General features: G+C 50.8%; 3 protein-coding genes and 2 long non-coding RNA genes across 8 annotated transcripts; 3 read left to right on the top strand and 2 right to left on the bottom strand.

Annotated features, from left to right (window-relative positions):
- Positions 1 to 2,566: 2,566 nt before the first annotated feature.
- LOC143441236 (uncharacterized) lies at positions 2,567 to 15,830 on the top strand. The gene is made up of 3 exons (XR_013108454.1): positions 2,567 to 3,368; positions 10,403 to 10,677; positions 12,325 to 15,830. It is a non-coding gene; the product is annotated as an uncharacterized LOC143441236 (long non-coding RNA).
- Dbh (dopamine beta-hydroxylase) lies at positions 3,443 to 21,725 on the bottom strand. Its single transcript, XM_034496052.2, has 12 exons — positions 21,347 to 21,725; positions 18,285 to 18,431; positions 16,045 to 16,302; positions 15,129 to 15,305; positions 13,972 to 14,074; positions 11,996 to 12,162; positions 8,923 to 9,066; positions 8,603 to 8,641; positions 8,092 to 8,151; positions 5,284 to 5,411; positions 4,705 to 4,864; positions 3,443 to 3,765 (listed from the first exon to the last, which is right to left on the bottom strand). The coding sequence occupies exons 1-12, from the start codon at positions 21,710 to 21,712 to the stop codon at positions 3,634 to 3,636; spliced, it is 1,881 nt and encodes a 626-aa protein (XP_034351943.1). The 5' UTR covers positions 21,713 to 21,725; the 3' UTR covers positions 3,443 to 3,633.
- Positions 21,726 to 27,630: 5,905 nt separating this feature from the next.
- LOC143441126 (uncharacterized) lies at positions 27,631 to 30,280 on the top strand. The gene is made up of 4 exons (XR_013108345.1): positions 27,631 to 28,690; positions 28,799 to 28,847; positions 29,442 to 29,601; positions 30,230 to 30,280. It is a non-coding gene; the product is annotated as an uncharacterized LOC143441126 (long non-coding RNA).
- A 14,205-nt stretch (positions 30,281 to 44,485) lies between these two features.
- On the top strand, positions 44,486 to 73,896 carry Fam163b (family with sequence similarity 163 member B). Its single transcript, XM_034493806.2, has 3 exons — positions 44,486 to 44,859; positions 70,947 to 71,062; positions 71,699 to 73,896. Exons 2-3 carry the CDS (start codon positions 70,970 to 70,972, stop codon positions 72,113 to 72,115), a joined length of 510 nt encoding a protein of 169 aa, XP_034349697.1. The 5' UTR covers positions 44,486 to 44,859; positions 70,947 to 70,969; the 3' UTR covers positions 72,116 to 73,896.
- A 1,408-nt stretch (positions 73,897 to 75,304) lies between these two features.
- Adamtsl2 (ADAMTS like 2) lies at positions 75,305 to 105,146 on the bottom strand. Of its 4 annotated transcripts, none has more exons than XM_076928324.1 (19): positions 104,949 to 105,146; positions 103,093 to 103,183; positions 102,353 to 102,495; positions 101,621 to 101,696; positions 100,731 to 100,833; positions 99,942 to 100,087; positions 99,691 to 99,814; positions 97,106 to 97,186; positions 94,717 to 94,892; positions 90,571 to 90,928; positions 88,627 to 88,996; positions 85,760 to 85,857; positions 82,778 to 82,904; positions 81,585 to 81,798; positions 81,345 to 81,500; positions 80,568 to 80,738; positions 79,699 to 79,875; positions 76,772 to 76,916; positions 75,305 to 76,007 (listed from the first exon to the last, which is right to left on the bottom strand). In XM_076928324.1, the coding sequence occupies exons 2-19, from the start codon at positions 103,180 to 103,182 to the stop codon at positions 75,889 to 75,891; spliced, it is 2,874 nt and encodes a 957-aa protein (XP_076784439.1). In that variant the 5' UTR covers position 103,183; positions 104,949 to 105,146; the 3' UTR covers positions 75,305 to 75,888. The 4 variants fall into 4 exon arrangements, with proteins under 4 accessions (XP_076784439.1, XP_034349612.1, XP_076784438.1 ...); XM_034493721.2 differs by having other exon boundaries at positions 104,944 to 105,145; XM_076928323.1 differs by lacking the exon at positions 104,949 to 105,146 and adding an exon at positions 104,329 to 104,353.
- Between the last annotated feature and the right edge of the window lie 705 nt (positions 105,147 to 105,851).

The raw sequence follows: 105,851 nt of genomic DNA, 5'->3' as shown, positions 1-105,851 counted from the left end.
CCATTAGGGACCCAGGGGTCAGCGGGATTGCTAAGGACAGCCCTGAGGCCCATCTGTCACTCTTAATGGTAGGGGAGAGCAGGCAGTCAAGTGGTTCTACATCTATGGGAAGTGAGCGAGACAAAGCCCACAGGCAGAGCTGAGCCCTTTAGAGTGGGCAGAGAGAACCATTCTTGGGCTGTGGTGAGAGACAAAGGTGGGCATTTGGGAAGGGCATCAGAAAATGGCTCAGTCAAGATATTACACTCACTCATCAGGTGACCATCCTGTCAGGATGCAAAATGACCAGTGTGCTCCCTGACTTCCTGCTGGCCCAGCCACTCCTGGCCAGTTGTGGATTCCGGCTGGTTTAAATAGCCCTGAATACTCCAGCATGTGGCCCCTTCTAAGAAAGCAGCCCTTGTGTAAATACACTAAGTATGTTAATGGCAAGCTTGGGCTGCTGGACACTGAGATCCCAGCTTCTTCCACTGAAGACCTGATGGTGCATCTACCTGCAGGTAGGCCTTTTGCATCAGTGCCCAGCATCTTAGGTTCTCACTGCTAAGCAGGCTACAGCGGCAGCCTACCGAGAATCTTTAGACAACTCGGCGAGCCCAGGAACCTGTGTGCAAGCTCATTGCAACATCTTAGGAGGTCACTGTAGTTTGAGGGGTGCCACCAGTTCTGCATCACAAGTGGTAGGTGTCCCTAGCCTCCAAGCAGTTCCCCACAGTGATGGGATACCGTGTGGATGGCCATCCACTGTTGCAGGCATGAGCCACATTCTGCCTGACATGAGGGAATGACACCAGAAAGGGAACTGTAAATATCTCATTGTGTGTGTGTTTGTGTGTGCCTTTATGTATATGCACACATATGTGTGTACATACATGTGTATAGAAGCCGGAGGTCAACCTTGGGTTTTGTTCTTTGATTGTCTACCTTGTTTACAAGATAAGGTTTCCCACTGGAACCTGGGGTTCGCTGGTTAAGCTAGGCTAATGATCTAGCAAGCCCCAGGGATCCCCATCTCCTCCCAACCTCAGTGCTAGGACTATACACATGCACTTTCGTGAGGGTTCTGGGGATTGAACTCAGGTCCTCACGCATGCTTGATAACAGTTTTATCAACAGAGCTGTGTCCTTAGCCAACCTTTGTCTCAGTTTTGGGACAGAATATCATGTGGACCAAGTGGGCTTTCAGCTCTGTTGTGTAGCCAAGGATGACCTTGAACTTCTGGTCCTCCTGTATCTGCCTCCTAAGTGCTGGGACGACGGGTGTGCTCATGTACCTGTCCCCAGTTTTATGTGATTCTGGGGATAGAAGGCAGGGCTGTGTACATGTTAGGCTAAGGTGTTCTACCAACTGAGCCACATCGCTCACTATGGCGTTTATCATTTTTAAACCAATCTAAATAAAAATTAAATAGCCACTGAGATTGAGGGCTACCAGACAGTACTGCTCTAGAGCAGTTCAGGGCCAGCTCATGTAAACTTTATCCACGGCCTGGGGACACCCTATTTGTACCCATGGCCCTCTCAGCACTGATACAGAGGAGTACAGCCCATCCTTTGGCACTCCCTAAAAGCCCTGGCTTCACGGAGTCTAGAGATTCCTCTGCTCCATGGGATACCCAACCCCAGCAAGGGAAAGCAATACACCCAGCAGCTGTGGAAATGGCTCACACTCAGACCCTTTCTTCTACCTCAGTGAAGAAGACGGGTAGATCTGGAGACTTGCTTTGGCCTAGAGCCTCTAGGAGGAATGTGATCTCATTAGCCTTACCCTACGCCCTCATGTTCAGTTCTTGTAAACTCACTCTTGATCCCCGCTTGGAAGATAAGGATGTGGAGCTGGGAACCTAGATGCTGCTATCAGATAGACCTGGGCTCCACAGCTCACTACGGGGACCTTGTCATCTAACCTCAGGTCTCTGAGCCTCAGTTTCCTCTCCTAGGGAAGAGACATAGCAAGTCCTTAAAGGTTTAGGTAGTTGGTGGGGACCTCATATGCCTCATCTGGCAGTCATAACAACACCCTGGTCATCCCAGCGAGGCCTGTTGTGACAGACATAGGGCAGGGTGCAGATGGCCTCCCAGGGGAGACAGCATAACAGCCTAGAGGGGAAGCAGGGGACTGTAGTCTAGACATGACACATGGGCAGCCGGTGGGTCTTTTTGTGGTCCTTGGGCAAAGTGCTAACCCAAGAGCCTAAGCTTTCCTGACTATAAGTTGGAACACAACTAGGAGTAACTGTGTGGGAGGTCAGGCTCCTCAGAGATTCATGAGCCTTTCCTGTACTCCCTGGCTCTAGGCTACTCAGGCAGGGGCCATAGAGGGAAGACACAGCTATAGAGATGGCCTGCCTCGCCCATCTCTGAGGCTGTACAGATGACGGAGTGCTGAACATTGCTCTGGGCCGTTAGGCCTGGCATTTCACACCGATTACATCCATGACTTATGGGCGCCTGGAGCCATGATTCATACCGCAAGGCACAGAGAGTCCGGGCACTTTCCTTCCCTAGTAATAAAGAGCTGTGCTGAAGGGGAGGCAGTCCTTAGCTTGTGTCTGCGGTGGGGGTGGGGGTGAGGGTGGGGGTGCAGGAGACCCAAGGCTCATCCATCACCCTCCCTGCCTAAAGAAGCCTGGGCTGCATTTTGCTGAAATAGCTGAAAAGGCCCAGTTTCTTATTCCCTTCCAAAGCCATCAAAGAGCTGAGCTGGCCCTTCGGCAGGAGACTGAAGGGAGAAGTCAGGGAGGATAGAGGTGACTAGAATTATAGAAACATGCCTCACTCACATGGGACAACATGTGTGATACTATAGAGCCCAGAAAGGCTCAGCACAAGGCAGGAATATTGGCCATGCATATGTGCAGACAGTGCTAGGTGAGGGCGAGTCTCATTTAACAGACAAGGAGACTGAATGAAGATCAGGGAGCTGAGTGGCTTGCCCAAGTCACTCCTTCATCAAGGGGCCAAGCCAGCTCTTCACCTGCCTACCTATTTCAGAGCCTGGCCTGTCACCAACAGGAGAAGCAACAGGCTCTGATCCATCCCATCCCCCTACAGAGCCTGGCTCTAGCCATCTTGTCTCTCTATGACGGAACTACTTGTTGGGGTTTCCCTCTAGGTGGGCGAAACTATCTATTTACTCTGCCATGAAGCGAGTTCCCCTGGTGAGTCTCTGACTAGCTAAATGCCGTGTCCTGTCTTGTTGCAGGGAAGCCGCCCACTGGGAAACATGAGCCATTCTGCAAAGGAGTATTTAAGCAGTGTTGTCATGGCATACACCAACACAAGTCACCACTGGAGGACCAACAGGGTTGGGACTGTGGGGCTTGGGGAGTCTGCACCCAGCCTGGCAAGGCTGTTCTGGAGGCAAGGTAGGTCCTGTGGTATTGAATCTGGACTCCCATAGCGAGTTATCCCTACGTGGAGCCAGCAGTGTAGAGAGAATGTCCAGGGCTGCTCTGTCCACTTGGACCTCACGGGATGCAGTCATGCAGGTATCTCCAAGGTGATATGCTCCTTCCTCCTAGGTGAACAGCACTATTCTATGGAAGGGAGTCTTCACACAGGGGTGCACGGAGCTGGTATGAGCCCTTAGGGACAAAGTGAGCCTGAAGAACAGCTTCTTACAAGATGGGCCTACTCAGCACCTGCCTCCGTAATGACCACGGTGGGGCTAGCAGGGCTCTGAGTCTGTCGAATGGGGCAGCGTGGGGTGGGTTCTTCCAGTGTGGAGGTGATCTTAGGAAAAGGCTGCAGATTCCACTCACCCTGAAAGAAAGGAAGCAAGAGATAAACTGAGGCTGGAGGGGCCAAGCAAGGTGTTATCTCCCTAGCTGGTTGGATTCTTGTCCTTAAATTAATTTATCCCGTGCTGAACATTCCCCGCCCCTTCCAAGTCAGCCTTTGAGGGTTACCACCAGAGGATCCATGTCCCTTCCCTAAGCCGTTGTGTTCTCTGGTCTGGTTTTAGCCACTGTCCAACAAGGCTTCAGCAAAAGCCAAGATCCAGCCATATCCAGCAGTGCCCCAAACTTCTCTGGGATGAGCAAGCCTCCCCATGGTGTGGGTGTTTGGGTTAGCAATTAATCCAGGACCCAAATGCTGCCAGGAAAGGTCTGCTCATCTCCTGCTGCAGTGCCTGCCTCTCCTGCCTAACAGAGCAGGCTGGCTCTGCTGACCAGCATTCTGGGCTGGCACTGCTGCTGCTGGCCAGCTCTGCTGGGAAATAAATTAGGTGCCTTTGACTCCCAGCAGGCCTCAGATAAGGAGGGTGAAGCTGTGCTGTGGGACTCTCGTCACAGACTGCTGGTTTCTTGCCTCCCCTGCCCACAGATCTATTTTTATTCCCTGAGGAAGGAGCTGACACTCAGTCACACTCGGAGGGCTGAGGTTAGTCCTCTGCTGTACTCTGCCCAGAAGAAGTGGCCTCCCTGGCCTGGCTGGCAGTATTGCTGGCCTGTTCCCTTACTGTCTATCTGTCTGTACACCTGTCTCTATCACTAATGTGGTCATTTTCTCAGTCTCATGTGAGCATTGCTTGTTGAGAAGTTCAGGGTGCCCTTCCTCAACCTACCTGGGGTCTTCCTCAAGATTTGGACAGACCTGGGATTGGAGCCTCAGGTAGCACTGGGGTTTGTTGGTATTGGATAGGGGTGAGCTAGCATTGAATGTCTCTGCGACCCACCACTCAACCCCAGGCAGTCATACCGGGAAGCGGATGGCAGAGGTCTTGTTGCAATGCATGGAGATAGGGGCGTAGTTATACAGAGCCTTGAGCATATCGCGATTGAAAGAGTTCCAAGGCACAGAGGCGAACTGCTGGGGGACAGAGGCCTGAGGGCAGGTGCACACCTCCTCATTGCCGAACCTGGAAGGAAAGACAATAACTCAGTTTACAGATATAGCTGAGGAATGGGAACCCAGCGTGGCTCCCAGCAGTGGCCCTTCCCCTCTTCTCCAGCCCTGGCTCTCTTAGCCACTGCCTAAGCTATCTTGGCCCTGTTTCCATCTTTTATAGCACCCTTGCTTGTTGAAAATGGCTGCTCTGGCAGTAGCTTGTAAGTCACGAGATTGATTAGTGATACCTGCCACAGGCACCTCTAAAAACACAGAAGATCTGATGGTATGCATGCTATCTTTGCTCCAAGAACTTAGCTGAAATTCTGTATCTGGCCACCTAGCCTCTTAATAGGGGAGGGTGTGGGGTAGGGAGCATGGTGCAGGATGCAGGGTACAGAGGCTGTCCATGCTGGGTTCCCCAGGAGCAGAAAGCAGGAAGTGCTTCACCTGTTGACTGTGTGGAAGTATTTCTGCAGGAAGCCGTCATCCACAGCGCTCTTGCAGAGCTCCAGCTTCGTCTGGGGGTAGTAGTGCACATAGTTGACACACATCTCCTCCATGATCCCAAACCCCCCCTGCAGGAGAGAGAAGACCCCGTCAGCACACTGCTCTCAGCATCCCACCTGACTGTGGCTTTCTTGTTACTACTTGTTTCTCTTCTTGCGGCAAGGTGGCATCCAACGTCCTCCTCCAGGATAAAGCCAGGAGGAAAGTTCCCCAACTCATGTGGTCTGCTGGTGGCTTGAAGGACAGAGAGAGACCCAGTGAATAAGCATCAGACAGTGATTTAAAAAAAAAAAAAGCAGAAACAAGGAGACAGGGCCTTGCTGTTCTTGTCTTATGTATAGGTTACAACAACTGAGTCTTAGAGAGCAGGGGACAAGTCTCTATGGTCCCAGTGGGAACTGACCTCCCTACACACTGCAGAGCTCACTGGCCATTAGTCACATTGGTATTGCAGAGATGTTAGTACCCAGAACGGTCCTGGGAACCCAGACCACCTATCCACAATATGGGAGGGACAGAGCAGGTGACATTCCTACTGCTTACTTTCTGCTATCAGAGCTAGTAAACTAACCCTAGATGGGGGTGGAAAGAGCTCCATTTGCATCAGGGTCAGGAACCAAGCAGGGAGCCCAGCCCAAGGCTGTCTCAGCCTCTCTCCAGGATCCTGGCTTTTTGTGAACATGATGTTGGGAGGAAGATTTTATTTGACTCATTAGAACTGGCAAAGAGAGAAAGGTCTTCACTAAATCATGACAGACCACGTGGATGGTGTGAAGCTGAGCTGACCTCAGCTTGAGTGGTTGGGGCCTGGGGTATCTCTGTGGAGGTATGGGAGAAGGAAGTTCATCATAAGAAGTCAGCCTGCTCCCTGTGTGCTAGGTGGATCTTTCTGCAGTGTCTGCTTGTCCCAAGCCCTTATTTTTCAGCTTTCATAGCTCTCCGTGAGCATGGGACACCCCCTCCCTGACAACAGCTCTGTCGCCTCAGAGATCAAGAAGGAGAACATAGCCTGGATGCCAGAGTGGAGTCTCCTTCGCTACTTACTCTCCCTCACTTTGGGAAGGGAGCTGCATTTCAAAGGCCACGATCTCTTTGGATCCACAGGTTGTCAGAGGCAGAAAGCTCGGGTCTGCCTTCTAGAAACTCTCATTTCCTCTGATCTCAGATGGAGCCCTTGCCTCCCCCAAGAAATCATGAGCCCTAAATAGCCAAGGAGGTATCTTGCCCTTGAGACATGGACTTGAAGACCTAAGATCTTGCTTGCTAGGCCAGTGACCATGAACATTCCAAGACAAGTAAAGCACTGTTTATTGGCCATGAATCTGGCAAGACAGGAACACAGCCCTGGCAGAAGCACCTCTAGCTGAGCAGGCCTAAGGGCTCTCTTCCACCAATGACTGGCAGGTGCCTCCCTGCTCCCATCCATAGCAGAAGCACCTGCAGAAAGGAGACGATGCCTGTGAAAGTGTCTGGGAAAATGCTTGCCTTAGAGACTGGCACGAGACTAAAATGGATTAAATGTATGGGAAAGAATCCAGCCACAGCGAGCTGCATAGCATGCAAATCCAGAGACGAGAAGTGTCCAGAATAGAAACATCCAGAGCAAGTGGATCTGTGTTGGGCTGGGTGAGGGGACCTGGGGGCGATAGCTGTGGCTTGACTGTGTGCATGGATTTGTGAACATGCTTCCAGGCAACGAGCTGCACACTTCACACACTTCAGCTGTGTGGTATGTGAATCATCTCACAATAAGGCTATTTAAAGAACACACGTGAAACAGCGTGGGGAACCCTGGACTGCGGCTGAAGCCATGGAACACTGTGCAGAGACAGTGCTACAGTATTGGTAGGAGTTCTAAGGTTCAGGGATGCCAGGGTGGGATGTAGCCCAGGTGTGGCTCACTCGGAACTGCACAGTTCATGTGTTAATTGTGGGATGCACAAGGATCAATTAGAAGGTTAGTGGAAACAATGACTGAGAATGGGGGGACCCAGGAAACCATGGAAAACATCCCTCTCCCTGCCCAACGTGCTCCAGACTGGTGACACATTCCCTGCATACCTCACCTTGAAAAATAGTCCTTCTACAAGGTACTCCTCTTTGGACTGTCCACAGTCCAGCCCAAAGCAAGGCCCATGTCTCCTCCCTGGAGTGGCTGACCACATCCACCTGCCTGGTGCTACCCACATCTCCACACTCCCCTGCAGCTGAACATCCTAAGAACAAGGCTCCTGGCTCATGACCCCAGCCAAAGCTCTTTCCCATCTCTCCCCTACTCTCATCCTTCCTGTCACCTCTGGGAGATGTCCGCTGAAGTGTCTGTGATCGATCCTGTCATTTTGCTTATCTCCTGTAGCAGATATCTCCCCAGGTGGACTTTTGAATTCCAAAGTACTTCCTGGCTCCCTCCCATGCCAGAGAGATACCAAACACATGGGTACCAATGAGAACCCACCCTAGCGGTTCTTAGATAAGGCCCTGAAGCTGTATTGACAGTGTTAACTCTATATTGGACTCAGTATGGGGAGTGCAGAGCCCAGCATGCTGCCTGGATAACTGGAACTAGGGGGCTGGGGCAGAAGGGTCAAGGGTCAGAGTCGCTAGAGAAGCACCCCCGGGTGTTCCGATCCATCAAGGAATGCAGAAGGGGCAGTCCTGCCTCTGGCAGCCTACACTCAACCCTGGGAATGGTTAGAAATCTTTAAGCAGACTTCTGTGTGGGTGACTGGAAAAGCCAGTGTGACTTACCACTGTGGCCAGTGTCCTGTTTTCTGTGTTATATGTGCATGAAGTGATGAGGACATCCCCCTGGAGAGAGAGGCAGCAGACACATCAGCACCTGCCCACCTGGTGCCCACAGGGGTGCTCAACTCATCCTCATGGGGACTAAGCCACTATGATGTGTGATCTCCCAAGAGGAGCCCAGCACCCTACCCAGTGAGGTTCGGAATCTCAGCATTCCTGGGCTCATATCCATCGTAGCTTCATGGCCTGACTGGCCATGTTAGATCCCCAGTTCTGCATGGGCAAAGACTACATCTTGGCACCCCCATCTCTTACCAGTGTTGTCAGTGTTCCAGTCTTTGGGGTAGTGGTTAAGACAATGTCCCCACTGTGCCATGAAGTCCACATTACCTTACCCAGCCCTGCTGTGCCTGCCCTGTGGACTCTCTCCTGCCCCTCTGCTTTCTGTCTCTTTTGGGAACAGTGCTCTCCAAATATCTCCTGCCCCAGCCATCTGTCCCTGCCGGGCACTCACCCGGTGGACTGTCACAACCTTCTTCAGCATTCTGATCTCCTGGAATTGGAAAGAGAGGAATGAAAAAGAGCTGTGGTCCCTGATCCAGCCACCTTGTTCTTCCCCACCAAAGCCTCCCTGGGTTGTCAGTTCTGCCTCAATCTCTCTGGGGAACATCAGGGTTGACTGAGTGTGGGCTTCAATCAGGGGAAGACAAGGTCAATCAAGTTGTCACCAAGACATTGTTGGCACCCAGCAGCCTGGGTCAGGGTCCACCACCAAAAGTCAGCCAGCCCTGGGAATCAGAAGGCCTGGGAGGCTGGTGACAGGCAGGTTCTCACCTGGAAGTGGGGGCTGTAGTGGTTGTCTCTGTTCACCACCTTCTTCTCTTGGCCATCCCTAGCAAGCACAGTAACCACCTTCTGGCCAGTCAAGTGTGTGTGGAGCTGAGAGGCAAAGATGTGGATTCCAGAGTCCGGCAGTGCCTGTGGGAAGAGCAGAGTCAGACCCCCAAGGGAAGGCAGCATCCCCTGGCTTACCAGAATATCGGCTTTTTCTACATGATTCTCTCTGATCTCTATCATAAACCTGCCAGAGTGGCTTGTTTAAGAGTGTGCTGTGGCCAGAAGCCCCGGACTTTGAAACCCCAACCGGCAGTCAAACCACAGAACACATTCAGGGTAGATGACACCCCTGTCCTTTGGTCTCCTTGGGGGTCCCCAAAAGCTGAGTTCTCCTTCTCAGCCAGCAGACCTCTGAAGCTCTTTCCATGTTGGCAGGACAGGACCTTCCTTCTCTATGGGCTCTCTGACAATGATGTTTGCAATTCCCACCATATGCAGGGCCCCAGACATGGGCCTGTACACAGAAGGCCATATTCTCTCTGAGGTCATTGTGATCCTGGTCAACCCCAATGATGTTGACCACTAAGCCAGTGGCAGAAAGGTAGCCAGCCCTAATTTGAGGAGGCCTGCCTTCCTCATTAAGGCATTAGGGCAGTTCCAAAGAACAGTTGTTTCCTTCATCTGTGTTCATGTCTTTAGATACCAAGTGTTCTCAGATGCACCATTATACATGACACCATTCCACCGCCCTGCCATGGTCCTTGGCTCTTCTCATGCTGCCAGCTAGAACTGAAGATCCTGGTGCTGGGAGCTGACATTTAATGACCTTGGACTGCTGTGCTTTTTTCAACTCATCTGCCTTTACTTCTGAATCTTCTGTCTTGCTCTGGTCAGCTACTGTCCCTGCCATTCACATCATGGATATCTTTATCCCCCTTGCAATGAAAACCAGGGGCCTTCACGATTAAACTGTGACTATTTATGCTGGGCCAGGGGGCCTTGCTAATGAGCCGGGAATATAGGTGTATGGTGGGATGTAATCTGTGGTCACAGGTCTAAGAAGCCAGCATCACCCCTCCTGACCTGTCTGCTTTAACTTGGGAGGAAAGTTGATTTCTAATCCTGGCCTAGGGCTAAAATTTTTGATTGAGTATAAGAAGAGATAGATCCCGGGTCTCAGCCTGAGAACACTAGTCCTAGCTAATACTTCAAAAACCAGGTGCTCAGGTAGGGAGGACTCTTGAGAACAAGTGTCATCCCATGAGTACTCTGGGAAGGAACATTTACTATGAGCTCTGTGACAAAAAAACAAAAAAACAAAAAAAAAAAACAAAAACAAAAAAAACAAACAACAAAAAAAAAAAAAAACAAACAAACAAAAACTGACTCCACGGTGCGGCTTTGGGTTATGTGTCCTCTCTTGGCAGGCCTGGGTCTCCTTGTCTGCAACCCAGGAATATGTACAATTCCATGACAGGTCATTGTAAGAAGCAGGGAAGCAGCCAGCAGAGAACACAGGACACACAGCAGACAGTAAAGTCACATCTGTGACATCAAAAGAGCTCCAGACAGGAAGACTGATGGCAGCCGGCCAGAAAACCTTGCAAAGGGTGAGAGCAGATGTTAACAGAAAGGAACAGAGGCTACGGACAACTGGAAGCTCAGATCTGTGCACTTGACTGCCTCCAAAACCACAGGGAGCCATCACGATGGGCCATAGCGTGAGACCGCGAGGAGCCATCACAACGGGCTGTGAGTGAGAAAGCGTCACAGACGGTCTAGAGAGGGCTCTGTGGGATCCCCATTGGTGACTGTCCCCACCCTTACCCAGCAATGTGGCTCCTCCAGACCTCCACGTCAGGAAATTCCTCACAGCTGCTCCACACAGCTTCTTGCCAGGTGGGAGGAGGGCCCAGCTAAGACAGAGGTCCAGCTGAGAATGAGGGCAGCCTGGCATAGGCTAGGAGCCACTTCTATTTGCTACAGAAGCCAGGGGCACTGCTGGGTCACATTGTGCTTGCACAGCCCCAGGGACACTGGGTACTTTGCTGCCCCCTTCCCCCCAGTTCCTGCCTGGTTGTGAAACATGATATGACAGGAGGCTGCACAGCCTGTAGAAGGTGAGTCCCATTTGGAAGCTTGGATACCCCATAAGAAAAGCAGTTAAAGTGGACTGTATGGGTTACTGGAGAGATGGCTCAGCTGTTAAGAGTACTTGCTGCTCTTCCAGAGGACTTGGGTTCAATTTCCAGTATCCTGGTTGGGAGGCTTACAACCATCTCACTCCTTTTCCAGGGGATCCAATACACACACACACACACACACACACAGACACACACACAGACACACACACACAGACACACACACAGACACACACACAGACATACACACAGACACACACACAGACACACACACAGACACATACACAGACACACACACAGACACACACACACGGACACACACGGACACACACAGACACACACAGACACAGACACATACACAGACACACACACAGACACACACACAGACACACACAGACACACACACAGACACACACACGGACACACACAGACACACACACAGACACAGACACATACACAGACACACACACAGACACACACACAGACACAGACACACACAGACACACACAGACACAGACACACACAGACACACACACAGACACACACACAGACACACACACACAGACACACACACAGACACACACACACACAGACACAGACACACACACAGACACAGACACACACACAGACACACACACAGACACACAGACACACACAGAGAGAGGCAGAGAGAGACAGAGAAGGGAAAGATAGAGAGGCAGAGAGAGACAGAGAAGGGAAAAGAGGAAAGTATAATCAAACACATAAATAAACATTTTTAAAGTGACGTATTTCCAAAGAGTTGGTGCACGGACATGAAACAGTTCTTGCTGGAGGTAGGTGCGTAGAGACACAGACAACCTTGATTCTGGGTCAGGGGTCCAAAGTCCTCTTGTTGCTCTCCCCTGGTCATCAAGGAGTGGGTTATGTGTAGGACCCCGTCCACTCACCATCTGGGTACACTTGTCTGTGCAGTAGCCGGTCAAGACAAAGGCAGTCTCCTGAGGGGGGATGGCCATCAAGGGTGTGTACACCAGTCCCAGCTCCATGATGCCTGCATCATGGGGTCGCATAGTAGCTGTGTAGTGTAAACGGATGCCGGAAGAGTCATGTCGGCCTGAGGGAGAGGCATGTGGTAAGAAGCAGCAGCCCCCGAGGTACCCCTTGGGGAACTGTGTGCTTAGTCACCCTTTCTGATTGAAGAGTCAGAAGTTGCTCTTAGCGCACCCTTCACCTCTTTGGGGTTTTTCATGGTAAGGACCACCGTTCCCATTTACAGATGGAGAAACTGAGGCTGGAGGGTGAATGGAAGACTCTGCGTAAGACCAAGGGTCCGGGAAGCATCTGAACTTGGCCTCAGACCTAGGACCAGCCTGCTTCAGGATGTAGCCGGCAGGCCCTCGCTCTCTTCTGCTCTCAACTCTTCCTTTTGTACTGTCTCTACCTCCCCACCCCCAGGCCAATAACATTCAAACTCAAACAGCCCCTGTGTCTCTAGGCAGATGACATCAGAGGCAAATAATAAAAAGAAGTGGCAATTGGTTAAAATTTAGATGGGGATTAAATAATGAGATAATCATGGATTTTGATATTAATAGAAAAACAGCCCATCTCAAAATTCACCAACCGACAGGAGCACCCTTATGTTTGACAAAAGATCCATAAATACATGCAGACGATCAAGGAAGACAGACGTCCCTGACACCCAAGGAGTTTTCAAAAATCCATTTGCTCTCAGGTTTTAAATGAGCGATAAATCCCCAATGGGTGCTCCGGCCGCAGCCGCCTCTCGACTTCTGCCCGCTCTGGATGATTCTCATGGCAGAGGCATTGCTGTAGCCAAGGGGAAAGTCGCTTAAGACACTAAGTTTGCATTGCCAGTTCCACATCCAGCTGGGAGCTGGGTGCAGGAGCTGCTTCAGGCTCACTGTGGACACCCCTCATGTTTAACAGGATCTCTCTACTCCTCATTTGCATAGTTGAAGATACGTGTTCAAAGGAAGGGGAGAGAAAGGAAAGGGGAGTCTGATGTAAAATGGAGTACAAGAGCAAGGAGATATTTAGTTTCTGATGTGGTGTCCTCTGCCAATCCCCTAATGATCCCTCTCAGGTTGTTCACCTTCAGGCATGGGGTGACCCAGCCACAATGGTGACTTCCTGATATTGTGCCAACCCTGCAAGATCTGTACTAAGTGGCACCATAGAATTGGAATCAATTACCCTCCCCTCTTGTACACACACCATACCACACACACACACACACACACACACACACACACACCTTGTCCCGCTTCTAGAAGCTTTTTGCAGCATGGGTGTGTCTTATTTCCCTTGAGATTCTTTTCCCTAACACAGTATTCTCAGGCCCAGCCACTCACTGCTTTTCTCCATCTCTGTGCCAGGTGGGGGAACAGAAGCAGGTGGGCAGGTGTGGCCCTGGCCTAGGCATTTCTGAGCTAACTGGACAGCTTGGTCCGTCTAAACACATGACACAAGCTGGGAAAAGAACTTCACAGAGCACTCGGTGCCTGGCTAACTAGCTGCAGGCATGGTCCTTGGCCTTCTGGATCTAAGGCCTGCTGTAGTGCCCTGGGAGGAAGTAGATGACATCTTGTCTACCCCATGGGACTTGGGAGGCTCTCTCTTCACTGAGTGTTCAGATGCTTTAACAGCACAGCACCAAGCCCTGCCTCAGGGTCCATGGCAGACATCACTAATCAATTACAGCACTAGGTTGAGGGGGACACCAGAACCCCAGGCTGGGAACTCATTTAGGATGCTAACTACAATAAAGTAGACAAGGAGCAAAGGCCTGTGTTGTCTCTGGCATGTACACACGTCCTGTTTCCTCTGTGCCTCAACAGGTTGCACCCAAGCATCTAAGAGACAAAAGCAGGGTCGGGAGATGTGCTCTTCACACTTGTACCTTGTATTTTCCGTGGATTGTGGTAATGAACTTCCAGTCGGAGAAACCGGGAGGAGTCTGGGCCCCCAAAGGCGACACCAGCTTCTTCTGGGTAGTAAAATGCCTGTGTGGGACAGGAGTATTAGACAGGGGTCCTTTGGGGCTCTGGGACAAACCTGGCTAACAGCTGGGGCCTGAGCAGAAGCTCAGCAAGTGCCTGGGTTAGAAGGATTCTCTTCTGGGGCTAAGTAGACCTTGTTGTCACACATGGAAGGTCCTATTGGCACCGAACCTGAGCTGAGCCTCCCTCCCAGGCTTTCCAGTCCTGCCCTCGACATCCTCTGGCCTGGGAACCTAGAAGGTGCACAATAAGACTCTTGGGCGTGGTCTGTTGACAACTTGCCCGACCACAGGCAGCCCTGGGATTATGCTCTGCACAGATCCCTGCGGGTGCTGATCCAGTGATGAGAGGTGCACACTCGTGATCATGTGCATTGTCCTAGAAGACTGCAAGAAGCTTTTGTGGTCCCCAAAGAGCAAAAGCACAAGCATCCTAGAGGTGACTGAGGTTGCTTGGAACCTGCACTCTGCTGGTGCCTGCCACGCCTCCTTCCCAGCTCTCTCTTGGGACATTTTAAGATGTAGTTTTGTGGAGACAGGTGCAGGGAGTTAAAATCCTGAGGATTCCAAAGGAAGCCCAGGGATGTTACAGTAGTGTCTTAACTAACTTTAAACTGTCAAGTTGACAAAGCCTAGACTCACCAGAGACAACCTCAGCTGTGGAGTTAACCTCTGTCAGATTGGCCTGTAGGCTCATCTATGAGGTTTGTTTTGATTCTTAACTGACTTAGGAGGGCCAAGACAGCTGTAGGCTGCACCATTCTCTGGGCTGTGTAAGAACACTATCTGAGTATAAGACAGCCTGCAAACCAACTAGTAAACAGCGGCTTCCATGTTTCCTGATGCTCTTCCTTGGCTATGAGTTCCTTGGTCAGAGGTGATGTGGTACATCAAGCTGGCTTGCCCCCAGTCCCTGCCTTGACTTCCCTCAGTGGTGGACTGTGACCTGCAAATGTATGCCAAGGAAATCCTTTCTTGCCCCAGATTGACTTTGTCTGTGGTATTTATCACAACACCAGAAAACAAACTAGAACAGGCATATAGCAATACGTGCATACCTTGGCGCCCAGGGCCCATGCCGCCAGCACATGGCGACAGTAGTTGAGTCGGTCAGGTTTCATTTTGGAGTCACAGGGTCCGTTGAACTTGGGGAAGTCCTCAGACTCAGCTGCACATTGGAAGACCTCCATGTGGTGCACCAGAGCCTCATTGCCCTCGGTGACAACGGCCTCATACTGCAGAGAAATAGACCACCCTGAACTGGGAGCCTGGCATCTACCTAACCCTCCCACTTGGCGGGACCAGCTGTTTCTTAGCTTCTCAGCTCTAAATGAGAAGCAAGTAAGACAATTTCAGTACTTCAGGGTTTCCAGTTCAGAACCAGGAGGTAACAGAACCGGCAAAGAGCTCCAGGGAAGAAAGGAGAGACCTACACTGATTATTCCTTATAAGATGGCACTAGGAAGACTGTTCTTGTACTTATGGGTGACTCTGGGCCCCTGAAGCTCCATTGGAAGGCAAAATGGACTCCAGTCTAGAGCCTGGGCCTCAAGGACAGCTATACAGCCAGCCTACGCTTTGCTGTGTGACCCTGGGCATTCACATGACCTTTCTGAGTTATTCTTCCTCTTCTGAAACAGGGACAGTATTTGGGACTTCTATGATGAAGTCCCTACTTACAGCTTTGGAGCAATTGAATTGAGCTACTTTTACATGAGAGGAGGTAAGAAAGATTGACAGCAGTTCTAACCTCAAAGGCAATTGCAGAAGTAAAAAAAAAAAAAAAAGAAAGAAAGAAAAAAAAATTATTGCTCTGCTCCAGGTGGGACAGGAATATAGGGATCCTGAGGCAGATGGTGAGTAGGGGGATCACGAGGGACTAGTACAGTGATACTTCTAAGAGAGTCAGGCTACCACCTCAGATTCATGCAACTCTAGGTTCAGGGTGGAAAGCAGAGATGAATCTACGTTTACCATGATGATGTGGTGTCGGGGGAAGTGTGGGGGTAGCTCAGTGATATAGCACCAGTATGTGGTCTCATTGTCAGGGATGAGGACATCAGGAGCCCGGATATCCATGGTTTGTACATCCTCAGGCATGGCCGGAGTGGGGACCTCAGACTTCAGAAGCTGCACCCGCTGCAGCCCGGTATGCAGGCCTGAGGTGTTGATGGCTTCCAGTGACTGGAATGGCTCTTCCAGGATCCCATACACTAGATGGACAGTGTCATCCTGCAGCCCAGACAGAACCAGTTGATTTCCCACTCAGAGTCAGCATAGGTTCAGTGGTGAGTGAAGAGAACCATGTCCCCTGCCCATCCACTCCTACTAGGTAAAGCTCCTCACTGTCAGCGTAGCAAATGAGAAGACCATGAATCCCTGCCTGGCCCCATGCTGCTTCTAAAATCCTGTCCCTACCCGTTAAACACTTTTTTTTTTCTTTCTCACACACTCTGAATTTGCTTAGCATTCATTCATGTATCCATCCACTGGGCTCTGCTATAAGGCAGGCTGGGATCTTACTTCCTCTATGAACCCCAAGGTCACTGTGGGCAGGGGAGAGGTATTGGTTGGTTCACAACTGAGGAGTCAGTGACCACCTAGGGAGCCAAGAAATCAATCTGGGGAGTCCTGAATTTGACAGGGAGTTGTGTGACCGAGTTTTCCCCAACCCCCAGGAGCTGGACACATAAAAGTCTACAGGCCATTGCTGTGATGAGGGCCCAGCTAGACCACAGAGATGGGTTGGCTTCCTCACAGGGTGCTATGGACAGAGGCTGACAGCTCTAGGTGGATACTTTGCTGGAGATGCCAGCAGCCCCTTCCTGAGTGGGTACCCAAGGATGTACATTCATGGTGGACAACCAGCGTGCTCTGGTTGGTAAAAGCCTCAATGGCTGCTCTTGGGAAAAACATCCTGCAAGTTCTATGCAGAAGTCTCTGGCCTCAGAATATGCAAACACCGGCCTGCTCTATGGTGCACTCTGGACTCTAACTGCTCTTGCCTTGCCTACAGGAGGGTGGGGACTTAGATGACCATTTCCAATGGCCCTGACCGAGCATCTTTGTGTCATGAGCTCCTAGGTTATTATTCTATCCCCTCTTTGGCCAAAATTCCTCATTTGTTTTCTTGGAATCTAGATTTGTCTGTTTGACATCCATTAATCAATCACAGATCTAAGCAAATGACCATACGTTTACCCCGTCCCTGAGATCCATTCTTAGGATGAATGTAACCCACCTTCCAAATCCTGTAGTCTAGCTGAGCCCAGATTACTGCCCACCTTTTTGTATAACTTTGCCACTCAAAGCCACCATCTCCCTCGCCCTAAATTGTCTCAGAGTCGAAACTGGTAAGCAGAGTATCCTAAAGCACGGAAAGATCAGAATTACCCCGCCTGCCGCTTCCCAGGCCCCTCCTTTGCTCTGTGAGCCCAGTGAAGAAGCTCATTGCAAAAATTCTGCTCTCAATTCTACCTAATGGCTGTGCCTGGTGCTTCCTGAATGCTATGGCCGCCCCTCCTGGGTGACCGTGAATAAATAAGTTTCATCCCATGGCAATAACATCTCTTCTCTGTCTCTCAGCCACCACCACAAACTGCCAGCCCCTGTCCCTACCATTAAGAAATATTAACTAAGGGAACAAGAATGCAAGGGTTCCATCAGGGGCAAGATGGACTGGCTTTTCCTAATGGGAGTGGCTAAGAGCCCCGGGTGCTTTGGAACTTTGTTACAACAATGATGTACACCACAGACCTTCCACATTGGGAATTCAGTGGCTCCAGCCTTATTTTATAGACGAGTAGATTGAGGTTTGGAGGAGAAAGGGACCAGCCCTGCACCTCAAAGCAAGTCAGCAACTGAGCAGGGTAGAAAGCCAGATGTGCTGGTCTTCGTACAGAGTTCTACATGCCAGGCTGATGGGAGCAGGGTAGATATACATCCCAGGGTAAGAGGGTCCCAAACAACAATCACACCTGGAAAGAACACTGGCTACATGTCTGCAGGGAGCTTTTGGAAGCCTTATGCTGCTAGAGAAGTAGAGACTCCCAAAACACCTTCCATCTGCTAAGTGGCTATCTCTCATGTGTGAGTGGCTTTCCCGTGTGTGTGAGCTCTACTTCAGGCTTCCCATGGAGGGAGGGGCTTTGGCCTGATACTTTACGATGCAGAGATGCTTCAGGAAAACTGAATTCTTGCAGTGGGCGACCTACCTCAATGACATAATCCTTGGGGTCACAGGTGACAAAGGGCCTCTTGAAGAGCAGGAATAGGCCATTTGGAGTCCTCTGTGCCCGGAGCAGCTGGTAGTCCTGATGGCTATCCCGATGGATCTGTCCTTTCTGGTCACTCCAGGCATCCTGCAGAGACAGGCACAGGGTCTGAGCAGGAAGGAGCCCCCACCCACGGTAGAGCACATCTCTCTACGAGAGATCACACCCACTACCCCCAGTGAGTCGCCAGCTCCACAGGAACACCCAGCAGCAGGGCTAGGAAGCTGCTGACTGGCTCTCCTCTTGGATTTTATCTGTCTCTGTTCTTTTTTTTTTTTTAAATACCACACATTATTTAATTATAACCCAGTAGCAGAACTTAGAAAAGTCAAGCAGAACAAATCTACTGTCCTCACATGTACAAATACCTGAAATGATAACAGCATATTTAGAGACATAAATCAGGAAACTGCACATGTTAACAAATAACCATGCATACATACATCTGCTCATTAAACACTGGAGTAAAGAATGAAATTGTTGGAGTCCTCAGGTATTGCCGCTCGCACCCCAGCCACACTGTTCGTTGTCATCTTTATTACATATGTGATTGCTGGTGTGACTGGATTCATTGGCTTGGATATCATAGCTAGCCTGTGCAACATGATCGTGGGACTGACGCTTATCACCCTGTGCACCTGGGCATATATCCGATACTCCGGAGAATACTGAGAGCTGGGTGCTGTAATCGACCAGGTAGCTGCAGCTTTGTGGGACCAGGGAAGCACAAATGAAGCTTTATACAAGCTTTATAGCGCAGCAGCAACTCACAGACACCTGTATCATCAAGCTTTTCCTGCACCAAAGTCAGAACCTACTGAACAACCGGAAAAGAAGAAAAGTTAATTATAAACAAATGCAGGTGCATGGCCATTTGTCAGTTAGCTATCAAAACTTTTGTTTTCATGCAGACATGCAAAGTGCTTCCTTCAGACACAGTGAAAGCCAAACACCTGAGGACTCCAACAGTTTCATTCTGTCTCTGTTCTTTTTCAATGTTGGAATCAAACCCAGGACCCCGTGTATGTAAGGGGAAACAGGCCTGTCTTGAACCAAGTTTTCTATCCCCCCCCCATATCTCCTTCTGTTACCCATGCTACCTGAAGTTGCACTCCCACCCAGCTTCTTTTCAACATGCCACACTTAGCTGGGCACCTAAAATTCCCAGAGAGTTAGCCAGACAGATTCTCAAGGCTTAGAGTGAGACCTGGAGAACTGTACTGCATTGTTAAGGAGACCATGGCTTCTGACAGGACTGCACACCAGGAATAGATATTTGAGACTAAAGCCTTGGACCTAGACTGATGATGGTAGAGCCAGAGTGGCAAAAGGCAGGGCAGCATTTAAGGTGGCACTTCCTCACCCAGGTATGTGCCCCATGCTTGCATAACATCGAGAGCAAAAGCTGCCTTAAATACTGTACCTAGGAATCTCTTACTCTAGTGCTACCTTTGCCTGGAGAGAGGTCTCCCAGCCTTCACCTGCAGGGCTCCAGGCCAGGGTAAGGGAAGAAGGCTGTGGGGTGGCATCCAGCAAGTAAGCCTCCCTCTGAGTTCATGAGCATCATAGGCCTCTGCTGTGAGGACTGTTGGGGCTGTTTCTATTTAGTTCTACCTCCAGGGCCATTGATGCTTAGGAAAGCAACACCTGCAAGAAATTAGTGAAATTTCCCCTGGGGACAGCCTCCTGGTGAATTTCCTGCTGGGGACTCTGCTGACTTACAGCAGGGCCAGCCAGGGAGCTGGCAGTGCTGCTGGGAATCTACAGTATGTACCTGACCATACTGCTGCCCAAGAAGCTCCATGTCTGATGTCTGTGTTCAAAAGAATTCATTGTGCAAACAAACATGGCGGGGGTGGGAAAGGCCCCCTCAGGTGGGAGTTGCTGCTGGAAAAGACCAGGAATCGGGGAGGAACTGCAATCCCTCTGGGGTCCAACAAGGCTCTTCTGTCTCCCACATCCCCCAGACAGACTGTGACTCCAGAGCCACTGTACAGTCAGCCTTGCTCTGTCACCTCGCCTGACAGTTCTGGGCAAATGACTGGCCTCACTGTGAAACAGGGAGAGTGGCTGCCATGCTCAGCTCAAGAAAGCATCTTCTAGTCAGGTTTAGTGGCTCACACCTGTAACTCCAACACTAGGGAAGTTGAGGCAGGAGGATTAACACAACAAAGTTGAGGCTGGTAAGAAGAAGGTACCTTCTGATCTGATAAAGAAAATCTTTGACCATCTCTTGTAGATACAGAGTTAGATTCTATCCTCTGATGGTCAGGCCCTCTGCAGAGAAAGAGTAGACCCACAGAAGATGTGTGTGTGGTGTCTCTCCTCCCTCTACTGATCCCTGTGGCTTGCAGGGACCCTGAAGGATGCTCCAGTATGTAGAAGATTTCCTGTTTGCTACCCTAGCATGCAGGTGTTCAGGTAGATTTTGAACAGAAGGAACCAGAGGTATTCAGTTGGCTTGGGCTCAGCTTGTGTGGTGAGGGTGTCCCACATCTGGTTTGCAGTGGTATCTGTGTCTACCTTCACCATCATTGGGTATAGCACAGAAGGCCTGTGAGTGCTGTGTCCCAGGCTGGTGTGCATGCTGCCTGCTCTACTAAGCCACATGCCACCTGGCCCATAACAGGTGCACTGGTAGTGTGGCATGGAGTTGTTATTTGTAAAACTGGAGGATACGCAGGGTCTGTACTCATGGCACGTGGGGGGGGGGGGGAGCGCATGCTGCATGGCATGTGGGTCCTCCATATGCCTTTACCATCCTTAGGATTGCTGCCATCATTATTTGGGGGTGCATTCAAGGACTCCAGGAAGAGCCCGCTTACTGTTCCATCCTCTAGTGAGTTTCCTTAGGATGCTGAAGGGCTTAATTCAGATTAACAGCATCAAACACAGAAGCAGTAGGCAAGCTTTCTTTACTGACTGTAGAGCATGTCTGTGTGAAGATAGCCAGCTGGGGTAATGGATATGAGGACAAGACAGAAAGGTGGCAGAGGACTCACCGCAAAGTAGGCCCTGTCCCCATCAGTCCAGAGCATAATAAGGTCTGCGTTCTCCATCTGGCCTCGATCCGACATTCCAAACAGGACCCCGGCCCTCAGTCCTCGTACCTGGAGCTGGAAGTGGATGATCTCCTGTACATAGCTGACGTTCCATGAGAGCTCTAAAATACCTTCGGGGTCCAAGGGGATGTGGTAGGGAAAGGGGCTCTCTGGAGGCTCTGAACCTTGCAGTGCAGCCACCAGGATAACCAGGAAGATGGCCACCGCAGTGCCATACATGGATGCTGCCTCACGGGCGCTGGGGCTGGGGAGGCTGCTCCAGCAAGGCTGGTGGCTGAGGTAAGCCTGCATGGCTGGGATGAGCATCCCAGCCCCACCGGCCATTTATGCCTGTCTGGTGGGGTTGGGCCAGGCTGCACCTAATCACATTTGTCTGGTGGGGAATTCAATTGTCCTGGTGGCCCTCCCACCAGCCCATGCCCTGGGGCAAACACTTTGCTCCCATCCTCCCCTAATTGGCACTAATGACACATGGACATCACTAGATTAAAGCAGGATGGCTGATGTCCTCCAACAAATCTCTGACGCCTGTTGGAAACAGCTACTCTCTGCAGACATAGGTCCTAAGGACACCTCCAGCCAGGCCCTGCTGAGTGCCTCATAAGCAGCCAGGTACCATGTCCTCTCCAACTGCTCCAGCTGAGGTCCAAGGGGCTCCTTCCTGAGTGACAGTGAGTGGTGGGTTCCTTACTCCTGTTTTTACAATGATGAAGGGTGGATAAGTTTTAAACTAAAAATAAAAGACAGTCCCCAAATAGTCCATGTTTAGACACTCTCTCCGAGGCCTGCTGTTCCCACTTTTTCTCCTGTTTCCCCACGGGCTCCAGCTGGCGCCACGGCTGCTACAGAAGGAGTGGGTACAGAGACAGTACAGAGCAGGCAGAAAGGGGGTGAATGGGCACCCGTGGCTGTGGGGATGGTCCTTAGGGAAAGGGGGTGGGGGACACACCTGTTCCCATCTCACTAAAGATCTCAAACCCAGGGCTTCCTCTTGCTTCTCAGGTCAGCTGCCCCCAGTGCTATTTCTCCTGTAGCTGTCACATGTTGTCTACATAGGTTGACCTTCCTATTTATTGCTCAGCCCTGCCTGTCTCATGATGAGAACGGGTACTGTCTACACCCCAACACCAGGACATTCTACTTGGTCTCCTGCTTGCATCCAAAGCTATCCACTTCTGTACCTCACTGTGACTATATGTCCCTCCAACCTAGTTGTGACTCCTTCTCTCCCTCTTTTTCCTCCTGCTTCCTTCTCAGAAACACAGTAGCCCAGCCTGAGCCTCTGGCCAGCAAGGCCAATTCTTCACTAAGTTCTGTTCCACAAAAGAAAAGGGACCTCAGTCCTGCACACAGGTGAAATTTCCAGATAGTCCCAGCTTTGCCCTGGAAAGCTGATAGGCAGAATGTCCAGGGCTAATGGGCACACCATGCTGCACAAGACGGGACAAAAGTCACAGGCTCTGAGTGGGGTGTGGCTTAGCTAGCCGCAGCCTGGTTTTCACCGTAGGTCCACCTGGAGCAGCAAGCCTCTGGGTTGTCTCCTAAGAAGGGTTGAGGTGCTGGGCAGGAGCCTGACTGCAGCAAGTAGTATTGCTTTCTTACATCCACCATGAGAGCAACAGTTGCACTCTGTGCTCAGAGGAGAAGCACAGTTCTTAGTAAACAGCAGAGTCACACACACACACACACACACACACACACACACACACACACACACACACAAGTTTGGTTTTAACAGATTCAAAAAGCACTCCCTTTCTGCAGCTAGGAACAAGGCTGGAACGCTGGCAGAAGTGATTCAGCCAACTTCAGAAGTAACAATTACCCAGTCTTGTTACCAGGAGAGGGAAGTAGGCCTGCCTGTTTTGCTGGCTTTGAGAGACCAGCCTGTGGTTGTCCCCATCTGACACATGGGTACTCAGGGTCATGCCGTCATCTGTGGCAGGGCAGAGTAGGGCATGGTTCTCTTAGCAGTATAAGGGATAGGTGTGTACACTGACAGCCAAGATCAGGAAAATCCCATGGGAGTCATAAGGATGTGCTGACCAGACCTAAAACCTGGAAGAAAAGCCAGATGTTGAGGCAGATCCAGCAGGGCCCATGGGCATCTATAGCCCTTCTATGTGTGCATGTGTGTATGTATGTATGCATGCATGTATGTATATATTTATGTATTATTTTTGACACAGATTCTCACTATGTAGAGAAGGCTAGCCTTGAACTCACAGAAATCTGTCTGCCTTGCCTCTGCCTTCTGTATGTTGGATTTAAAAGTGTGTGCCATCATACCCAGGCCTGGGTGCTGGGATTTGAACTCAGATCCTCATGCTTGTGGGCAAGCATTTTTAACTGCCTGAGCCATCTCCTCAGCCCTTATGTTTCAGTGTTGGTCTTGCAAGTTAAATTTGTTATTGTTATCATTATTTTCCCTTCCTCTTATTAATCTTGAAGAGGAGTGATCTGACCCTGAGGAGGGAACAGTGGTCAGCTGTCCTGTCTCTGTCCCACATTCTCTGAACCGCTACACACCCTGAGCTGACTGGACACACCTCTTTGTAGTGTTTGGGAGGTCCAGTGCAGGGGGTGTTGCCCTTCCTTCTCTCCTGCTCTTGACTGCATCCCTATCCTGGTGACTCTGCTAGGGTTTGACTATATCAGCTGCCTTCCCAGGGTGGGGGTGGCACCCAGGATGTCACTGTCACCATGTCAGGAAATAGACTCGGTATGCTTCTAAGTGCCTGGCTTTGCTCCAAGCTTCATCGACGATGCTGACCTCATTTAGAACCAATTTCAGCCTTTTAATAAGCCCCTTGCGTTCTGAATTTCTCTGATGTTGGGAGCCTTAGGGAGCTGTAATCCCTCACTGGCTCTGCCACATGAGGCCATCTGCAGCTACGTCCTGATCGTGGGTGGTGACAACCAGCAGTGCAGCTACCGGAGTGGGGCATGAAAGCTGGCCTGGACAGCTGAAGCAGATTAGTCAGGGCAGGAAGCTCCCCAGCAGGGCCACAGAACCACACACTCCCAGCCTGAAGCTGAGTGCCTAGGGACTTCCTTGGGACAGATCAATATCAAGCTTGTGACAGGCAACATGTCTTCCTTGGGGAGTTGGCGTCTGTCCCCTCAACCTAAGCACAGAGACTGTGATTGAAGGCAGAAGAGGCATGTTCTCCCAGGGACAAAGCCCAGGATGAAGCAGGATGAACCCATGAGACATCTGTGCTTTGAGATGTCCAGCACCAAGAACAGCGGCCATGAAAGGATCTACAGGGGGGCTATCATAAGAGCCCACTCCAACAGTGCTAGAACCCATGGCAGGATCCAGAAGCAGGGCCAGGAATATATATCTGTGAGCAAAACCCTCTGTGTTCCGGGGCGGTGATGGTGTCCAGAAACCCCATGTGAACCTGAGCAGGTCACCATGAACAAGCCTTCAAGAGTGAGTGACCTACACCCTTGATGGTCTCCTTCAGGCTCCATCTCTTCTGAGTGTACTAAGTAATGAGAGAGTGAAGGGGGAGGCAGCTTCCCACCACCACCACATCCCACACACCACATACATACATCCACATACACCCCACACAACCTCATACACACCCCATACCACACACACACACACCACAGCACACACATACACATCATACAGATACATACTACACACATCCCCTCACATGCATACATACCACACACAACACTCTTTTTGAGGCCACACAACACATGAAGGTCAACAGCTTAGTTATCTCAGTGATCACCAACTCTACAGTACTCTTTCACCCACTGCCGACCCAAATCTGCCAATGTAAAGAGGCGAAGCCTATCCCACAAGGATATCCCTGTTGCAACTATACTGGAATAATTCCACAGGGGCTGGATGGCCAGGGAACCAAGACCAGAAGAGAACCAGAGAGGCATGTGATTGGCACCCCCACCCTCAAGGTGCTCTCTGGTTCTCAGGGTGTCATGGGATTGATACAATCATGTTCCAATGTCTGTATCCAGTCCCAGGAATGGGTAATGTCTGTATCTGGTCCCAGGGCAGAGGAACCTTGTAGGTATGATTTAGTAGAGTGTATGCATGTGGATATATATGTTTGTATGTGTATGCATGGGGCAGTGCATATGTGTGGGCATGTGGAAGGCAGAGAACAACCTCAGATATTCTTCCTTGGGTGCCAGGAATCATTTGGTTGTTGTTGTTTTGGAGGCTGCCTTGGAGTCACCAAGTAGGCTAGACTGGCTGGCCAGTAATCCCTAGAGATCCACCTGTTTCTGCCTGAACCCAAGGACTAGAGGTACAAGCCACCATGCCACATGACAGTGGGTCCTGGGGATTGAACCCATGTCCTCAAACTTATACAGAAAAGACTTTCCCATTCATGCCACTCTCCAGACTAGGCTGAGGATCTTGAAGTGAGAGATAGTCCTAGGCCATCCCAGTGAACCTAGAAGAGGAAGGAAGGGTACAGGAGGCTCAGAGTCAGTGTGGATGTGGCAACATGACAAGACTGGAGTGCACCCCAAAAACTATCACACAGATGACAAAGAACCAGTCTTCACCCTCCCCAGTGAAAGAAGCATTGATGGTCAGGTGCCTGTCTGCAGGATAGTCTGGGGAGTAAGGGTGAGCAGACACCTGTAGGAACTGGGTACTGTGGATGACCCTGGAGTGGTCCCATGAAAGGGAAATGAGTGAGAGTGTCCTGGGCACCTGCTCGGCACACAGAAGGAACCTGCTCAGGACTGCTGCTACAGTTATAGCCTGTGTCTTCAAATTTCTTGTTCTCTGTCTTAGGTCCTGGATCTTCCCTAGATGACAAAGTGTTTGCTGAGTGTCCTTGTGTGTTGACCCTGGCTCTCCTTGCTGGTCAAAACCACATGAAAATGGTAAAGGGCTGTCCATGGCTGGGCAAAGCATCTACCAGATAGGGTAAGTTGTTTCTGCATCTGGGGGGCAGGGAGGAAGAGGGGAAGGAAGTGAGGGAGGAGGCAGAGGAGGAGGAAGAGGAAGAGGAGGAGGAAAGAGAGCCTTGCTGGTTTCAGCTGCACCTCAAAGGACTGATGACTTTACTAGGACCCCAAAGAGAGTGGATGATAGCTACAGCCTGAGACGCAGGCCAGTGATTGTCCCTCAGGTCTCTGCCCTGATCTCTGGGGCCCTACCACCTCTGTCTGTATCAGGGCTACAATATCTCATATGACACCAATGGATAGCTGCTGTTAACCGATACTTGGCACTTTTGACACAATCTGGTGCTACCCAGCTCCAGGATCCCCAATTCACCCAATCTTGCTTAAGCTGATACGAGGAGATTCAGTCCCCAAAGTCTGAGAAGTTACCAGCCCTAACCTCTACCCTCACTAGCTGGGCCACATCTGCTTAGGGAAACCTTATCTGAGGAAAACAGAAGTTCTCTGCAGGATGCAGCCTCCAGCTTCCCGCTTGGCCACCCAAAAGCAAAACTGACCTTTGACCCTTGACAATGAAGTGAGTGTTGCTGGAGGTACCTGGGACAGGCAGAAGGAGGCAGGATCCAGTGATGTGGCCTCCCTGGTTAGGTCTTTTTCTCTTGCAGAGCGTTGATGGAGCTATTGTGACAGGTGGGGGGGAAGGGTAGAGATAGCAATGGAGCCCATGTGACAAGTGCACAGGGAGAGGGGCTCCAGGAGTTGTCATGGGCAGAGGCTGGGATGTGCCTTGCTGAGGACCCCATCACATTAGCTGTCTCTGCTGTCACAAATCTGCAAATGCCCCTGGAATCACAAGATGAAGCTCAGGAACGTCATTTCTAGGAGCAACTGCTGTTAATGCTGTTAAACACACACTTCAGGACAATTCATCCTGCAGAAGGGCCTTTCTCTTCTGTGTCCAGGGATCTTTCTTCACCACACTGGTACACCATCTCCCTTAACCACCTTTTGTTTCTCCTCCTGAGGCCTGGCAGTGCCTCTCCCCTCCCCTCTCCATTCTATTCTCTTTCTCTATGACCTCCATCACTGTAGGGACTTCACATAAGTAATAACATATCACATGTATGTTCTGTGTTGGGCTATTTCCCACAGCACGGTGTTCTCAGCGTTCATCCATATTGCAACAGGTGTCAGAATGCCATCCCTGCTTAAACGAAATAATATTCTACTATGTGGGTGGACAGCACATTGCTTATCCATCATCCGTGGATGGACACTTGTGTGTGAGTATGTGCACGGGCTCTGTGGAGATGGACACCAGATATTCATACCCAGTGTCTTTACTCAATTAATTTTCTACCTGGTTGTTTAGACAAGTTTCCTCATTGAATGCAGAACTCAAAAGTAGGCCAGGCTTGCTGAGCAGTGTGCCCAGGGGATCCTCCTGTCCCCGCCTCCTCAGCACCAGGACCAGGTGTCCCACCACACCTGACTTTGATGCAGGGAATGAAGCTCAGCTCCTCTTGCTTGCATGGTACCCTAGTTTCATTTCTGTTGCTGTGACAAAATGCCCGACAAAAAGCAACTTAGGGGAGAAAGTGCTTATTTTAGCTCACAATTCCACATTCATCACTGTGGGGTACTCAAGGCAGTGGGAACATGAGGCAGCTGGTCACATCACACCACAATCAAGAGCAGAGAGAGAGAATGCATGCATAAATGCTCAGATCAATTTTTCCACTCTTATACAATGCAGGACCCAACCCAGGGAACGGTGTTACTCACTTTGAGGGTCGGTCTTTGTAGTGTTCTGAATGAAAATGGTCTCCATAGGCTCATATATTTGAATAGTTGATAGCACTGTTTGGGAGGACTAGGAGGTGTGGCCTCACTGGAGGAGGTGTGTCACTGGGGACCAGCTTCAAAATCCTACACCTTTCCCAGTTAGTCTTGTCTCTCTCCCTTCTCCCTCTCCCCTATCTCTTTCTGCTTCATGGTTGTATCTCAAGGTGTAAACTCTCAGCTATGCTCCAGCGTCGTGCCTGCCTGCCGACATGCATCCCGGCCGTGATGGTCATGGACTCGCTCTCTGAAACTGTGAACCCCAAGCAAACTTTCCTTTGTAAGCTGTCTTGGTTGTGGTGTTTTCATATCAACAGAGAGTAACTAAGACAGTTTTCCCATGTCAACTAAAAAAAATCAAGACAACCCCATTCAGACATGTCACAGGCAAGCCGATCTAGACAACCTCTCAGTCTTTCTAGGTGATTCCAGGTTGTGTCAAATTGACAAACCACAAGTGACAAGCCCTTACCACCTGCCCGTTTCCACTTTTTGACTGTTGGGTTCATGATGAGAAGTGATATTGTGGATCAAGTAGGTGATTTTTTTTATTTTAAATTAAGGGGTAGATCAGTTACTGTTCTGTGACTGTGATAACACCATGAGCAGCTTATAAAATGAAGAGTATATTTCGGCTTACAGTTCCAGAGGGATAAGACTCCATCACAATGGATGTGGCAGAAAACAGCAGGTATGGTGGCTTGAATGAAAATGTCCCTTATAGGCACCTGTGTTTGTAGGCTTGGTCCCCCCCACCCCACCCCACCCCCGTGGTAGAATTGTTTAGGAAGGATTCAGAGGTGTGATCTTTCTGGAGGAAGTGTGCCGCTGAGGGTGGGCTTTGAAGTTTCAAAAGCCCACGTCAGGTCCAGTTTCCCCCCTCCTCCTGCCACTTTCAGGCAAGATGTGTACTCAGTTACTTCTGCATGCACTGTGGAGGTCCCTGCTATGATGATAATAGACTGAATCTCTGAAATTATAAGCAAGGCCTCAATTAAATGCTTTCTCTTATAGTTGTCGTGGTCTCCTTATGGCAGGGATAGGAAGCCGAGAGCTCATATCTTGAACCACAAGCCAGAATCAGAGAGAGCCAGAAAGAGGTAGTATGAGGATTTAAACTCTAAAGCACCCCCCCCCCCCAGTGACATATTCCTCCAGTAAGTCCACACTTCCTAAGCCTCCCCAGATAGTGCCACCAACTGGGAACTCGTTCAAAGCACCACAGGACAAGCTCGGGAGACTGTCACTGTTTTATTGCTGACTTTTTCATGTCCACTTTGGATAGATAGAGCATCAGCACATACAAACTGCATCTCAGCTCCCAACCGAGGACAGCCCCCAGGGTCACAAAGTCCCCATGGCCAAGGAGAACATTTAGTCTCTGACTCTTCTGGCACCAGGCAGAAGATCCAACTGTCCCCATGGAGCACATGGCCTTCCTAAAGGTAAGTAGATTTAAACCCTCATAGATGGGCCACATTAGCTTCTGGCTTGGACTGTTTCCCTCCAGCGATAATCGGACGCATCATTTCCATAAATACAAATTCAATAAGGCACTCCGAAGCTCGCCATCTGCTTGTCAAAGATGAAGCTTTAGAAAACAACAGGTCTGTGAGCCCAGGGGCCTCTGACATTCATACAGCAGGAGTGGCCTTGATCTGCACGTCCTGATCCAATTTCCCCACTGCTGATCAAGTTAAGAGAGACTCAGCCTAAGGCAACAGGGAAAGGGCAGCTTTAAATGACCAGGACGGAGAAGCTCCACGGTGGAGAGGAGACCTGGGTGTAAGCCTGGGTGTTGATGATGACATGTTTCTGGGTAATGACCTGTCGGTGTCTGGAAGGATACGATATCTTAGGACAGGCACTGTTGAGTGTTGATGGCGAAGGACTGTTCTACTGGGAGAAGAATCTTTGAATTGCAGCTTTTAGCACGGGAATGGCTGAGGCCACCATGTGCTTGCTGCTAAGAATTCCTGAGCTTGAGGAGGGTACACCTCGCAGAATTTCCAGTACCCATATCCTTGTCTGTGCAACTGTCCCCCTGACTGGAAACATTTTTTTGTTCTCCAGAACTCTCCTTGGAATGGAAGGGAGTACCAGCTATTAACCCCCAAACTGGACAGAGGTGTGTCTTGAAGAACAGTGGGGAAATGGAATGTGGTGGTTTGAATGAAAATGGCCCCTATAGGCTAGCAGGGAAGTGTGATCTTGAAGGAAGTGTGTCACTGGGGGTAGCCTGGCTCAGTGTCTCTCTTTTCCAGATGCCTGTGGATTCAGTTGTAGAACTCTCAGCTCCTTCTCCAGACACCATGTAGCTCTGCTCTTGGCTGGTCATGGACCATGCTTAAGGGTGTGAACCTTGTGTCTTATTTCTGGTCATCTTAGTTGGTTTCTGGTGGTTAAACACATTCAATTGTTTCCCTCAGTGCCCAGGTGTAACCCAAGTAATCAATGGAGGATCCAGAGGACCCACCAGTGCTATACCACCATGGAGAGAGTCTATCTTTAGTGTTACACTAAGGATGCAGCACAGGGGTAGAACACTTGCCTTGCATTTGGGAGGTGTTGGCTTCAGCAACCAAGACTACACAAAAAGTCTTCAGCAGATCAGACTCCTGTAAGATTCACGCAGACACCAGAGAAAAAGAGTATACTCGAAGGTATGGAAACTGATACAGAGTCATGGCAACCAACCATGAGATAAACAGTAGCCAGGGGGTGGGGAAGAGAGTGGCCATGGAGAATAGTGGACAGTGGCCATGGAGTGGGGTGGACAGTGGCCATGGAGTAGGGTGGACAGTAGCCATGGACTGGGGTGGACAGTGGCCATAGAGAGTAGTAGGTAGTGGCCATGGAGTGAGGTGGACAGTGGCCATGGAGTGGGGTGGACAGTGGTCTTAGTATGAATGAAAAAAGTGGTAGAAAGTAGCTGTGTGAGTTTTGTAGTCAGAGTCAGTCAGATTTTGCTTTTGGCCCACCATCTTAGCTACTTGGTTATTCCTGGCTATTATTTGCATCCCTTCACCTCAGACTGAGACCCAGGGAGGCCATCATGGCAGAGCAGTGACCAGGTAGCTGCTGAACTCAAGAAAAGAGAACAATCTCAAAGGAAAGAGAGCAACTCTTCTCCACCCAACCTGGAAACATGCACAGCGGCCCCTGTGCACATGCCTGGGAAGCCCTGTGTAGACACATGTACCTAGGATCAAGTTTAATTTATAAGTCAAATGCAGGCAGATACTGATAACAATGGCTCACATCGCATCCTTATTTAAAGGCACTGCAGCTTATGTTTATTTCTGGAATTTTCCTTTGAATATTGTTTTGAACAGGTTGACCTCTGGTAGCTAAAAAAAAAAAAAAAAACCCATAAAGTAAAACCTCAGATAAGGGGTTCTACCTCTCTAACTTCCATTTGGAAGTGCAGAAACAGGTACCACAGTGGCAGACAGATAAATGGTGAAACTCAACCATAGAGCTGGGCGTTCTGCCCACATGACCAAATGTGTGAGCCTGGAACGGCTAAGAAAGAGGCAGAAATGTCGATGCCTGAGGAAGCAGTGTTGATCAAATCAACAGAAGGAGACTCTAAAATAAGTATAATTACTATCCTTAAAGAGATATGTGGTTATTGTATTCATGAAGCAAGAATGGGCTTTTATATAAAAGAACTAATTAGAGATTGTGGAGATTTAAAATAGACAGTCTGAAAAGCAGAAAGAGACATCTGAGGAGCAAATTAGTGAGCTGGAAGATCAGGCAGGTGCCACCCTAGGAATTCACTGCAAAGGGCAGAGGGGGAAAGGTGGGGGGCTTGGACCAGCTCCAGAGGCTCTCACGCGGGTGGCAGCCATGCCTAAAGGAGGAACGGTAAGGCAAAAAATGGAGAAAATGACCAACTCTTCCAAGTCACAGGACAATCCTGTCTTCGGAGCTGATTAACTCACTGCCGGGAAGAACGTAGGACACAGGCCTGCACCATGGTAGCCCATCTTGGCTAATGATAGCACTAGGAGTCTGACATCCAGAAAGAGACAGCCCAAGAGAGGCTCCATGGGAGTTAAGAGGAGTGGGTGGGGGGTGTAATGTTGGCAACGTGCTTGCTGAGCTAGCATAGGTTCTGAGTCTGATCCCAGCGCACACATGCAACACACAAACAGCAGGTGCTACGATGATTACCAACTTAACATCAGGAGGCGGACTTAGTAGGTCCCAGGGGCTCCCTGGCCAGGCAGCCTCATCAGACTGACCAACTGCAGGCTCAGGCAAAGGGCTTTCTCAAAACAATGTGATGAAAATTTGTAGGACTGTGAAAGGCGGCCTGATTTCTGGTTGAGCTAAGTTTGAGACCCTGGTGACAGGTCTCCTGCAAGGGATGGTAGGCATTTTGGCATGCCCCAAGACTCCAGGCTCCTGACACGAGGCCGCAGCCCTCCATAGATTTGTGTTCTTCAGTCATGTAGGGTAACACCCTCTAGCCCCTCCACAGGTAGAGGGCGTGACTACAGGCCACAGAGCCTCAAGACAGATCTCCATATTAATGAGATACCTAAAGGCCAGAAGGGCTTAGCGAATCAAGATTTCCTTCCCAGACACTCATTCCCTGCAAAAGGTATTTAACCTCAGGCCCACCCTGAGAAAACGGGGTACGGTTTCTCATCTACTTCCCGCCATGACGATAAACACCTTAAAACCATGGACGGTTTTTCTTTCATCAGGATCCCCTGTGGGGAACAATGGAGCAGGCCTTCACCTACAGAGCCACCATCTAATCTCCTGCAGAAGACCTCTCTGAGTTTCCAGCCACTGCAACCAAGCCAAACCAAACTGCTGTGACAAGCCAAGAACTCTCATCCCCTCAGGACTCAGCTGGAGTGCTCTCCCCCTTCTCCCCTTCGGCCTTGGGCCAATCCAGCTCTGCAGCTTCCAGCAGCGCCTGAGTACCCAAGAGCCTGAGAACCAGATGGTCACAGCCTGCTTTGCAGGCCCAGGGATGACACCTCCCCCCCACCAGCTAGGTCCACCTTCCCCCCCCCCAGACTGTGCTCCCCCACCCCCAGAGCTATGCTCCAGCATGGGGTGAGTGTAGTCAAACTTCCAGTGCCTCTGCCTCCCCAGCGAGCGAGTGGCCCTAGCCCTTTGGCGGGGCAGACACTATTATCTTGTTGTTGGATAATAGGACCCCCACTATTATCCAATAAAGTTTAGAGTTGGGGAGGTGGCTCAACAGGTAAGTGGGCTTGCTGCTTTTCCCAGGGACCCATGTTGGGTTCCCAATACCTGGGTCAGCTGGCTCATTGCTGCAGAGGATTAAATGTCTCCAGCCTCCATTGACACCTGCACTCATGTGTGCATATCCACAGGCAGACACACGTACATACACATAATTTAAAGTAATTAATAGATACTTTTAATAAATAAATATTTATTTATAGTTAAAATATGTTTTAATAGTTAATTAAAAATTAATCTTTAAGAAATAAATCTTTGAGAAAAACCAAGGTGCAGAGTGACTGAAGAACTCTAACATTGACCTCTGAACTTTGTACCTCCCTTCTCCTCATTCCTATAAACATGTACTTTATACACCAGTAAATAAATACCTAGAGTCTGGGTACAAGAGGAGATGCCCTGGCAGGGGAGAGACCCATATCAGCTTCTTCCTGGCAACTCGGAAATCCAGCTTTCTAGTTTTGGAAAGAAATAGAAACCAGACTCAGTTAATTTACAATGCCCTCCTTTCTGAAAGAGTCACTGTGTGGTGTATTCTGATGAAACAAAAGGACTAACACAAAAGATGAAGCCAAGGACAGAGAGAACGAAGGGATAGTAAAAACCCAGGGGGATAGAGTGTCAAGCCTAAGGAGTCTTACAACAGCTGGAGGGGGAGTCTGTTGCTTTCTTTGTTTTTTTGAAAAACTTTAATCGTAAGAAAAATATAGTGGACCATGTCACAGATGCTCTTTTGCTCACCGTCTTCCAGATGATGTGTCTGTCTCTAATGATGTATCTGCATCACAGAGTCAGGCAAACCTCATTTAGACTTCTGATATGCAATTGCTTTTCAAAGTCCCATATTACTGGGTTGTGGAAATTGGCATAGAACCCTAATTGCATTTTAAATGTTATGTATCATTTATTTTTGTGTTTACTTATGTGAGGGTGGTGACTGCAAGACTTAATTCTCTCCTTTCATCCTGTAAGTCCTGGGTATCAAACTCAGGACAGCAGGCCTGGCAGCAAGTGCCTTTAACGGCTGAACATCTCAACAGCCGGAAGCATTAATCTTTAAAAAGTGTTTATCTTGTATCTGCCATCCTGCTGAACTTATAATTTATCCCAGTAAATCTTCAGTACGTTCATTCAAATTTATCAAGTGGAATTTTCCGCACTTCAGAGCTGGACCTCTTCTGGGTCAATATTTGTGACTTTTGTTTCTGCCTCTGTCTTTTCAGGCCCGTCATCCTCCTGTCTCGGGGAAGCTGTAGGGTGAGGATGAACAACTCAGCTTGTTTTCATGTTTGCTTCCGGCTGGATAACCTTTCACTGCTGGCCGTTCGCACCACCAGAAAGTGTCAACCTTGGCAAACTGCTTCCTCAGCGTCCTTGAAGACCAGATAAAGGACTCTGCAGCTTGAATTCAAGACCCCGTCACCTTCTTAAGACCCTTAAGAATGAGTATGAAGACCACTGTGGAGTATAACTCACAGACAAAAAGGCACCTAAATGCATATCTTTGTTCAGGGCTGGCACAGGCATGCCAGTTAGCAGCCTCTAGAGTGACCCCAAGAAAAGTCTTGAACACATGCACACCCCTGAAATGTATGCACTTTGTAATCGGGGTGTATAATGACTTTCTCAGCTCCATTTTCTTCCTTTTCTAATAGTAAGCAGAACAATGCCTTATCTTTAAAAAGACATTGATTCAGTATACATGGAGATAGCTTTAGCCTATTGGCTTTTCTGTGCCAGACCTACATGAAGAATCTATATATTACTAGCCCATTTTATAGATAAAGGAGCTGTGGCACAGACATTAATTGTGCAAGAACACACAGTGAAGGAGACAGACAGAACCCAAGCTAGTTCCTTCGAGCCTCTGGCCCTGGCTAGAGGCTTTGCCAGTTTCTTCCACCTAATCGAGAATTGAACCTAATCTTAATTAAAGTTCCAGAGGACTAAACCTCACAGGTTGATTTATAAGAAGTCATTCAACTGAGATCTAAGGAGAAATGACAGGGGAAAAAAAGTCTCTGGCTTGGGAGTGTCTGCCTCCTACGTGACTGCCCTGCAGAGCTGAGGTAACATATCATCCAGGAAGCAGACAGCCTGGGGTACAAGAGTAGACCCTGCTGCCACAGTAGAAGAACACAGCCAGCTCCTATGCCTGCAGGACAAAGGAGAAAGGTTAAACTTCTGCTTTGCATGCAGCTCAAGATCTTCGATGAGTTGAAAGCTATCAGGCCAGCAAGACGACTCAGCAGCTATGGGCTGCCAAGCTTGCTGACTTGAGTTTCATTCTAGAACCCACATGTTAGAAGGAAAGAACCAACTTCCATGAGTTGTGCTCCGACCTCCACACACGAACCATATATGTACACAAAATAAATAAATAAATGTGATTTAAATTTTTAAAGAAAGATAAATATAAAGATTCCACAAAGGCTGTCAGACATTCAGCCACAGCTGTTCTGGGCAGATGAGGAGGAAGAAGCAGGAAAGAAGCACTCCATCCTGAACAGGAAAGCCTCACATTCAGAATGTATAAACAGCATCTGGGGTCATTATAGAGATAAGACACCAAATGGAAACCCTGGGCAGAAAAGGTGTGAGAAGGATTCCTAGTGTCATTAGGGTCCTAACAAGGTGCAGAAGGATGGTCCCGCCAGAGGCCAGGAGGGGGCGCTTTGTGGAGGAGATGGCCAGTCACTCAGAGTTGGGTTGCCAGACTTTAATGAAAGAGGCTGTGGGTGTACAGTGGTCCAGGCAGCAAGTGGCAGAGGTGAGCAAAAATGCCAGGTGTACATTTTGGGGAGGGAGGGAAATGGAGTTTCACCAGAGCCACCTGGAATAGGTGATGAACACTATTTAAGGAATTGCTAAGTTCTTTTCCCTGGCACGAACAAATAATCAAACAGATACCAGGGAAGACAGACAGCCAAGCAGCAAAGAAAAGAATAGTAACAACCCATTTGTTCAGGATTTGAGAGGCAGAAGGCTGGGTACTGGCTTGGGTGTTTTATAAGGCCCTGAGTCCTGGTCCCATCTTAGTTACCCAGCTATCTAGTTATCCACCCCTGGGCCTTCTTGCTATTTCTTCTCAGTCTTCTGGGGGTGGGGTGGGAGTAGATCAGGGAGCCTGCCTTAGCGTTCCTTGCTTACCTGTGTTCCTCTAACTGCTTCACCCTGGAAGATGGGAAAGAAGAGAGCGATGGACTCAATAGAGAGGGTCCCTCTAGGAGGCTAATTCCCTGCCCTTCCTTTATTCCATCTTATGTCATAAGGGAGTCTGGAAGTCACCGCAGCCTCAGTGAAGCCCACAGTGGACCTGGACAAAGGTGACTGTCTTAGCTAGGGTTCCCATTGCTGTGAACAGACACCATGACCAAGGCCACTCTTATAGAGGACAACATTTAACTGGGCTTGCTCACACTTTCAGAGGTTTAGTTCATTATCATTGTGGTGTGAGCAGGGCAGAGTGCAGTCAGACATGGTGCTGGAGGAGCTGAGAGTTCTACAGCTTCATGGAAAGGAAGCTAGGAGCAGACTGTGTTCCAGGAAGCTAGGAGGAGGGTCTCAAAGACCACCCCCCCCCCACAGTGACACACTTCCTCCAGCAAGGCCACACCTCCTAATAGTGCCATTCCCTGGACCAAGCATATTCAAACTGCCACAGTGACCATTTTCACTTTATTATCCAGGTGACCCACAGACACCTTTCCATGAGATCCCCACCTCTTGACTCTCAGGACACCCCAACCCCCTATTCTCAGGATCTACAAACCAGGCACCCTAAAGAAACCAAGCGGAGTCCTCGGTGCCTGGTTTTGAGGATAAATGGAAACTCAACCCAAGTAGGCCATCTTTTCCCAAGTTCCCAAGGCCATTTACAGAGGGGTCCTAGCTACACAAGAAAGGCCTGAGGCCAGCAGACAGTTTGCTCTGGAGCACTGTGAAACATAAGATTACATAGAGTCACATCTACCCCAAGCCTCTCATTACAACAAAAGAAAAGCAACCAGAAGAGACTGGAAAAGGCAAAAGGAAAGGTGCTGTCCTGGGCAGGGCCGTATCTCTCTCCCTGGCCAGGAGAATTAGGGTAGGAAGCACTGACAGAGACTCACTCTTGGACCAGACCCACGCCTGGGTGGAGGAGGATAGAGGATGGGCCAGGGTAGGGCTGAGCCTTTCTGACAGATTTTCCTATGGTGGGAAAGAGGAAGCAGTAAATCTACATCTGGACTAGTGTCCTTTATGCTGATGTTCCTGGGATCTGCATGCTGGTGATTCAGGGCTCTGCATGCAGGTGTTCCAGGGCTTGCCTGTTTGCAGCTCCCCACCCCCAGCCTCCCAGGAACCAGAGCGTTGCCAAGGGAAAGAAAGTAAAGCCTTCCTTCTCCCAGGGGAGGAGGGACAGTCTCTGAGTGTTCAAAGCCTACAGGGAGGGTAGTGAGGAAGCCAAGGCCAGAGAAGGCCAGCCTGAGTCTTCTGCCCTCCTAACTTTTGTGAGAGCCACCAAGGCCATTTGCCCAGGGCTGTCTCTTCCCCACCTGCAGCATCATCACTCTTCAGCACTGAGGCTCCAGAGCCATTACTGGCAGCCAAAAGCAGATCCCAGAAGGGAAAACAGGGATGCCTGCTTGGCCTATGGAACACCTGTGTCGGTCAAGCCTAGCTGAGCCAGCAAGCCTGAGGGTTACTCCACCCCCAACCCAGAAAGATGACTGCAGTTCAGTGCTGCATGTAGGGAAACTGAGGTTCAAAATAGGACCAAGTGAAGAGGCCCTACTAAGAAAGGGGTGCACTGCAAGTCTGAGTCACCCAATACCTGACTCGGGCAGGAGGGGCTTTGTCCTGCAGCTACCTGACTGCAGCTATAGGTCTAGCCATGAGCTTAGAGGAAGCAAGGCAGAGCATCCTGCTTAGTCTGCTTCCCAGCACCCAGCAGTGTACATGCACATAGTAGGTACTCACCGAACGTGTGAGTGAGTTGGCCCCTTAGCATGAGAAGACATCAAGCCCAAATTTGTAGAAAAGTCAGCTTTAGAAGGAGCAGTGTGGGGGCTGGGGAGAAGCCTCCACGGATAAAATGACTACTGAACAATCATGAGGATCTGGCGAATTCGAGCTCCAGCCACCACACAAGAGCCATGCACAGTAGTAATTATATATTTGTAATTCCAGTCCTGAGAAAGTGGAGACAGCTAAATCTGTTAGTTGGCACTGCCAGGCTGCCAGCTACCTCAACGCTTAGCCAGTCACCGGTTCCTTGCCAATCCCACATGAAACATCTCTGAGGCTGGTGACCTCAGTGTGCCCAGGGGAAGCTCTGCCACCCACTACTGCTTGTGTGGATGGCTGAGACCCAGAACCAAAGGTGCTTGTTGGAGATAGTGCACATGACACCACAGAGCCTCAGGCAAGTGCTTTCTCCTGTAAAGGTTTGTGGTGCCTCAGGCAAATGGCGGCAGAGGTGTCCTCACTGCACTATTGTCCAAGGCAGAGGGTGGGAATGACATCCCGGGAAGCGCTGGAGTGTCAGGAGACTCACAGGCACTGGGAGAGAGAGATGGAAGAGGGAGACTGGGCATGTCACCTGCCCCCCTGCTTTATGGTGGGTCACAGTGGGCTATGCTTGTATCTCTGCTTAGGACACAGAGATTTCCCTCTTGCTGCCCTGGGCCATCTGGAAGGAGGAAGGTGACAGCCCCTAAAGCCAGAGCTTAGCAATTCACACCTGCACCTTTTCATTCCATAACCCCAGACAGAGAGCTGGGATTTGGGGTTCTCTCCTGCCTTCATTTCTCATGCTTCATATGCCTTGTTTCTTCCTGATCCCCAGTTCCATCCTACTGTTCCCCTCCTCTTCCTCTTCTTCTCCTACCTCCTCTTCCTCCTCTTCCTCCTCCTCCTCCACCTCCACATGTTGCCTCTTTTCACCCCAATCCAGATTGTCAGCAGGTGTCAAACTGGTAGCTGTGATCGATTCTCACAGGAGAACAAGGAATAAGTCTAAGTTTTCGTTCTCTGTGTCCAAGAGAGGTTCTGGGTGGGGGAGGGGGCAGGTCCTAGGGGGGCAGAGCTGCCTTGGGTGCTCTCCATGGAGCCTCCATCCCACGAGAACGACCTTGTCTTTCCCTGGAGAGCAAGAGCTCTTGTCTTGTCATTCTATTGCCAAGTCACCAGATCTGCATGTGTCAATCACAGGAAGGCTGCTGTATCATGCTTTTATTAACCTCAGTGTACACCTCCTCACAAGACAGTGCTAACAGAAGCAAGAAGGTACAGGTGTTCTTTAACTTGGGGTTCACATAATTCAGCCAGTCTCTCATTTTCATGGCTGATTATTAGTATTAGTATTTATTAGTATCAGTAGTAGTATTATTATTTGGCACAATAGACTGAAGGTACCACTCTGGGCTTAGGATATTGCCAGCAAGGACTTCAGAGACAGTGGACCTCTGTTGTGAAGGTTCCTTGCTGTGAGATTGTCAAAGGAAAGCCTAGCTTTTCACTCACCACTGTCAGCATAGTTCAGAGCTAGAACAGCACAGGAGAGATGCCCAGCTGCCACTAAACACTTCGTACTTAAAGGACCTCATCCTGTCAGTACCTCATCCCTTTGAGCTTTACTCAGCTCAGAGCTTCAAGAATGCAGGGGTTCTTATTCTGGTCTCTTCACATCCAGAGTGTGTGGTGAATGAATGAATGAGTGAATGGGTGAACAAGCGCTCCATCTGGATTGATGGAACCAATGCCCGGGGGAAGTGAAGGACTGATCAGGAACCCCCTGCTTAAGGTCTCTCTGGAGTGAAGCATCCTGAGAGCCAATGAAGGTCTGGGAACAATAAATCCCCTGAAGTTGGCTTCCCCTGCTACTCCCACATCAAGATTTTCCAGCCTGTGACTCACATGAGGAACCCCTAGAGACCGGACTGATTCCTGTGTGTCACCTCCTCAGCTGTCATCCCTCATGCTCTCTCATGAAGGAGTACATTGAGATCACTGTCACAATGTTTTAGGATGTGGCAGCAATTAAAAGCCACCGCAGGTTCCTCCCGAAATGAGGCTTTTGCTGAAAACTACAGCGACAGATGCACCCCACCTCCTTGGGCGTCACATGCATGTGTACACCCCACCCGCCCACAGTACCCCTCTCTTGCACACTTGCCTATTTTGCTTTCTTGTACACTTTACTTTTCTTGGCCATCCCTCAAAGTTGTGCAATCTAGCAGGCCTTGATCTGAGACATGAGGGTAACTCTGCCTCAAACATCACAAAATAACTACTGTTCCGAATCTCTGGTTATTTTTCATTAATTCGTTCTCTGTATAGACTTGATCTGAGCAGATCACTTGGGGTTGGGTAGATGCATGATTCTGTCACCTGACATGCTCAGTCAACTTCTGAATCCCTCATTGTCTCCAGTCTGAGAGCACAAGGCAATGTTCAACAATAGAAACGTTTACCCCTGCCAACAAGCCAACACCACCCCTTCCAAAAATCTCGTAGGTGTCCTGGACAGAAAGGGTCCCCACCAGCCTTCACTACAGTGTGTCTGGAGTCTTAAGCTGGCTTCTTCCTGAGGATTCCCTGAAAGAGACTTGGACATTGTTTCTGGACCTGGCTCTGCAGAAGCTTCCTTCCTCTAGGAGAGCCTAGTTCCTTCTGGTCTGCAGAATGGCACTCCCAGTGGTGAGCAGAAGCTGGGTGGGTGCCCATTTTACAGTCACCAGCCACCCAACAAAGGCAGCTTACAGATGGAAATGTTTATGTGAGCTCACAGTTTGAGGGTCCGTCCCACCCTGGTGGAGAAGGTAAGGTGGAGATACGGGAGCCAGCTGGTCACATTGTGTCTATGGTCAGGAAGTAGAGAGGGATAAATGCTGGTACCCAGCTCACATCTTCAGCCCAGGATCCTGACCCACAGGATGCTACTCTCATATTCAGAGTGTGTTTCCCAATCTCAGTTAACCCAATCTATAAACTCCTTCACAGACACACTTACAAGTTTGTCTCTTCAGTGATTCTACATCTTGTCATTGGGTTAGTTGAAGGTATTAGCCCACTATGGTGTGTAAGTCGAGCTGGGTGCACAGTCTCCCATGGTCACTGTTTTCTTCCATACCTCACCAGAAAGTGCACCCTCTGCACGGGTATTTGCAGAACACTGGAGAGAAGTTGGTATCTCTACCTCTGATGAAGAGGTTATCAACCCTTATCCCTGAAGTTGCTCACCTACAATCATTCAAAGGTCCCATTTTTCATAGCATAAAAGACTGCTCTTTAAAAAGCCGCATTTGCCCAGACCAGAAAGCAAGCCTCGCAAACTGTGTGCTGGACAGTTTTCAACACCTCCACCATCTGTTGGCTCTGAGTTACATCCACTAAACTGTATGTTGTAAAAAAGATGCTGGGGGCAGCATGGAAGTTGCCATGCAACTGGAAAGCCTGCTGGAGTCCTGCCTCATAGCCTGCTGCCACCAAGCCTGGAGACCCGAGTGAGGCCAGCCTTCTTTTGTTTGTACTAGAATTTGCTGTTTCAGGAAACCTGATGATAGGCTGTTTCTATGAAGTCAGCTCAGAGGCTCCTCTTTATTCCTCCCTTTTCTGTTTTTTTTTTTTTTTTTTTTTTTTTTTTTTTTTTTTTTTTTTACAAATGAGTTTAAAAAATAAAATCAAGGCATGCTTTCATATACAAGAAGCAGGCTGAGTGGTGACCACTGTATCGTTATCCAAATGAAATCTCTGTGCATTTCTTTGTCAGCTGTGTGGCTTTGGGAAAGTCACATCGTCCTTCTGTAACTGTTTTGAAGTGAAGGTAAGGAAGGCTGGAGGGATGGCTCAGTGGATAGTGCACTTGCACAAGCACAAGGATCTGAGTCTTGATTCCCAGCACCCACTGAGGGCTGGGTGTGGTGCCATGTGTCTGTAACTCCAGCTTTAGGAGAGAGCAGAGATGGAGGATCCTGGATGCTTGCTAGCCAGCCAGTTTAGCCAAAACAGAAATTTCCAGGAGAGTGACAGAAGAAGACAGCTGATGTTGTTGACCTCTGACCTCTACGTGCAAGCACACTGGTACACATGTGTGCACACACACACAAGGTGTCTACTGCTGTGAGTCATTGAAGCCAGTCACAGTTGAAACGAGACAAATACCTCTACATAAATAAAATCACACCATCACAAGTACTGGGAAAGCATCTCTCTGTGCCACACAGGAATGAGTATTAACTCGGAGCCCAGAGTCAAAGGCCAAGCAACTTCTTGGGTGCTTGGCTGCTCAGACCATGGCTACCAGACTCACTGTCTTGGAGCAGATGTGGACATGTGATGAAGTGGAAGTGTGAATAAGCTGGTGGGCAAAGGCAGGGTTTGATGGTGAGGCTTCTTTTGAAAATTTTTGGCACACATTTGATAGTACCTAAGGACCCGTGACAATCACCAAAAGGCAAGTAGTCCTGATTGAGGCTGAGTGTGATCGGTTGCAGGATTGATTGGCTATCGGCCTGTAGTTTCCTCTTGGCACTCTCCAGGGCTGTCTGACCTCCCCTTATATAGGATCATCTGTATGGAGCCCATTGTCCTGTCTCTGAGTGGGATGATGGTAAGTGTGGGAGATCTTGGGAGTCATCAGGACCAAGCTCTGCTCTGCTGCCAGGGACCCTGTCGTTTGTTCTCACCTGCAAGGTGGCTCTGGCTGGCTCTCCCTGGCCCTTGCTGAGCTGGCGAAATGAGGCAATGTGTGCAGTGTTTAGCACTGCATCTGGAATGTGTTGAGCACATAACAAGTGATGTTTACTGTGAGATAAGAGCCTGCTTCAAGCAGCCTCTAAGTACAGTTAATTAATGAACCAAACACAGCCACCAGTCCCTGGGGAAATGAGGCAGGTGACAATTAATTACCCATCTCGAAAGGAGCAGAGATACTTACAGGCACGGTCAGCACTTCCTGGTAGTTAAGTGGGATAAAGGATGTTCCCAATTTGTTATAAGGAAACCCTGGAGCACCAAAGATATGATCATTGCTAAGGAGCTCAGTGAGGACCCATAGGAAGGACCAGTAGGGAAGTGGGCAGTGTGCGTGTGTGTGTGTGTGTGTGTGTGTGTGTGTGTGTGTGCGCGCGCGCACGCACGTGTGCATGCGCGCACAGGTGTGAACCTGCTCTTTGGCCCTGTGGCATGTTTTGGAATGAGTTCCTGGTCCTTTTGTGCCCAGACAGTGGGCAAAGGGGAAGAAAACTCCACCAGCTCCCTAGCCCCTCAGTATGGGCAGACATATGCCCTCCCCACAGGGCAGAGCTTCTTACAGAGCATCAAGTCATCACTGGCACAATCTAGCATCCATACAGCACCCTTTGTGGTCCAGGAATGTTTCTCAGAGTGTGGTGTATTCTAACTCAAAGCACCATTCAATACTACCCCCCTTAGGTTGTGGTCCGCAGCCACAGCCCACTCTGGAATATCTTCAGGGATGAGGCTCATCTGGACGACATATTTCTCAAGAGGAAAGGCCAGAAAGTTCTTCTTCATTTCCAGCTCAGATCTGACTTGCTTTAACTTCCAACCACTGACCTAATGCTGTACTTGGGGGTAAAGCAGCAGATTTCTTCCTTCCCAATGAAACCTGAGTCAGCCACAGGCCGCAGTCACCCCAGCCCAGTGTAGACTACACACTCACCGCCCTCCAGTACCACACTGGACTGACCCAGAGAATAGAAGCAGAAAAGAGCGGAGGCGAGCATTTATCAAGTACTTAGGGTATGCTATGCCTGTGGACATCTTTGCCTTTCATCTTCAGATCAGCCTTAAAGGCCCTGCTGTCAGTCACCCCAGAAACAAGAGGGACCAGGGACCTACTCCAAGGTTGTGCTTTCCACATCCAGGTAAATTCCATCGCCACAAAGACCAAAGCTCAAAGAGAAAGAAACAGACTGGCGGAGATCAGGGAGAACACCGCAGGGCACGCACAGGAGTGCGGGTTCCTAGACCTGGCATGTGAGCTCAGCCGCAGGGGGGTGGGGGTTGGAGGGTGGGGGGTGGGGGACCGCGGACCAGCGTCAGCACCAGGGACAGTTCCTTGCCTGCTCCCCGCAGCCGCCGCCGACGGCGCGCGCAGGGCCGCAGCGCGCACTCCTCAGCAGGCTAGTGCACGCGCGCCCTCCCCTCCAGCGCGCGCCCCGCGCCCGGGACTGGGCTGGAGTCGTGCGTGTCGCTCGCAGAGAGGCAGCTGGGCGTCCAGAGCTGTGGCCGCAGCGCGCAGCTGGCAGGGAGTCTCGCCTGGCCACGCACTTGCTTCCTTTGGGGCCTCCAGGAGTCTCTTGGCACTCACCTTGGCAGCCCAGCACCAGCAGGCGCCACTGGCCTTGGCCTGGGCTGCATTTGCCGCTACTCGCTGTGCCCGGGACAGAGGGACGCCCGCCCCATCACGTGTGTCCAAGTCCTCCGCAGCCGGGGCAGCGTGGTTCCCATGGTTCAAGGTAAGGGCCAAGAGGGTGCGCAGGTCACAGTGTGAGAGCAGGCGACCGCAGGCTGGGAAGCTCGGGCTCTGCACCCACCTTGAGTACCTACTGCAGCCTGCCCTGGCCACCTTGCATCAGGTGCCCTGACCTATCTATACATGTGCCTGTCCAGCCTCACCCATCCCATTGCTACCCACCCTCAAGTGCCTGAGATGGACAGTGGGGTTCTAAGGCAAGAGACAGAGGAACCCACGGACAGAAGAGAGGTTCTGCTTCCCTCCAAGGATGGCCTGCCTGAGGGAAGGGGTACTGAGAGAGAAAGTTTGTCCGAAGAGACTGGAAACCTGGCTCCATTCATCCTTTCTTGCCTGGAGCTGAGATGTTTGGTTTCATGTGTTGAGGCTTGCCTCCCACCTGGTTGTTGCTGCATGCATGCTTGCTCTGGGCTACTGCTGACATCCATTCTGTCCAGGCTGTGTGTGAAAGGGTTGGAGGTTCCATTTGACAGATGAGGAAACCGAGGCTTAGAAAAGTTGGTTTCTCATCCAAGGTCTCAGTTAACAGGTGGTGGAACCTCTGTCGCTGCTTTCCCATGTTGTTGGAAACCTCGTCTTAAATAGTGAGAGCAGGAGGGGCATGCCAGCAGGCAGGGGCATGCCAGCAGGCAGGGGCATGCCAGCAGGCAGGGGCATGCCAGCAGGCAGCTATGTTTTTCCAACCAAACACCAAAATTCCGAAAGCAGGTTCACATCCAGTGTCACATGGGTACACATAACTCTGTTGATATGACTCCAGGGCAAGAATCCTAAGTGACAAGTCCTCAGATCTTTCTCAGGGTCCTTTGCCCCTTCTGGGGAAGCTATAGTTCAGAGGTCTGCAGGATAGTGTCAGGCTGCTCCCGTGGTCTTCTCTCTGTGCCAAATCCTTGGAATGAGTTCCAAGGACAGTTCCCACTTCCCAGAAGTCTGTGGTTGCAGAAAGATGCACATAGGCCATCTTTCTACCTTCCTCTTCTTGAGATAGAATTGAAAGTGAAGACTCCATGCCAAGGCTCTTGAAGACTCCAGAATTGACATCTCTGGAGGTGGTTGAATCCATGGATGCCTGGGCTGGCTATAGGCTTGCTGAAAACATACAACTTTGTATTGCTTTGAGAAGTTCTTTCCACTCCTGAGCTCACGTCTGTCTTCCTTCTCTCTCCCTCCCTTTCTTTGGTGGTCATGTGTGGTACATTTGCCTCATGTCATAGAAAAGACAGAGTGCTCTTGTGCTGGAGTCTTTGTCCCTGTCACCTGAACTCCTGTCAGACTGGTTGGTATTGATCCACTTGCAAACCCTGGAGATGCCTCCTAAAAGGTCTAGGGTCTGGGAGGAGGTACAGCTTCCAAAATGGGTACCTGGATCCCTGTTGGGGTGGGGAGCTATAGAACATCACTGGCTCTCTGGGGCAAACCAGTGCCACGAGATGTGGGAGCCCAAGATGTGCTGCGAGTTCTCTACCATCATCTCTCCTGTAAGTGGGAGATATCCGCAGAGCCCCAGGCCTCTGCTGTGCCAGCACAGACAGCACGGATGAAGCACCTATAGAGATGGTGGGCACAAATGGAGGAGTCAAGACTGCCAGCTCTGCTCATCTTCTTGGTGACCTTGGGTTGGTCCCTGTTCCTTTCTAGACTTCAGATAAAGCAGATGGTCTCACATGTCCTGGGGTTCCTCTCAGCTCCCCCATTCCTGTCCATCCCATCATCTAACTACGTAGTCACCCTGGTTTTGTACTTTGGGGCTAGATCTAAGTGTCTAAGCCTGGCACTCATTCTGAATGAGGTTTTACTGTGTAGAGAGACCTGTGCCTGCAGACCCAGCAACCCAATGAGGAAGGATGCTAGAGCTCAAAGCAGAAATTTGTCACCTCACAGTCAATTATATTGGATTATAAACTCTCAAGGTTTGTGGGGAAAGCAGAGTGGCAGACTGCCCAGACTGTCCACTCTGCTCCCACCTACCACTCCCCCTCCTCCTCTTTATGCCCTGACCTGGGTGGCAGGAAAGTGGTGATTTATATGGTGGGAATGTGGATTCAGGGCTCTGGTTTTAGGCGAATCATTCAGCAACCTCACCTACAAAAACCAGGTACTTCTGCCTTCCTGTGGGTGTGTGGTGGCACCTGTGCAGGCGTGACTTGGAGCATCATGAGGATGTAGTGGGGTAGGAAGGGGCTTCTGTTTACCTTGTTGCTACCCTTGCTGTGAGGTCCCTGCAGTCTCAGCCCATCTGGATTCATTCAAGCTGGAGGTGCAATGCCTGTAAGCTCCTCTCCTCTCCTCCTAAATCTTTCCATTCCCCCAGGAATAGGGCTCCTAGAAGGGGCTTAAGTTATTGAAGCTACCCCTGACCCAGTCCTCTGCCTTGTCTCCCTTGCTGGGGGTTGCCCTAAAAGGCCTGAGAAGGGATAAGCCCTGGTAGCCCAAGCTACAGGGATGTTGTGGCCAGAACCCTTAACTAATGGAATGCTGGGGTACAGAGCCTGGTATGTGGGCTCCAGATTTATACTCCTAAGACAAGACCCAGGGACTATGTCCCTAATTTCCAGTTGTCTTGTAGGGGAGGAAGCTGGAGATGGTCTGGGGGTCAGATCCAGGCTGTAAGCTATGCTCAGTAAGTGCGCTTTCTGCAGAAGTGGACAATAGTCAGACCTGGCCTTAATACTGTGGGCTGCAACACACAGCCTGGCTGGAGAGGAAAGACAAGGGGACGCAGAAGAGCTTACGTGTACCTTTGGACCAGGACAGTAGGCAATGGCAGATGCCACCCATTTGTGGTGCTGAGGTACGTTAGAGTAGTTGGGAGTGTGTGCCAGGACTAAACAAACAAACAAACAAAAACTCACTCCGACTGGCCTGCATTAGGATCTGGGATGAACTGTGTGGTGGGTGGGTAAGGAGTAGGGCTCTTCCTTCAGCACCGAGGTAGCGCCTGATTGTACATTCCACCCCAGTGGGATGTTACTACTTGTCTTCTGGGTCCTCCCAGCCCACTCAAAGGGGTATCTGTGGGAGTGGCTCTAACTAGATCAAGCCAGTCACCTATGTTTGTGTCCAACTTGCACAGTAGTAGGGCTGAAGAGATGGCTTGGTTGGTAAAGTGCTTGCCTTGCGAGCAGGAGGACGAGTTTGAGATCTAGAACCCATGAGGGGGAGCTGGAACAGCCAGGCATGGTAGTGAATGCCTGTAATTCCAGAACTGGGGAGGTGGAGACAGGCAGACCCTAGGGGCTTGCTGGCCAGCCACCATAGCGTAAGAGACTGTTTCTCAAATACAAGGTACATAGAGCCAGAGGAATGACACCAGATGTCCTCTGACGCACACACACACACACACACACACACACACACACACACATGCATGTACACACACATGCATGCACCTGAAAGCACTTCTGTGGTGAGTTGGTTGGGATGAGGGCTGCACTACTATCTTGGAGTCATAAGAGGATTAGATAGTGACCTGAGCAGTGGTTGGGGAACAAGCCAGACTCCTAGGGTCACAGCCACATTCTCCCGTGGCTGCCAAGGGTGGCAGGGTAGGATAGCCTTAGAGACTGTGTTTATGTCTAAAGTATATGTCCCTAGTGAGGTTACTTAATCCCTTGGTCCCTGGATTCTTTATTCATCCTGTATGTGGGTCCAGCTTCTAGAAGAGTCTGCAAACTGCTAGGAAACTCCCATGAAGCTTGCTTCCTGACCAAACCAGAAGATGGCCTCAGAGCAGATAAGGATGCCCTTGTCAAACAGGTTAAGTGTGGCTGGTCTTAGCTACTTGGTGGCTTCTTCTTTTTTTCCTGCCCTTTATTTCCTCCCCCATTTCATACTCTATCACTAGACAGGAAAGAAAGGAGAGAGGGGGAGAGACAGAGACGACAGACAGATAGACACACACACACAGAGAGAGAGAGAGAGAGAGAGAGAGAGAGAGAGAGAGGAGAGAGACAGAGAGAGAGACAGAGAGAGACATACACAGAGAGAGACAGAGACAGACAGACAGACACACACACAAAGAGAGAGACAGAGATTACAGACAGACACACACACAGAGACAGACAGACACACACACACACACAGAGAGAGAGAGAGAGAGAGATCAATTTCTTTCTTGGTTCTTCTGTGTAGCTGTTCTTTGCTCTTTTGTGGGTTTGTCTTTTCCCAGTCTTTGTCCCACCCTTCCAGTTTCACCCGTTATTACTAGATAGAAGAGAAAGGAGGATAGAGAAGAGAGAGACAGAGAGATCCTGGAGTCCAATTTCTTTTCTTGTTTCTTCTTTGAGCATGACTACTAACAAACCACCTGATATCTCTGAATGGCCAGTAGCCAGTAACCTCACCTTTTGGGGGCTCTTAGCATTTAGATACCCTCTGAAAAGTTTCCAGAATTCCAAATGTACACCATCACAGAAACCATCTGCTGCTGGCAAACCATGCCTCTGCTAGAGCACAAGTTATAGTCAGCTGCTGTGGGCAGCCCCGCATCTCCACACCTGGGAATAAAATGAAAACATATTCTTATAAGATTTCTGTGGTTTTTAAAAAAAAAAAAAAAAAATTCCAAAATTCTTACTACAGTGAAGCCCACAATGGACAAAGCCATCACCACCTGTGGATTAGCTCTTAGAACCAGCTCCAGGCTTCTTGCAGGCTACCCAGTGACAGAGTTGATCATTGGGTATTCTCAGGATGCTCTGCCCAGTGGCTGGCCCTGCACCCGGGGCTGGAGAAGAGTCCTCTGTCTTTTGCTGTTACTTTTAGCATTTGGTCTGTGGCCTAGGGACCCTTCAGCTAACATCTCTGGAAGTGGATGCCCTGGTTCCCTAACCCTGGATTAGCAAAGTCCCATGCCAGCTACCATGATAGGAACAGCCCCTGCTTGCACAAAGCAGTGATTGGTGGTTTTGCCTTTTTTTTATGTTATGCGTTGTCTGTGCTTACCTAATATACATTCATTTTATAATATATTCAAAGATTTTTATTAAAAGAAATGTGTGTTTGCTGCAAAAGGAAAACCAATCCAGTTTTTCTAGGCTGATTATGTGCTGACTAAAAGCCCTCCAATCCTTTGCTGTGGTCTGCATGCTCCCCTGCAGCCGCATTGCACCTCAGTGCTCCTGCTCATGAGCGTTTCTCCCTTGTGCTTTGACCTGACCCCGGCCCCCATGGTGGGATGGGCTTCGGGGCTTTATCCTCTGTCACAAAGCCCCAGCCCCAGCCTGACTTCCTAGCCTAGTCTTTGCAGGGCCACTGTTGACTCACAGATTTACCTAGTTGGGGTGGTGGCAGGCCTGCCATCCACTGGTTCTGTCTGTTTCCAACTTGCCTGAGGTGTGAGCCTTGAGTGGAAGGCCCTAGAGGCTGGCCCGGGGAGGAGAGAGTAGGAGGAGGCATGTGAATAGGATTAAACTGTAGTGTGGGAAGGTTCTGTGTGGTTGGCATCATAAGGCATGGAGGCAGGTACTCTAGCTTCTGTGGAAATCACCTCAGGCTGGAGCAGTAGGGTTAGTGTACTGCATGCAGTCGGAGCTGAGCCCACTGGGTAGGTATATAGTGAAAGGAGCAGGTGTTGCTTGGAGGGGATACACTACTGACATCGCTGGAGGCAAGGGAGGCCATCTACAAGTGCTAGCTGGCAGTCAGTGGGCTCTTGAAATGCCCCTGATTTTTTCTGAGGGAAAGAAAGCACCAGATGAAGCTAGTCCTAGGTGCCCCATTGGCTTCTCTGTCTCTGTGGGTGTGGTTGGAGTCTCCCCTATGCTTTGGTTCCTAAGCCAGGCTTAACCAACCTCTCCCTTTTGGCATTGGCCAAAAGATCATCTACTGCGGGCTCCCTCATATCCCTGTCCAGTCATTCCACTTGCTACAGGACCCCCACCCCCATGCCTGGCAGTAGCCCCCTTACTGGTTGTACTGGTTGTATGCCTGGAACAGCAGTGTCACGGAAGGAAGAAAGGGCTGCAGAGCTCTGGGGGGGGGCAGTGATGAAGACACCATTTTCTCCTTGTAACACGTATCTGGGGCTCACCTTACAATGTTTGAAACGTAATATTTATGCTGTGTTTTCCAAATCGCTCCACTCATGGTTGGCATACACAATCTCACTGGGAACATTCAGGAACTTTCCTAAGGCAAAATAAAGATGTTCCATTTTCCAGTTTATAGGCAGACACCCACTTAGGGTTACTTTTTTCCTGAGCCATTCCAGAGTCCCACAGTCCAGGCTGGCTTACTCCCAAACTGGCACCATGCCCTCTGTGTGTGAGAGGTCTTGATCACGTCTCCTTGGAAAGAAGATGGGGTGGGGATGTGGCCGGGGAGGTAGTCTGTCTCTCTGGAATGTACTTGCTTGTCTTTGCCACGTGGTTGGTGTTAAGACTGTTGGTGTTTACCTGTGTCTGGCATTTGTTTGGTTAAAACATTCATTACGTGGGAAGCTCCATCTAAACCCACTTACAGAATTAAAGAATACAGCCGTCTGTGATTTTTACCTTCATGAGGCTTCCCACATGAGACACCCCCTAATTATACAACAGAACTCCATTGCAGAAGATTGTTTCACGGCACGGAGTCTTGGGAAATCACTGCTGTAGTTGTTCCTATTCCCACTGGTCTGTGTCTTGCTTTCTCCTTGGGAGGCCCCATTTCATTGATCAGGGGATGGGGATAGGCATAGGAAAAGAAGGGAAGAGAAGAGTGGGGAGGCATGGGAAGAGATGGGGGTCTGCAGTCAGCCACACCCTGAGAAGTTATTTGGGGCCTGTTGGTGAAAGTAGCCAGGTTACTAACCCTCTTTTTGCTCCAGTTTCCTGGCATATAAAGACAGATGTGGTTTCCCCTCCTGTCACCAGGGGTGATCCTGGGCCTCTGCAGGAACATGGTGGATTCTGGAATCTCTGGGCATGGATCAGGGAGAGAGGCTCCTGACCAGCCCTACAAGGTGTTTATGTAGTTAGGACTCATATGTTCATTTCTAAGAGAACTTGTGCTCCCAGGGAAGAAAGAGGCAGAGACTCAGCTTGATGTTAGAGGCCTCGCAGACCTCCCATCACTGCTGAGCAGGCTGGCTAATACCTGTGGGGTGACTGGGACCCTGGACCCCACTCTCTTTCGATCTCCTCCCTGAGTGCCAGCAATACAGCACAGACACACAGACACATTGGATACACACAGAGACACACACACAAGTACACATGCAGACATGCATGCACATAGCAGGTACTTGCAGAGGCATGCTCACAGGCCTATAAGTAGCTTGGGGCTGTTCCACTCAGTATGAGTGTCCCCTCTGGGTCCTCAGGTCTCTCCCATAACTCCAGTCTGTGAGCATACATTTTCCAAGCACACTCTTGGGATCCCAGGAATGAATAATTAATTCATACTTCTTTAAGACTTCATCTAGAACTTGGATGTGGTCCCATTGGCCCCTGTTTCATTGGTTAAGTCATATGACCAAGGCCAAGGTGGCCAAGGTCACCAAGGCAAGACTCTGCTGTACCCATGGTAGTACAAGGTCCATTGCAGGAGAGAGAGGGAGCTTACTGGGTCTGTGCTTTCAGATAGTTCCTAAGAGTGGCCAGGTTCAAGCTCTCCTGATGTAATGGTGTGAGTAGGTCTGACAGAGATCAAAGCTCATGGCTGGTACCTGCTGTCTGGTCTGCCCCAGGTCCACTGATCTGGAGAAGTGATGGGGAAGGAACAGGTAATAGCCCCTTTCCCTCACTTTCCCTCCATCCTGAGCAGGGAATGCGTGTAGTCACAGCTGGAAAAACCAATGGCTGTAGCAGGGGCGGGGGGACACAATGGCGGGCACAGAGTGGCAGTCCATAAGTACTCATGGAGTCAATGCTGGCATTGCTTCCCTGGGCTTGGCAGAGACTTGGCTCTGAACAGATACTGGGGAGAGAGAGCCCTGGTGGAGGAGTGAGGATCCCCCTGACCCCATGCTGGCTCAGAGCCTCTCCGGTACTGCTGATACATCCACATGAGAATGGAGACAAAGTCATGGGTCACAGTGGAAGAAGGAGATAGGATGGAGGTGATGTGAGAGGAGGCAGGTGAGGCATGTCCTTCTTGGCAGAGCCCGGGTGTGTACAAAGCAAGGAGAAGGAGATGACACTCAGGCAGTTAGGCGGGTCTACCCTGCCTGCTGTCACTGGACATAGAGCTTCTGGTGTATTTGGAGTGGTGGCTCAGGCCATTACACATAGCGCAAGGGTCCTGTACTGGGAGGGTGCCCAGGGGACTCAAGAGAGTTCCCCAAAGGTCCAGCTGAGCTGAGACTGGGGAGAGGAAACTGAGGCAGCGGTAAGGCCTGCAGTGGTTCTGGGGAGGTGGGGTGGCAGATGGAAACAAGTAAGTAGTGGGGACTTGATGCAGGTAAGTCCCTGAATGTAAGGGTAAGGGACCAGAATGGAGGAAAGTATGGGCCCAGCCAGAAGGGGAGACAGTGGCTATGACCCTGAGCAGACAAGGGGAATCTAGGTGAAAGGGAAGGAAGGGACACAGGTGGGCACAAGCCTTGCTGTTCACCAGACCAAGGTTCTGCTGGACGAGAATCTCAGGGCACCCCTGTCTGATTAGCCTGAGGTGTGACCCCTGAAAGGACCTGAGGTTCATGTTACCCCTGTGCTATTTGCAGTGACTTCAGTGCTTGTCACTAGTACTCCACTTATGAAATAGGCCAGATTGGGACTCTCTGACCTGAGAACCCAGCCCAAACTTTGAAGCATTTTTAAGCCCCTCCTGTTAACAGTTTGTTGAGCTTTTAGGATCTAAAGGATTGATGCTATACAAACTGGAAATTATTTTTTAAATTATTTATTTATTTATCTATTTACTTCTTTATTTAGTGTGTGAGAGAGAGAAGGAGAAGGAGAGAGAGAGAGAGAGAGAGAGAGAGAGAGAGAGAGAGAGAGAGACTAGGCTTGCTTGAGAGGGTCAAGGGACAACTTAGAGAGTCAGTTCTCTGTTTCTATCATGTGGGTGCCAGGAATTGACCTCAGGCCATCAGACTTGCCAACAAGCACATTCACTCAGCGAGCCATCTTGCTGGCACAAAAACATACCAAAATATACAAATATCTAAGCTTCCAACAAGGTAAAAATCCACGACTTGTCAGGAAAGAAAACAACCTTCGGAGAAGAGAATTCTGTAAGGAAAGACCAGAACAACTTTTAGTCCAAGCCCTCTAGAACTTTCCAGTATTCCAGGAAATACCATGCCAGTCCTAGGGAATGAGGATTTTTTTTAATTTTTTTGACACAGGGTCTCATTGAAACTGGAACTCACTAGACTGATTGTCCTGAAGCCCCAGGGATCCTTCTGTCTCCACTTGTACAGCACTGGAATTAAAGGCAGGAGCCACCGTGATTGAACTCCTCTGCTAGGGATGAAGCCCAGTTCTCATGCTTCTATGACAGGCTCTTTTTACCCAATTGAGCTCTGTCTCCCAGCCCCAGAATGAACTTTTCAGATGACCAGAAACACCAAGCTCCGCCTACCTTGGGCCTTTGTGCCTGCCCTGTTCTTGTAGGATGCTCTCTTCCATATCACCCTCGGGTTATCTTCAGTGTTTGGCATCCTGCTCGTCCTCTCCTTGATCTCTTCTCCCTGATAGCACCCTCCTTCCATTTCATAGTATTAATATATGCTCACATTGCCCACAAGACTAAGACCACACAAGGGTGGTGTCTAAGTCATGGCGGATAGCACTTATGTGGCTTACACTTGCACACTGTGGTCCATCACACTCGGACAGGAACTCGCACAGGGCAGGAATCTGGAGGCAGGCACTGATGCAGAAGCCATGGAAGGGTGCTGCTTACTGGCTTTTCCCCATGGCTAGCTTAGCCTGCTTTCTTATAGAACCCAGGACCACCAGCCCAGGGATGGCACCACCCAGAAAGGGCTAGGCTAGCCCCCTCCCCCGCCATTGATCACTAATCAAGAAATACCCTACAGATGGAGCTTATGGAGACATTTTCTTAACTGAGGTTCCCTCCTTTCAGAGAACTCTAGCTTGTGTCAAGTTGACATAAAAGTAGCTAGCACATGTGGGGGCATGGATCCAGGGCCATGATGTGCCAGCATTTAGCGAGTACTTGCTGCCAAATTGTAGGTAGATGTCTGTGGCCTTAAAACACTGAAAGTACCTGATCTCACTTGAACTGTGAGAACAATAATGGTGCTGGATTCCAGAGGAGGAGCAAGGCTGTCACTCAGGGAGGACTCGCTCAAGGAACTGAGACCACACAAGGGTGGTGTCTAAGTCATGGCGGATAGCACTTATGTGGCTTACACTTGCACACTGTGGTCCATCACACTCGGACAGGAACTGATGGCTTAGAATAGAGCTGGACAGAGTTCAGGGCTGACCACCAAAGTCCCTAAGACCAGAAAGGGAAAAAAAAGAAGAGAAAAGAAAAAGATGGTAAACATAAAGACAAGGGTTGTGGGTGGCAGGCTGGGGAATAAGCTCCTTACTGTGTCCTGGGGGATACTGAGGCTCCAAGCAGAACAGAGGGTGGGGGATGGGAAGGAAGGTGTCCATGGAGAGCCTAGGAACATAGATGTTTGGATCTAGAACCAGCAGTTCTGTGCTCAGAGACTGGTGGGAACACCATAGAAGAAGGTGTGCTCCAGAGAAAACCCAGGGGGCTGCTCTGGAAAGTGTGAGCTTCAGGCTGTCAAGCATGGCCTTATACACAGAGACCAGAGCACCCCCCACGCACCACCCTGCAGGCCTTACACACAGAGACCAGAGCACCCCCCACTCACCACCCTGCAGGCCTTACACACAGAGACCAGAGCACCCCCCACGCACCACCCTGCAGGCCTTACACACAGAGACCAGAGCACTCCCCACGCACCACCCTGCAGGCCTTACACACAGAGACCAGAGCACCCCCCACGCACCACCCTGCAGGCCTTACACACAGAGACCAGAGCACCCCCCACGCACCACCCTGCAGGCCTTACACACAGAGACCAGAGCACCCCCCACGCACCACCCTGCAGGCCTTACACACAGAGACCAGAGCACCCCCCACGCACCACCCTGCAGGCCTTACACACAGAGACCAGAGCACCCCCCACGCACCACCCTGCAGGCCGTATACACAGAGACCGTCTTATACAAAGAGCATCTGGCTGATGCCCGCTTCTCTCCCAAAGCCCTTCCCGACTTACAGACTCAGCTCTCACTAGATTTATTTAAATATCTGTTCCCACCCAGTCTTCCCAGTGCCCCCATCAGATCCAGGGTTGGACCCAGTATCAAAGCAGAGACCTGTGACTATGCTCTATGGGTGACTGGGTTCTTATCTAGAGAAGCCTGAGATATGCCAGAGGCACCTCTGGGGCATGTGGGGGTGGGGGACAAAACAGCCCAGTCATGCTCCAGCCTCAGCTACACATACAGCAAAACTACAAGGAAAGACATAGCTGGGCCTTCCAGATCAGAGGAAGCCAGCCACTCTCATGTCCAGCACTGTCCTGCCCCGAAGCAGAGACAGCCAGCCAGGCCTCAAAGGGATAGAGTTGAGGCCCAAGGAATAAGGCTTGTATTCTGGGAGCGTTATTGGGCTGACCTTGCCTTGGGGTTCTTTGGTTACCACAGGGTTCTTAGAGTATGGGCCCTAAGATGCAGGCACCAGCACCCTCTCAGAGCTGGTGACGTGTGTCTGGGACCCACTCAGAAGCCCCCAGTATAGAACCATCCACCAGAATACAGAGCCCCAAAGGAATATAGATAGACTATGATGGGGGACTGGCTGTCAGTGTCTCCAGCAGGTACAAGCTAGAGAGGGGACAGGATAAAGTGAGCACTGGATGTGCCCTGTATGTTTTTCAGTTACTGCCCTGCCCTAGCTACCCAGGACCTGAGCCTCCTGAAGTTAAGTGTAATGTGTTCCTCTTCCAGAGCAATGCCTGCTATGTACTGAACCTCAGTTCTAAGTGAATGTGAAGCCTGCCATTACTGGCAGATTGAAGGCCACATGGCAGGGGCATAGCAGCAGCTGATGCAGTGCTGCAGGGGAGCCTAGAGAGAGTGGAGTAGGGAGGGAGTGCTAGGCCTTTGAGAACAGCCCAGAATGCCCCAGTCTTGGCCTAACACTTTTTTCAGGGCTTTGCATGGATGCTGGGTTAGCCTACGTGCTGAATCAGAGCGTCCTCACATGTTCGTTTCCTGAAAGGCACAGAGTGTGAGTGTGTGGGTGTGTGAGTGTGTCTGTGTGTGTGTGTCAGTGTCCAGTGGCTTTCTCAATCCTGTCCCACACATGACCTGTCAGCAACTCTGCTCTCAGGGCCGCTCACAGAGGGGTCCTTAGCACAGCTTAGAATTTCTGGCTGGGTTCAGCTGGGCTTTGGGGTTTTCTTACATCCCAGGACTGTTAGGTGGAGATGGCGGGGCAGGCAGGGACTGGTAAATGCAGTGTGAGTGGATGTGTCTGATCTAAGCCCCCAGCTGTCTCCGAACCAGAGGTCAAGAAAGCCGAGAGGGGACTGTGGACCTCGTCTATCACCATCTATTCATCTCAGGCTAGGTCAAGGGAAGACTAACAGGACGGGTGCCCACCCAGCTTGGACAAAATGGTCCACCTCCCCTGCCCATCAAGTTGATACTGTCCCTCTCCACAGTCATCATACATAGGGGCCAGGAGCCAGCCCTGCAGGCTTCACATCATTGAGCCCTTGGGGTGCATCAGCGGGGGTCTCAGGGCCTCTCCAGCTCAGTGAGGACTTGAGTTTGAGGCACTTGGACTTGCCACCCCCAACCCCCTCCCGGTGCCATGCTTCCGGCTTCCTTTGCTGTTCTCTTTGTGAAGATGGTCCAGCCATACATAGCATGCCGTGAGGGTTAACAGAGTGGCGCATGGTTAGTTAATGGGTCATGTGGTAATGGTTCCAGCTCTCCAGGCCCAGCACCACCCTGTCCTGTTCTGCTCATATATTCCAGGCCCTGAACTGGAATGAAGAGTTATGCTGAGCTCTTGGGAGAGGAAGTTGCAAATTATTATTTAAAAAATTAACAAACAAGCAGAAAACCAATAGCAGCCAGCGGCTTTTAAAACCTGACTGCTGCACTCTGTTATTTTTAAGGGAAAGAAGGGCATCCCCGGAAGGGCACTGAATGGAACAGTGCCTTTCTTGACTGGAAACAGGCAAGGGAGGGGGTACAGAAAATAGACCCCCTCCTCACAGTATGTGCTACTGCTACACTCAGCACCCACTGGTGTTTTCCCCCCACCGACCAGTCTACACAACTGCATTCTGATATAGGCCCCCACTGAATGCTACAGTACTGCCCCCTTGTGGCCGGAGGACTGCCAACAGGTAGGAAGCCAGTTTGTCTTTCCTGGTATGGGGTTGGTGATGAGGGAACCTATGTCCTCACATCTGTAGGCAGCTGGGCCTGCAGATGAGAGCAGACAGCAGCTCTGGGTAGCATGCTCACCCTCACTCGCCCATGTTTCTACTGTGGGACTGTGTGCTTTTCTTTCCAATACTGACCTGCGCTATTTCCTGTGTGAATAATAACAGGCCTGCCTGGATGCCCTAGGGACTGAAGGAGGAGGCAGAGGCTATCTCATCTCTCTTGGAGTAGAGGATAACTATGGGGTGTATGCTTACTGTTACGAAGAGGTACTGGGAACAGAGCCAGGGTATTTGAGCTGAGGTGATGGCCCGTAAAGATTGGGGTTTGGGAAGCCCTGTGATGCACTATAATAGCAAGGCTAGAGTCCTGGCTTGACTGACGGCCCATGCCTTGGATGTTTCTGGTCATCCTTCTGTTGAAGGGTGACCATCTCAACTTGGTTAGAATCAGTAAGGTTGACAGTTGAAGGGCAGGCTACAGAGATGGAAGCCAAGTGTGTACATACTCCTTGACCTGTGTGACTATTTCAGAGGGGTGGGAGGGGTAGACCTCTGAGCAGCAGCTGCGTTCATCCCCCAGAAGCCTGCCTATGGTGGTTTGAATGTAAGCCCCATAGGCTCACAGGAACTGGCATTATTAGGAGATATGGCTTTGTTGGATTGGTGCTGTTGGAGGAAGTATGTCACAGGGGATGGGCTTTGGGGTTTCAGAAGCTCAAGCCAGGCCCAGTATCACTCTCTCTTCCTGCTGCCTGCAGATCCAGATGTAGAATTCTCAGCCACTTCTCCAGCACCATGTCTGCCCACATGCCACCATGCTTCCCTCCATGATGATAATGGACTAAACCCCTGAACCTGTAAGCCAGCCCCAATGAAATGTCCTTTAGAAGAGTTGCCTGGGTCATGGTGTCTCTTCACAGCAATAGAACACTGGCTAAGGCAGAATCTCTCACCGTGTTCCCGCCTGCATTTCTTCCTACCCCACTGAGCCGGAAGAAGTTCACCCCTCACTGGAGCAAAGTTCCTTCTTTAGTGGGGCAGAGCCACCCCCAGTCTATGCAGGAAGGAATAACCTATATCCTCCCATGCCACTTAGCACAGACCCTGAATGTCACTTGTGGACACAGCCCACACAGGCCTCCTCAACCTGAGGCCACAGCTCCAGACCTGACTGCCATATAACAGGTTCTTCAGCCCAAGGAGGGGACTTCTGGCTTTTCTCCATGATTGTGTATATATAATGGGGCATCAGATGGGGATAGGTTCAAGGTTCCCCTGTAGATCCTATCTGTCACCTTTTTTTGTTTTTATACACTCATACCTGTATCTGTGTGCCTCTGTGTGTGTGTGTGTGTGTTTGTATGTGTGTCTGTGTATTGTTGTCTCTGTGTATGTCTGTGTCTTGTGTGTATATGTATGTGTGTCTATGTGTCTTTCTCTCTGTGTGTGTCTGTGTGTCTATCTGTCTCTACGTGTCTGTGTCTGTGTGTTTCTCTCTGTGTGTCTATGTATGTGTGTCTATGTATGTGTGTCTATCTCTGTATATCTATGTGTAATTCTCTCTGTGTGTGTCTTGTATCTATCTGTGTCTTTATGTATGTGTATCTTTGTCTCTGTGTGTGTCTGTGTATCTGGCTGTCTCTATGTGTCTGTGTATAATTAATATCATGTCTTTCCCTACTGTTTTTTATTACTTTTAATAATTTTCTGTTATTTCTTGAGATACCATCTTTCATTGAATCCTCAGTTTGCTGATTCCACTAGACTATCTAGCTAGTTACCTCCCCAGCTTTGGGGTTCTAGACCCAGCCACACATAGGCTTGAGTACTGGGGACCAAACTTTGTTCCTCACACTTAGACAGCAAGTGCTTTACCCACTGAGCCATCTTTCCAGCTCCCATTTTCCTTCTCGTCCTACCCCCCTCCACATGTTCTCTCCAACTCTCTGTACCTCAGGGAGACCCAAGAGAGGGCGTGCAGGCCCCAGTCTAAGAAACCGAGTCCTAGATCAGGCAGAGGCTGATGATTTTTTTTTAAAAATCTGCTGGCTCCTGAAGTAAACCCAACAAAATAGGGCCCAGCAGGCTCCAGCCATGCCCATGAGGCTAGCAACCACCCACCCACCCAAGGAGCCAGCTGTACCCCTCAGCCAGCAGCTTCATTCCCTCTGTACGCTGCCTAACCAGCTCACCTGCCTCTCTCTCTCTCTCTCTCTCTCTCTCTCTCTCTCTCTCTCTCTCTCTCTCTCTCTCTCTCTCTCTCTCTCTCTCTCTCTCCCAACACTCCCCCATTCCCCATTCCTGTCCCGAAGCTCTGGGTGGGAGGCTGGTTTTCTGGAGTTCAGGCAGAATGGAGGCTCCTTCCAGAGGTTTGAGACAACCCCAGCACGAGAGGGATCTCAAGAAGTGGAAAAGCTCAGTTCACCCCTCCCGTTTCCTGCTTCCCTATCAGCCTGGGCTTCTTCTCTAGAATGCTCTCTCCGTGGAGAAGCCTGGCTTCTTCTCTGCTCCTGTCTCTCCCCCCCCCCCCACCATAGGCTCTCCTGCCCAGCTCTGAATTCACCCATGTGAATGGGGACAAGACTTTTCCTTTGGGAATCCTCTGTAGGTGAGACACTTTGGCTTTGGGTCAGTTTGGAACTGGTCAGCATGTGACCTTCCAGAGTGGACTCCACAAGGCTTTGAACTCCAGGAAGGCACACAGTCTCGGAGTCCACTGTGTATCAGCATCTCTGTTTGCTCAATGGGTGGTTTCGCTCTCCAGGCCTCTTTATTCCTATAGAATACGGGTCAGGTTATCTCTGCAAAGAGATTCGAGAAGGCCTAGGGTACATCTGCTGACTGATTCTCTCTGCCACCAGGAAAGGTCATCCACGTAGGGGGAACCCTAGAGTAAAATGGGCTCAACCCACCAGACATGGCTAGGCTCAGTGATCTGGGTTGACTCTGAGCTTTTTGGCTGAGTTCTGAGAAGATATTCTACCTATAACACCTTGGAGAAGCCTGGTGAAATGTTTGGGTCCCCTCCTTCTGGGGGACACTTAGGGAATGCAAGCCACCAAGCAGGCAAGCTCGGGCATCTGTTTCTTGTGCCAACATCTCCCTAACCAACCCTAGATCTGGGTGCATTAGTTGCCTCTTTGTGGAATTTTATGGGGTCCTCTACAAATTATGAACCCCTGGGAACCGTCCTGGGTCCCTTGGGGCACTGGTAGAGCTTAGAGGTGCAGGGGGAAACATTCCAACACTGCTGGCAGCTGCCCTCCAGCCAGCTGCCTCCTGTCAGCCCTCCCTTGTGGTGGTCTCTGGTTAGTGTCTCTGAGACCAACCCAGCCACACAGAGCTGATGAACACTTTCCCATTTATTTATTATTGAACGAACACAGGAATCTGGGAGCCCGCAGAGCGTGAAATTGGGAACAAATGCAGAGGAGGTCTAGACAGGAACCCTGTAGGCCGCTCTTCGCTCACGCAGGACCACGGGGCCCTTGGGCTTCCAGGTAGCAGAAATACTTGTAACCAGACAGATGTGTTTGGGGGAGGGAAAGGGTTCTGAGTCCCCATAAGCTCTTGCCCAGACTCTGGCAAGGAAAAGGGGTGTGAGGCAGCCAGCCTGGATTCCCAGACAGAGCCAACCCTCGTTATCCCTGCCTCAGTTTCTCCATCTGGAGTGAGCAGTAGTCATACCTCACTGGGTTGGAAGAGCCCCTCACTGAACTAGCAAGTTTCAGGACCCCATGCCGCACTGCCGTGGCCTGGGCAGCTGTGTTTGCTAGGCTCTCAATTCTGGTGCCCTGTGGTGTTGGAAGTCTCTGGGTGTAGTGAGGCAGCTGGGTTTTCCCCTGGCTCCAGAGCACTGGCCTTCACAAAACCTTTCTATGTGCCCTGTACACTGTGGGACCCTGGCAAGGGCTGAAGTTGGGTACAAAAGTCTTTCAAGGCTAGAACAGTGAGGGGACGGGATTAAACACGGGATGCACAGTCCAATTGGCAGCTACGTGGGGGGCTCCTGCCAGAGGAGGGAGCTCACTGGAGGAGGCAGGTGGAGGCGTCTGGTTCTGCTGCCAGGTGTTTCCTGCCTTGTCCCCGCCCCTGACGCTTGGGCCTCTACACGGGAGACAACAGACAACGGGAGCTTGTAACATGGCAACTCTCCAGGCTGGCTGCCTAGACATGGGTTATGGGAAACACGCTGTCATTCACAGAACACTGCCCGCCCCCAGCACACATACAGATTCCAAACATGGGAGGAGGGTCCACAGAGTGACTCCATCTTACACTTTGCCCTTGAAATAGAGGTTGGAGTGGAGAGGCTGTGTTTATAAACCCATTTATGGTCCCAGGGGGGTAACTAATAGTTCAGCAAGAACATTAGTTCTTCAAATTGCATTGGTTGGCATAAGAAGTCTGCAGAATTGCCTTAGGGTGGCAGACAGGCTGTAGGGTGGTCTCTGTCAGGTTGTCCTGGGCCCTCAGGCTCTTTCCTTCTACTCCATCCTTCAAGGACCAGCATAGCAGCCTGCTCCAGAAACCTCAGCTCCTTCTCCCAATGGGTACAGCCCAACTCCCTCCCCGAGCCCCAGAGCTTTCCTATGTCTCTTAGGCACTCAGGTTAGTCTTTCTCAGACCTGTTGGGAAGATCTCCCCTAAGCAAGGACAAGTGAATCAGAAGCCCTTTCCCTGCTACCTTGGCTCAGTCCTGGGCATGGTTTCCACCCATGACCCTCACATTTGGCTGTACATTTAAATCACCAAGACCCCTTGCAGGTTGGGAGTGAAGTAGAACCTTTGGGAACCTTTGGATAAACTGTACTGAATCTGCATTGCAGATGAGGGAGCTGGGGCCCAGGAAGAGGCCTCTGACTTGAGCTGGCATCCAAGGTGGTGGCTGTGCAAAGTCCTAGCCCTCGAGAAGTGGGGAAGAACCAAGAACAGCAGAGTGAGGTGGAATGAAGTGACCTCTGGCCCTTACTCTCCTTCCATGGTTCCTTTGGTGTTTTTCAAATATGTGGTACACACTGAAGAAATTCAGGAAGGCTTTCTGGATTAAGCAAACATATGTTCAGCTCTGATTGCAGTGGAAGCATGGGAAAAGGGTATTCCTGAGGGAAGACAGGTGGATAGGGCCAAGGGAAGCCTGGTCACCCCTGAGACAGTTGGTAGTTAACTAGAGATGATGTCAGGCTGGATCTGAGCAGAACTGCCAGTGGCCTGTATGGCTGTGCTGGGCCAGCCCTGGGACCTGGCGCCCATTGTGGGTGTGTATGTATCTGCAAAGCGATGCGGAGACACTCCAGCTGGATGACTCGGGTGTTGGAACAGCAGCTGCTGACAGCCCTGGGCACCTGGCCTGAGCTGGCACCCTTCCCATCATGCCGCCAGGCTGCCTGCTGCTGGAGAGGACCCAGACCCCAAGGAGCATCAAAAGGCAGCCTGGGTCCTGAGGGCCAAGTGAGGGATGTGTGTCTCTCAGACCTGGAAGAGGCTCTACTGTGAGTGTGGCCAGATCCCTTGGAGACCCGAGGAAGGACTCATGGCTATAGGATGATATCAGCCTGCCCCTCACAGAATCCTCAGTGTTACTCAAATCTCCCAAGGGAGGAAACAGAGGCATGAAAAAACAGGCATTTGGGCTTCTCCAGTGACTGACTGGGGAAGCACTAGGCTGGCATTCAGGTCTGTTTGTGTACCTTGTATAGGGCACTTCTTTCTCTGTTCTGAGAAGGCCACTCAGCCATGCCATGCCTCTAGTGAGCTCTCTCTCCTCCCCTCAGCTTCAGCCCTGCATTCACAAGGGCACCCTCAACTGGGGCGTATGCTGTCAGTAGAATCCAACCCCAGTTCCTGTGGCCGTCAGTGAGCCTGCATATGAGCCCCAGTGGGCCATTGCAGGACATTGAATCTTGACCTTCAGGGCACTGAAATCCAACTTGCTAGCCACTTGCCTCTTCTTTGGCTTCTCTGAGTGCAACAAGTTCACACCAGTATGGTGGCCCATTGGGGCCATCTATAGTCATCTGTCCTGGGTGTGAACAGCAGAAACCCACTTTAAGTGGTATCTGTACAGTCTCAGAGGGTCCTGGAGACTTCATTAGGACATCTCCACATCTGTGTCTATTTCTTCCTCTGCAGCTCATTCCGATTCTCTACACACTTAGCTGAGGATGCCAGCCCTTGACACATGTGTCTTCACGCATGCCACATGTGTCTTCACACATGCCATTGACCAGCAGGGAGCAGCAGATCTCCTAATTCCATTCTAGTTCCCAGGAGAGAAGGTTTCAACCCCTAGGGTCTGGGTCCACCTCAAGTCTGTTTATACCCCTGTTATAATCCAAGGGCAAGCAAGGAGGACATACATGCAGCCTCCAGAGCCTCTCGGCTCAGAGGCAGAGCCCAGAGGGGGAGCCAGGGTGAGGCTGGGCTGTACCCCAAACTGTCTGCTGCAGTGCGTGTTCCCGTGAGGGTGCTGCAGGATTTAGGGCATTAGTGCAGAGATTTAAGGCTCAGCAGTCATGGGGGCACTAGAGGACACACTACCGCACTGCGGTAGATGGAGGGAGTCCAGAGACCTACACATTCCTGAGTACATCCGTAGATCTGGCTCTAACCTGACCCTGCTTGTCTTCATGGAACTGGTGTCGACCAGGCCACTTTCCCCTTTTGAGGCTGTGGTTTGTACATCATCAGAAGCGGGCAACCATGGGAGCCAGTGTCACTCAGACAGAAGGGTCTGTCTGATAAGCAGGTGGGATGGGATGGATGGAGGCAGCCTCTGTGCATCCGAGAACTTGGCTACTCCTCCTCCCCCCTCCACCGGGGCCCTGTCCCTGCTGTCATCTCTTTCAGCCATAAGATACCACTGTGTACTAATCTGACACATGCAGAACAGGCTCTCCTTAATTGGGACATTGTTTGCTTTGGTATATACCTCCCAGGTAGACCCTCTTCAATCCTCTTCCTAGAGAATCAGGGTTCTAGTACCTTCCTCACCCATCCCAATTCTCTGACCACTAAGAAAAGCTTTCTGGGATCTCTTCAGTGACCCCAGAAAAATCAATGTTCCTTGCACCCCAACAGAGGAATGAGAGAAGAGCAGTTGATTCTAGTGGCCACAGTGACTGTCTGTTTGGGTTCTCCCTGCTATTAGAAGCATGCCATGTACCTGGACAGCCCTGCGGCCCCCTCTACTGTATGCCTGCTCCCAGCTCCTTCTCTACAGGCCTACAGCCCTAGCAAGGCCAGCTGGCCCCAGCCTCCTGAGAGACCGAGGGGGGCAGAGCTGCCAGGAAAATGTAGGGTCCCTTTGGCTCCTTTTCTGTCTGTCTCTCCAGCATGTCTGCACCTCATTGTCTCACACTTTGGGGGCTGTCAGGATGTGTCTGTATTTGGAGTTGTCCCTATGTCTGTCTGTATCTTTTGCCTTGTTGCTCTGGGTCTGTCTGGACCTGCCTGTCATCTCTTTGTCCGTCTGTTTTCTAGGATCTGAATTCCAGTCTCAGCCTTGCCTCAAAGTATGGCCTGAGCAAGACTGTCCCTGGCAGTACATTTTCATGTCTCTTCCATCTGTACACAGGCCCCAGTTCGACCCTACTAGGCCATCTGACCCTCCCGAGTTAAACTGTAAAGTTTGTAGAAACACCTCATGTATAATCCCCCAACCAGGACCTGGAGAGTCAGAAGCAACACACCAGTCTGTCAGTTATACTCGTATACCCCTGGAAGAGGATTCATCAACATAAGTTACAGCAAGTCTTTGGGCAGGTTTAGCAGAGATTTAGAAACATGTGCCACAGGGTGTTTCCTTGCATGTTTCTGTAACAGTAAAAGGTGGACAATTGTGTCTATAGGGTCCAACTGGGAAAGCTTTGGTTCTTCAGCCTAAAGGAGCGTGACCTGGATGTGAGGGTACCAGCTCCACAGTAGATCCAGAGGGCTCCCTAAGGCCATCATTTAGCATGGGGCTAGACTGCCACATGAAGCAGAGGAAGGCGCAACATGTCTTAACAGCAGCTTCTTTGAGAAGAGAAGGGGAAAGTGAAAGTGTGTGTGTGTGTGTGTGTGTGTGTGTGTGTGTGTGTGTGTGTGTGTATGCATGTCTGTGTGCTTAGGATGAGACTGTAGAAGGGGAAATGCAGGGCTAAGATAGATTGTTGCTTCCAGGGTAGAGCAGAGGAAGGAAGGAAAGAAGGAAGGAAAGAAGGAAGGAAGGAAGGAAAGAAGGAAGGAAGGAAGGAAGGAAGGAAGGAAGGACAGGCTTCAGATGCACCTGGATTTGTGCTGTGGTCTGTAGGACCAAGCACTTTCTATAATTGAAAAGCAATTTTTAATTAACTTTTAGGTTAAAAACAAATGAGAAGAAAACGAACCTGAGTGTGGAGTCGGTGGGGAGCCACTGTTAAGAATTATTTGTGGGGACTCTGAAAGTCTTTTGATTCGACTCTATCCCCATGGGAGCAAACACACACACACATACACATACACAGGGGGGGGGGGGTTATGGAGAGAGGGAGAGAGGAATGGTGGCTTTTCAGAAGGCTTCAGTGGGGATCCTAATATTGCCACTTCAAAATTGCTACAGATACAAGGTAGTAAATTTAGATTATTAAAAGAGAAGTAAAGGACTGAATTTTAATGAATAAGAACTCAAACCAAAAAACAGAATCTCCATGTTTAGATGCAAATATTCATGTTTTAGGTCCTTGCTTCTGAAAATAAAAGCATGTTGGCAGGAGGTGCCTGCCTGCAGTCTCAGCTCTTGGAAAGTAGGGTCAGGATGCCTGGGGGTCTGAGGCTAGCTTGGTTTACATGAGGCTGTGTCTCAAGAACACTAAGATAATAAAAGCACTGAGCTGGCGGATGGTTCAGTGGGTAAGAGCTGGGGTTAGGAACTCCAGCACCCATGTAAAATGCTGGGGGTATGGCCCTGCACCTGTAGCCTTGGCACTGGGTTGGAGACAGGAGATCACCAGTTTTGGTCCCCAGCCTAGCAAGAAAATAGTGAGCTCCAGGTTCAGTGAGCAAACCAGTCTCCAGGGAATGAGGCATGCACACAAATTAATTAATGAGTTCATTCATAATAAAAGCCCCCCAGGCTCTGGTTGCTGTGAACATTAAGACAGTGAGTACCATCCTGGAAAACGTCATCAAGGGCTCATGAGGTCCCCAGGATGGTACAGCAGTAGCCACAGAGAGGTCTCCAAACCCACAGTCCCACATGGACAATGTGAACACTGACTTCAGTCAGTGGAAGCCCGTCCAACAGTCAGACGTGCTGCTGTGAGCCTCACACAGCCTCAAGCCTCAAGAGGTAGCTAGGCCCCTCTAGGTGATGGGGTAAGAACTGGGCATGGATGCCCTTCCCTCTTCAGATGAGGCTTCGCGATCACCAGCTCAGCAAGCTTGTTGAACATTATCTGAAAGAACTCAAGTAAATAATGTGAGAGAGGTGAACTTTGGGGAAATGACTGTTTTGCATTTGCTGTGATATTGCTGGAACAGTGGCAGTTGAGAGGGAAATCCCATGATGAAAGAGCCAGGCCGAACCATTGTCAACGCAACATCACAAGAAGGGGAACCAACTTCAGTTGTCTCCACATGCATCAGGATGCCAGCTTAGAGCTCCAAGCATCCATGAAGGACCTGTTAGCTGCCACATGAGGAAAGATGCCAACTCTAATACACAGGAAGTCCTGTGAGGTGAACAGCTCCTGGTCACATGTGGACTGGAGGCAAGAGTAGGGCAGTTGAGAACTCTGGAATAAAAGGTCCTAACACACATGGGTCACAACATGAACAGACCCATTGTAAGGATGGCATCTTAGAGAACAGAGAGGCCAAGCAGACGGGAGGCTTTTCTGAGTGCTCCCTGTCATCTGTACAGAAGTATTTACGGGTAGACTGAGATGTGCTGGCTTTCCCTCAAAATATTCTGGTCACTCCCTCCATGTCATCTCCAGCACTCTCTGAAAAACCAGAGACTCTTAGGAGTGGAGGAGGGACTGGGCTCGCCTAGGTACTGGGGCTAGTCTTGGAAGAGCCCTGGAAGACGGAAGGGCTGTGGGGAACTGTGAAGTCTTGCTTCAAATAGCACTAACCAAGATGGGAATGGTCACCCTGCAAAAGAGGAAGGGAAGTCTGTGTCCTCAGGGTGGAGCTGTCACTGCGCACAGGTCCCACCTGTGGGATGAGCCTGCACGTGGCAAACAGAACGCAGGCTGTGCGCTCCTTGCAATAAAGAGCTCATGCCGCCAGGGCAGCAGAAATCTCTTCTAAGAATTTGTCCTGAGAGGTTTGTTTGTAATATGAGTGGCTCCACATCACTTTCCTATAATGTCACTGGGAATATATTTTTCTAAATATAAATTTTCTAAATAAAATGAATTTTTTTCAGTAACATGAGATTTAAAAAAAAAAGCTCTAGAAAGAAAATCTACTTGTGGTATTAAACTGGGCATATAATGGTGAAAATAGGACTGAAGAGATGTCTCAGTCAGTGTTTCCACATGCACACACACATACACACACACAGACACACACACAGACACAAACACGAACACAGATACACACCACACACACAGACACATACCACACACACAGACACATACCATACACACAGACACACACAGGCACATACCACAGACACACACAGACACACACAGGCACATACCACAGGAACACAGACACATACCACACACAGAGACACACACAGACACATACCACACACACAGACACATACCACACACACAGACATATACCATACACACAGACACACACAGGCACATACCACAGACACACACAGACACACACAGGCACATACCACAGAAACACAGACACATACCACACACAGAGACACACACAGACACATACAACACACAGAGACACACAGAGACACACACACAGATACACACACAGAGACACAAACCACGCACATAGACATACACACACACACACACACACACACACACACACACACACACACACACACACACACACACACACACACACTCAAAACAAAGGAAACAAAAAGCCAAAGGTGGTGTGCTTTTGTAATCCCAGCTGGGGAGATTGGAGAGGCAGATAGGAGGGGGAAGGCATGTTGGCCAGCCATTTGGCAAGTGCCAAGCCAATGACAGAACCTGTTGAACAAAATAAAAGCAAACAACTCTCCCCCCTTTTCCCACCACCTGAGGCTGTCAAGGAGGCTCAGCAGGTGGAGGTGCTTGTAGTCAAGCCTGACAACCCCAGTTCCATCCCTGGGACACACATGGTGGGAGAGAGCTGGCTCCCAATGTTTGTTCTCTGGTCTCTAAATGATGCGTGCACACAAATAAATAGATGTTATAAAAATTTTAAGCCAGAAAAAAAAAAAAAACAAGATAGATAGGTCCTAATAAAGGCAGATGGACCTCTGACCTTACACAGCACATGCATGTATCAAAACCAACAACGGCCATGCACAGCTAGACAGAGACAGTAAAAACGGTGAATTTATGTGTTGTGCATTTTAGCACCACTAAATATGTAAAAGGGATTGGCTATGTTGAGTGGTGTGATATGTCAGAAATTACATCACAGAAGGAAATGTATGACTGTGGGAAAATAGGCAAAGAGCCAGATCTGCCAGATCTGAAGCCAGCATTGGGCTGAACTGGCGCTGGCGCTTACTTGTTGTTTTTGAGACAGGGTCTCATGTATTCCAGGGCGACCTCAGAGTTGCTATGTTGCTGGAGATGACTTTGAACTCCTGATCCTCCTGCCTCTGTCTCCCTGCTGCGATCATTGGTATGTGCCACGGTGTCCTGCATTGGGTACATTGTTTAAGAGTGGGAGTGTCAGGCTAGACTGGAAGGGAGAGTAGCACTACAGCTAAAAGTTGTGCTCAGGAAAGCTTTGCTGTTGGACTTGGGATGGCTCTGGTTCCAATCCCTAGCACTCGGGAAAAGCACAGTATGGTGGCGCACATCTGGAGCCCCAGGACTCGGGAATCAGACACAAGAGCTCATTGGCGAGGCAGCCAGCCAATCAGTGACTCCCTGGGCTCAGTAAGTGATGTTTCCAAAGGTAAGATAGGAACAGATGAAGGAATACAGTTGATACTGATACTGACCTGTGGCCTCCACATTGACATGTCATGTACATGCATGTGCATAGACACTGTGCACACACACACAGAGAGAGAGAGAGAGAGAGAGAGAGAGAGAGAGACAGAAATAGACAGAAACAGAGAGACAGAGAGACAAAGAAGAGAGAATTTCAGGTCAGGGACTGGAGAGATGGCTCTGTGGTTAAAGGAACCAGCAGCTCTTCCAAAGGACCCTGGCTCCCAGAACTCACAGGGCAGCTCACAGTAATTCAAGTCCCAGGGGATCTAAAGCCTTACAGCCTCCATCAGCACAGTATACATCGTGTGCAGGCAAAAACTCATACACATAAAAATTAAACAAACTTCAATGTCAGGCTATTAGCATTCATCTTTTGCAAATGGGGAAACTGAGGCTAAGAGGTAGAGCAGGGCTTTGAGGCTTGGAATCTCCTCTTGCCTGCCCATCTCAGGCTAATGTCTAGTCCGTGGTGAGCACGTTCTGGGGGTCACCTCTCTCCCTCCGGGTGGTCTTGTGGAGTAGACTAGTGAGTAGCATTGCAAGAGGAACTGACAGTGCTGTGGCCTGTGGTGTCTGTTGCAGGCTGTTGATGGAGAAGTGGGCGGATGACAGCCGGAACTGTGGTCATCACTGGGGGCATCTTGGCAACTGTGATTCTGCTCTGTATCATCGCTGTTCTGTGCTACTGTCGGCTTCAGGTACTCCCAAGAGATGGGGAAGGGGACTGGGTTGGAGTGGAGCCTGAAGAGTGGCTTCTGAGAGGGAGCCATCTAACCAGGGTCCAGGATAGAGTGCAGGAGGGTACAGCCAGACTTCAGGGGAGACGCTCTGCAATGGGGTCGGAGTATGTCTATGCTGTTCAGTGGCCCGCTGTCCAACTCACTGAAGGCTTTGGCTGAGACTCAGAGAGTGCCAAGGACTTAGCCAGTGACACATAGCCCTGCAAGATGGCAGCAGTGAACACTGTGTTGTCTTACATTTGCATATCCTTTCCCACCAGTTATAGAGGTTCTCCTATGTCTTCCCAAGAGGAGGGGGAACCCATGTGCAAGGCACACCCATTGCCTGTGACTCAACTCTAGGATATGAAATGGCTTACGTGCTCTGCCTACTTTCAGGTTTCTCACCCATCTGTGCCTCAGTTTATCTGCCTGCAAATGGGAGGTTAGAGTTACATCCAGCTGTGTGGGTGAGATAGATATTGCAGGGATCTCAGCTCCAAGTGGGCAGGGGTAGACAGTGGTGGTGGAGCAGGTGGAAGTGAATAAGAAGGGCCACCTTCAAATGGATGCTGGTGGGAAGTGCACTGTGGTCACCTGGTCCTCTGCCCACAGTATTACTGCTGCAAGAAGGACGAATCCGAGGAGGACGAGGAGGAACCCGACTTTGCCGTGCACTCCCACCTGCCGCCCCTGCATTCCAACCGCAACCTCGTGTTGACCAACGGGCCTGCTCTCTACCCAGCTGCCACCACCTCTTTCAGCCAAAAGTCCCCACAGGCTCGTGCCCTCTGCCGCAGCTGCTCCCACTACGAGCCACCCACCTTCTTCCTGCAGGAGCCAGAGGACGACGACTTTGAGGGTGTGCGCAACGGCGGGGGCCGTGTGGCCTACAAAAGCATCAGCCAGGAAGATGTGGAGCTGCCGTCTGCATCTGCGAGCTTTGGAGGCCTGCAGGCGCTCAACCCCAACCGCCTTTCTGCCATGCGAGAGGCCTTTTCCCGGAGCCGCAGTGTAAGCACGGATGTGTGACAGGTCTCTATCCTGCTGAGGCTCCAGTCCCTGGGTCCTGAGATCATGACGGGAGACCCGTGGCATACCCTGGCCCCATCTTCAGACCTCCGCCTAGCCTGTCTTCCCTGTGTCCTTGTCCTAGGGGCTCCAGGAATGGGGAACCCCTGGGCCATCTATGAGGATCAAGCCCAATGAACCTGATATGGCAGCTGTGAATAGGGACAGCTGGCGCAAGAAGGGAGGCAGGGGACAGGAGGGTAAGGCAAGGCTGTGTTGGGGCCCAGGGGCCAGGTCTTATTTCCAGGAAGTGAGAAGATGGATAATGTCAACCCTAGCAACTTGTCTGTCTCTGGCTTCATCGTCTTCCCTGTCAGTCTCTCGCCAGGCCTTGGGCTTCCTACCTGCTTAGGGGAGCAGTGGCCTCACTGGTTGCCAGTGGCCCAACAAGCATGAACCTTCTTTAGAGACTGTGGACCAAATAAATATTCTGTCCTTTCACCCTGTTTCTGCTTTCCCATCCTTCTCTCCACCCTCTCTTCATTCCTTCTCCCAGCTTCTGTCTCATGCTCATGAACCTAGATACCAAGCATCTGTCCCAAGTTTGAGATGCCCATTGCCCTGGCCTCCCTCAAGATGGACAAGTCTCCCTGTAAGCAGGGAGAGTTTTAGTGTCATCAGTACTTGGACACTTGCTCTATCCACTCTGCTTTTTGCTGAGAAAAGAGGCATAGGCACAGAGGGCCTAGCTCTGGGAGGAGTGACGCTAATACACATCCAGCACTTAGCCCTAACCCCAGACGAGTGACAGACACATCCAGCTAGGTTGCAGAAACACTGGAAGTGGCCCAGCTATGCACCAGAGGTCTTAGGTGTCGACTTGCTGTGACTCTTAGGCAGGCCATCCCATTCATAGGCTTGCCTCCTCATACATGTACTTTGGGGGGTGAGGGGACTGGCTGCAGAAAGCCTTTTGAACTCTGGTCCTCAGCAGGTAGAGGTCCTTAGGGGAAGCTGAGCTATAGAACATCCACTTCTTGTTTCCTGCTCAGAATGAGGCACCCTGGGCCCAGCCAGCCAGAGCTCACTGCCCCTTATGAAAGTCTTGTCTTTACCTATGCCACTCCAAGCCCTCAACTGTCTGAGAAATTGTATCAGGTAGCCAAGATGCTCCAAACCCAGGGCCCTACCCATCAGGAATGCAGCTCTCCTGCTCCTAAAAGAGACACCATTCTTGGCAGCATAGCCTCAACTTCCTTTCCCCTTGGGCTGTTTTTCATCCCCAGGCCCTGCCATGGAGCTCCAAATGGGAACAAGTGTCCCGTGAAGGTGCCTTCCTGTAGGACAGTGGCCACCCCTGGGCCAGATACCACAGCAGAGACCTCCACACTTATTACAGGCAGCTGAACAACACTAGTGAGGATCTGCTGTCTTTGGCATTCTGAATTCCTTCTTCTTTTCTTTTCCTGCCTCAGTTTGGTTTTGCTAACAGAATCCACCCTTAGAAACAGACGCCCCAGCCTACTTCTTTCCCCTCTACTTCCTTTGTCCCATTCCATCCTGTGGCATCTGTCCTTTGCATTGCTTGGGGTATGGGTGAGATAGGGAGGGGTGCTCTGGGCTGTTCTGTCTCTGCCTCCTATTCCCCCTTCATTTTTTACCCCCACCATCTCTGTATAGATCCATAGACATCTTCAAAGTGAATTAAGTATCTTCCCTACCACTTAACACCATCACGGGACCAGCCAGGGACCCACACAGCACCCTGAAAAAAGCAAAAGCCAATAAATTTGTTTCCCACAGCATGGTGCATGGCTGCTTGTCTGTCCACCCACTGGGCAACTTCAGGCACAGACCCTCCCTGGAAGCAGATGGAGTCCACCTTCCCAGCCCAAGCTGCTGAGTTCTCTCAGGAGCTGGGCCCAGCTCTCAGGCAAAGGGGGCATCCTAACAAGCCACCTTTGTTTTCCAGTTCCCCGGGGCTTTCATGACTGTTGTTAACCAATCAGAAGAATGGATTGAACATGATGGGCTGTGTTTCTTGGGGACAAGTGGCTGACTGTCCCTGAGCTTACATCAGCATAGTTGCACACTGATGATACCCACCTTAAAAAGATGAAACCAGCCATTGCATACCTGACACAGAGCCCAGCATAAGAGCTGCACAGCAAAGGCCAACAGGAAGGAGTGTGGGATGAAGCAGAAAAAGAGAAAATCAGGAAGGGTAGGAGCATGGAGAGGTAGTGGTGGGACTCAGGTGTGGCTAAGACCTCAGCCCCTGAGACACATGGACACTGCTCTGGCTGAGCCCAGCTGGTGACCTGAAGTACAACTGTCTCCCAAACCACTAACTCCTGGATTTGGGGGGCTAAAATAAATTCTCTAGGAACAGCCATCCTGATGCCCCTGTGGTATAGGCACATACAGAAGCAACAATGTAGTGGGCTGTGTTGCTACCTCAGTTTCCCCCAAAGCACTAAGCCCTTTAGGAACAAAGCTGTTTGCCAGACCTGTCCTGGGAAGACTGACCACAAAGCAGAGGAGACAGCCACAAGCCTCCCTACTACCTGGGGCCTCCAGGGTACTGAGACTGACTAACCTTGGTCATCTTAGATTCAGCCCTGTCTTCCCTGCCTCCCTGGGGGCTGTGTGTGTGTGTGTGTGTGTGTGTGTGTGTGTATGTGTGCATGCACATATGTGTGCTGGTTTTTTTTCCATTCTCTCTCACTCAGGAAAGCCCAGTCTGAAGAGCATCCCCCCAGTCTGAAGAGCCCCTTGTGTCTCAGCACCCACTAGAACCACCCTGATGTGGGAAGCTGTGTACATAGCCCTGAGGATGGTCCTTGAGAGTAGTAGATGGCCGTACATGAAAGCTGAGCCCACAGCTGCAGGCACTCTTGGAAGCCCCATCCTGTATCCTGTAGCCTTCCAGTGCCATCTGCTCCCCCAGCATTCCTGTAGTCCTGTGTTCCATCCTCATAATGAGCCCCAGATCCAGGAGAGCTAAAAAATGGCGGGAGATTCATGCCGGTTTCTACCTCAACGTTGTTCTGCTGCCCATAGAGCCTCTCCCTGTTCACTCCCTGCTCCTCTGGTTGCCTTTTATCTACTCTTTGTCCCTGACTGCCCTGTTCCTACCCATCTGTGTACCTGCTGTCCAGCAAAAATACCCATACATTTTTGCCCAAAGTAACGGAAACCCCAGCATGCTGCCATAAATACAGCCGCTTTATTAACATGCACCAGTAAGTAGTGAGGAGGCTGGCAGGGACACCCAGGAAAACGGGCAGTCCCTTCCACCTACAAAGGAACTCTGGGGGCGGGGACAGTGGCACTAATGCCATAGGAAGGGGTACCTTCAGTACTTCCAGAAACAGGCCAGCCTGGGCTCCTCAGCTGACCCAAGGCCCCTCCTTACCCAAGACAGGCAAAGAAAGGAGACTTTCTCCTTCCTGCAAGTCACCTTGAGAGGGTTCTGTCACATCAGAGTTGGGTCTGGAAAATGGGCAGGTACTGCCTACTCTGGTTTCTGGACTCGAGTCCTCTCTTATGGGCACAGACACAGGATCCTAGAGTGCATGTACAACTTCCTGCAGCAGGGTGGCTCCATCTGAGAAGGGGCCTGTGAGCACTGGAGGATCTCACCCAGGGCAGAGACAAGGCCACAATGTCAAAGTCCCTTCTTGTCAGTTATGCTCTGTGTCACATCTTCACAGTCCAGAATCCCCTGCAGGGTGGGTGTCCTAGGAGAGCCCCAGGATGGCATGCTTATGTCTCAGGGGCAATGGCAGCAGCTAGGAGTGGGGAGGCCTGCAGGAGCGACAGCAGGCTTTACTGTAGTACCAATGGCCGCAGAGGTTCACTTTGATGGCCAGTGCGCAGTTGGTGCCTGGCTGGTCCTGGCAGCTATCATCTGGAGAAGGGATACAGTAAAAAAGGGAAGGATGAAATAAAATGCCAGAAGACCAAGGGAGAGCAGCTCTCAGGATCCCCAACTCTTGCCATATTGTCTCACAAAGGTGGGAGCTCACTGAGGGCAGCCCAGCTGTCCCACTATGACCTGGTCAACAGAAAGGCCTCTCAGTTTGGGTCCAGAGGACCCCAGCTACTACAGATCTCAGCTATCCCTGTCCTAATATAATCCCTTCCTGAGGAAAATATGGATCCACTAAGAGATTTGATCTGATCACCTGAGGAGCAAAACCCTAGGATTTGGGAGAGTCCCTGATTCCTTCTGAAAAGTCCAGACACCTGCAGAGCCTGTGGGTTCCTCTCCCCTTTCCTCAGTATTCCCAAAGTAGAACTCACCTTCCCCTACATTTGGCATAAACTTTGGAGAGTGGACATTGTCTATCTTTCCAGGTACCCAAGCCAGGGACCATGCTTGAGACCTCCCCGCCACCTGGAGTTGTTGCTCAGACCAGGTCATATCGGTCCCTGGTCCCACAGCTTCCCCAACCACATTTTAGGTCAGTGCCTTTTCCAGTACACATATCTCCATGTGGGTTCCCTGAGCCCCAGCTAGGCCATCGCCCTCAGAGAAGACCTCTCATGTAGACACACGTATGTGTCTCTCCAGATGCTGCCCTGACTGACGTCTATTGTTCTCTAGACCCTGACTCTGACCACAACTCCTCTAGACACCCCATGCCCTGTGCCCAGCCTCTCCCTTCTCACCTGGGGGCTCTGTGGGACATGGCTGCAAGTCACAAGCCTGCCTGCCAACAGGCTTCACCAGTGGGTCACATCCACGGACAATGTCGGTTCCCTGGTAACACTTCACGTCTCGCATTCTCACACCTACTCCACATGTCTTGGTGCACTGGTGTGGGACAGACAGAGAGACAAATAGGTGCATAATGAGGCTCCCCATTGTGACAGAGACAGGGAACCTCATCACCTAGGACCCGTTCTTTGCACCATAACCATCCCATAGGCTGGCCAGGACACAGCAGTTCCTTGGAACCTAGAGGCTGAGCTGGACGAAGTAGAGGTAGCAGGAGGAATGGCACCGTCTGGCTGTTCTGCCTCAGTTTTTCCAGCCTCACAGTGAGAGGGTAGCCCCTCCTGTGCCAACTATGACCTGCTGAGTGCTCAGGTTCCATCTGTCTCAGATTAGTGACACAGAGTATTTGCCATGAACCAATCAATGCAACATCCAGAGCCGTCACTCTGAGTCCAGATGTTCCCCTCAGAAAGCATGCTGAGCTACCCAGAATACCAGGGACATCTGCTGACCCCAATTACCCTGCTATCCCCCTGCCAAGATACTGCAGGCAATGGTTCCCTGATGTGGTGACCCTGCATCACCCAGACATGCCTGGACCTGAGGTCTGGGGAGGCCCCTGCCCCAGGCTCACCCCTTGTCTGGTTACCAGACACAGAGGAACTGATGAAGGCTGACATGAGGCCACCTGCCTGCTCACTTTCCCTGAGAAAAGGAGAGGCTGGCTTGGCACAGGCAGAGGGGATACTTTGCCTTTGCAGATGCAGTAAAGATAAGTGGGCTCCTGGCAGGTCCTACAGCCTGCTTGTCTGTCCCTGGCAAGTCCATGGAACAGAATAGTTAAATGGGAAAAGCACTGAGCTGGTACATCATGAAGTGGCAGCCATAGAGAATGGCATTGCCCCAGCCAGGGGCAAAAAGGACAGACTTCCACATGTCCACCACACATGTGCTCCAGTCTGCTCTTTCTGTCTCATCGGGGTAATATGGGAAGCACTCCTTCGTGGCTACTTTGGGACCCCCCTCCCCTTATTTTTTCTCCTCCCTTCCCATTGCCTATCATGGTCCCAGAGTTACTACTCTCTGGCCATACAGCTACCATGAGACCAGTATTCTTCTTAAAGTGCACAAATCACTGGACTCGCCAGGCCCCAGCCAGACCTCTGGCTAGGCTCAGTCAGTTCAGAGGGGACCTTCACGCCAGAGACACCTGTGAGTCCCTCTACCTCCTTCCCCTAATGATGCTTGCTGGTCCTCAAGCTCTGCCATGCACCCTCTAGGCAACCATAGCCCTACCTCCTTCCTTCTTATCTTGGTGATGGTGTTCATTGGTGGACACCACAGTGAGTGTGTGTCTGTTTGTGTGTTCATGTGTGTGTGTGTGCGTGTGCGTGTAGAAGAACCCTGGAGTTCCCAAGCTCTCCTTTAAGAAGGGCAGCCACCCGGGCCTCACCACACAGAGCTCTTGGACTTTCATGTCTTGGATCTGTAAGCTACCCATTCCTGCAGCTAAACCTAGAGAGGACACTATAGAACACCACAGTGAAGGCTCTGGCCTCCAGGCCCCAACAAGAACTCCACATCGTTCCCAAGCATTCAGAGTTGACCTATGTAAGGCCCAAAGCCACAGGCAGCTAGAAACCTTGTGCTACTCAGCCTGGCCACATGAGTCCTGTCCTCAGCCTGACAAGAGATGCTTAAAGATATCTCTGAACTCCCCATGTCCTTGCACAGAACAGACCTGTCTTTTGCTATGGGATGGACATAAGAGAAGGCAATGGCATATAGATGTTGATACGAGTTAATAAAAGGTAACATCTAGATGTGAGGTCTCTGTGATATTAGGAAAGCTTGGGCCAGGCAGTGGTGGCGCACGCCTTTAATCCCAGCACTTTGGAGGCAGAGGCAGGCGGATTTCTGAGTTCGAGGCCAGCCTGGTCTACAGAGTGAGTTCCAGGACAGCCAGGGCTACACAGAGAAACCCTGTCTCGAAAAACCAAAAAAAAAAAAAAAAAAAAAAAAAGAAGGAAAGCTTGGAATGCTGACAAGTCCTAAAGAGTGGTATGACCTGTCAGTCAGGCTGAAGAGGACCAGGTGCAGTTAATGCTGTGCCAATCAGAGACTAGACAGGGAGCCCCTCCCACCCCGTGGGCTAGCCCCTCCCACCCCACTCTGATATTCCTTGTGTCTCTACCTGCCCATAACTAGCCCACACTTATGGATGAGGCTACTCCTGGGTCCCGTATCTAATGCCCCTTAAAAATCTGCCTGCATGTTGGAAATCTCAACTTCAGTTTCTTCCTCTCCATAAGTGCCAATTAGAAAAGAGATGTGGAGACAAGTGCCGGGCCACAGCCACAGCTGCCCGCAGTGACCTCTAGCGGTGAGGGCAGGTTCTTGCTTCAGAGATGAGGGCGCAGCTCTGTTCTGCCTAGTAGTTACAGCTTGTTCTTCAGCCCAGTGTCTTAAGCTACAGCTCACATTCTGCCTCCTGTGTGCTCAAGTGTCACATCCCTGCCTTAGCCGTGCCTCGGTCAATCTTACTCCCCTCTCTGTCTACAGGAATTGGACTACCCTTCAGAGAGTACTGGGCACACTAGCTACCAAGCACCACCACTTACAAGCTTCAACTTTAAGCCAGAAGTAACCAGGCCCAGACAGGCCCACAGAAAGAGTAGCAGGGACACCCAGGTAAGATCAGAAAAGGTTTCTGGCCGGCTCTCCTCCAGCTAATCTAGAAGCATCCAGGGACTAGCACCCTGGATGACTGAGGCTCGGAGGAAGGCTTGATGGACACTGCCAGGATGGATGTTCTGTCGCAGGATCAGAGCCCAAACCTAGTTTAAAGCAGCCTCACCAGGGCTTGCTGGGCACTCACCTCTGACCAGGGGCTGGTGTACCACTTGAAGCAAGGTCTCTCAAAGCATGTGCTCTCCTCAGGGGGCTTCCTGGCTAATCCACATTCAGGGCCACTGCGCATCTGGGGCTTCCCGTTAGCCAGCTCCATGCAGAGAACCAACCGCTTTTTCACACCACGCCCACAGGTGGTGTTGCACTGAGAAGGGCCAGACAGGATGGGTCAGTGGAGCTAGAACCCAGACCACAGCAGTTCTGGTGGTCAGGGACTGGGCAGTGATGTTTGGGTGAAAGGGTAAGCACTTTCAGCTGGGGTACTGGCTGAGGACTCTTTGTTCAGTAACCATTTGGCCCATCCAGATTTGATCAAAAGCAATTGGTCCCCAAACCATCTGTTTTGAAACAAATTGGCTAATGTAATTTGCCCAAGGATGATCAGGCCAAAATCAATTCTGTAGAAAGCAATTTGGCTCAAGATTATTTAGTTAATAGAGGTCCTGCTGGAAACCATTGACTGAGAGCAATTGTCTGAAATGGCAAGTTGGTGACAATGACAGGTTGAGACATAAGACAAAAGTCGTGATTACAAAAGGTCATCAAGGCCCCATGGGCTAAAAGTGCCAGCAGCCAATACCCTAGTCTGTGGCTTTGTGTCTCCCAGAACAGGGCCCAGCTAGAAAACACTGAGGACCTGCAGACACCCCTAGGGGAGGAGACAGGAAATGGTTTTACTACCTTTTTGGCTTTTTTCAGAATAAAATGTTAGTCAAATGTTCTTCCTAGGTGTGTCATGAGTTCTTCCTTATGACCAGCCATTGACACTCAGGCAAAATCTCCCCCATCCCTTGTGTGAACCAGAGAAATGTCCTAGTCAGGCTCCTGGGTACTCACCCTTTCCCAGTCCTGAGCCAGCCAGTGTGCTGGGCAGTTCTTGTCCCCACAGGGGTGGATGGCCAGAGGCTTTGTCTCTGTCTGGCATTGAGACTCAGGGACTACCCGTCCATCGCTGGTCTTACAGTACACGTGCCTGATCGTGCGGCCCTGTCCACAGCTCCCACTGCACTGCAAGAGGGAGCAGCTGGTAGGATAACAGGGACCGGTACACAAGCCCCCCGACCTGTAGCATCCCCAGATAAAAGAAACAGCTTCCAGGACAGTGTGCAAAACAGTTCCCATGGTAACCACTTTTAAAATAACATTTCTGTTCTAATTACAGAAACAACATGCTCAGTGCAAAGCACACACAGAGAAAAGCACAGTTCAAAGGTCACCTAAGCCCCGCCCCCACCAGAGAGGACCCTACCTTGCATATGAGCAGCTCTGTTCCGGATAAGAGAGACAGATGGAGACAGACAGGAAGGGAAAACAGGCATGGAGAGTCAGAGGCAGGGACAGGGAGAGGCATGCAGACAGAGAGACACAGAGAAGGAGAGGTGGAGTCAGGAGAGGTGGGGACAGAGAAATCATTAATGGGGTGATGTCCACTCTTGTTTCTGACAAGGGTTTGAGTCCCTAAAGGAGTGGAAGGGAGGTTATTATACTCTTCTTCTCTTGTCTTTGCTCCAGATAGATGGTAAAACTAAGACAAAGCAGAGCCCTCAGGCCAGGGCCCCATTTCTGTTCTAATTACAAAAATAGCTAGCCCCATTCCTTGAACCCTGCCCTCACCGGTCCCCAGTCTGAGACAGTCCACTGGCGGTCACAGGGAGGCCCTGTACAGTTCTTCTCGCCTACAGGCCGGGTGCTGGGGTCACACAGCTTCTCGTCCTCGGAACAGCGGATGTCTCTGGTCACTACGCTGCGCTCCCCACATTTGGCCGTGCACTACAAGGAAGCCAGGGTGACAAGTATCATGGTGTCTGTTGTCAGGCACAGGCTACCACCCAGCATCTGTAGATAGACGCTCACCTCTGACCACTCAGACATCTCCCACTGTGGCCCGCAGGCCGGGTTGCGGCACGTCTTGCGTTCCTCCGGCCGTACAGCCTCCGTGGCTTCACAGAGGTCACTGTACACAGAGCTGTCAAAGCCAGGGGACAGCATCTTCCAGCAGCGCACGATGCGGAACTGATGACCCTCACCACAGGTGCGTGAGCACTCACTCCAGCTGCTGGTCTCCCACCTGCCTCAGGAGCGAGGACAGCCCTCAGTGGCTCCAAATCACACAGGCCAAACCAGACTGGAAGGAGGTGAGACCCACCAGTGTGGGCTGTGCCCATGTCAGCCCTGTGTTAGACAACACTACGTGGAATGCTGGATGCATGCCCTGAAAGTGCTCACAGCCTTCACCTATGCTCACCCCCAGGCCTTCTTTCTTTGTCACTTCTGTCCCCTGCTTCATGCCTTTCACATTTGCCACCCTTTGTGTTCATACTCCAGAGCTCCAGGCCTTGCTTGCCCTTCTGGGTCATACAGGTGACTGTGGCCTCCTCTGGACAATTGATTCTTCATGAGCAAAGGTGGATCAAAGTGTGTGAGTCTAGCTCATACCCAGAGACCCAGAGAAGGGCCTGTCCAGTGTGCAGGATGACCACCCATCTCTACCTTCCACACTGAGTGGGGTTATAAAAGACTGGAGTTCTCCATGCAGGTCCTCTGAGAAGACACACTTGGAAAAGAATCTAAATGGAGTACAGGCCAGCTCTGTAGTGGGCGCTACACAGGAACACACCACACAAAGGAACACATGTCCAGATATAGCAGCCAGAAGAGAAGAGGGAGTGTGGTCATGCTACAGAGCAGGAGATACGTGGCTCCCTGCAAGGGACACCCAGGACCTGCTTCTGCCTTGAAGACAAGAGACATGAGACTAGAAAGATGGGGCTCCACTCATACCCCAGGGAGTAATCCTCCTTAGCTTACAGAGATACTACTTGCACAGGCTGGCCTCTGTGCAAAGATAGCCCTCTAGTAGAGAGAGTAATGCAGAAGAAAACCTATGGTGTAATGTTTAGTGACCATCCCATGTGCTCTGCTCTGACCCACACACAGCCCCACAGCTCAGCTCACAACAGAGCCCTAGAGTGAACACATACACACACACATGCATGTGCATTTGCTCACTCATCCTGACACCCAGTTTGGTGCTCCAGGACAGGTACCTGGGCTGGCACTCCCTCCCAGCGCAGAATTCGTGGACAGGCTCAGGACGGGTCAGGGCATCGCAGTAGCTGTCTTCTACTTCAACACCATCATAGCGAACACACATGGCATAGGTGGACATGACTCCTAGATCCAGGGAAAGGGAAGGGTCTGTAAACCGTGTGGTTAACAGGAAGTACCTTGGACACCAACAGACATGGTGAGCCTCGTGACCTTGGGTAGGTCACATGATCAGTCTGAGATCTGCTTCTTGGGTTGGGGGTGGTGAAAGCCTAGCATGAGGAGCAGGAAAGCTCTGTGGGCCAGAATCTGAGGATCAGACTTCTTTCTTTGCCTAGCCCCTCCAGCCCAGCTCAGGCATCTAACTCACCTGCCACAAACCTAGATGGTCTTACAGAGGCAGAGTCAGTTACAGCCAGGTACCCTAAGACACATTTGTCTGACAAAGTCCATTTATGGCAGAAGAGTGGGCCCAGGTTGAAAAACCAAACCATTGCACCAAGACAGTCCTGTCCCCAGACATCAGCTTAGGGGCCTCAGCTCTTACTCAACTAGCACCTCCAAATGCCTTTAACTATTTGTGAAGCTTTTTCTGGGATCCCTGAATTCTAAAATACCAAGGGGATATGAAGGGTCACACACACACACAAGACCTGGTCACACCTCCTCTTCTTCCTCCTCGGCCTACTTCCTTACATGTCAGAGAAAGCCTGTACATGGGCTCTCTAAAAGGTGAGCATCCCCTGATCTGGAGCAAGGTGTGCCAGGATCTTGCTTTGCTGAGGAAAGCCAAGGGAGGCACTGTAATGTGAAAGAAATGTCTGGGGTTTCCAGTGGTTCTACCTGTCCAGAGGTGTCTGAGGCTTAATGCCCTCTGCTGCTCCAAACCCCAGCTCTGGAGTCTGAGGAGAACCCAAACATGTATTTTGTTTTGTTTTTATTCCATGAGGGCCAAGCCAGGCTGCAATTACTGGTCCCTCCTCTGCCAGCACTGGGCTGTGCAGCCATCAGCCTGCTGGAGGAGACCAGGAGCTTCCTGGCCAGGTTTACTTGGAACATTTCAGGCCTCAGAGACACTAGCTCTGGGACCCAGGGACATACAGACAGGGTTGGGAACTTGTGCAGCTGCCCCAAGTACCTGGCTGTGCTTTGGTTTGCCATCATGGAATGGAAACACACTGAAGAAAAATCCAAATTCCATCTAGCAGAGCCTCCAGATTTGTCATGGCCCCAGAGTGCTCATTTCCAGAATGGGAAATTTCCAGAAAGGTACAAGATCAAAATGTCACTTTTCTAGGCACCTTTTCCTTATACCTGTCTTGAGTGGGAAGCTTCTCAAAACTTCTTGACCACAGAGCCCTTGCCTTGAGCTGAAGTGTGCTTTGAGCCCTGAGGCATGAAATAGACAAGACCAGCTATCCATCATCAGTAACAATCCCCCCAGTTCCCTTAGCTCCTAGGAGGCTATGCTGTGCTCTAGGGGACTGAAGAACAGTCTAGAAGCTATACCCTGAGTCCAAGACCACCTGATCACACTGCTGTTCCAAAACAACAAATCTAAGATCCTCACCATGGCTGGGGCGTCAGGGTGCAGAGAAGGCAGGCCTCACAGCCCAGCACACCCTCAAAAGCAGATCTCAGCATGGAGGAGGGGAAGAGAAGTGGGTGCACTCATGACTCTCTGTAGAATATCTGCAGATGTATGCATCTACAGCTGGCAAAACTCACACCCCGGCCTCGCCTCTTCAGCATGGCTGCAGTTTTGCTCATCAAATTTAAGCCCTGGGAAGAGTGGAACCTACCAGACAGCTCGCAATGTTAGGGCAGAAGGGGCTGAGGCAGTGAATCATCACAGTGTGGACCCTGCCTTTGTCCTGTCTGACAGTGTTGCCCAGATGGGTCAGTGCCTCTTGAGGTCACAGGGGCCTCTCTACTTCTGGCATCTTTGTCTGAGGTAAAGCTCATCCCTTCCCTCGTATCAGACCTGTCCTATTTCCTTTCTTCCTGTGTCTTTCTCTGTACTGTGGGCCACATAGAACATCCCTGCTTCTTGTCCTGGCCACTGTCTAAGTGTTGAAAGACAATGGTGTCATGTTCTCCCTGGAGATGTCACCTACCGTTACCTACCGAGGGCCATTCATCAAGTGCCTTGCCATCAAGGCTGCCTCAACCTGGAGACATCCCAAGTGATGTCGCCTCCCCAGCCTCCAGAAAGTTTCCATAGTCATAGCACCTGATAGGTCCTACAGCCAGGATGGCTAGAAGGAACCATAGCATGGCCACATGCAGCTTCAACAGTCTTCGAAAAGCAGAGGCCACACATCTGCTATCACGTTTGGTCCTGAAAACCCATCCCTATGAAAGGCAGGTCTCGGGGCTCATCTGTCTGCGGGAGCCAGTGGACTGACTGCCTCTGGCCTAGGACCGACTTCGGCCTTACCTCAGAATCCCACAGCAAGGCTGCAGCAATGGTGTTCACTGGCTTAATTTGGACCAGGAAGATGGTGTCTTCCCTTTTATCCCAAAAGAGCCTTTGCCACAGTACATTCTAGTCATGGGCGGAAATCAGTAGCCGTTTCCCTGAGACTGGGGCATGATACAATAGGCAATATGGGTCAAATGTTTCCCAACCCCAAGGTGTTTGTTTGCTTCCAATTTGTTAGGAAGCAGCATTGTGTGTTTTCAGTCAGGGCCAGTACGAGCAGAACCTCAAAGCTGAAGATCCTCATCTTTACTCTGAAAAAGCCCCTCTCCTAAGATGTCAGAAGATAATTAGGGCGAACCAGTGGGGCCTGGACCTGATTGTCACTCAGCATGGCATGGGAACGAGGATGCTTTTGTGACCCCTCACCCCTCCTGCCATCCCACACCACCTCCCAGATCAAGAAGCTCCTGGGGGATGGCTTGGGACTGCACGTGAATGCATGAGTCACCATAAAGGTGGGCTCAGAGGAGGTGGCCCCGCGGTCCTGCCTCAGTACCTGTGGTGCACGTGGCACTGCAGGGCTCGTGCGATGAGAGCTTCCACCGGTACATGTCAGCTGGGCTCACACCTTGCTTGCGTGCTTTGGGTCTGGTTCTGAAACACGGTCAAACAAAGCGTGGTGAGAAAGCTAGGTGCTATGGGCCTCACTCTCGGGTGACTTAGTCCCCCTCTAAGACACACTCTCCTTAAAGACACATTTTCCTGGGCTCCAGCGAGCACCCTCCATGAAAACCAGGGCTCCACCCTCTGGAACAGAGAAGGAGACATACATGTTGGCACTGAGCAGACATGGGCATTTCCCATTTCAGGAACTGAAAAGTCTTCATGGAGGCACCCTGTTCTTTCAGAGGAACACTGAGCAATGAGGGACTCACCAGCGATGTAACTGCTCCTTCAACACCCACAGACTTCTCACTCCATCTTCTCACACAGGCCAGCAGATTCCTTCTCCCCACCCCAGAAGGAATCTCAGAAGGCTCTTAGGGGCTGAGATCTTCCAGAATTTTTCCCAGCTGCCTCCCTCAGTTAAAGTTCTGATGAATGGAGATACCAGCCACTCACAAAGCCCAGCTGCAAGAGGGAGAGTGGCCTAGTCCCACACTGCAACTCAGGTCAGTGATGGCTGCACAGGCCAGCTGACGGGAAAAAGGCATGCTGGGGGCCCGTCAGCTAACAGCTCTGATTCTTGGCCAGAACTCTGGTGGCCACAGCCAAGTATTGTTAGGACTGTTAGCTTCTTTGAACTAGCCTCAACACCCTCTGTGCAGGCTATTTGGGACTCTGCAGAGGGAGGAAGTTGCTGCTGCACCGTTACCTCCACCCAGGGTATCTGCTTCAAGACCTCGCCACTCAAATAAGAACACAGTCCCTGAGTCTCATAACCCCTGGAACCAAGACGAGCAGGAGGCAGCCCCATCACCTCAGCTCCCTTGGGCTGCATAGCCCAGCTCTATTTTCGTCAAGACTGAAAGGAGCTAGCTAAGGGCTGTGTACTGCCACCTTTCACAGTACTTAAATGGACCAGTCTCTTTCCTGGGGACCATAGTCACTGTAGGACTGTGGGTGTTATAGGCCATTACATTCTAAAAGCCATTCTGGGTGAATCTATGGTAGAGACATCTGTCAGGACTGTTAGTCAAGTGGGTGAGAATTGTGCTTGTGTTTGGCTCCGATTGGCTCTCGTTTCCCCAGAGAGAACTCTGGAGATGAACACTACCCTGCTGCCCTGATAGCACGTCACGCTCTGAGAACCCAGGAAATAATCTACCAACAGGAGCCTCAGTCATGAGTTTACTGATGTGATTCCATGAATTCTCGGGGGGGGGGGGGGGCAGAAAGGAGGGAGGCTAGGGCCTGGGCCACCTCTCCTAGGCCTCAAACTGGTCCTTGAGTCAGGCTCTGTGCAAGGAAAGCTCTGCCTCCTCTTTGCTTATAAACAAAGCTTTAACACGGACGGGGAAGGTATCTCAAAGCAGAGGATCCTGGCCTGGAGTTCCCACTTATAGCACCAACTGAGGGTGGGCCAAACTGGGGAGGAAAATCACTCCTTAAGGCTTGACCCAGACAACATGGGAGCTGCCTGTGCCCCGGACACTGCTCTGAGCAGCCTTAAATTCCTCCCAAGAACAAAAAGAGAGAAGATGCACTTGGTACGGAAGCCCCCATCTTTATATAATTACACACTTCTCAGCCGCAGCCTGCATGACTCATCCCTGACTCAGGAGCTAGCCGCCAGGTTCAAAATAACCCTTTGGATTTTAAGCCCTAAAGGTATTTCTGGAGGGGCTGTCTACACCCACTCTCCAGCACGTGTGGGGCACCAGGGACTGCTTAGGTCACAGTGCAGAACCTACCAGGTTTGCTTGCTGAAAGATGCACCAAAAGTGCCACACCCTGGAAACCATCACCACCTCAGTATGGAAGGAGCCTTCCCTCATGAGGCTGCGATGGTTTCTGAGATACCGGTAGCCACTGTTTTTGGGTTCTTGCCCAGTGCCTGGTGGAACACAGGCTCCTGAAATCCCCAGAGAGCAAAAGCTCTGAAATGACTGTGTTTGTTTAGAAAGGAACCAGAAATTATCTTCCTACCACCCTCCAGGCTTCAGAGAGGGATGTGTGCCTTTGCATCCCAGACACTTTTTCCCAACATGTCTGGTGACAGCCCCTCCGGGGATTGTTTGAAGCCTCTCTAGGAGATGAAAATAGCCCTTCCTTTCTGGGCTGTCCCTTTGATTTCACCCGCTCCCGGAGCAGACTCGACTTCCTGTGTTTGGACAACATGCCGAGATGTGGCTATTTTGGCCTGGTAGTTTCCCCCATGGCCTCCCTCAGCCTGTTATCTTCCCAGACCATCTTTGGTCCCCATCAACAGCATCCTTTGATGGCAGCCTGTCAGGCATCTCACTGAGCTGCACTTTACGGAGTGTTGACAACCTGTTTTAATGACTTGACTCTAGGAATCCAGTATGCCCTACCGGGCTAAGGGGGCAGGGTAAAAACAGACAGACACTTTGAAATGTGGCTTAGGGATTCTGGACCAGTGGACTCTAGTCCCTTCTCAGCTCCATCCCAGGAGCCTAACAGTAAGGGTAGTTGTGAGCACTTCCTACTCTATGCATAATCTATGCGTTCCAGAATCAGGAGTCTGTTAGCAACACTTCGAGCATGGTCCCCGTTTAGGACGCTTAGACCATCGACGTTTTAGAAAGATGTGTTACAGTCCAGGCCCGTAACCTCATGTCAGATTTACTTACCAATGCTCTCCCACTTACCTCCAGGTTCCTGGCCCTTCTAGTCAGATCCCTCTACAGTGACTCCTACTCCATAGGGCAGTAAGATAGGGCAAGGAGAAGTGCCTCTTACCTTGCCTTGTGAGTCCTGTTCCCAGCCAAGTTGGGGAGGCTGGCGCTGATGTTGGGGAATGGGGCCTCAGAGGAGGTGTTGATCCTGTCACTGCTCAGCTCCAAGTAAGACCCATTGATCAAGTAGGCAGCAGGCCCCTCGTTCTCCTCATAGTCCACATAGAGGCTCTCAGCTGGGGAGCTTCTGGGGGCACCCTGGGCAAAGATGCTGTTCACGGTCTCATTGAGTGAGAACTCATCTGAGTCGGAGCCTGTGCCCAAGAGCTGATCGGAGATGGTGTTGACTGAGAGAAGCTCGTGGGAGGTGAAATGTGCACTGATCTCCTGGTCATCCTTGTCCCCCAAGAGAGCCCTCCCAGTGGCATTGTGATCTGCAGAGAGACAGGTGTTTCAACAGCCATGCTGCTATTGTGTTGATTGTCCCTCCTCCTCTCACACCTTCCTGTGTGTGACAGGCAAGATATATGCATGGGATGAATTCATGGGGCAGAGAAAGAGCAGGAGCCCCCAGGTTCTTCTCCATCAGACACAGTTGGACAGTATCATCAATGATAGGAAACCCAGTGGCCACGGCAGATGATTGGGCAGTGTCCCCAAAGCCCAGACTCAGCTGGAAGCTCTGCATCAGATCTGGTTTGGAAAGAGGATCTTTACAGGCTCATGAAATAATATAACCTGGATTTAGGGTGAGTCTTAAATGACTAGTGCCTGCTTAGGAAGAGAGAACACAGACACATAAACCTCAAGAAGTCCAGCACAAGAAAAAAGTATGTGTAAGCTAACATACCCAGGGCCCTCAGCAACATCCATTAGACCCAGCGCTATCCAAGCAAGCCACAGGGCAGACTAACTGCCCTTGGCTTCCAGTTCCACAGGGTAGAAGAGCTGGCAGATCACCTCCTCTCTCTAAGGCCATCTCTTCCATTAGATTCAGATAACCATACGTGCTTCACCCTCTGCAAACGTGAGGTCTACATTCTAAGAGTCAGAGGGTGAAGGCTCCAAATATTTTGAAAAAGAATTTCATACTGGCTGGGTTTGGTGGTGTATGGCTTTAATCCCAGCATTAGGGAGGCAGAGGCAGAGACAGTTAGATCTCTGTGAATTTGAGGCCAGCCTGGTTTATAAAGCAAGTTCTGCAAGTTCTAGTCTCACAGGAGGAGAAGGAAAAGGAAGAGGATGAGAAGGAAGAGAAGGGGGAGAAAAAGGAGGAAGAAATACATCTACATTAAACCAATTTTGACAGTTAATATTGATTGTCAACTTGACAGGAGCTAGAGACATCAAGGAGAAAAGCTTTCTGTACTTGTCTGTGAAGAGATATCTAGATTAGGTTGGCTGAGGAGGGAAGACCCACCAGACCTGTGGGCAGCACTATCCCATGTAAAAGGAGACAGTGAAGGAACACCAACTTCCTTCCTCTCTGCTTCCTGATTGCGGATGCAATGTGACCAACTGCCTCAAGCTCCTTCTGCCATGATGGAAAGTACCTTCTGCGATTGTGAGCCAAAATGAAACCTCTCTTCCTTCCTGGAGTTGCTTAGTTGGCATTTTGTCAAAGCAACAAGTAACTAATCCACTGATGTATGGGTCCCATCCTGTGTCACCTTGCCCTAACTTAAAGTCATTGCTACCCACAGCACATCTACTACATCTAGTGCTGTGACGATCAGTGGAGGTTCTACACAAACACCACTGTGTGCAGGGATTTGAGAAGCTGAGAATTTTGGTGTCCAAGAGAACCCTATAATCAATCTGCAGATATTGATGAACTATGACTATATATCTCCAGCTTCACATTCTGCCTGCCCAGAGAGATGTGCAAGCAACTGGAAATTCTCCTTAGCCTTTTCTGCAAACTTCAAAGAAGACCAACACTTCTCACTTGAGGCCTCTGCACCGAGGGAGCCCAGGCCTTTCCCACCCCACTCTTCTTCTTTCTCACCTTGGAAGCCCTTGCCCCTGGGAGGTCCCTCACAGACCCCACCGCTGGCTTGCTTGCACACCTCGTTGGTCTCCTGCCCTCTGCTTGGACCCAGCTCCACCTCAGGGCCTGGCGGCTGAAACAGCTGGCTGTTGAGGCCCAGCCTCTCTGAGGAGGTCTGGCGGTAGAGTGAACCATTGTGCTGCATGAAGCCCAGCAGCCTGGCAGTATCCAGCTCCTGCCTCTCGGTGCTCTCAGTGCTCTCGGAGGCTGCCTCAGAGAAGCTGTAATAGACAGGCGGCAGGCGGTGCTTGTGTGGTGACTGCAGCAAGGTGTACTCAAAGGTGATAGAGGGGCTTTTGCCGTTCTGGTTCCACACCTGGGAAAGGAGGAGAAGTAAGACCAGGCTCCTCTTCTCACTCCTTCTTAACACGCAAAGACCCTTGAGACCAAGCAGCCCTGGTTACATTCGAGTCTTTCCCAGGGAGTCACACCTGATCCAAAAATGAGGCCCCATGCAAATGTCCTAGGACAGCTGTGCCCAGACACTGTGAATGAGGCACACCGAAAGGGGTAAAGGGGCAGGTCACTTTGAGGGCAGAAAATGGGGAACGCACTGCATGTCACTGCCACCATGGGCCAGAAATCCTAATAGCACTGGTCTCATTGTATCTACCCAGGACTTCTAGGGCCACTAATGATGTTCTAAAATCCAGACCATGCCCCTGTCCAGGACAGCACTGAAGGGTCACCTGGTCATGGAGCACTAGGAGATACTCAAGGCCTCTTCAGAGACCACAAGTGACCTCTCCCCTGGACAGACTTCAATGCCTTTGTTCAAAGTCACTGCCCTAAGATCTCAAAACTGACAGTAGTGGATTTGGCAGCAGGATTTACTCATGGGGCCATAGAGCTGCTTGGCTGGAGCACAAAGCACACCAAGGCCCTGGAAGGGTGGCAATGAATGAACCACAGAAAGCCAAGCAGAGCCAAGATAAGCCATAGCAGGACAGCGGGTAGTGAATGAGCACTACTTAGATGACATCTCAAGGGTGTCTAGGGACAGGATCAGGGACTACGGAAGGTACTTCACTGGAGCAAGATGACAAAGAGAGCTGACACCATTTCAGACTAACCAAATGGCTGCAGCTGTGGTCAGGAAACTCTGATGCTTAAAGCTTCAGGGCAAAAAAGGCAGAAGAGAGAAAGAATGAGCCTGGGTCAGCTTCTCACCCTACTGGGTCTGCTGCACCAACAGAGTTAGGCTGCACCAGTGGGACCCACTACATAGAGAGATTTGGATCAATATAATTGGAAATAGTGAAATCTCAATGGCTAATACAATGTTAGGAGAGATGGGCATAGAAAGCTTCCCTTCCTAAACTGGCTCTTTCTCTGGGCCTTGCCTGGTCTCCTCTTCTGACCACCAGACCAATGGCTCTGGTAAGGTTATGTCCTTCAACCACCAGGGAAGTCCTAGAGAATAGACAGTTCTTCCTGGGTCTTCGGAAGAATCACAGCCCACCTCTTACACTCTGGAACAACATGCTGGCCTGCTAACAGGGAGGGTGGAGTGAATGAGGCCCACACTGAGTGCAGATACCAGAAGGGTAATTCAAGAGCAGGCAATTCATTGGTGACCACTTCTACCAGGAAGCTCCAGAACATTCTGTTCACTGGTGGGTGGCTGAGCAACACTAATGTCATTTAGAAGGACAATGTGGGACACTCTCACATGACAGGGCTGGTGGCAAGGGGTGATGGCAAGTTCTGGACTCCCCAGTAGCTGTCGATATGAGCAGGCCCTGAATTAATGAAGGTGAGCGTGGCAAACAGTAACAGAGGGCTGGGGAGGTGGCTCACTTGCTGTGTAAACATGAGACCATGAGTTCAAAACCCCAGCACTCATGTAAAACTTCTACTTCTCTGGGTAGTACTTCTACAACACAGCTTTTGGGGTACAGAGCTAAGCAGACCTCTGGAGCTTGCTAGATAACCACCCTAACTGAAGCCATAAACTTCAGGCTCAGTGAGGGAGCCTGTCTCAGGAGAGCAAGGCTAATGAGAACACGAGAACAGCACCTGAGGTCTTCTTGTGGTCTCCCAATGCACTCATGCCTCTCTCTCTCTCTCTCTCTCTCTCTCTCTCTCTCTCTCTCTCTCTCTCTGTGTGTGTGTGTGTGTGTGTGTGTGTGTGTGTGTGTGTGTGTGTGTCTCAATGGCAGTAAGAATGACAAGACACAGAGCCACAGGTAACAGGAGACACCACACACACACCTTGGGAGTGGACACATGGGCTAAAAACGATCCTTCTTGATTGGGATAGGTCAAGCTAGAGGAGAAGGAGGCAGACCAGCTGTCCAGGCAAGGTTATGACCTTTTCCCCCATTTCTTGAACCAGTTTCTAGACCCAGAATTTACTGATGGACAGAGGAACCCACAGTACTCTTCTAAAAGACCGACAACTGTCTACTTACTCAACTGTTGCCTAGAGAGAAGGCTGGGCATTCTGGAGCCAGGTCTGAGTTGTCATTGTTGATTGTCGACCATAACAACCATTGTTGCCCTCATCACAAGCCCTTGGATGAATGGTGACCAGAGAAATGACCCAGGTCTGACCAGGACTGTGTCCTCTGAGTCTTCATCCCAGAATGTGTAAGTGATGGTCACAACTCTCTATTGACAGTGCTAATACGTAAACACCCCTAACACATCACAGAGAGCAAATCTGAGATACCATCACGCCCTGGGTGTCATGCATTTAAGTGCCATGTATCATGATCTCAAGGGCAAAGGAGCAAGAACACCCCCACATTCAGTCCACAGCTTATGTTGCCTTGACGGTGATAAAATGATCCCAATGATCTGTCATCAGAGTACAACTGAATGCAGTAAGCCCAACCAAACAGTGACCCTTACTGAGGCTTGTACAGGTGTGGTGACTTTTCTAGAGCATGTTAACATGGTCTTGGGTTGAGCACTTTTGGTTCATATTCATATTTTGGTAAATAGTCTTCTATTCCCCCAAGAGCAGTGTCCATCTACCTGAGTGAATCATAGCATCTGTACACAGCTGTGATTCAGTCACCCTGTAATTCGAAAATAACAGGACTATTCTATAGGACAGGACACTGTGCTGGTTCTACAGCCTTCAGCCTTTACCATGAGCAGGAAGTCTTGAGCTGGCTCATTCCACATCTGGTAACATCAGTCTAGTCTGCACAGCAAGCAACTTCATACGTTGCCTATGCTTTATGGAACACAGTGGAGAAGGCTCTGTGTAGACCCAGTTGGGTTGCACAGCCTGCCACTGGGCTGCAGGAACAGAAGAGATGCTGGTCTGGGTAGGCTATGGAAGGTGTCATGGAATTTCTGCATGTCTCAGAGATGTCTCCAGCACAACAGGGAAACAGACAAGTGGCCCCTTCCCAGGCAGACCTGCAACTTACAGGTAAATGACTGTATAAACCTCTCCAGGTTCTGTACCTACATTGTGAGGCCATAGAGCACACTGGTGTGACCCAGCTGTCCCAAAGACAGGTGGTAGGACTTAGAGAATGCCAGAACTGCTCATCTGTGTATCCACGGATCTGGAGTGAGAAGCTACAGTGGCTTGCACTTCTTGATGTCAGCTGTGGAAAAACACTAGCCACATAACAGGTCCAAACTCTGCCCTGCCTGCTATTCAGAGCCCCAAGAATCCAGGGGAGGAAGGGCCAAAAGCACCCCAAATACCGTAGTGCCTATGAAGGCAGTATGGCCTTGAGGAACAGAAAGACTCAACTGAAAAATAAGACTAGCCACCTGTCCTTAGCTTTCTATGAGGTTCCCAATGACCACATAATGGGCTGGCACAGAACAGCAGTGCTGAATGAATGAATAAATGAATGAATGAATGAATGAATGAATGAGAGGGGAGTAAACAAATGAATGAATAGATGAATTAATGAATTAATGGGAGACAAAGTATATGAACTAAAATCTGAGTGAGTAAACCAATGAGAAAGAAAACAGTGATTAGGTTAATGAATGAACAACCTCTTACCCCCACCACAGACTGCAGCAATATGGCTGAATGCAGGGCCTTCAAGGCCCCACCTGTAGCTGGATTCTGGGAAGCCACTATCCACAACCCCTCCCATCCCTGAAAGCCTGTGGCACACGCACCATGACATTCAGGCCCTGGTTGGTGGGCCCCTGTGCCACTATATACTCGATGCCAGTCTCATAGACATCCATGGGCCGGCGGTACTTGACCACTGTACCAGCTATGTTGAAGTTCTTGGGGCTGTCCACTTTGTAGTTGCCATTGAAGAAGTAGAAACCAGCTTCGTCTGCAAGAGCTGAAAGTAAGAATCACTGAGTCACAGGGGCTAGACGGGCCGAGCAGAAAGGAGAGAAACAGGGAGGAGTCAGCATACAGGCTCCAAGAATGGTAGCCAGCCTTGTCCTCCCTCTCCAACATGACCCAAAGACAGGAAATTCAATGTCACAGGGAATCAGACAGACACTGTGCCTGGGGCCAGCATGTGGCCCTGGCCAGTGAAGGCCTAAAAGACACAAACACACTTTCCTATCAGTTTAAAACAAACAACCGCAGGCCAGTCTGGGTGGTTGGAAGAGCCAACAGGGAAGGCTGGCCCTGCCCTTCTGTCTGTCTCAGATGAGCCAAAGGGATTGCAAGGTAATGAGCTAGAGCCATGGCCAAGTGGCCAGTCTGGCCCAGGAAAGTCTGTAGTCGTGAACAACAGGTACCAGCCAGATACTAGACTAGAAAGTACAACCTGACCAGGACTCTGGTTGTGGTACCAACCAGAAGGAGATCTCAGTGCTTCATCCAGGGGCCACAGAGAGTGACACTTTAGAGAACCCTGGCTAGTGTAAAGAGCTTTCCAGAACTCTTCTCCTGGGACCACCCCAAGCTGACCAGCTCTGCCCTTCTTGTTAGAAACAATGACATTCAGTGGTCTGACTTGATTGTTGCCCAATTAATCTGTTTACCCTGCTGGGCTTACCACCTCCTAGGGACACAAGCAGGCAAGAGCAGAGTCTGCTCACATTCCATCGCCATTTCCCTGAGGCAGGTGACTGAACACTTTCAGGACATGGCTGGAGGCAACTGAAAGTTAGAATCAGAAAGGAATATGCCCAGGACACCCCAACAGCCCATTTCCCAGATACCCGACATCAAACACTGGCCTGGAAGCTGGTCTTTCTTGAAGCTATGGGGGCTAAGTAAGGGTTCTCTGAGCCTGAGGGCTGGGGAAGAAAGGGAGGAGGCACTCTCAGTGCTGGGGGACATTCTGTCTTCTAGAGGGTGTCCTTAAAGCCCGTTCCAGGAACTGGCCTGCCAGAGGCTCGAGTGCCGTTTCCAAAGGCCCTGATGCAATCCAAGCAGAGGAGCCGGGGCAATTAATTTATTATCAGACAGACGCAACAAGCAGGACGTGTCTGAAAAATGCCTTTAACGTAATAGCGTCAGAACATAGCATCAGGTCCAAGTTCGGCTGGGCCTGGCTATCCCGACTCAGCTTCCAGATCTGTGCCCAGGGTTCAGCTCGAGGCCCACATCCAAAACCTGTTTCCTGACAGCAAAGACCTTCCTTCCTGCGGCTTTCCCAGCCCTTGGTATTTCCAATGTCTGCTTCAAGAATGAGAACTTTTCAGCCAGCTCAGAAAACACGTCTCCTGGCCTCCCTGCAGCCCTAGTGAGCTAGCAGACGGCAGAGCCACTGGCCTGGCTGGAGGCCTGGCTCTCTATGCTCAGCCCACAGATGTCCCCAGCAGTGTGGGCCTGGAGCCAGCCATGTGCAAACTTGCTGGGGTTGGGCCTTCAAATGCACTGAAAGCCTGGCAGGGGACAGGAGAGCCTGATTACTAAGCTCAATCTGAGGCTGTTCATGTCCCTAGAGCAGAGCTCTGTCATGCTAAAGTGCATGAGGTACGGGGGGAGGGAAGACAGGTGGGCGATAGAAGTCTGGGTTAAGACTGAGGCTGAGTTCATTTTGGAGAACTGCTCTGTAAGACAGACCCCATGGCAGAATGGCTCATGGATACTGGTACCTGCCCATATGGCGCTTGAGTCGCCAGATCATGGTAACTCTCCGGCTTCACACACCACCCATCCAGACTGTCATCAGTATGGGGCCTTACCACTGTGCAGTCTCTATAGCATGTTCAATGTAGCCACTTCTATTCTAGAGTGTCACCTCCCTCGGGAAACTGGGCATGGTCAGCATGACACTACAGAGCTTAGACTGGCTGCCCATCCCTCAGTGTGGCGACTCACTCCTCAAACAGACCCTACCTCTGGCTTTCTGGATTTTGTCTGGACCAGGTTCTCTAGTGATAGGGCCTGCCTAATATCACACCCTGGCTCTTGTCCAGCACCTCTAAGGACAACCCCAAACAGAAGATGACATCAGGGATCCCCTTCCCAACAGCTGGCTGCATCGCTGTGCTTTGCGACCTGGATTGTCCCATTCCCCCCAAAAGAGATGGAAGGTCAGGTGCCCTTCTTCATCCATATGCACTCCGCTCAGTTTCCCCTACTCACCCAGCACATCTGCTGACTTCTTCCTCTCCACAATCTGGATATCTCGGGCACCAGCTGGAATATGGGTCACCAAGGAGTAACCTGTGGGCATAGGAACATATGTAAGCAAAACCAGGGATGGCAGCAGAGAGGGAGCTGCCGTTTCTCCCCTGCAAAGCCACTTCTGGATGTCAGTGCCATCTCTGAGCTCTGGATACAAAAAGGTCACCTGCTTCGGGGTTGTTCCTACTATAAGTATGTAGTCTCACCTAGCCCTGATCAACTGCTCATGTCATCTGGAAGGCTCACCCTCTTCCAGGGACCTTACCCAGCTGCACCCTTCCCCCACCAAGGCAATTGTCCTGCCCCAGTCCACAACCCCAAAGAAACACAATGAACTATAGGGACATTAAACATGCTGAATTCCACGGATTGGGTCATGCCCTGCTTTACCACTGAGAAACCATGGACCTCATTTCTCATCTAGTCCAGAGACAACACCAACACCAGCATCATGTAGACACACGATCATCGTCAAATTCCATCTTATTATAACATCTTGTTGATAGTAGAGGTTGATAGTTGATGCATCCATATAGAGAGGCTCACATAGAAGCCTACCACCCTGCAAGGGCTACTGACCCCATGCCTAGGCTGTAAGAGGACACTGCCAACCAGCTTACACCAGGCAGGGAGCAAGAACCAGGCAGGAAAAGAAGTGCCACCAACTGCCAGTGGAGGGAGACATGGCCAAGAACAGTTACTAAGAACAGAGCCATCTCCTGGCAGAAGAGAGGGGTCTCAGAGGAGAGGGTTTGGTGGAGTTGATATTCCTTTCCTGAATCCCCTGTAGAAGGCTGCAGAGTCCACACTCAAGCCGCCAAGGGCCAGAGGACCCTGCCTTGGCCATGACCTCACCCTACCTTACAGGTCCTTAAAGGCTCTGCTTTGACAGTGTCTCACATTGGGCTCCTTGGAAACCAAGGGTGAGGGGCTCCGATTGGTAGCACTGAGCCATTTATGTAGTGCACACTTCCCAATTGTAGCAGACTGAGGGCAAAATGACCATGTGGTGAGAACAGGCAACAGGTTCATGAAGGCATGGCCTTCTAGAGGATAAAGTACTGATTGAGGCCTAAATGATCACTTTGCCGAGACAGAATCTCTCCATGTGACACCTGCTGACCTAGATCATGGTAGCCTCGAACTTGGAGTGATCCTCCTGCCTCTGCCACCCAAGTCCTGGGGTTACAGGCATGCGCCACGCTACACCTGGCTTTAATTTTTAAATTAGCAAGTGGTTTACAAGACTCCTACTCATGGTCTGGCCTTGAACTCCATTAGGGAGCTAGGACCTGTCATGGCAGATGTGTGGCTCTACAGCTAGAACCCAGGGTCCAGCTGCCTAGGTTGAGACCCAGGGCCTTAGAATTTCAGGTCGCCTTAACCTTTTGCTGTCTCTGTAGGTTTGGGCAACAGTAGCAGCAATTGCCTTATAGCAATGTCTCCAGATGTGGGTGAGTTAATGCTGGCCAGTCCTGGCTCTGTGCCTGGGTGGGAAACACTTGGCAGAATTAGGGGGATCGTTTTTCACATCAGCCCCAGCCTCCTCAGAGGGAGCTCCGCTAGGAGCCCTGTCTAGTGGGCCTTGTATAGCCTGTGGCATCTAATGTAAGCTCTCAAGGAGAGGCACTTCCTGACCTCTGACTCATAATTCCATTTCTGAATCCAGCAGAAAGTCGTGCAGGCAGGTGTGTGGAAAAAAAAAGAAGAGCAAGCAAACAGCCCAGCTTCATCACATCCCACCTTTAGCAGGTCTTCAAGCCCAGAGAGACACTTAGCATACAGATTCACACACGCACAAACGCACACACGCACGCACGCAGCTGCCCTGCCTACCACTCCTTTGTTAAATCTTCTCCCTAGGCCGTAAGTCCTCATTTCATTCTTGGTGGCCTCCTGTGGGACTCCTGGAGCCCACACTAATCCTGTGATCACCCCTCGTGTCGAAGGCAACCAAAACTTGGCCCTCCAGTAGTCTCAATAGGATTCCCTTGTCTCCCTAAAAGAGCTTGAACAGTCATTTCCCACACTGGGCCTCCGTTTCCCCGTCTGCTAAGTGGATTTCAAGTTGCCCTCTGTAATAACTTAGTTTGACTCCACACACACTTCCTGGGGCACAGCAAAGCACTTCAAACGATACATGAAGGTCGTTTCGGGCACAGTTCCCAAATATGAGGCTCGGGCCAGAGCCAGATGCAAACACAAGATCAATAAATACAACACTAGAGAGTGAGTCTCAGGATCGGCCCAGAATTTAGCATGTCCAGAGTCGAGTCTCACATACGCCAAGACTCATGCCCCAGTTCTGCCTTCTGAGCAGTCAACCCTCCCTGAAGGTCAAATGTGATCCCATGCTACGCGTCCTCTGGCATGCAAATGATGTAAAGAGCCCCTTTTATTCGGTGGGAGGGAGTCTTACACCTCTGCCTGGGCCTGGGTGGAAAATGAAAGGGCCATGAGAGGAAGTAGCTGTTGCTAGAAACCTACCTGGCTTTTGGGAGGCAGGGATACACCCACCCACCAAGCTCCACACCGGCCCTTACCAAGATGATTGTTGCCCTTCCGGTAGTTGCCTGTCACGTGGGTGCAGCTGCTCCCGTCCCCCTGGCAGACACCACACTTGTCCAGTGTGTGGGTAGAGAAGAGCACTCCATCACAGCCAATGGGCTGCAAGAAGCAACAAGAGAGGCTGCTGAGAGGGCGCTGTGGCAGGCACAGGGGCGCCACTGCCTCTGACAGGCAGGGTGGCCAGCACAGTGAGGACAGCCATACTTTTGGTATAATGTTTAACAACCTCACATTTTCCAGACACGCAAACCCCTCTCAGGTCGGTGAGCTTGCAGGAAGTGCCATCTCGGGCTGGCACCATGAGCTGCCGTTGGCCGTCCACGGTGGTGCAGTGCAGGTCACACGGCTTACTGGAGATGTGCACGTAGTCATCTGGGGAGTGAGACAGAGGGTATCAGGGAAGGGGGCGTGAGATTCACCCCTCCTACTGAGATAGCACCCTTCCCATTACATGGATGGAGAAAGTGAGGCTTGAAATGAAAGGACCTGACAAAGTATTGGTAGCAGAGATGAAGTGACGTAAGTCATCTGGCCCAGCCTAAGCTCTGGGGTCTAAGTTCTGCCTCCTTGTGAGAGGGGATCATACACCCCAGCACTTCTGCTGAGTGGGGAGAGAACATTTACACTGTGCCTGAAAATTGTTTCTTCTTTCTGTGGTGGGAGGGAGGGAGGTAGAAAGGTGGGCAAGGAACAGCAAGCACGTTCCTGGTCCCATGGGACCTTGGCCAGTCCCTGTTTAGCATTGTCTGGGCTGATTCCTGTCTAAGCCCTGGGGACAGTGAGAGAGTCCTAACCTCAGAGGGCAGCCCTGCAGGAAACTCAGCTCTATAATCTGTCAGTGCTGATGTCATGGGTCATGGGGAAGGAAGGGGGCAGACTTCCAGACCCTCTTCTAGAGAAGTGGGGTCTTCTCTGAGCTCTGTAGATGACCACCATAGGCTTTAATAGGCCCTGGCTCTTAGCCTGAGTTATCCCACTTGCCCACCCATAGAGTTCATTCCTGAGGCTCAGGTACCTGGATAAAGGGGCTTCCACTGGTACGCCCGGCCGTCATACACACGGGAGTTGAAGGAGACACACTGCTCTTCACGGAAGCTCCTCCCGTCCGGTGGACACTCCTGAAAGAAGAAGGCAGGTCGAGGTCAGCTCCTGGAGAGGCTGAGTAGGAAGTGGCTATGACCAGATGACCCTTGGAGGCCACAGTTCATTCCAAACTGGAGTCCAAACTGGGCTAGAGGCTGTCTCCTTCAGGAACTCATGAATGCCTACTGAATCCTATACCATGACTAGCCGTGGTCATGAGCTTCTCTTCCGCTCTCACAGTCTATGTGTGTGCTCACAAAGACAGGCTTCTAGCAGCTCAGCCAGGCAAACCAAGTAAGACTGGGAGATCTGGCACCTCTACCACCACACCCTTGTGGCTCTTGGAAAGGCAGCTAAGTTACAGACTGACTTTGGTCCCATAGAGAGTGTTTCTCACTACCCATGGATAACCAATGCCTCTCCCCAAGCCTCTGCCACCTTGGTGTCCAGCCAGGGCCAATGAAAAGGTGCACATAGGCACACCTGAGACTTGGGGCAAGAGAGGCCTAAAGTGGCTGCCCAGCAAGACTGCTTCACAGGTAGAAAGAGAGGCCAGCTGTTGTGGCTGCTTGATGTTCAAATGTCAAAGACAGAGGAGGACTATGGTGGGAGACTCGTTTCTGAAACTGCACGTAGAGTTCAAGGAACCGGTAGAAGTCGGAGTCATCCTACCCCATACCGCATGCAGGGGAGAGAACGAGCATGCAGCGTTTAGTGCCCGAAGGACTCAGGGTGAGCCTGGACATCAGCCAGTCTAAGCAACAGGATGTCATGGTCCAAGATTAAGACTGAGGCCTCAAGGCAGCATGTAGCTAGCCTCACCTGCACTCCGCAGAGCTGGTACCGTTTGGATGTGCCCACACAGGTCCTGTTCCCTGCGCCTGGAACAGACTTCCTCCTGGTGGGAAAATGTGGTACTGAACTAGGGCTGGATCCTGACACCTGTTCAGCCATGTACTAGCTTCTAGTAGCTTCTCTGGCTCCATAGGATGACATCTGATTCCTCTCTACTTCCCAGCACCCGCAACAGAACTGTACTGTACAGAACCACTGAGTAACATCCATGTTTTCTGTGGCCTGTGCTAACATGCAAATACATGTAGTGTCATGTGTGCCCAGAAACAGGAGCTGGCTTCATCATGCTCTCTACATAAAGCCACAGATGAGGAAATTGGTATTCAGAGAGGTTAAATGCCCTGCCCAAGGTCACACAGCTTAGAAGTAGCAGAAGCAAGACTCAAACCCAGGTCCCTCTGAGAGCAAAGGCTCTTAACACCTTGCCCTGTGCTCTTCCCTGCTTCTGTAGCTCATACTTCAGAAGACAAGGGGTCTTGCCCCTCCGTGACAAAACCCTAAAAACAGTCCTTGTTTTCTGACACTCCCTCTCCAGCACCCCAGAACACTATTGCTAAGGATTTGTCAGAAACTCCATGCCCAGTGGATGCCATAAGGAAAAGAAGCCTGCGTACATCAAAGGTGAGCCCAGAGGAAAAGTCAGCATGCTGGCCAGGCTGCCCCTCCCCACCCACCCTTGGGGGTTTCCGGTGAACTCACCTCTGTTGCAGGCAGTGACGCTCCTGAGATGTCACCCCGCCCCCACAGCTTCGGGAACATGCCGTCCACTTCGTCCATTCCCCCCACCAGTAGGCAGTGGCGTCAGCACCTTTCTCTAGGCTGTTGGATGTGGGGCTATTGTCCTGGGTGAAAAGCACCCCACAACAGTGAGCAGAAGGCTCAACCACAACACAGAAGAAATCTACTTCCTGAAGATGCAGGGCATCTCTGGGAGTTGAGGATAAAGAGGATGAGGCAACTTCTTAATGGGCTGGTTGCTGGGACTCTCAGGTGGCTGGGGAGAACTCCATTGGTAAGCATATGTGCCCCCCCCCCCATCTAAGGGCTGAGCATCTTGGGATTTAGTGAGGAACTGAAGCATATCTAACCTGTTTTGCTTTCTCCCTCATGATCCTCACTTCATATTCACCCCATACATAACCCCTCTCCACATGCCTTATACTAGGCCCTCGCTGAAAGAGATACCAGACACATGTCACTCTCTAGCTAGCTGGTCAAGGATATGGGGATGGCCAGAGTCCCAGGTCAGGGACTGGTCTGACGACACTCTGTACAAGTTTCTGGAGCCAAAGTGAACATCAAGCACCCTGGGCATGTGCCCACCCTTGCTACACAGCCCTCCAAAATCAACCCACTTGAGTATGAGCTCAACACCTAGCTGAGAAGCCTGAGAGGTAACAGGGGGGACGACCATGACTGGACAATGGCACACTACTCACCGAAGCCTCAGTAGATGCTGCACCCCCAGCCACAACTGCCATGGTCAGCAAAGACCAAGCCCAGTGTGAATGTTGCCATCTGCTGTCCATCCTACGAAGCAAGACCCTGTCACTACCCGGTCAGGTTCTGCTTTGGAGATAAGCTCTCAGGGTACTCCCAGTGCTCCAAGTGGTGAGGTTATCTGGGATCCTATGGTAGTGGCTGCCATCAGAGAGGGACTGAACCATCCATCTGGGCTGAGCAAGCAGCTTGGTAAGTGATTACAGATGTCTGCCCTGCTTAGGCCCAAAGGGATGGTATGAGTGCCAAGTCTGAGCCACCCTTCATCTGAGGGCTTCTGCCAAGCTTTGCCCCTGGAGAATGACTGTGGAGAACAGAGACAGCTGAGGAAGTTGGAAGCCCAGCCTGGTAGAGAGGTCATTATGAAGAGAAATTTTAATCAGGCTCAGTCCACTGTCTAGTCCAGATCACCTTGGGAGTTTTACCTGCTTAACGTTGGATATAGACGAGACACCCTCCTTTTCTTCCCTGCCTTTGCCTGTCCCTTGCCCCATGGTCCTCAGGCAATGGCAGCCTTCCTTTCCCAGAGGAATACCCTCACAGCCAGATATCCAGCAATCTGGTCCTCAGGTGTAACACAATTCAGGGGTCTGGGCCCTTCTCTCTTGAGAGAACAGGGATATGGAGGAGGAGGAGGAGGAGGAGGAGGAGGAGGAGGAGGAGGAGGAGGAGGAGGAGGAGGAACAGCTTATGCCTGTGTGGAACTGTCTCAGAACCCCTGCTTCCGACTCCTCCTCCAACAAGCCAGCCCCTCAAACCCAAACCCCCACGAAGGGTTAAGGTGAGTCAAATCAAGGCAGCTTCCAGCCTTGCTGCCCCAACTCTCAGAACTGCTGCTGTGAACCTCACTGTTAACCCTGTCCTAGACGGGAAGCTAGTGTAGTTTGTCTCAGGTGGGTGTCATCTGCTGGTAAGTTAGACAATGGGCTTCAGAAAACACCAAGCCCAGAGGAAAGAGGCAACTTGCCCAATGCCACACAACAAGGTAGCCTGCTGTCCCCCACACCTCAGAGCAAACTTAGGGGCTCAGCCACACCCAGAAATTCCAGGGGAAGAAGGTCTGGAGATGATTGGCACCTTTAAATCCTAATAATAACTGTCCTGTCCTTCTCTGTCTCCTTCCCTCCCTCCCTCCCTCCCTCTCTCCCTGCCTCCTTCCCTCCTTCCCCAAGCACCTGCAGGTGTCCAGGAGCCAGGCCAGCAACACCCTTATACCCAGACGCACCCAGACAGATTTGGAATGATACCGTAGATCCTGGAATGAGAGCTTCATCCTTGAGACCCCTCTACCCCACCAGCTGCCCGCCACCTCCCCCACCCCATCTGTCTGATCCTCCCCTGAAGGTCTTCATTCAAATCCCCATTTTCACTCCAGCACAGAGTCCTCATCCCACACAGTCCCATTGGCTTCTGAGGCTCCCCAGTCTCTGCTGCTGCCAAAGACAGGTGCCCAGTCAGCCTCACACTTGGTTTTCATTAGGGCTCCCAGACACTGCTGGATTCCAGCCAAGTCCAGCTCAAACAGGATCCATCTCTCCCTAGGGTCCAAAACCTTCAACAGGCCAGCAGCATGGGTTTGCAGCCCAAACAGCAACTGCTAGTATCAAGGTTGTAGCCTCAGGACCACCCTGCCACTGCGTGGTACGGGTTGCTCCCCCTTCCTCTGTGGTTGAATACCCTCTCCAGGGGCTGGGACATCCCCCAGACCCATTCTGAACGGCTTGGCTGGCCTGGGATGAGCTACAACTCACACCTCCCAAATGAACAGGGACCAGTCTGTGGTGGCCTACCTCACCCAGGGTCAGCAGGTTGTCCTCCCAGAGGAACGGGTGAGAGTTAGCTGCCAGGTGTAGAAGGTGAGTCAGAGATGTGCAGGCTCTGCCTGTCTCTTGTCCTGCTTCCCCAGCTGCCTCCCTCTCCCACTTCAAAGAGCATTCAAGGGAGGGGGTTCCCAGGAGGGGCGCTCAGCCCAGTGGCTGCTCTGTGGCCTCAGCTGCCTTTATAGCTGTCAGGCAGACGGGGAGGAACTCACACTTCCCACCGCTGCTCCCCCGCCCAGCCTGCTGGCGGCTAGCCGGGTGCACATTTTAACCCGCTCTGCTCCTCTGGAGTATGGCCAGGCTGTCCAGCTGCCTGCTGGCTGCTGCTGCCTCAGTCCAGGATCAGTGAGCGCGAGACTGCCTTGCTTGGGTCCAGAGTGACTGATCCTAATGGATCAGTTAGGCTGAGGTCATGTGGAGGGAGGTTGGCAGTGGTGGAGCAGAGCCCCCTGCCCCACCCATCTAACTTCAGCTTGCAGAGAGGGCTGGGAACCATGTGATGTCCAGGCTTCCAGCTCCTGTTCACAGGGAAGACACAAAGGTCCGGACATTGCGTGTGTCCAGGTCACCCTCTATCCTTGGAAAACAGACCTGAACAACCAAGGAACTGAGGTGCATCTGGAGAGCAACCAATCAATGGCTCCAGGGAGAGGGAGAGGTGGCTACAGCCTGCTGACCAGATGCCTAGAAAGATCAGGTTGAGGGGAGGCGCGGGGTATTCTGCAGATGTTTGGTGCCAGCTTGGCTGGACCCCACAGCAGTTTGGCAGCTACTGGCAAGTAAGCTGGACTCCAGGGCTCCAATCCTGCTGAGCTAGAGCTGATGTCCTATGAGTCCTAGCAGACTTTGAAGGATGAGGAGTCTGTTCTGACATATCC

The sequence above is a fragment of the Arvicanthis niloticus genome, chromosome 2 (genome assembly GCF_011762505.2).
Source record: "Arvicanthis niloticus isolate mArvNil1 chromosome 2, mArvNil1.pat.X, whole genome shotgun sequence".
In the NCBI taxonomy this organism is placed as follows: Eukaryota; Metazoa; Chordata; class Mammalia; order Rodentia; family Muridae; genus Arvicanthis; species Arvicanthis niloticus.
The sequence above is the reverse complement of the archived record's forward strand: the minus strand, read 5'-3'. Positions and strand labels throughout refer to the sequence as shown.

What these genes read in the sequence shown, in the direction of transcription:
- Dbh (XM_034496052.2), bottom strand. Translation starts at nt 21,712, where the DNA reads ATGCTCATCCCAGCCATGCAGGCTTACCTCAGCCACCAGCCTTGCTGG. An exon ending in CATGGGCCCTGGGCGCCAAG is followed by an intron (nt 14,075 to 15,128) that starts GTATGCACGTAT and finishes TGTCCCACACAG; the next exon opens with GCATTTTACTACCCAGAAGA. An exon ending in CCTCTGCCATCCGCTTCCCG is followed by an intron (nt 3,766 to 4,704) that starts GTATGACTGCCT and finishes CCTTTCTTTCAG; the next exon opens with GGTGAGTGGAATCTGCAGCC.
- Fam163b (XM_034493806.2), top strand. Translation starts at nt 70,970, where the DNA reads ATGACAGCCGGAACTGTGGTCATCACTGGGGGCATCTTGGCAACTGTG. An exon ending in TGTGCTACTGTCGGCTTCAG is followed by an intron (nt 71,063 to 71,698) that starts GTACTCCCAAGA and finishes CTCTGCCCACAG; the next exon opens with TATTACTGCTGCAAGAAGGA.
- Adamtsl2 (XM_076928324.1), bottom strand. Translation starts at nt 103,182, where the DNA reads ATGGACAGCAGATGGCAACATTCACACTGGGCTTGGTCTTTGCTGACC. An exon ending in GAAGTCAGCAGATGTGCTGG is followed by an intron (nt 94,893 to 97,105) that starts GTGAGTAGGGGA and finishes TCTTACTTTCAG; the next exon opens with CTCTTGCAGACGAAGCTGGT. An exon ending in ATGTCCCACAGAGCCCCCAG is followed by an intron (nt 76,008 to 76,771) that starts GTGAGAAGGGAG and finishes TCCCTTCTCCAG; the next exon opens with ATGATAGCTGCCAGGACCAG.